The following is a 108,783-nucleotide window of genomic DNA, read 5'->3' on the forward strand; positions in this document are numbered from 1 at the left end:
TGTGCCTTTTCAAGTGCCCAATTGCATGTTTTTCTCAATATAGGAATAAGATCCTCTTTAAATGCTTTGTAAAATTCGGAGGTGAACCCGTCACTTCCTGGCGATTTGTTAGCTTTCAAGTTTCTTATGGCATTTTCCAGTTCCTTTACTATTATTTCAGAAATTAGTTGTTTATTTTGGGTGGCACTCACGGTAGGTAAATTGAGTCCTTCAAGAAATGTGGCTATTTGATCATCTCCGACATCTATAGTTTTAGAAAAAAGTTGTTTATAGAAAGTTACAAAAATTGATTGAATCTTGTCCTGCTTAATTTCAAGTGTATTTTTCTGAGGGTCTCTTATTTTGTATATTGTATCATCTGCTTGGCGTTTCTTAAGTTTCCAGGCCAACAGTTTTGTGAATTTAGGGCCATTTTCGTAATATCTTTGTCTAGAGAATAGCATATTCTTTTCGATCTCCCGGGTGTACGTTAAATTAAATATCCATCCAGTCTTACTTGCCCCAACCGAGGAACTCTGACATCTGTGGGACGAATAACATACCTGCTTACCCGCCTACCCACTGTCCATCGGCAGCACTTGACCTCCTGTGGAAACTTGCCTGGCACACAATCATTCCCAGAAGCCATCCCCTCTATTCCCATAATCACTGACTCTGTTCCTGTGTGCTGCTGGTGCAGCCCAGTCCCACTGCTGTTCAATTTTTCACCTGATTGTAAACATTAAGCACATAACCGCTCACTCGAGTGTGCATCTGTACAGGTTATTAGTATAGGGTTGATCTCCAGCTCTTACTGCCAGGCTCCAAAACTGGTCTGCCCTGGTCTTTCCATGAAATGATATAAATTAAATAAGGACTTCAAAAAATCTCAGTCCCTAATGTATTTCCGACTTTGTCTATCCAAGCTAAGGTTTGAGTCATTGAAGTGGATATTTGAATAGACGTGACAAGGTCGAGCTGCACATTCAGATTTAAAACTTCAGCAGGAATCTTTGTCAGTCATATTACACCAGCTGTCCAGGAAAAGCACCAGTAATCATGACTGAATAGTGACGATGACTGTCACGACTGCAGGAATGCAGAAGAATTGAACTTGACTAATTAGCAAATCCAGAATGTTTTCCCTCCTCTAAAGCATTTCCCTCGAGGCTGTTCTGAATCATTATGCAAACGATGTTGTCAAATATCAGTTAACATACAGAAATCATGTGATTTCTTATTTTGAAGAGTTATGTGCAGGAGGAAACTTTCTTCAACGAGTCATTTAACTCTGTGACGAAGGTCGCACTGAGCAAATGTTAGTTAGGTTTGTTTGTAATGTAACTAATTAAATTTATGTGTGTGTGTGTGTGTGTGTGTGTCTGTCTGTCTATGTATGATTCAAGCATAACATATGATGTCAGCAGTGATTTGTATAGTGTCCTATACTGCTGTATGTTATGCTTACAAATTCACAAGGACTAAAATCAAAGGATTTCCCGTGAGTTTTCCAAAATATTGTTTGTCATTTTCTTTTTTTTATTTCAGGCAAGTAGAATGTTTTTAATCTAGTTAGTATTTAGTTTTATAAAAGTTTAAAGTAATTTAAATGCAGGAAAAGCACTGGACTGTTTAACACATGGATGTTACATGGATGTGTAGTAGTATTTAGTCTTAAGGTCAGATGTGCGTCCATCCATCTATTATCTTCCATTTATCCAAAGTCAGGTTTTGGCAGCAGCACACTAAGCAGGGTATTCCAGATGTTCTCCTCCTCACCTTCCTCCTCTTGATCTCAAGGTATTCTCAGGCCAGACTAGAGGGACTGGCCACCCAGTTCCATGTATGTGGAAAACAGCCAGGATTAATCTTCACTCGGTGTGCACATCATCTCAGACAGCTTCTTCTGTTTGTTCAGTGCTGAGTCAAATCATTTGTAGCTGAAGTTTTAAACTGATGTAGAATTATTTATTGTCCATATGATGATAAAGTCTCTGTTTTATATAAAATACAAAACTGTGTAATAAACATTTAACAATGACCTTTTCAGAGTTTGGCCACACTTTGTAAAGTTTAATAAGGCACTGATGTGTTGCAGTTTATAAGTGATATTGTGTTCAATGGTGCTTCACGGACTCAGGAATGATTAAACAGCAGCTGAGAAGCTACGAGACCAAAGCACTCATTGCTCATATTCAAAACACTTGTAACAATCAACAGCTAAAATCGAAAATATGCTGAAATCTTTCTTTGTTGTATTGTTGTGGGCCTCACGAGTACCCATAAGGAGCAAAACGAGCACGCACTTTCAATAACAGGGGTGAAGTGGCTTTTTAGAGGCAGCGCAATTACCCAATAAATCAACCTATAAAAGCCGACACAGAGTGTCAGTTAGCTTGTGTAATTGAATAATTACTGACCAACGAGCTCAGGCACAGCGACGATAGAAGCTGTTCTCCAAATGTCAAAAACCAATTGAAATAAATTACACATCTCTAGGATCACTCTGGCAATTAGTACAGCCATGACAAGTCATTCTCTTACCTGATATACGTCACAGCACTCAAACGCTGAGTAAAAGAGGACTGAGGTGGGCGGAGAGCTTTTGCTTTCAAGGCTTTCTTTAAAGTATTTAAGTGGGAAACGAGGTGACAGCACAGTCATGGATGACCATTTTTCAGCTAACTGGAATAACTTAAAGAAGATACCAGCAGCGATACAAGTGATCTTCCTGTCATTTAGATTGGAAACTGAAGGTGAAAGGACCAATCAGCTCAGCCATGATCGTAGACGTTGGCTTTTTTCATTGTCTAATGGATTTCATGTAGGTCTGATGCAGGAAGGTAATCCCCAAAACAAAGTGTTTTATTGACATGATACGTATGCCTTGGTCCAACTATACACAGAAATGTGTATACAGTAGGCTCAGGTGGGTGCTGCCCACCTCGAGATTCATCCAGATGACTCATCAGAGCATCAAAGAAATGCCTGAAAAGAAAAATATAATTATGTTAAAAAAAACATTGTATTCTCTAATTTTGTCATTTATGAACAACAACAACAAACTTTATTTATATAGCACATTTAAAAACCAGTGGTGTACCAAAGTGCTTAACATTCAAGAGGGTGAGATAAAGTAACAGGGAAGGATGAGGGCTATGGCAAGGTACCAAAACGTGCTAGCAGGTTGAATGGCATTAAAACACACGAAGGCAAAAGAATTGCATATAAAAGCATAAAAGAAAGCTAAGCGTAGAGGATAAAACAGTCAAAAAAATTAAAAATGAATTAAAAGTAATTAAGAATAAGCCGAAGATAAGAATAAGCCGAAGATAAGAATAAGCGCTAAGCTAACTATCAAGCAGGCGTTAACTGGTAGAAAAGGCGAGGCTAAATAAGTGGGGTTTTAACCTCGATTTGAAGGAATGGATGGAATCAGACTCGCGTATAGCGATGGGGAGGTTATTCCATAAATCGGGTGCAGCCAAGGCAAACGCGCGGTCACCTCTAGTCTTCAGCCGAGATCTCGGCAGCACCAAGAGTGACTGGGAAGATGATCTTAATGCTCTAGTAGGGGTGTATGATCTAAGTAGCTCAATGAGGTAGCTTGGCGCTATACTGTTAATAATTTGGAAGGTAAGCAGCAAGATTTTGAATTGAATGCGGTACTTAACGGGAAGCCAATGCAGATCAGCAAGGACAGGGGTGATAGAGACACGCCGCCCACTACCAGTAAGGAGACGAGCAGCTGCATTCTGAACAATTTGGAGTCTATGGAGGAGAGTAGAGTTAAGACCGAAGTAAAGTGAGTTGCAATAATCCAACCTAGATGTCACAAAGGCGTGGATAAGCTTTCCAAGGTCCCTATGTGGAACATAATGTCTGGCCTTGCTAATAAGACGCAATTGATGGAAACAAGATTTAACAACAGAAGACACTTGTTTATCGAACTTAAAAGAGCTACCCAAAAATACACCCAGGTCACTAACAGTGTCGGTGAGGAAACTATTAAAGGAACCGAGGGCGTCACGGAGTTGGCCACGGGGGACTCTACTGTCAAACACGATAATTTCCGTTTTCCTGTCGTTTAGAATAAGAAAGTTACCTGCGAGCCAATTTTTGACCTCACGCATGCACTCGCGAAAGCCGTACAAAGACATAGAGGGATCATCAGTTAGCTCAAAATACATCTGTATGTCGTCGGCATAACAATGATGTGCAATGTTATACTTCTCAAAGATTGCGCCTAAGGGGAGCATATACAGTGAGAAGAGCAGGGGGCCAAGGACAGATCCTTGAGGCACGCCGCAGGAGACAGGTGCAGCAGAGGAGAAATAAGGGCCAAAATTGATCGAGAAGGACCTATTAGAAAGGTATGACTTAAACCAATCTAGGGCGGCACCTCCAATGCCAACTGTGTGTTCAAGCCTCGCTAATAGGATGTTATGATCTACCATATCAAAGGCCGAGGATAGATCTAGTAGGACCAGGACTGAAGAGCGTCCGGAGTCAGCAATCAGAAGGAGATCATTGAGGACTCTGAGCAAGGCCGTTTCAGTACTATAACAGGGTTTGTAAGCGGACTGAAATTTATCATAGATGGCATTCGTATCCAAATACGGCTGGAGTTGTGAAAGAACGATCCTCTCCAGTATTTTGGACAGGAATGGAAGCTTAGAAATCGGCCTATAGTTCCCAAGATCTTTATGATCAAGGTTCCTTTTTTTAAGAACGGGCTGGACAACAGCGTGTTTGAAGGCTAAAGGAACAGAGCCTGCAAGTAGAGATATATTCATTAGAGATAGGATGCTGGGTCCAATTACGCTGAAGCAATCCTTAACTAAACTAAATATTGGTCAAAATGAAATTATTCATAAATCAAATCAAGCAGACAGTTAAATGATCAACTTGACATGACAGAGAAATGGAACAGCAAAAAATATTTAAATTTCACACAAAGCAATACTACTTCAAAGTGAATATATTGCATTTACCTCCTTTTTGTTGTTGACACCAGGAAATGATAAAAATTGTTAAACCCAATGTTATTTGTTTTAACTCTGGCTCGACGGTTTAGATGCAGTGATGGCTGCTCGGTGGGTCCAGCAGAGCAGAGAGATGGCAGTGATTCTTCAGTGTTTGATCAAAGCTATGATCTGTAACATTGTTTGTTTTCTGCGTGCTGACCTCACGCTGCCTTACACTTCAGCCTTCAGGATTAAAACTGCAGAACAACAGGCTCTCCTGTCAGGTTTGATAATAAGCATCTAAATCATTTGGGCTTATAAAGTGTCCTGTAAATAATGAATAAATCATTCACCTGGCTACCCTCATGTGATATCTAACTAAGTTATGTGAGGGGAAATTTCCACTGCTGTTCCAGGAATGTTCACACACAAATTAATTCAACATCAGAGAAATATGAAAATTCCAAGAAGAAAACGTTACTACTGATAACTTGATTGAAGGGGACCAATCATCTTTTTCCTTCTTCTCTGTCAATATTGGTCCAGTGGTGGATGTTCTGCTCTAAACACACCCCAACGACTGACTCCAAGACAGTTGGGTATTATGAACATTACACAGGCACAGATAACAGTCAGGACCCATTCGCCAACCTGAAGGTGCAGCGAAGCAACCCTCTCCTCCACTGTGAGGAGTTGGGGGTAAATACCCTGACGAAAAACAAAAATACTCACCCTTGCCCGCTGCTTTTCACCAAGGGCAAGGGTACAGAGTCCAGGCCCTCTCCAGGACTCTGGTTCTGGCATTGATGTGAACCCTGCTATAACTAGCTGATACATCTCAGCCTACTACCCCACTAGAGAGATGATGTTCTGTGTCCAAATAGCCAGACAAGCTGGGGATCAGACCACCAGTGCTGCCTAACACACATTGCACATGCCCCCTACGATGCCTCCTGCAGGTGGTGAACTCAAATGAGAGCAGGCCCTGCTCACCTCTTTGCTTTGGTCTGGACCCAGCTGACAAGTACTTTCCCTGGAGCTCCCTCCACAGGCCTGGTACCACTGGGGGGGCACAGTAACCCTGCACCATGGAGGGTAAACTGGTTTGCAGAGGGCTCATGTCAGTCATTCCTTGTTGGGCCATTTTGCCTTGCAAAACCGTAGCAGGTGTGAATCACTGGGATCACTGGGACACACAAAGCCCTCCACTATGATGAGGTGGCAATTCACAGAGCGGCTACATAAATTCTAACAGTCTAATCTATGCAAATATATTTCAAGCCCATCTGAATTTTACATTTCAGCTTTAGTGCACAAATTTGTACATAGAGTCATAGCTGAAAGTCCTACAGGAGAAATTAAACGTCTGAGAGCACAGTTCATCTACAAGCTGTATAAATATACTTTGTGGTGTGTGTGTGTGTGTGTGTGTGTGTGTGTGTGTGTGTGTGTGTGTGCTGCTACGAGTGAGCTCTATCAAGTGGCATAAATCTTTTATTTTGGAGATCAGCATTAATGGCTGAAACAGCCTTAGATCTGGGCTCTGCTGCCTGCTTTCATCATCTCGGCTGGGGGAATTCCATCAGAGGAGGGAATGGGGGCGAATACGCAATCGTTTGCTCCCATAAGTACACAAAATTAGCTGCTTATCAGTTGATCTCTGTACATGATCCCTCAAAAATCTTTTCCTCGCATGGCCGCTGCCTGTGCTCAAGCCCCATATCCCCGCTGGCTCAATAGAGAGGGGTGATAGACGAAGGGGGTGTAAGGAGCAGTAATTAAATTGCTTTTCAAAGTCAGGAAGGCCACAGCTTTCTCCTCTTTCTGAACTTTCCCTGTCTTGTTTTAACAGACACTAAGCTTCAGCCTTTTTACCTTTTAGCTCTCTGACATGAAGGTAATTGAAATATCATCAATATCTTTTAGCCTGCTGTGTCGGCCTCATCAACCTGATTTATCAAACATCAGAAACCTGGGATAAACAGGTGGAGAGATGGAGACAGAGCGAGAAGCTGCTTTTGTTCTGATGCATCTCCTTGTTTGTTAACTCTGGTTTTCTCCTAATCAATCAAGCACCACACAGAAGATGTTGCTGTTCTGACTTGCAGCAAATACAAACAGCACTTATTCTCCAGGCTGTTTCATAATGCTGCTGTTGCCTGGTATTTCGCCACATTAACGAGTGAGACGGTAGAATTAGGCTGGGCACTTCTATTAATGGGGCCTGTGGAAGCAGGAGAGTGACTGGAGCTCTCGTTAGCCAAGCAGGCTGCTATTGATTGCGGCGGGCCACTGGAGGCTCTCTACCTGCGGTTGACTTTGTTCTTGTTCAGAAGTTGTAAGGATCTGCTGAACAACAGGGACCACGCACATTTCAAACAAGGTCTATGAAAAGCCTATCAATTAGGCTTTGAAGGTCAAGCACACTGCCCCCCCTCCCCGTTCTTGAGCCAGCAGTATCATCTCTGCTCTCACCAAAATGCATTTGAAGACTCCATTCAATTAAATATCTCTCAGCTCCAGCTGCTCCCTAAGTGAAAGGTCAACCAAGTCCAGGAGGCTAAAAGAAAAAGGCTTCGCTTCTTCACAACCCCAGCGCACAACAAAGCCTTCTCCGAGCAAGCACTCTCACTCTTAATGATACCCACTGGTCAATCCCTAACTAGCAATGACAGTTACCCCCAGAAGCAGCGCTGCAGACCATAGCCAATCGATCAGAAAAAAAAGAATACATATAATGATAACCTGCAGACATAATGTCAAGCCCTTGCACTGTCCCAGTTGTCTGACATTCAGGTAGATAGTGGGGAGAGATAGCGAGTCAAACATCAAAAAGCAAAGTGTAACAGTGAATCGTCTCGCTCTCCTCTGACCAGTGAGGTGGGTTAACCCTCTCTCATGAACTCTAATTATCCAGTTTGTGGCCTAAGGGTGTCCCAGAGGAATGAGCAGCAAACCCAGTGGCGCACACACTCAATAACCATCAACACAACTGCCACTTAATTGAATCAAATTGGCCCTCATTATTTGGTGCATCCATGTTGAAGGCAAAGATAAATGTGTGTGGAAAGGTAAAACGCAGTGATGTAGGTGGATGGTTTTTTTCTTGCTGTTACATTACACTGATTATTACTTTTGTCTTTTTTTCATTTTAAATATACTTCAAATTACTGCCATTTTAAAAATCAAACACATTTTTTATTTAAAATCTATTTCACCCTCAATGCAGCCAATATTTTTCATTCATATGTCCACACCTTTCCATTCATTACTTGTGCTAAAGCATGGTTTTTCAATCATCCTGTGAAAGAGTCATAAAAGACCAATTATTTATGAGCCTTTTTCATCTTTTAATTGATGATAAAATTGATGTTTGAGATTAAATGCTGCAGTGTCTGATAGTTGTTACTGAAACACAAAGTTTTGCAAATATTTTTGCTTCTTGACTTTGTGATAGCAGCTTCTGCTAAACTGAGCCGTGAAAAATCGAAAACATCAAAGCAAACAGACATAGCTGTGGCGAGGGCGTGGTCTTTGGCCTGCTGCAGTGGAGAAAGCGTCACAGTGAGCTCATGGGGCGGCGCGGCGGCGGGGAGAATAGGTGCACAGGTACATAAATTGCCTGAGTGTCTGCTTTCTACAGTGACAGCTGGCTGGGAAGGTGTGGCAGCGAGACGGAGTGCCTGTGTCCGGAGCCTAGGGCCGAAACCACAGTATTATTTGTCACACAATAAAGCATCTGTGCTCTGACAACTGTGTGTGAATTTCCTCTGTGCGAGTGTCGCGACACACTCCATACAGCCGATCGTTCTGCAATTGGAAGTGAGGGTAAGTCTGCGTGGCTTCAGGGTGCACAGGTGACCATCAATATCTATCACTTGGTCGTAGGCTGAGCGAAGGGTGTCGTCCCGAGACTGCTCTAGTGGAAAATCTTCACAAGCTCACCAGAACCAACTGAACAATTTTTTGTAAATGCTAACGTAAGCAGAGATCTTCTGTGGTGAGATGGATAAAAGCAGGGACTTTCTCACCCAGTGTGCTCTTGTTTTCCACCAACAAAGTCAGACCTATTCAACAGACTGTGCTAAAATCCCCTGCATGGTAGAGTTGTTGAGAGGGCGTGCTCGAAAGTGGACGCAGGCTGTCCTGAAGACTAACCCCAAGCTGTCTTATGAGGAGTTTTTGGCAAAAAGATTTTTGTGTTTTTGGTAAGAGATCAAATTCTCACACTCACTCTTGCCGTGCCCCGATTGACTCCAGAGCCGAACAGAGTTTCATCGACCAAACACTAGCTAAGGAACTCGGCATTCTGCTAATCACCTCGTTCGTGTCCTTGCAAGTTTTGGCATTAAACAGCAAAAGGCTCCCAGACATCACTCACAAGACACAATCACATGAACACTGTCTGTGTTCATGGCAGCAAATCCTTGCATCTCTTTCACTGCCTCTGTTGTCTCTGCTGAGCCGCCTAATCTTTCCTCCGTCCCCATAGTTTACCGTGTCTAAGTCTGTTTCAGACATGTTCGTCTGGTCTTGCAGCGGTTGCTGGAGAGTCGTCTCTTTGTTAGAGTTGAGAAGTGTGAGGTTCACAAACCCTTTGTCTCCTTCCTCAGGTTCATCATAGAACAGGGTCAGTTACAGGCAGATCCAGCTAAGATTAAAGCTGTGGTGGAATGAGAGCCCCCAAACAGGAAACGGCTCCAAAGGTTCCTGGGGTTTGCAAACTTTTGTCGACGCTTTATTCTGGATTTTAGCCGTGCAACTTTGCCCTTGACTGTCCCAAGGTTCTTTTTCAGTGGTCCGCCTCAGCACAGCCGGCTTTCGAGCAGCTGAAACAATGTTTTGCCTTGGCACCCATCCTTATCCAGGCCGACCTCTCCAAGCGCTTCATCATGGAGGTGGATGCCTCTGATTCGGAGCTGTGCTATCCCAGCGTTCATGAAGTAAACTCCACCCTTGTGCTTTTTTTCTCATTATCTCTCTTCAGCAGAAAGGAATTATGGCGTGGGTGTTCAGGAGCCCCTTGCGATTAAGCTGGTGCTGGAAGAGTGGAGGCACTCTGGTGATATGGACCAAGAACCTCGCATATCTGTAGACTGCTAAGCGCTTGAATGCCCGTCAAGCCAGGTGTGCCCTGTTTTTCATGCATTTCAACCTCACTATCACCTACAGGCCCAGTTAAGGCAATGTGAAACTGGACACATTATCCCACCAATCCTCGGCGTCCTGGCTAAGAAGGAGGAAAGTCCTCGCTCCTGCCTGTGTCATCAGGTCCCTTGCCCAGCAAGCAGAGTCGTTGTTAAGGGAAGCCCAGCACGAGAAACCAGACCCGGGGAGGGCAACCAACCACCTGTTTGTCCCCTCCTCAGTCCGAGGTAAGGTGATTTGCTGGGTACATGATGTAAAATTTAAGTGCCACCCAGGTCGAATCGGACTGCCACCCTCCTCAGGTAACACCACCATCCTAACTATTTTTAATCGCTTCTCTAAGGCCGTCCATATTGTTGCTCTTCCAAAACTCGCTACTGCCCCAGAAACAGCTCGGCTATTAACCAGTCATGTTTTCCACTTTCACAGTATCCCAGAGGACATCAGATCTGGGTCCCAAATTCACATCCCATAATCGAGTGGCAAACATGGCCTGCCATCAGAGGGCCACTGGCAGGTCCAGCACTCAAGCTGATGCTTCAAGCGGTCTGTGTGGTCTGGCCCTGGCCAGGATCTCTCCTTTGCAGGTTATCTGTTCTCTGTCGGCCATCGGAGGCCCGAGCATGAATGCAGGGTTTTCTCTCTCCTTCCTCTGCAGCTTGAGCCTTAACGCAGGCTCTTTTCTCTCCTGTCTCGAAACTCAGTCATTGCAGCTTCTCTGTTCTGTCGGCCATCAGTGGCCCTGCACCATCGCAGCTCTTACCTTTCGCATTTTTAGCCTTTACAGGCTCTCCGTTCTTTTGGCCATCAGCGGTCCAGCCCCGACTCTTATCTCCTTTCTGCATCTTTCAGCATTCTCTGCCTTTTGGTCTCTGGTGGCCATCTGTGGCCCGAGCCTTAAACCAAACTATACCTCTCTCCTGGCCTTTGCCATCCCACAGCCCTTTGCTGTCTCTGTTTCCTTTACCAGTTTCTTCTGGTTCTGCTCTAATCCCTTTCACAGTTGTGGTTCAGTTCTGCCGAGACAGGCCATCAGAGTCTAACTGCCAAACATCTATATTCTGTTCATCCATAAATCCTGTTCATGCTTTCAGATTCTACCTAAATTTGCATGAAACAATATCTGACGCATGAAGTCATAAAACTGTGACACACACAAATTTATGTCTCAGGATGGAGAGTAATAATAATTTTTATTACCTTTGATTTTTAATCTAGCACTAGTTACCTGATGGCTGTGTTTAGGGCATTTGTTTAGGTTTAAGACCACACCTGTAAATCTAATGATTCATTTCAGCCTCTTCAGTGTTTTGTGTTGATGCTTTTAAAAAACTCGCACTAATCCAAGTTTGGATTTCAGTAACTATAAAACGCTGTTTGCATAAATGCTCACATACTCATTTGCAAGCAGACAGATGAAACTTTATATCTAGCCCAGTACCACTGAGCTCACTACATACCATTGATCTTTCTGGTACATAATTCTTTCAACTTTTAACTTTCAGTTCAAGTAAGAACATTTTATCAGTTAGTTGAGATAATGGACAAACTATCCTAGTTTGTCCTCAGATTTAAGACAGCGTGTTCCATTTTTGGACTGGACAGACTGCCTGACTCCACTGGTAGATGAGAAAGTGCTGGGTAAGGCTGGGCCACCCCAAACTCTCATCAATAGGCTGTGGTGTGTCAGCCAAGCAGCAGTAAGACAGGATGGCTGTCGCTGCCTCACTGATTAAAACAGAGGATATGCTAAGAGGACAGCAGGATCCCTTACACGGTTCCTCTGTTTTCCCTCTGACTTCTCTGTCCCCCGTCTCTCACCCAAATGAAAAAGTGCAGACTAAATGCGATCACATTTCCTATAATATCAATACTATCAGCTTTGTGGCCGTGCTGTGATCCTGTCACACATGGCCTTGTAACCTTGTTCCACACACAAAGCTCTTACTGGAAACACTGATGAAGTATAATAATGAATAAATATAATACTTAATCTTTTTATAAGCAAGGATTGTTTTTTTTCATGCTACACTGGCTGAAGTTCTGATATGGTGTCTAGATCAAGGTTTCAATGAACACCCATTGCTTAAGAGCTTCTCACCAGACAACAACTAGCTTAATTTTAAGGTTTAAGTATAAGATTCAGAGTAAAGTGCTATAATGAATATTTGCTATAAAGCTGCATTTCAATGAGTACAACACTCGAGACTAACTCAGTCGCTCTTGTGTTGTTTCATATCGACTGACGAGAATCTTTAATCTGCACTATAGAAACTAACTGAGCTGTGTTGTTTTGGTAATGTTACTTCAAAACGATACAATGGAACTAGTTTCAACATAGTATAAAGCCGAATAAAAATTTTCCAAATTTATTAGAAAGTTATCTTATTATATGTTTTGTGTCTGATTTACAAAGTAAGTTATGTTAGAATTATGTTATGTTGTTTTATAAAAATCTAATTTTATCTTTAGATGTAGATAATATTGATAACAGGGGATCAAACTTGCAAAAAACTGAATGTCAAAATAACAATTAAATACATCAATAAATTGATACGGATACTCATCAGTTACAGCTGATGTCAACATGCCTAAACGATTGGATCATACATCATCGCAGGACCCTTTTTGATCTCTGGCCCACTTTAGCTCCTGTTTCTTTGAGCTCTTCCCAAAATAGTTCACTCAGAAACTCACCCGTGGGTAATGGGCCGTTTAAAATGACTAATTTTTATCAGTTTAGATTTATCTTTGGTACTGGCAGCTCTCTGCCAGTTAATCAGCCAGATTAGTAGGTTTGCTCAAATACCCACGAACATAATGTGAATAATTTAAATTTGGGCTGCACTATGTACTAACTATTTTTCTGTGAAACATTTCATTAATAACCATTTTTTCTTGAGAACTGACAATTGGGTCTGTGCATTATACTATGTAGCATGATTTCAGAAAGGATCACATTGTTGTTGTTGACATGTTTTGTGCATAAGATACACCTATGGCAAACCTCGTATCACAAAACAACCGGCCTAGGGCTGATATCAAGTAACAAGTGTCAAAATTACAAAATAGCTATAAAACTAGCATTTATATAATACTGTTGCTAGCAATATAATGTGACAGACATAAGCATCAGAGAGCTAGGATTTATTCTTTTTGAGAACATAAAATTCGCTTGAATCAATAGATTTCAATCAATAGTTTACTGTCTACAAAAGCTAACTTTCATCTCTGGAAAGATGTGGGAAGGAAACAGAAACAGGTGAAGCTGGACAAATGGGCATCACCAGGGCAGCCAGTGTACATTGGATAACTGCTGTGGATGCTAACATCGTTAAAAACAACAATAGTGAATTTCATGGGAGGTCAAAGCAGCATTGACAGTCAGAGCAGTGGGCACAACAGTATATGTTGTATCTGCAATGTCATGCTCAATAGCATTAGACTGCTAATACACCACAGGGTCTTTCATCCAACTTGGCAACATTACTAAATCTCCAAACCATCGTTTATATAAATGAGGTCTCACTACTGTCACAGCTGAAACTCATTTCCACCCACTCCACTCTGCCGCCACTTTTGTCTTCAGCTCTCAGGTTGACTGTAGATATTTAAACTTGTCCACCTTCACTTTCTCTGCTTCTTGTATTTTCACTGTTACAACTGTCTCCCTCTTGTGTCTTGCATCTATTCATTTTCATTCCTGTTCTCTTTGACCAACCTGCTCATTTCTAATCCTGTCTATATCATGGTCCTCTGGTCCTCCTTTGTTTATCTACCCTTTTTCTCTGTCTCTTACTCTTACGCTCTCTTTCTTTTGTTTGTTTCAAAGGTAGGTGAATACAACTGGAAGCTGTTTGCTGATGAACTCACCAATGTGCAATTAGCCATCGCATATTTGCTTCCTAAGGCTCAATCTGTCAGTTGTTACTGAATCATTGCACTTACTGCACTAGTGTTGTTCGGCTTCATGTTTTGTGTTGTTTCTCTACTCCACTGGAACATTTTTGCAAAGACTAACGAGTTCTCCTCTGTGCAGACTCTTTACTCAGCGGGTTCAGAGGATCCTTGTGAGTTCAGGACAAAGTTATGTGACTGTGGATTTACCAGGGTTAAACTCCATGAATATCTCTCCCAAGCCATCCACCAGCTCTGTTCTGTTAGAACTGCCAAACTCATTTCCACTATGAACCTGTTGAACTACTGTGCCGGCCAGCAGCTGTACTTTCACAGTCATCTGGTAACTGTTCTCTCCTACACAGAGCGTGTCTTATCTCCATCCTTAACTATGTTCAACATTCTTCCTTCTTCAACTTGCACCATTTAATCGTTGCCTTTGCCTTCACTTGCTCCTCATCCTTCAGACTGCCATCAGCTGCTGTTACCTGCACTCTATCCTGCCCCCTTTCATTGCTCTTTTATGAAATATGTGTTCTCTATAGCAATTTCCATCCTTGTTGTAAAATCTGCTACCATCTGGCCTTCTTAATTTCTCTCCTACCTAACACTTCATTACCCCTGTTCCTTCAAGTACATTTTTACTGAAATATGCTCCAGTCACTACTCTCTATCCTGCCTCAGGACACTCCACCACATTCTCCAGTTTACTCCTGGATTCCCCTCTCTATCTCTCCCTCTCCCTTTCTTCTTCTTAAAAACTAAAAAACTACACTTGTCATAGCTGCAATATTTCTGTAAAACCCTAAAATGTTATGTACATCATCAAGAGCAAGACAAAATGAAGCATATTACCAGTATGGAGGTTGCATAGCAAGTTTCACTTCAGAAATTTCCAATTTTGTGTTTTTACATGCCGTGTTTACTGTCATCATCAGCATTCATCATCTCTGACTCTTTATAGTTTTGTTTTGGGTCATGGTTGTGCCAAATACATTTGCTTTGCTAAAGGGAGTGCTGCAGACTCTCTATAGGCTCCTCGTGTTAGTCTTTTTTTTTGTCACGGCTGAGCAGCCGGTGTGTTTGTGGAGTGGACCCAAGTGCAGACACGGATCTGAATCTTAACAAAAAACATTTATTTGGCCAAGAAACAAGAATACAAAACAAGGCAAAACTAAAACCTAAAGTGGGAAAAGCTAGAGTGTGGAAACTATGACCAACGAGACATGAACATGATTCTGAGCAGGAGTACGAGAGTAACTATGACAGAAAACTGTGAACATGAAACATGAGCTACATGTCATTACTGTAGACCCTCCTCTTTGGAAATCTTCAGATCAAACTTGAGGACCAACCTGTTCTCAAAGGCTTTCGGATGTTTTTGAAACCGCGTCTATTCTGTCTTAGTTATTATTCGTTTTTATCTCATTGGATGACGCATGTCCGTGTGTGTGTGTGTGTGTGTGAACATATATGCTTGTATAGGTATTTGTATATAAGAGAATGTTTGTGTATATATTGATGTCTTTTTATCTCATTTATTTTAATTCTCTCTTTTATTTTGATTACATTGTCCCTCTGTTCAGCACTTTGGTCGACACCTGATGTCTTTTAAAACGTGCGATACAAATAAAGCTGACTTGAATTGAATTGATATCTCGTTAACTCCAGACATACAGCTTGATGTTATCCATGTAGAGGAAGCTGCTGACGATTGTTCCAATGAGTAGTCACTATCTGTAGCCAGTCTTGTCAATAATCTCGCTCAGAGAGTTCAGGCCTAAACACAACAGCTGTGGAGAGAGGGCATCTCCATGGTAAATCCTACACTTGATGGTGACTTGTGTTATTGGCTTGAAGTTGGCCTTAAGTGTTGTTCGTCACATCCCCATTGAATTCCTGATGAAGGCTTTAAGGACCCGATTGATCTTGTATAATTCTAAGCATTCGAGGATCCATGAAGGGGGCACTGAGTCATTGGCCTTCTTGTGGTCAGTCCAGGTTTGAAGTGACTGAGCAAAACAAAACAGGTGCACTAGAAGGTAATAAAACAAAACATGAGTCCAAAACCAAAAGAAGACAAAAAAGAAACACACCAGAGCTCAAGAAAACAAAGTCCAAAACAGAACACTTCAGGGGGCCGGCCCGGGGGCCGACAGCACAGGGGCCCGAACCGTTCAGGGGGCCGACCGTGCGGACGGCAACGGCGGCGATGAGCAGACAGTTCAGGGGGCCAACCGTGCGGACGGCAACGGTGGCGATGAGCAGACAGTTCAGGGGGCCAACCGTGCGGACGGCAACGGCGGCAATGAGCAGACAGGTCAGGGGGCCGACCGTGCGGACGGCAACGGCGGCGACTCAGGCGAAGGGGGTCCGGGGGCCAGCCGTGCGGAAGGCAGCGGCAGCGACTCAGGCGAAGGGGATCTGGGGGCCGCCCACGACGGCAATGACGCCCGACCAGTAGCCTGGAAGGTGGCCGATTAACCGCAGACCCAGACGAGGCAGGACCAGGCGACGCTGAAGGCGAAGACACGGAGGCTGGGCCAGGCCACGGCGAAGCTGAAGCTGAAGCTGGACCAGGCGACGGCAAAGCTGGACCAGGCGATGGCGAGGATGAAGACTCGGAGGCTGCTGCAGGCGAGGCTGAAGGCTCGGAGGCTGCTGCAGGCGAGGCTGGACCAGACGAGGCTGAAGACACTGAAGCTGGACCAGACGAGGCTGAAGACACTGAAGCTGGACCAGATGAGGGTGGCGCTGCAGGCGGCGCCGTGGAAACCAGAGACGGTGGCGCTGCAGGCGGCGCCGTGGAAGCCGCAGGTGGTGGCGCAGCAGCCGGCAGCGTGGAAGCCACAGGTGTTGGCGCAGCAGGCTGGGTGGATCCCTTAGACCCTCCAGCGACAACAGAAGACGAAGGCCGGAGCGGTCCCTCGGACCCTCCAGCGGAGACAGGAGACAAAGGCCGGAGCGGTCCCATGGACCCTCCAGCGGAGACAGGAGACAAAGGCCGGAGCGGTCCCATGGACCCTCCAGCGGAGACTATCACAAAGCCAGCAGGCACGGAGTCCTCTGGCAGACACAAAGGCAAAGGGCGCTGTGCTGAGCACTAGCTCTGCCCAGGCAGTGTTGACACGGAGTAGTTCTCTGAGGGCTGCTTAATCTTCAGGGGTCCAGAAACAGCTGGGGACTGAAACCTAGCTTCTGGGGAGGCCCTGGAGTGCATAACTGTGCCTGAAGCAGCTAAAGCGCGAGAAACTCCCTGATTGGAACTTAGACTTTCTCCCTGCATAGAGTGAGACTGGTGACAGAATGAGTGACGGGGCTAGCGGTGACAGTGGAGCCAGAGCTACGGGTAGCGGGGGCACTGGAGCCTGAGGTACAGGTGACACTGGAGGCGCTGGAGCCTGAGCTACAGGTGACACTTGAGGCGCTGGAGATAGAACTGAGGGTGGCTGCTGGTCAGCTAACTGAGCTGAAGGTGGCTGCTGCTGATCAGCTAACTGAGCTGAAGGTGGCTGCTGCTGAGCAGAGGATAAGCTGTTCACATTTCTATCTACAGCACAAAACACAGCCCCTGAATGAACAGTCCCACAGTTCGACACAGAAAAAGAGTCCTCACTCACCACAGCTGGCGATTTAGAAGTCCGAACGTCCGGCTGTGGGGTGGCGCACCAGCGGCGCGATCGACGTTTCTTCCCCGCAGACGGCTCCGACGGGCCAGGTAAAACCACATCCGGCAGGTGAGGCTGACGCGGCTGCTCCTGGGTGGCTGTAGTCTGTTGCTGCTGGACCAAGTCCGATATTTCCCGAGCTCGCGCCGCCTCCCGGGCTTCATACAAGTTGGCCAATAAGTCCAAACATCCTCTGACCTGGCGGAGATAGGGATTTCCTTTGAGGATCACCTCACTAGCATTTATCCCCACGATCCTTGCTCTCATATTAGAGGTGTGGGTTATCCACTCAACCAGGCGTTGGACTGTTCTCTCGCTCTCCCCGAGTAAGTCTGCTGGATCCATGTTGTGGCTGGTTCGTACTGTCACGGGTTGCCGGGGCAAGCCGTGTGTGAGTTATTAAGGACCCAAGATGCAGACTGCTATGGAAGTGAGCGAGCTTTATTAACATAAAAGTGAAATACAACACAAAAGAAAGGGTGGCGAGAAACAGAACTGAAAACACTCTAAACTGGGAAAACTAAAACTTAACACAAAACCTGAACATTAATGAGGGTACCTTGCAGGGAGATCAACGCGGGGAGAATGCACAGGAAGACCGAGGGGAAAAACACAGACGAACCAGCAGCTACTATGACAGAAGACACAACTTAAATACACTCAGAGAAACACAGGGAGATTACACACAGGTGGGGGACACAGCTGGGAATGATTAACGTGACGAGACAAGGGAGGCAAACTGAAAACACTCACATAAGACGCAGACCTTCACAATAAAACAGGAACTTACACATGCAAGGACACAGACTAAGAAACGCGGACCAGACACAGGAATACATGGGCAGAACAGAGTAAACACTAAACTTAGGAAGAACAGAACCAAAATCACAATAATAAAAAACACAAAACGCTGGGTCAAAAGGACCCAGGATCATGACAAGTGGCCAGTAGCGGGGGGCATGTTCTGGTTTAGGCCCCGGATGGCCTGAGGATAGAAGCTCCTCTTGAGCCTCTCTGTCCTTGCTCGGATGATACAGGACCTTCTGCCTGGTTGCAGAAGTTGGGACAGTTTGTTGCCAGGATGGGACGCATCCTTCAATATCTGAGCTGCTCTAGTCCAGCATCTCCTGGTGTAGGTGTCCTGAAGGGAGGGGAGAGCAGCCCTGCAGCAGCGTTCTGCTGTACAGATCACTCTCTGAAGAGCTTTTTGATCCTAACACAGCTGTTCCCAAACCAGGATGAGATGCTCTGTGTGAGGATGCTCTCCACAGCGCCTACATAGAAAGTCCTGAGGATCACTGGCGAGACCCTGGACTTCCTCAGTTGTTGTAGGTGATACAGGCACTGCCTAGCTTTTTTGGACTGGACCTGAATGTGGGCAGACCATGTCAGGTCTGAGGAGATGTGGACACCAAGATACTCGAAGGACTGCACCCTCTCCACTGGAGCTCCATTGATGATAATGGGTTTGTAGTCTCTGTGCTGACTCTAACAGGAGTTGGATGGGACCAGTCCCTTCTGGGAATCCTTGGGGATCAGGACTGTCTGGGCTTCGTTTAGGTATTCTGCATGTGTCTCTCATTGATTAACAGCTGGTTCATTTGTGCTGTTCAGGGAGGTTGCTGTGGTCTGGATAGTTCAGTGGAGAACATCTGGTTTATTCTCCTGCCTTCTACACCAATCCACTGGCCAAGGCCTCAGCTATGGGTAGCTTGCTGTACTGGACCCAGCATTTTGAGGTTATTGTATTTTTGTGAATTTTTGTATCTCAAAAACAAGTTAAGTTCCAGTTTTACAGCCAGCCTCAAGTTTAGTTTTCCTGTATGCCTAGCTTATGGTTTCTGGTGTTAGGTTCCTCTTGTGTCTCTGTCATCCCTGTGTCTCCTGTGAAAGTCTGGCTTGTCTTTTGCGTATGTTTCCTCAGTCATGTCTGTGTCTCCCTTCATGTTTCGTCTCCCTCTCCTGTTCTCATGTTCTCCTCCTTGTGTTTTATTCCATGTCCCCCTTGTCTGTCATGTGCACCATGTATGTCCTCTCCAGCCTGTCTTGTCTCTCCCCCTCTCTGTCTCCTCAGTCTGCTTGTCCAGAGGTCTGTTCTCTCCCTGGTCCCAAACCCGTGTGTTTTAGTCTGTGTGTCAGTATGTTTCCTGTTTTACTTCACCGTGCCATTATGTCTGTTCATCCCAGCTGTGTCCCCATGTGTTTCCACTTCCCTCGACACCCTCATCAGCATATATTGTGTGAGTATCCTTGTGTTCGCTGTCAGATCATCTGCAATCCTTCTTTGTATTTCCATGTTCCTATGTGTTCCCGGTTTGTGATTATTTAAGTTTTAGCTTTTCCAGTTTAGTTTCATTTTCCTCGGTTCTACGTTTATTTTTCGGTTTACCTGTTTGATTCATGTTTATTAGCAGCCAAAATAAACAGTTTGCTTTTTGTTAAATCTAGTTTTGCCTTTCATTGTCTGCATTTGGGTCCTCACAAAAAGCAACATGGTCTGCAGCCTCCGACTGTCACATTCTCAGCAGTGTGTCCTGCTTCTTGAACACCTGCAGACCTTTTTAATCTGGCTGACGTCTGAGCCGGTATGACTTCAGTTTTCTATCTCTCGCTCATATCCGAGGTTGCTGAAGGTTAATCTCCAACCTTCCTTTCATATCAAACATCCTTGAAAGAGTAGTTGTCAAACAGCTAACAGATCATCTGCAGAGGAATGGCTTATTTGAAGAGTTTCAGTCAGGTTTCAGAGCTCAGCACAGCACAGAAACAGCTTTAATGAAGGTTACAAATGATCTTCTTATGGCCTCTGACAGTGGACTCATCTCTGTGCTTGTCCTGCTAGACCTCAGTGCTGCGTTCGATACTGTTGACCATAATATCCTATTAGAGCGATTAGAACATGCTGTAGGTATTACAGGTACTGCACTGCAGTGGTTTGTATCATATCTATCTAATAGACTCCAATTTGTACATGTAAATGGAGAGTCCTCTTCACACACTAAGGTCAATTATGGTGTTCCACAGGGTTCAGTGCTAGGACCAATTCTGTTTACATTATACATGCTTCCCTTAGGCAGCATCATTAGAAGACATAGCATACATTTTCACTGCTATGCAGATGACACGCAGCTCTATCTGTCCATGAAGCCAGGTAACACACACCAATTAGTTAAACTGCAGGAATGTCTTAAAGACATAAAGACCTGGATGGCCGCTAACTTTCTGCTTCTTAATTCAGATCAAACTGAGGTTATTGTACTCGGCCCTGAAATTCTTAGAAATATGGTATCTAAGCAGAGTCTTACTCTGGATGGCATTACCTTGGCCTCCAGTAACACTGTGAGGAACCTTGGAGTCATTTTTGACCAGAATATAATAATAATAATAATAATAAATTTTATTTATACAGCGCCTTTCAAGACACCCAAAGACACTGTACAATAGGATAAAACACATAATACAACAATGACACAATGAAGAACAAAAAAACAAAAGCACAAGATAAAATTAACAAACAGTGGCTTCACAGTGAATATGCAGATTTGAACAGATGGGTTTTGAGTTGAGATTTAAACTGGGGGAGAGAACCAGTGTTTCTTATATCTGTGGGTAAAGAGTTCCACAGCCTGGGAGCAGAGCAGCTGAAAGCTCTGCTTCCCATGGTGGTGAAGCCGAAAGAAGGCACAGAAAGCTGGATAGAAGAAGATCGAAGTGAGTGGGCAGAAAAGGCAGTCCTTATCAGAAAGGTAAGGAGGTGCGAGGTTATGGAGGGCCTTGAAGGTTAGCAGAAGAAGTTTGTATATTATCCGGAATTTCACTGGGAGGCAGTGAAGTTCCTGAAGAATAGGGGTGATGTGCTGGTAGGAGGGAGTTCTGGTGATAATGGGAGCAGCAGAGTTCTGAACCAGTTGAAGCTTATGGAGGGATTTTTTGGGGAGACCATGCAAAAGGATAGTGAACTGTCTAGGATGACACCAAGGCTCTTAACCTGAGGAGAAGGGAAAACTGTGGAGGTATCAGTAGTGAAAGAGAAATGGTTCGCCTTCAAAAGGTTGGATTTGGTGCCAATAAGGAGGATTTCAGTTTTATCCTCACCGAGCTTAAGAAAATTAGAGCTAAACCAGGATTTTAATTCGGATAGACATTCTGTGAGGGAAGTAGGTGGGAGGGAGGAATCAGGCCTGCAGGAGAGATATAACTGGGTGTCATCAGCAAAACAGTGAAAGTGAAGATCAAAATGGCGAAAAATGGTACCTAGAGGGAGGATGTATATTATGAAGAGAAAAGGGCCTAAGACTGAGCCTTGGGGTACACCAGAAGTGACCGGTAATAGATGAGAGTGGAATGATTTCAGTTGAATAAACTGGGAGCGTCAAGGAGATATGATTGAAACCAGGCTAGGGGTGTGTCAGAGATGCTGAGAGAGGAAAGTCTGCTTAGAAGGACGGAGTGAGAGATGGTGTTGAAGGCTGAGCTCAGATCCAAGAGGACGAGAATGGTGAGAAGACCAGAGTCAGCTCCGAGTAGAAGATCATTAGTGACTTTAAGTAAAGCAGTTTCTGTACTGTGACATGAACGAAAACCCGATTGAAATCTCTGTTATCATTAACCACCTGTGAATGAAGTTGAACTGCAACTACTGAAGGACATGTCCTTCAATGCACATATTAAACAAATATGTAAGACTGCTTTCTTCCATTTGTGCAACATCTCTAAAATTAGAAATATCCTGTCTCAGAGTGACGCTGAAAAACTAGTTTATTACTTCACTCTCACACTGCAGGCCTACTTGTTGTTCCTAGAGTATTTAAAAGTAGAATGGGAGGCAGAGCCTTCAGTTTTCAGGCCCCTCTTCTGTGGAACCAGCTTCCAGTTTGGATTCAGGAGACAGACACTATCTCTACTTTCAAGATTAGGCTTCAAACTTTCCTTTTTGCAAAAGCATATAGTTAGGGCTGGACCAGGTGACCCTGAATCCTCCCTTAGTTATGCTGAAATAGGTGTAGGCTGCCGGGGATTCCCATGGGACACATCACTGTGAAGGAACAGCACTGTACCAAAGTCATTGAACTGTTGGCGGTTAGCGTCTGGCTAAACCACCTGGCCAGGGAATTTTCACATGTTATTGTGCTGACTGTTTACATCCCACCCTCGGCCGACGCTACAGTAGCTTGTGAGTACATTCACTCCACTGTCTCTCAGCTACAGATGGCACATCCGCAGTCCCTCATTATTATCTCTGGGGACTTCAGTCATGCCTCACTATCTGTCACTCTCCCTAACTTCTTCCAGTATGTTGACTGCCATAAAAGGGACAGCAAAACCCAGGATCTATTGTTTGCCAACACAAAGCAGGCTTACAGCGCATCACCCCTCCCCCTGCTTGGCCACTCAGACCACAACCTGGTCCTTCTCCACCCCACTTACACTCCTATGGTGAAGAGGAAACCCTCCACGAAGAAGGTTATAAGGGTGTGGTCTGAGGAATGCAGTGAGGCCATAAGAGACTGTTTTGAATGCACAGACTGGCAGGAACTCTGCAAGCCTCACTGTGAGGACATCGACACCCTCACCCACTGCACCACAGACTACATTAATTTCTGTGTTGAGAACACTGTGCCTACCAAGAAGGTACAGTGTTTCTCAAACAATAAACCGTGGGTGACCCCAGAACTGAAGGCCCTGCTGAACAAGAAGAAGAGGGCTTTCTGGTATGGAGACAAGGAGGAACTGAAGAAAGTCCAAAAGGATCTTAAATACAAGGTCCGAGGTGGCAAGGAGCGCTTCAGGAGGAAGATGGAAAACCAACTCCAACAGAAAAATGTCAGAGAAGTCTGGAGGAACATGAAAACAATCTCTGCACACTTCCTGGACAATGGAGGAGCCACAGTGTGCTGGCCGGGGGGTAGGCTAACGACCTGAATCTGTTTTTCAACAGATCTGACAATGGCCCACTTATCTCCCCTCCCACCCCCCAGGTTCCATCAACCCCCTCCAGTTGCCCCCCCCCCCGAGTGCAATGCCATTGTCACCTGAGCTCTCCTCTCACCACAACCCTGCTTTACCCCTATCCACACATCTACCCACAACAGAGCCAGCCCCACCCCCCACTCCAGCCCAGCCTCACAGTTACTTCACTGCTAATCAGGTGAGAAGTCAGCTCAAGAGGACAGAGGCAAGGAAGGCAGCAAGTCCGGATGGAATCTGCTCCAGACTGCTCAGGGACTGAGCTCTGTCAGGTGGCCCTGTACATCTTTAACCTGAGCCTGAGCCTGGAGAGGGTTCCTGAACTGTGGAAAACTTCCTGTGTGGTTCCGGTACCAAAAATCGCACACCCCAAGGAGCCCAACCACTTTTAGGCCTGTGGCCTTGACTTCTCATCTGATGAAGACCATGGAAAGGCTCATCCTGCACCACCTTCGCCCACTGTTGGCCTCAGCGATGGACCCCCTGCAGTTCGCCTACCGTTCTGGAATCGGAGTGGATGACGCTGTCATCTACCTGTTACACCGATCCCTCTCTCACCTAGAGCAGGCCGGGAGCACTGTGAGGATCATGTTTTTTGACTTCTCCAGTGCTTTCAACACCATCCAGCCTTCACTACTGAGAGGGAAGCTGGAGGGAGCCGGAGTAGGCAAACAGCTGACTGCATGAACCATCGACTACCTTACCAACAGGCCACAGTATGTGAGGCTCCATGACTGTGTGTCCGAGGTGGTAATCTGCAGCACGGGGGCACCACAGGGCACGGTTCGCTCACCTTTCCTGTTCAGCCTTTACACTTCAGACTTCTGTTATAATTCGGACGAGTGCCATCTATTCTCAGATGATACAGCCATCATTGGATGCATATCAGACGGGAATGAACAGGAATACAGGGGGTCATAAGTGACTTTGTTGGCTGGTGTGAGACTAACGCGCTCCAAATCAACGCCAGCAAGACAAAGGAGATGGTCATAGACTTCAGGAGGAAGTCACCCCCTACAACACTGGTGAACATCCAAGGGAAAGACATTGAGATAGTGGACTCTTATTAGTACCTGGGTGTTAACCTCAACAATAAACTGGACTGGACTACAAATACAGACATCCTGTATAAGAAGGGCCAGAGTCGACTCCACCTGCTGAGGAGACTGAGGTCATTCGGAGTCTGCAGGACTCTATTAAGGAAATTCTATGACACTGTGGTAGCATCTGCCCTTTTCTATGCAGTGGGCTGCTGGGGGAGTGGATGCACAGACAGGGACAGGAGCAGGATTGGCAAACTGGTGAGGAGGTCTAGCTCCGTGCTGGGATGTCCTCTAGAGTCTGTGGAGGTGGTTGGCGAGAGGAGGATGTTAGTAAAGCTGACATCCATCATGAACAACCCACATCACCCACTGTGATGCTGAGCAGCTCCTTTAGTCAGAGACTGAAACACCCTCGCTGCAGGAAAGAGCGCTTTCGCAGATCATTCATCTCAACAGCAGTTAGACTCTATAACTCCTCAATCACGATGTCATAAGCCACTGGACACTGTGAACATCCATGGTCACCACTTCATGCATAATGGACGTGTGCAGGTATATATGTATGTATATGCATACATATGTATATTTAGTGTGTACGTGCGTGTGTACATGTCTATACATAGGAATAGTAGTGGTACAATAGTTATGTTAAGCTATATAGTTTATGTCTTGCATATTTCCACAACCATATCCATAATCACATACTGTGTATGCTACCATTGTATATAGTATATTATCTTACTCATTTTTCATTGTTTGTACTTATTTGTATTTTTTGTATTTTCCTTCTGATATCTGTACCTGAGCTGTGGTAACGCAAAAATTTCCCCGTCGTGGGATCAATAAAGTCTCGTCTCATCTCATCTTATGATGCATTGAGTTTTTCCTTTCCAGTCACCTTTCTCACTCACTGTGTGTTAATAGACCTCTCTGCATTGAATCATACTTGTTATTAATCTCTGTCTCTCTTCCACAGCATGTCTTTATCCTGTCTTCCTTCTCTCACCCCAACCGGTCGCAGCAGATGGCCCCGCCCCTCCCTGAGCCTGGTTCTGCCGGAGGTTTCTTCCTGTTAAAAGGGAGTTTTTCCTTCCCACTGTCGCCAAAGTGCTTGCTCATAGGGGGTCATATGATTGTTGGGTTTTTCTCTGTATGTATTATTGTAGGGTCTACTGTACTATATAAAGCGCCTTGAGGCGACTGTTGTTGTGATTTGGCGCTGTATAAATAAAATTGAATTGAATTGAATTTAGAGTTGGACTTTCTAATGTGTTTTGGATCATTGTCCTGCTACAGAACCGAAGTGCGCTTCAGCTTGAGCTCACAAACAGATTGCCAAACATTCACCTTCAGGATTTTTTGTTATATAGCAGAATTCATGGTTCCATTTACTACACCAAGTCAGGTCCTGAGGCAGCAAAACAGCATCAGACCATCACACTTCTGCTACCATATTTTACCGTTGGTATGATGTTCCTTCTCTGAAATGTGGTGTTACTTCTACCCCAAATGTAACGGGACACATACCTTCTCAAAAGATCAATTTTTGTCCTATCAGTCCACAGAGTATTCTCCCAAAAGTCTCGGGATCATCAACATGTTTTATGGCAAAACTGAGATGAGCCTTTATGTTCCTTTGGCTCAACAGTGGTTTTCATCTTGGAACTCTGCCATGTGGGCCATTTTTGGCCAGTTTGTTTTGGCAAATGAGGCCTGCAGTTCAGTCTTTTGTGATCTCTTGGATGAGTCGTTGCAGTACTCTGAGTAACTCCAGGCACTCCTGGGAAGCTTCACCACTTTCTATGTTTTTGCCATTTGTGTATAATGGCCCTCACCATGGTTCAGTGGAGCCCCAAAGCCTTAGAAACGTCTCTACGCCCCTGAGAGGTCACCATCCATCACAGGGTTAATACAGAGCCGGATAACCATTCATGCTCACAAGCTTGTGTCACTGTATCCAATGACTATTCTGCCCTTTAAGTAAAATGGTTATGCACTGGTTCTTTCATAGCACTTTTCTACTCTGATCACTCAGAATGATTTATACAACTTGCCTTATTCACCCAAGCACTTTTTCTACGTTTCTACGACCTCCTCTACCTACTAAACTACAGCCAACCCATCAAAGAAAATACATAGCATCATGATTTTTCATCATATTTATATTTACGACTCCAAAATTCTTCTAGCAAATTGATATTAAATGTTTTCAGTGCCCCTAATGATTAACTATTGAACCCTCTCTTATGGGAATGTTTGAAATGGCAGAAGGTCACATATTCAGACTTCCAGTAAGCATTTTATTTCAGTAAACATTTAATCCATATATGGATTTGGATTTCTATAGCTCTGGGAAAACTGAGAACTTTAGAATATAACTGTCTCATGTGACACTTGACTACTACAAGCTGGTTCTGGACACACAGTTTCTGGAAGCATAAAAGCATCCTCGCTTGCACAGTAGACGCTATCACCGACCACTTTAAGACTACAAGTGTCAGGAAAAGAAATACTACCAAGTGCCATGGTATTTCTGATTTTAGGTCTTTACTTTGTGATGTAATGTAAATGTAATGTAATGTGAATCTATCACGTAAAATCTTCTTCAGTACATCGCATGTAGCAAGGTCAGGCAGTAGTTGCTGATAATTGAAGCAGAGTGTTGATATAACAAAACAATGGCAACAAAATCTCACCTTAGAGGGCCCTTCACTCTTAAAACTTCTGACCCACAGCCAACAATCTAAATTACCAACACACAACATACACACATCCATATCTGAGTAGATCAGAAAAGGTCAGATGCAGCACTTCCCCAAACCTTTTGGGGTGTGTGTGTGGGGGGGGGGGGTGGGGGGTGCTTTGCCACTGGGAGAGCCGCATGTTGAGGGACTGACAGAATTATGAGGATTCTGCCAACAGAGAGGTGTGTAACCTTTACTCTCTTGGCCTTGAGAAGTACCACCCTTCTCACCTTAACATTGTTTTAAAGGCCATGTGTACTATTTACACGCTACATTTACCCTTTAGGTTACTGTCTTCTCAGCTCGAGCTATGAACAGCATTTTTATAAGCAACCTGAGAGCCCATATAAAACTGATTAGATGATATACAGTTAAGCATGCTGAAGTACCAAAAGGGAGGAAGAAAAAAAGCAACCGTTAAATCAATATGGTGCGATTGAGCATTATGTTATTGTCTGTATCTGAGTAAACAGATGCTTGACAGACATTGGAAGACTAGCAATATTTATTGAGTCAAAACAACTTGGGTGCTTTCATTCAGTATGAATGTTCAGTTCTGCAACTTACCCATTAAACTGCTGTGTGACTTTTAAATGCACAGCCAATTACAGTAGAACAGAGCTTCCCACTAACTTCTCCAATCTAGCACTAACCTGGCTGAATTTTTATATGTATAAAAATCCCCTCTCGCCCCTGCAGGCGGTCTATCCTCCAAGCTCGGGTCCTCTACCAGAGGTCTGGGAGCTTGAAGGTCCTGCGCAGTATCTTAGCTGTTCCCAGGACTGCGCTCTTCTGGACAGAGATCTCCGATGTTGTTCCCGGCATCTGCTGGAGCCACTCGCCTGGTTTGGGAGTCACTGCACTTAGTGCTCCAATTACCACTGTTACCTTCACCCTCCACATCTACTCCAGCTCTTCTCTGAGCCCTTGGTACTTCTCCAGCTTCTCGTGTTCTTTCTTCCTGATGTTGCTGTCACTGGGAACCGCTACATCGATCACTACGGCCGTCTTCTTCTGTTTGTCTACCACCACTATGTCCGGTTGGTTAGCCACCACCATTTTGTCCATCTGTATCTGGAAGTCCCACAGGATCTTAGGTCCGTCATGGTGTGTGTGTGTGTGTGTGTGTGTGTGTGTGTGTGTGTGTGTGTGTGTGTGTGTGTGTGTGTGTGTGTGTTTGTGTGACAAGGGAAATTTACAATCACACACTAAAAGAATTGCCCAAGTACTAAATGAATAATAATACATGAATATTTTTTTAAATATAAATCATAACGCTAATTTTGGATGCAGTGAGGTTGCTTCTGGGTTTTCCCCACATAAGAGCATTTCCTTACATGATATCTTTAGTAAATTATCCACTTTACTCGCCATTTCCGCTGTTCCATGATCTTTAATGAATAGTAAAGCATGTTACATCTTTTACAGACAGGCATTTTTAGGCATAGTCACGTTATGTCCTATCATATCAGCTCCTGATCAGAATCAGAATACTTTATTTATCCCTAAGGAAATTATGTTGGTTACAGCTGCTCCAAGACAGTAACTATTTAAATCATACAATATGTTACAGAGTTTACAAAGTGAAAAATTAGCACTAATATATACAAATCACTCCATTATACATATCAAGATTATTACAGATGGTCATTGATTGGCCACTGCTTTAGTTATATTGAAAGGTCAGTATCAGCAGAGTGATGAATGGCTTCAGCTGTAGTTTACATGGCCCTGCCGGTGGCTCGTTTGGAAGAGGCGCTGCATACAGAGTCCAATCCCATCTGTCTGCAGCAGAGTTAAGAGTCAATGCTGGTGCCACAAACAGTCATCCGTGACATTTGCAGTCGGCTCTCAGACACAAATCATCCTCTGGGGAATTAGGAGTGTTTTGCATGATTTAATCGATCAAGAGAAGAAAACGAAAAATATCCACAAGGTATAATTATGGGTGTCATGATTTTCTGTTGCTGTATCTAGAATTCACTCAAGTGGGAGGGGGGAGAGGGGTAAACTTAAAGTCTCTCTACCCACAATGAAACATGAATGATCACGTAGGGTGGTCCCAGCTCACACCATGCCCTGAGCCAGTGCCATAGGCAAGGCATTCCTCTGCCTCCTTTCTGTACAACACCCCTCTAGCCAAGAGCCTTTGCCTTTTCAAGTGTGTTACACAGAGTGGAAATGTTGAATATGAGCAGGAAGGAGGATTGCACAAACACAGGTACATGAATCAAAAGCTTGTCTGCGTTAGGGGAGGGGATACACACACCGAAATTAAGAAAAGCTTGTGTATTTCATTTATTGCCTATTTTATATCGAGCACATATCACACAAATTCTCCTCTCTGACACATCAGATCCCAACACGTAGGGGTACATTTTCACATTCATTTTTTCTTCTAAAGTATCTTTGCTAACATTAGATCTCAACTTTCTTTTACTGCCCTCAGGGATTTTAATTCATAATTTAATCATTAATTCCTCCAAGGTGACAGAGGACTTCCACCAGTCTGGGCTTTGCTTTGGTAATGTAATTAGCCATTAAACAGACACTGAGACATTTTAAAGGTGACATGATCTATCTATGTCAGACTTCATCACATCCACCCTCAAGGCGTTCAATCAAATGAGGATATGTCCAAGTCAAATTATACAGATTACCAGTGTAATCACAGACGCTGTGGTGGTGGCAGTGCTGTCAATCAGCAGTCTGTAATAAAGGCTGTCATCAGGTGGTTATATCAATCTCCAGTTGCTCTTAGAGCACATGAGAACTGAATAAACAGTGCAGCTGTTAATTAAAACTGTGACATCATAAATATGAGAAACCTAGTTGGGATGAAATAAGCATAATGTAATTATCATAACTAGATTTAATTTCATGCTTTGCAGGAAATGAATTGAAAATGGTAGTGTGTGGGGGCGGGGGGGGGGGGGGGGGGGGGGTCTTGGCCATTACAGTTTACTGAGCTTGTAGCCATCCTCTACCAGTGCTAACAGACAGGAGCCAAATCCAATTTCACCTCTCAGGTCACACGTCCGTCCACTCAGTCATCCTTCAAACTTCTGTCACCCTCTTCATCATCAAAATTATCCAATGTAAATGAGCGGGGATATCTACGATGCCCAGGGAGGCACCTGGCAGGCCAGCATCTCCTGACGGTTTGTTACTTTACCTTCAGACGCTCGATTAATTCACCTACACTTCAACATCAAGGTCTTTGTCTGTGAGTTTAGTACACTTTTTAAATGACCACAAGGATATTTAAATGTGTCAATAATCTTTTAACTTACCATACTTTGTTTAATTAGGACAAATTATGAGCTTAACCACAAACAGTGAGCAAGAGAAAATGCTAAGATGAAGGCGGCACAAACAAAATCGCTGATTTGCTTGTGGAAGGGTTAGGGTTTTATGAAGTAGGTTCACAGGTGTGAACAAGCCTAAACATCTAAGGAGGCTTTGAAGTACTCTTCAGGGAACCCCAATAATGGCAAGTGGGAGAGGACCACATGAAGAACAGACATGGTGGTCACACTGAGCCAAGAGGGGAAGTTTCCTTCCTGTATTGCAGGAGCGAATTATTCCTGATCATCGTGCACGATCTGAACCTGCAGAGAAACAGACTCAGGTAAAAGTCAGTATTTTCTCACTTGTCTTTTGTGGCTATGATCACCATATAGTTTGATGACCAGGATAACAACAGTGACCAAATCTTTATACATGTTTAATTCCTCGGGTTTTTGGTTTTGCTGAATGTCTTCCTGCCAAATTTGCTTCATCACATCAAAAACACATTTATAAAATTGTGGAACACGTCATCATAATTTGTTGTACAGTAAATTGAGTACGTTGACTCGTTTTTTCGCCTTAATTTCAACAATCCTGTATCAAAAAAAAAGGGTGAATGAGAGAGAGTATACTCACTCTTTACCGTGACACTCAAAGTTGAGCTCAAGTGCATCCTGTTTCCACACATCATCATCAGATGTTTCTACAACTTAACTGGAGTCCACCTGTGAGCACAGTAAATTTATCTGTAAGTGGAAGGTTTGAAACCACCAGGACTCTTCCTACAGCCAAATCTGACAAATCGGGACACCTTCAAGTTTCTGGGTACCCACATCTTCGCTGATCTCACCTGGACCCACAACACCATCGCCCTGGTAAAGAAGGCCCAGCAGTGGCTGCATTTCCTCCGTGTCCTGAGGAAGAATAACCTGGACCAGAAGCTGGTGCTGGCCTTCTACTGCTCCTCAGTGAAGAGCATCCTCTCCTACTGCCTGGGTGTTTGGTACGCAGGGGCCACTACTGAGAACAGGAAGGCTGCTTGGGAGGTAATTAACACTGCCCAAAAGGGGCCGTCCTTTGCCCACCCCTGGAGTCCATCCCCAGCTCCTCCCGTCTCAGGAAAACCAGGCACATCAAAGGTGACCCTTTGCACCCCACCAACCACCTGTTTGACCCGCTGCCCTGTGGTCGGTGCCTCAAGTCAATCAGGTCCCACATCTCCAGACCCACCAACTGCTTCTTCCTTTAGGCCACAGGTGTCAACCTCCAGGCCTCGAGGGCCGGTATCCTGCAGGTTTTAGATGTGTCCTTGATCCAACACAGCTGATTTAAAATGGCTAAATTAACTCCTCAAGACTTCTTGAAGTTCTCCAGAGGCCTGGTAATGAACGAATCATTTGATTAAGGTGTGTTGACCCAGGGTGAGATCTAAAACCTGCAGGACACCGGCCCTCAAGGCCTGGAGTTCGACACCCCTGCTCTAGGCCATTCGGACTATTAGTAAACACTACCTCCAGCACACCCCACCCGGTCTGAAGTACACTGGGATTTCATGCTTGGAGAAGACTCTCCTGAGTTTCTCTGATAAACTTGTTACATAAGGGTAAGACATTATTGTTCTGTTTCTGTGTTCCTTTCCTTTCCCTTCTGGCTTAGAGGGAATGCTTTCTGCTCGGTGTTGTAGGATCCTGATTACTCCAAGTTTGTGTTCCAGAAGATGGCGGGAGTCAAAAGGAGGTACTGGTCCATGTGTGTGGGCTTCAGGTAAACTTCAGTGTTGAGGTTTCTATTTTCCTCAGTGCACACGGCACAGTCCAGGAATGGCAAACAGTTATCCTCTGTGTCTTCCCTGGGGAACTTGATGTTTCTATCCACTGAGCTGATGTGAGCAGTGAAGGACTCTGCTTCTTGGGTTTTGATTTTGTCATTATGGGGGTATTGTGTGTAAAGGTTTCAGGTGAAAAATGAATTTAATCCATTTTGGATAAGGCTGCGGAAAGGCTCTGAATAAAATGTGGAACAAGTAAAGTGCTGTGAATACTTTTTGCACTGTATGAATGAGAATTTATTGATGTCACATCAAATATAATCATTGAGGACAAAGTATAGTTTTTGTTGAGTTTTTTGTTATTTGCTAAAGTCATGATAAATATAATTCCCAATGTCCATTAAAATGAATCTGTTATTTTCCCAAAAACTTGTTAATAATTAGAATATTTGTAAAAATGACAATTCACTGTTTGTTATTTTCAGCACTGACTTTTAATTCATGTTTTTGTTTTTATTTTCTGTTTTTGCCAGCCTGCAATTTGTTTTTTATTGTGTCATATTAATTTCCCCTGAAGACACATTCTCGAAGGAGCAGAACAGATGGAAATCTACGAGTGTCCTGGAAAAATTCATCATGAAAAATCCATCCGACACCTGTGTAATTTGCCTAATCATCTTTTCCTAATAAGCTCCCTCCATTAATTATGCACGACTTCTACAATGCAGTCAAGATAAAAGTAAATCTGATGACTTAATACCCTTCAAAATAATTACCCACATCCTCCCCTCTTTCACTGTCTCACAGACACCTCCCTCCTCCCATTATCCCACCACACACCCATCTCTGGGACAGCTTTTGATACCCCAACCCCCACCCTGATTAGACCCCCACCCCCCACACCACCCTGCTTTCTCCTTCCTTATTAGAGAACAGGAAATATCACATGTAACGTGTTGGTTGCTTCAGTGTAGAATTCACTACAAAATAAAACTGACTCCAAATCCCAGGATGCTTTAGTCACCACAAACATTCATCTGCACTTTTGTTTTTTAAATTTGGGATCATGATGTTCATTTTCTAATTTCTAATGTGTTTTTTGGACTTTTAATTTCTGTTTGTAATTAATAATGTACAGTTTCATTCTTAGTTTGCTTACTGTGAAGTTGTGTTTTAACCTTTGTATTTATCTCTCTTTTACTGGTGTTGATTGTTTTATATCAGCTTGGAGGTTGTCCTCCCCCAACCAGATCCTCAGTGAGCCACAGAAACAGGGGAGACATGATTAGATGATCGTTATCAGCTGTGTCAAGCAGCCTCCACTGGCTCTGCCCTGAACCCACTGCACTCAACTTGGGAAGGTGTCTCGGAGGCATTTCTAAACAACAGCAGATTCCAGATCATCAGTTCAAACAATTGTCCATTTTGCCAAGTTATGTTTTAATTTCCAGTTTTGACCCTCAAATGGGAGGAAACTGGTCAGAGTGTTCAGGAACAACTCTGCAACCACCAAGCTTCCCCTAACCTGGTGGTTGAAACAGCCAGAACATCACAGTCCATTTCTGTTTATCTTTACCAGCAGTTGATGCCGCCTGCTCTGGCCCCTGGAAGACAATTGAGTACTGTTGGTGGTTTCTCTAACTTCACGTTTCTCAACACAGATACGTCAGACATATGAATTTCCCTTTGAGATCAGTAAAGTTATTCTTGATTCTTATTGAAGCCATTCCTGGCCCGCGGTCTTGCCGTGCACCCTGTTTGTTATGTTGATGCAGGCTTCACTAAAATAGCTGCTAAGCAGAGTAGGAAGATGTCTTCAAGTGTCACATTTTTTTAATGATAGGAGTTTGGGGTTTACTACATGAAGTGTTAGCGCTATTCCATAATATAATTCTATAATTGTGTCACTCACTCTTGAGAATTAAAAAATAAAAAACCAAATTCAGCAGAACAAAGGAGTTGGCTTTTTAAGTCTAAAAATTCTTCTTTTTGCTAAAACATGAAACCCACTCTGGCTACAATGGTTTAATGTCTGACAGTTCTGTCAGACATTAAACTGGTTCTAACTTGATTAATCTGTTGTCTTCAGCCTAAAACAATACTGATTGGTGGCATCACTTGTGGACATTTGTGAGACCTCATGCATCTCTCTCTAACAGCAGAGGAGGTTTCGTGTTACTTTGCACAGCTCCTATCATTCTTCCCAGCACTGGCAAACAATTTCAAATGAAAGCTCAGTGACATCGCTCTACACACAGCACTCTGCCACCTCGAGCAACCAAGAAACTGTATCAGCATGCTGTTCATAGATTACACTTCAGCGTTCCTGGAGTCCTGGTTGACAAGCTGATATCAGGGCATCATGCAGTAGGCGAGGACACTCTCTTCGGTGCTGCGGTAAAAAGCTACCAACGGTTTCTTATCAGATAGCTCCTCAGCATAAGGGGGGAGAGGAGTTATACAGTCCAGATCAAAATGGCAACAAATCCTATTTTGCATGGTTGGATCTTAACAAGGTTCCAGTAGAGCTTCAAAATGCAACAAAAAGAAATGGGAGTGACACAAAGCATTTTTTAGTGTGAAATATATTGAAAACAACGCTTAAAATGAAATATATGGAGCAAGTGTGATGCGCTCCTCAGTTTGCAGAGGAAGTAGAGTCACTGTTGAGTTTTAGTGACCAAGAGAGATCTTCTGTGCACACCAAGGAACTGGGTGCTGTGTACCCTCTCCACAGCAGCACCATTGATGGTTTGTGGAGCATGCAGGGTGTGAACTCTCCTGGTCGGGACAGAGAGCAGCGCTGTCTGTGTCCACGCCGCCATCATTCCTTCTCTCACTGAGCGGGTCGTGGTAAGGGGAAACATGTAAACAGGAGGAGGAGACGAACACACAGCGAGAGGGGCACAAAGGGAGACAAAGACATCAATGAGACACACAAAGGGCGAGGGAGACTTAAACACAGGGGACATGAAAGACTCGCACGCTGAAGGCACGACGCTATAACCAACATAGTGAGGAAGACACAGACACGGGACGAAGCTAAACAGACAAGAACGAGATGGGAAAACATAGAGAACTCAAACAGAACTCACTGAAGTTTAAACCATATAAACTAGAACAGCATGATACAAAAGGGACATGACACTCAACATGCTGGGTCAAAAGACCCAGAACCATGACACAGTTATAACCAATTACTTTTCAACCACACTGAGGGTTTTTTTGCTTACTCAAAATAAAATGTGCGTAAAGTTCCTGTTTCATTTGCTCTTGTAGAACCAATAACACGTTTGAACAATCTGGAAAAGATTTGGTAGACAAAGCAATGTTAGACTTCTATTCTAAATAACTGTGTGTTTAAAGCGTTCATCACAGCTCATGAGACTTTACTTTAAAGAGTTATCAGACAATTGCATAAAAGCTCCAAACACAGTACATTTTAATAGCTACAATTATGTACTTGTGAGCTGCCCAGAAGTGTCAACACTTGATGCTATGATTACCGTTTGATAAAAACATTGTTAATTACAACCCAGAAGTTAAGTGAAGAGCTGGCACTGAAGCATTAGGACATAAATTAAGCCTTTGCCCCTCTTCAGCAAAGGTAGATAATGGGATTCCACATCAGTAAACACTAAAGAGATTTTTTTCACATCATGCACCAGCATCCTGTGGAAAAACTGCTATTGGACAGTAATATCCCTCCAGTTCTCCCTTAAGACATCTCTGTCTAACACTGCTCTTATTTTTATTCAATTTATTTACTTTATGTTGTTGTTGTTTGTTTGTGTTTTCTTTTTGTGTCAGCTCATTTGATATCACTTGGTGTTGCAACCTTGTTTCATATAACATCTTCCAGCTAAGGTAGCCTCGCCTCCTGTGCGTTGAATAATTCATGACTTGCAATTCAATACTATTGGATCGGGGAGAAGGGGGACTCAAAAGTTGAATTACAAAACATCACCATCTTTCATCTCATAAAGTTTTTAAAAATTTTTTTACAAAGTGCAGAGGTCAATTATGAGTCTATAGGCTATAGCAGCTGTGAATAACACAGAAAGACTCCAAAACCTTGGGAGAGTTCCTCCACTTGGTAGATTATTGATGCTTTTACTTTTCCCCCCATCCTCAGGTAAAAACCAGCAGAGCCTTTGTCTGTGGTCTCCTGCACGGTTTATGCCTTCATCGCCTCGAGGCGAAAGAAGCCTAATTTGCCCAGGTCTGTTTTGGAGCCAATTATTATAATACCAAATGTACTGAAAACACAATATAATTGAAAACAATAAAGAGCCTACCAAAATCATGCATTTTAATAATCTCTCCATTAAAGATGCATTTCATCTGTTCAGCAATTTGAAGGGTTTTAGCTCACTATCCTATCTTAAGACTACCACACTACCTGCAGAACATGAGCATCCTGCTGTGAGTGCGCAAAGTTGCTGGGAGAAAATCATAAAAACCATGGATTGAATGAAAATGACATGAACAATAAAAGTGGAACAGTTTATATAGATTTAAGTGTTATATAAAACAAACAGGGAATGGTGGGTCTGTTTGCATTATAATATGAAATGATACTAATATGATTAGTTTTTTTATACCAGTTTTATCCAGAGGCTGTTATCATCTTGTTGCATTGTTCAATATCTACATATTTCTATACAATGACATAATAAGGAGCTGAGTGAAAAATTTGTACTATCATCTCAGCTTTTTTTGGGACATCCATGATGTACTTACTTATCACGGCATTTAAAAGGGGCATCAGTATCACAGACCTTATATAAAAGATCGATCGGCTGTGGGATTAACATAATCACGTCAGAGAATTAATGGAAAAAGTAAAGCATCCATCAATTCTCTTCCGCTGATCTGGGGCCGAGTTGTAGGGGCAGAAGCCTGAACAGAGAAGCCCAGACTTTCTCAAGCTTATCTGGGGGAACAACAAGGCATTCCCAAGCAAGTCAAGAGATTTAATCTCTCCAGCATGTCCTGGGTCTGCCTGGTGCCTCTTCAGAATCAGAATCAGGAAGTTTTATTCACTAGCTGGGCCCACGTCTTCATTTTAGGTTTGACAGTGTTTTAGTAGGAAAAAGTGAATGCTTTGACATGAATTGAGCTGCGGTTTGGGGAAGGCCTAGAAGGGGACTGGCGACGGCTCCCGGGCCTGGCAGATCCCCGTGCACTAAATAGAAATGAAGAAGTTAAAGAACTGAGAACAAGGAGGGAGGGAGGGAAGGAGGGTGGGGCACGTAAACGAAAATGATCAGTTTGCAGAACTGGGGGAACCTATATAGATGACAACGTGCAGAGGCGCGGTCCCGCTCCTGAAATTCCGATGCATAATCTCCAACAAATGTGTGCAGTGACCGGTGTGTAACTTTTAAGGAGTCATGAATGGATGTGCCAATCCAAACACAAATGCAAAGCAGTTTGATGAGATGTAAAACAATTAAACAAACGTGTACATCCATACCTGAATAGTGATTATTTAAGCACAATCTGATCATTTTCACATTCAACAAGCTTCCTGTGCATACAAATTTGAAGGATGTTTAAACAACCCTTGGCACAGTTGATTTGTGAAGAAGTGAACACAATAATCGCACTTGGGTATGAATGAAAACAACTGAATTTGTGTTCCAGAGGGTGGTGGGACACAGAGGAGGTGCAGGTCTGTGTGTGGGCTTCAGGTAAACTTCAGTGTTGATGCTTTTACACTCCACAGTGTGGAGAGCACAGAGCTTTAGTTTCCACTTCCTCCATGTAAAGGTTGGCTACAAGCGGCACATCTGTTTTTGTCTGTAGAAACGTTGTATTTCTAATACTTTGCATTAATATTGTATTTAATACATGTGGTGGTGACGCAGAGGCCTAACAGTGTAAATCTGATTGGTTATGAAGATGGTTCTGTTTTCTAAGGAGCTGTCTTGCTGTAGTCGTTTTCTGACAGTATCCTCTGTCTCAGTTATAGTTTTATGGTCATAAGAGAGACCACATCAGTTTCATCTGGATCCACTGCAAGTTTGTGGAGCTTGTTGATCAAGTCGGGAGTTTACTTGGATTTTTCTCGAATCACGGCTCGGTGGCAGATGTGTTGAAGTGAGGACCCAAATGCAGACAAACCAGATAAAGGAGTGGAATGTCAACGAAAAGCGAGACGATTTATTCGCTGTTAGAAAATAAGAAATAAAAGCAGACAGACACTAAAGCAACACTAACATGAACTAAACTGGGAAAACTAGAAACGTTAAACACTAGGGATAAGAAACAAAAAAATCTGAAACATGGAAAAACCTGAACATGAGACACATGGAACGTGATGCAGGATAAACAGCAAACCTGACAATGAAGGAAGGAACACTCACACAATAAATACACATGAGGGTGATGAAGGAAATGGAAACACACGGGGAACACAGCTGGGACGAGTTAGCGGCAAAACAGAGCACACGAAACACAGGATTACACATTACAACACAACGAAATCACAAAAACACCATAACTCAAAATGCTGGGTCAAAATGACCCCGAACCATGACACTCTGACAAAACAAAAGGAAAAGTTACAAACTTGTTAAGTGAGTCAGATCAGAGTAACTGTAGCTGTGAATATGCCCTAAAACTTCATGTAACGTCCTCTTTGCTCACTTGCAAACCCTTAAACGTGTGTGTGTCCAAACTGTCTGCACAGATCACGTCACATGGACACGCGGGGCTCTCAGACAAATTTTGCTGCCATTTTCGCCTGAAGCCACAAATTTGAGCTGCATTCAAGTCCCAGTGGAAAACTGGGACATCTGAGCTTTCACTGTATTCATGATTTCTTTCTATTTATTTTAATTGCTTCTTTTTCTCTATACTAAAAAGAACAACTCATCAGCTCTATACTAAAAACATAGATTTATCAATTACAGGCACCAAGGTTACACAAACCTATGGATCATCCTCTGAAATGAGAACATGTTAACTAGTCTTGATTTTAATATAGATATCGCCCAGTTAATGTGGAATAACACTGTGACGTTACCTCCCTCTGATGAGAGCAGTCTAACATTAATGTTTGCCTAATGACTAAACCTGACCGTTTTCTGCTCCAAACTAACATTAGGTTAGATAAGTAAAGTTTATTTATAGCACGTTAAGACAGAAATCCTGAAGATGATAATAAATGTTTAGATTGAAACAAACACTTAAGAATTTTAGGTGCAACATTATAGGGGAAAAGTGAAGATAAATTTAATCAATAATGTTTATAAAATACTTTTAGAATAAGAAATAATAATAGAATAATTATTATTTATTGAGCACTTTTCAAAATCCACCCTTAGTAGTTCATACATCATAAAAACATCTGGTCTAAAAGAAGTGCCATGACTTGCTGTAGACCCAAAAACAAAACAGGGACCTGAAAATCCACTTCTTTGTCTTGTTCCTGGGTCTGTTGACCCAGCGTTTTAGTTTTAGTTTATTTTGATGTTGATGTTTAAATTCATTCATTTATCGAAGTTCATTTGTTTATTAGATTCCCCTTGTGTTTTCTTCCCCTGTATTTAAGTTTCCCTCACCCTTGTGTTTCATGTCTTATGTTATCATGTTTCTTGTTTTATTTTAAAGGTCTGTGTCCTATCTCAGTGAAGTCAACTTTGCTTCCTTTGCCTCGTTATATCAGATTAGTGTCAGCTGTGTTTCCACTTCCCCTAATCGCCCTTGTGTGTATTTAGTCTGTGTGTTTCTGTTCATTCGCTGTCAGGTCGTCTGTTGTTTCATGTCATGTTTCCAGGATTTTTCTACATTCAAGGTTTTGTTCAGCATTTAATTTTCCCAGTTTAGTTCTAGTTAGTTTCTCTCCTGTGTGAATCTGCCTTTTGTTTTTGTTCCTTTTTTATCAGCCATATTAAACGGCATGCTTTTTGTTAACATTCAAGTTTTGTTTCCTGTTCCTTGGTGTCTGCATTTTGGGTCCTCTTTGCAAATTCATACAGTGTACTGCTGCACAGTGTGACATTTTTACTAGGCTGGTGCAACGTCCAGTAAATACAGAAATCCAATAAATCTACTGTAATATAAATAAGCTGTCACGGCTGACGAGGTAAGCCGTGTGGAGGTGGGGTAAGGACCCAAATGAAGGCAAAGGTTGTGCTGAGAACGAGATTTATTCAACAGGAACGGAGATAGCATACACACAAACTCATGAAACTCTACACTGGGAAAACTAATGAAACCAAACCGAAACCTGAATACACAGGGAGACAATGCAGATGAACCAGCAACAAGCAGGAGAAAACACAGGGCTTATATACTCACAGGAGCAATCAGGGAATGGGAGACAGGAGGGGAACACAGCACCAGAACTAACATCACAATATAAACACAGACACACAGAGGGCAGCTACACGAGGGGAACTAAACAGAGAATACAGGAAACCTAAACTAGAAAAATGGACACTATGGGAGAAACTAAGATTAACAAAGAGAACCGTAAACATCAATCATAATACAAAATCACAAAGACACAAGGAACACAAAACGCTGGGTCGAGAGACCCAGGATCCTGACTTAGGCTAAAACAGCCCAGTTCAGAAACAGTTTGATAATCATAATGGGTTAGTTCTTCTTTGACAGTTGCCAAACTCTTACTGTAATATTAAACACACACTATGCTATCTTAATATCATTTAATATTTTAGTGCATCATGTAAAGTACTTTGCTTTTTCTAGAAAATGCTGTTTAAAAATGCCGTACTGCCTGCAATGGCTCTAGATTTAATATCCTTTATGTATTGTACATATAACTGTCACTTTGTTTTAAATATTGTAAGAGCCTATAACACTTGTTGTCTTGTTTACAGGGAATAGTGGAAAATGTGATTCAGGCTGTACTTGTGAATATTTCCATATCACATCTTCTGTGAGCATTGTCTTGTGACACTTGAGGATAACGTGACAGCTGAAACCATTTCTTTACTACAAACTTATGTAGCAATATCCAGCTGTGTGTGAAACATCTCTGTGATGTGATTCAATAAAACCTGTATAACCTATATTCAAAACATAAAGGATACAGTAGTTGTCATGCAGAGAAGAAGTCTGTTGATATTTTTCAATGAGACAGATGTTTGTAGGTTTAGTGATGGCGTCCAAAGGACAGGAAGCTCGATGGGAGGTAGTTCCAGTGGCACAAATTGCTGAGCCGCCATTAAAAATAATGTTCCCAGTTAGTTTACATTGTGGGCACATACAGCCCACTTTGATCTTAAATGGGGTGAAACAAAGGTTTTGTTCATTCATGGATTTTACTTTGTTTAAACTGTGAACCCACTATAATAAAAACAAACTTCTGTAGTAGATAAAAAAATAATAATAAAATATATGTATGTATGTATATATATATATATATATATATATATATATATAATATATATATATATATATATATATATATATATATATATATATATATATATATATAATATACCTTTTATCTATTACTTCGGTGTATGGATGGATGGCAATGCGGATGGAGTCTTTAACTAAAGAACAAGCTATCAAACATACACAAGCACAGTTAACAGTTCGAAATCAGAACACCCACACTGGCTGGCTGATTCTGTGCCCCGGGCCTTATGTTTGACACCCCTAATCTGCAGGGTTTCTAAACCAGGGGTCTCAGACCTATGACATCATTTCATATGTCAGCTGTTTGTCGGTATGTGGGAGCCAGCCCGTGCAGGCAGGGGTGGGACTTTATTTTAATGTGCACACCATACGGCCAATCACATGCAAAGACAGACTGGGATCATACTGTTATGCGAAAGAAGGGAGGGGTCAGGCGTCCGAGGACAGCAAGTGAAGTGGTACAGGCCAGGTGCACAAAGAGACTGGGAGAGGGATTTAAATGCAAAGCTCAAATGAGCAGCATCTGGCTGCACTTCAATGATACCAGAGACTGAAAAGCTGAATGTCAAATTTATAAAATTAGGAGCTTGATAAAGTCATACCCGTTTTTAGTTATTTTCAACCGGGGAGGACAAAAAGCTGCCCAGGACCTTAAACCTCATGTGTGTTCTCACTAAATGCATAAAAATAAGTTTGTTATGAAAACACTGAATAAAAAATCGCTTCCTTAGAAAAGATTCATTATACAGTTCAGTATTGAAAATTACATAAACTACATGCAAAAAGTGTGTTTGAATGGCAGAGATGCACAAATGTGTGCATGTAGCACAGAGCCATGGCTCAGTGTGTAAATGAGTCTCACAGGCCTGAATGTGCTGCTCACCACAAACAAGCACAAGCAGACATTTTGGACTAACTATATTTTTAAGTTTTACAGCTTTTCCTACTGATAAAAAGCTCTTTTATGACGATTCCCACTACATAAAGTAATTAGGAATAAACAATGAAATGACAGAAAACTTTGTTTCTCTTTCTAACATAAAAAATTCAGGTTTTTGTTTGTTTGTTTGTTTACAACTACAGTTAAGAAAAAACTGGACACTCTGGGCAATGGTCTATCAGAGCCTTCGGTGTAATTTCACACATTTATTTCTCACAGTTTAAGTCCAAAGTGTCGTGCAGACAGATTTCTTTCTTTATCACAGCAGCTTTTGCTTCATCGTGTAGAAAGTCATCTTATGTAGAAAACCATCTTATTTAAACCATGTGTTAATATATGTTGATATATGTTAATCTATGTATTTAGTACAGAGTTGACGACCTGTTCTGTTTATTTAAAAGAGCAAACGTCCTCTTCATTAAAGAAATCAAATCAAATAAAAATAGAGGTATACAGTGGAAGCCCAGATGGCCCGGTGTCCGCTGGGACTTGAACACAGTTTACATTTGTGGCTCTAAGAGCCCAGAAATTATTATTACCTGCGGCCATGAAACTTTACCGCCCCTCACTACGAGACCTGGACTATTTTTACTTGTAACATCTTGTTTATATTGTAAACAGTTGGTTTAACTTTGGAATAGTTAACATTGTTTACTTCCGCTGAGAACGGGGTGCTTCCTGTAGTTCGCTTGTGAAGCAGCCAATCAGCGTGTGGAAAAAAAGGTCATTGCTCAAACAGACCGGAAAGAGGAAGCAGAATCTCCAAAAGAGCGCCTTGATTGAAAATAGAGACGTTACAGAAAGGTAAGCCTAGTGTCGCTTTACCGTTAAACAAACCATAAAAACAAATTCATCTCTGTAAAGTAATTAACTTCTCATTCAAAGACGTTTTGTTGCAACAATAAATTCGCTGAAAAAAGTTTTTACAAGTTTTTTCGTCCTCATAACCGGTTGAAACGGTCCATAACTCCACAGCTGATAAACATCTCATTCATGAAATGTTCCAGAAATATCTAAAAGACCGAGCGACTTAGATAGAAACAGATGTTGGAGCCTTTAGTCTGAACACTGAATGAAACATTTCGACAAATGTCAGTAACATCAAACTCAACAGAACACTTTGTGTTCAGGGGTTCATGTAATAACTGAACAACACGAGCAGTCGTTCCTTTAAGATGTAGTTGAGTGGAATTCGCCTTGAGGTGACTGTTGTGATTTGGCGCTGTTTAACTAAAATTGCATTGAATTCGGGTGTTTTCAGTCCCATTGTCACAGAGGTAGAAAATCAAACATGCATCTAGTTGTGCAGTCTGCTGATTATTCTAAAGAGCTTGCTGAATTTGAGCGTCGTACTGTAATAGATGCTACTGTTGAAAACAGTCAGTTTGTGACATTTCTTCCCTCTGAGATATTCCATGACCAGCAGGTACTGCAAAGTGGAAGCGTTTGGAAACCGCAGCAGCTCAGCTTTGAAATGGTATACCATGTAAAGTTACAGGGCGGGTTACTGACTGCTGAGGCACATGTGCATAAAAATCATAAATCCTCTTCTGATTCAATAACTGCAGCCTTCCAAACATCCTCTGGGATTATTCTCAATACTGGGAGCTTCATGGAAGGGGCTTCCATGGCCACCACCTGTAGGCGTTATGTGTTGGTGGCCTAGTAATTTTGTCCATGTAATGTCTTTTGGTTTCATTTATGGTTCAATATTGTGTGTGTGTATGTATGTATGTATGTATGTGTATATATATATATATATATATATATATATATATATATATATATATATATATATATATATTTAATGATATTTATCAGACAAAACAACAAAGAATTGTTATAATGTGCCATTCTTGTTTTGCGCTTTATTTTAAAGACTTTTTTTCCTCCAAAGCTGAACTCTGCAGATGCGTGTTATGCTTGGAAGTTACCATTTTCTGAGCAGGCAGAAGCATATGCTCCACCATATCAAACAAATTATTTAAAAAACAAACAAAACTCAGTTCACACATCTATCCACAAATATTCAGTCATTTAGGGAAGCGTTACATCTTTTACCTCTAGTGGTCTGCTTTCCTTTACTGTGGTAGATAATTCACTTTGGTTGTGTTTCTTTTCTGTTCTTGTCACAGTGAGGATGAGTTTCTCGCCTCGCCCTTTGGATCCTCTCGGGTGCAGCAGTGTCCAGGAGCAGAGAGACTTGTGGCAAAGAAAATTCTGTCGAATAGCCAAAGAAATGGTGCAAACAGAACAACGCTACTGCCAAAAGCTGGAGCTGGTCACCACTGTATGTACTACAGCATATTTGACCTATTCATGGTCTTAAAATCATACAGCATGTATTTCATAATGTAATATGACTTATGTGTCTGAATACTTAAGTGCTAGTACTAATGTCAGGCTTTTGATGCTAAGGGTACCCACATACTGTTTGACTTTTGTCTTTATTGGATAGTTACAGTACAGTCAGGAAGTGTGGCACTAGAATGACATGCAGTAAAGTTTTTATAGGCCGGGAATCGTCTTAAGGGCTCCTCTGAGGTAATTTTTGCCTTCGTGAAATTTGCTTAAACCATTTTCCATTAGCTATCTTGGCTATATTTAGGGTCCGAGCACTAAAAGTAGAGGAGCCGTATTGTGTTTCTATTTACTGTATGATAAATGAAGCTGTATCTGCTACATTCATTACTTTGGCAAAATAATTGCCTAAACATGGTCAAAAACTCATGAAATTCTGCACACACATCAGGTCTGGTGAAAATGTACAGATCTTATTGGTTTCACGTATGGATATTACAAAATGTCTCCATAGCGCCACCTATGAAAGTATTACCAGCACTTAGAGTGAGCTACAGGAATACAATATGATAACATCCCAAGACACAAAAAAGTGGACCTTTAACCCAAACCTAACAATAAGTCTGCCATTTTGATTTCAATACGACATTTTGACGATTTCTTGATATACAGTCCTGATCAAAAGTTTAAGACCACTTGAAAAATGACAAAAAATCCTATTTTCCTGGTTGGATCTTAACAAGGTTCCAAGTAGAGCTTCAACATGCAACAAGAAGAAATGGGAGTGAGACAAAACATTTTTTTGAGCATGCAGTTTATAGAAATACTGAGCAGAGACTCTGCCTCCAACAAAGTTTTAAGTTTTAGTGCATCCATTTTCTCACTGAGGATGTATTTGGACCTGAACTGTGGATCCACAAAAAGGGCAATGTCCAACAGGTAGCAGGTCACTGGTAGTTTTCTGCATCTTGTTTGTTGTTGAGCTAATCCACATCGCTGGACTTCATGGATTTACGCAGCTCTCCTCTCCAGGTGCGAGGTGACTAGTGTAGCACATGTCTGGCATACGACAGTGTCTCATATTCTTCTCCTGAAAGTGCGTCAGTGAAGTCCTGAAAGGGTTTCAGAGCTTTCATAACTGCCTCCAGGACCTCTATGTCCTGCCACACAAGAGGTCTGATTGTTCTGTCGACAGACCAGACTTTAGAAAGTTCCTGCTCCAGAACCCCTGATCTTGATCCCCTGTGAGTTGCTGCCTCTGTGATTAGCTGGTGACTTGGAAGACCCAGTGGGCATCACCCACACCATGTCCTGTAACACACGAAATACAAACTTTTAAAATCACTTTGATTTTTATGTTAAGAGCAGATCCCTCAAAGGCAAATTAACATCCATCTCTGTTTAGTAGGTTATAAGTAGGGTATAGTATAAGATTGTATAAGTATGTATATTTTTAGATATTTCAGTTTCAATCGCTTATGTATTTCATAATGTTTCCCTGTCTCGTCTCAGCTGGGATCCTCATAGTGTTACAATCCTCAGTCTAATACAAGCACAGACACAGTCCAAAGGTCTGATAATTTAACTAAGTACCAGTTTTGTATGTGGTAGATGTATAACCTGGCTATCACTTATGAAAATAATTTTCTTGTGGCCAACAGACATATTTAGCTCTATAAGTGATACTGTAAACTTTTTATTTAACATTATTCCTAGCATTTTTTTGTTATTTCAAATCCACTAATGAAGTATTAAACTCATCAATGGCCAGATGACATATTGGCCTCATTGTCATTTGTTTTAACAACCAGTCCAGTCAGGTTGAACTTCCAGCTTGTGGGGGCATCCTGCGATCTCGGGGAAAGTAGTAGCACTTTTCAGTTCCCGGTCTTCCAAGAAATGTATAGGGACACTCATGTATGGCTCACAGGTCCTACATATCGGTGGTCAGTGCAAAGTGAGACACTCTGGTGAGCCGGGCAACCAGACCTTCTCTAACTTCAGTAGGCATTTTGGTAATACTTCTCTAGTAAACAGTGTTGAGGAGTAACGGAATACATGTACTGGCGTTACGTATTTAAAATACAAAATATGAGTAACTGTATTCCATTACAGTTAAAAAGGTGGTATTCAGAATACAGTTACTTTGTTGAAATAAAGGGATTACACAGCGGTCTTTTGCTGTTTCATATGTTAGGCTGTCTCTCAGTCTCACACCCGTGTCACCCCTACTTGCAGCCCGCATAATGACGTGAAGAATTAAAAAAAAAAATTATTTTGCCAAAAATGATTTAATATGAAGGCAATAGGCAGAGTATTACAGGCATCGCCCTAAAGATCATAGCCTCGTGGGCAGTGTAGTCCGTGCTGCAGGGAGAATGGACTGCCATGCCCGTGATGTGTCTGTGAGCGAGGGAGGGAGAGAAAGGAAAAGTCCGAGCTGTCACTGAGCAGAAACGGGAGCTGGAAGCATGTAAATATAATAATAACCACTGCAGCCAAACAGAGTGTCTGACGAGCCCAGTTGTAAGTAAGCTATTAAGACTCGACTGTACGCTGTGTTCGTGTTTTACTCCGAAACAATAAGTTCCGTTGGAGCCTTTCAACGCCTCTCTCTGTCTCTCGCTAGCAAAGTTGACCCAGACAACAAAGTAAAGCTATTTTTTGGCTACGAGCCGTATTAGCCAGATGTCCCTTTACTATGGTTCGGAGCCGCGGACCTGTTTTATATACACGCAGAATAGTTTTCTATACGAGATCGCTGCAAAAAGTGCAGCCTTACCTAATGTCCACCTACTGTTACTCATTTTATATTAAGATTTAAACATCTAGTTGGTGTTGGTATGGCGAGTAACCTTCAGTAATAGTAATAAATCACACAGCAATAGTACATTCATGTAGTTGTAGAACGCTTGATAATATATTAAGTAATCCAAAGTATTCAGAATACGTTACTCTCATTGAGTAACTTAACAGAATACGTTACAGAATACATTTTGGGGCATGTAATCTGTAGTGGAATACATTTTAAAAGTAACCTTCCCAACACTGCTAGTGAAGCAGTTCCGAATAGGTAACTAGTATCTTCTTCAAGGGTATTTAGCAGTTGTATACCCTCTTGTTCTACGCTTGAGATGGGGATAATGTAAGGTAAAGACCCTACGATAATACATATAGGACATCCTGATAATAAAGAATTACAGTCGTCCAGCCTGGAAGTAATAAATGCATGAACTAGTTTTTCAGCATCAGTCTGAGACAGGATATTTCTAACTTTAGAGATGTTGCGCAAATGGAAGAAAGCAGTCTTACATATTTGTTTAATATGTGCATTGAAGGAGATGTCCTGGTCAAAAATGACTCCAAGGTTCCTCACAGCATTACTGGAGGCCAAGGTAATGCCATCCAGAGTAAGAATCTGGTTAGATACCATATTTCTAAGATTTTCAGGGCCGAGTACAATAACCTCAGTTTGATCTGAATTAAGAAGCAGAAAGTTAGCGGCCATCCAGGTCTTTATGTCTTTAAGACATTCCTGCAGTTTAACTAATTGGTGTGTGTTACCTGGCTTCATGGACAGATAGAGCTGCGTGTCATCTGCATAGCAGTGAAAATTTATGCTATGTCTTCTAATGATGCTGCCTAAGGGAAGCATGTATAATGTAAACAGAATTGGTCCTAGCACTGAACCCTGTGGAACACCATAATTGACCTTAGTGTGTGAAGAGGACTCTCCATTTACATGTACAAATTGGAGTCTGTTAGATAGATATGATACAAACCACTACAGTGCAGTACCTGTAATACCTACAGCATGTTCTAATCGCTCTAATAGGATATTATGGTCGACAGTATCGAACGCTGCACTGAGGTCTAGCAGGACAAGCACAGAGATGAGTCCACTGTCAGAGGCCATAAGAAGATCATTTGTAACCTTCACTAAAGCTGTTTCTGTGCTGTGATGAGCTCTGAAACCTGACTGAAACTCTTCAAATAAGCCATTCCTCTGCAGATGATCTGTTAGCTGTTTGACAACTACTCTTTCAAGGATGTTTGATATGAAAGGAAGGTTGGAGATTGGCCTATAATTAGCTAAGACAGCTGGGTCTAGAGATGCTTTTTAAGTAAAGGTTTAACTACAGCCACCTTGAAGGCCTGTGGTACATAGCTGATTATTAGAGATTGAAGCATTAAACTCATCTAACACTTTGAAACTGAACCATCTCCCAATAATTGAATTAGTTTTCTTATTACCAACCAGCTTCTGTTCAGTAGCTACTGTTGTGTCCTTATGTCTCCATTCTGTTGCTGCCTGCAGGTGAAAGGGAGAGTGACATGTATGTAGTGAGGGAGAGAGGTGGGGCAGAGGCAAATGTGGACGAGAGAAGGGCGAACTAGCAGCTTCACATGTAGAATTGTAATGTAACATAAACTGTATCGATATAAATGTATTTTGCATGAAAGTATATCCTAACCTTCCTTCACCCCATCTTAATTTATACTTATTTAGAATTAAATAAGAATAGAATTGTTTATGCATTTAGTATAAAAATGTTTCCTATAATTGTCATTGTGGGAGCGAGCTGTATCGCTCTCTTGGGGAACGTGGGCCTCCACCTGTCTGTTAGTGGTGCAGTGGGTGGTGAAGATTATCCAGGATGTATAAGGGTTTGATCAGTCACCTCTTCTCCATCGCACCTTTAAAAGTCGGAGTAACTTTTGATAATTCAAGGAAACAAGAAGACTTTGATACCTTGAGAACCCGTCTATAAAGATCTGATCGGCACGTCTGTGGAGGTTGTGTATATTCCAGACCCGAGGTGGAATTCATCATATTTGCCACAAAGAGAGAACAGCCTTTTTCTACTCACTGCTGCTGCCCAGTTTCTACACAATTATTCACCCCCCATCCGTTCACTCCAATTAGGAGTCATTTTAGGCCTAATGCACATTCAATTTGCTAATCCTATTTTCACTTCAAATGACTTGAGACCAGCACAGCTGTCTCTTTATTGTCAGTGCTGTGGTACGACAGTGTCCCTCTGCATTTGTGCTTCAAATTGGCTCTTCCAAAATAATCATAGCAGTCAGAAAGTGGGCTGTAGGACAGCAACAGCTCAGCCTTATAGTACCTGCTGCTGTTAAATGTCCTGTTTTTCTGTCTAGCTTTACTTTTAGGGTTGTCAGCAATAAAAGCACCTGCTTATCAAAAACATCACCAGAAGCCTATCCACTCAGAGACAACCGAGTAACACAAGTGCTGAAAGATAATGTCCCTTTGTCTCTCTCTGCTCTGTTTCTTTGCAGTTCTTTGTGGACATTTTGAAGGCCAAAGGAACCCTGAGGTCGGACATTAGAGAAGACATTTTCTGTTCAATTAAAGCTATTCAATCAGTAAACCAGTAAGTATTCTCTGAATAATTTAAAGAATATCCTTGCTCTGGGGATTGTGGTGAGAGCCTGTGTATAGATAGGCATGCTTAGTTTGTCTGTTCTGCAAGAATGCAGCGTAGATAAACTCTTGGTTTACCAAAGCACAGTCCTTATCTTCAGATTAGCAAAGGGTAGTGTTATTGTACTGCAGTGCAGAGTAGTTCTTTTCCTTAGTAGATGTATATCACAAACAAACAGCATTATTATTATCGCAGAATATTAATGCACTTTCTCGCTAATGACCAATTCTGAGAAAAACTGATCTCACCGCATGTCTAGACATCAAATTGATTCGTTTGTGTTGATGCTGTAAAATTCAGATCCCCGAGTCCGCACGAATGACTTAAAATAAACTGGTTGAGGTTTGAAGTTGGAACGTGTGCATGTTGAGGCCCTGGATTTAGCTCTGCAATCCATAAATCAATATGATAGAGAAAGGGACTCAAAATGGGTTTTGGAAGCTGACAGGAAAACTGATATTTTCATTTCAAAGCATTTTAAACTACGACTGGTCCAAATATGGGTCATTCCTACTGTTCCATGCCATTTTCAGATTGTAATGTCATTTTTAAAACTTCCAATTTTCCATGATTTTGTCACTACATTTCAAAGAAAAGTTGCTATAAAATATATTGGTCAGGTCAGGATATTGTGCTGTAACAATGATCCATATTTTCCACACATGGCACAACTTGTTACAGGACAGGGTCATCTCTGTTACTGTTTTAAATGTACAGCCACTTTCATGTTTACATCTTTGAAGAGCTAAACAGTCCCTGCCTTTAATCTGTAAGTGTATTTTTAAGAGGGTGTTAATATTTTCTAATAAAAAAGACCAAGATGGTAAACTGGACAGGAGAGTGAACGGAAAACAACCTACATGTGCCACACATTTATGGGAAGAACAATATTTGATTTGCATGTAGAAAGAATGTCACGGGTGTTTTCAGCTGGTATATCTGCCAAAGGTGGCCACTCTGATGAGTCAGACATTTGGAATATATTTTGGTCCATAAACTGACTCCACGATTTATTTTTTTAACTCCAGTTGCTTATTTGTACCATGCTTTCATTTCAGAGTGCAGTGAGCCATTAAACTGCATAAATCACACTAAAAAAATAGGGTGTTCTAGAACATTAGAACGATAGTGTAGATATATATTAAATAAATAAATAATAAGGCATGGCCTGGCAGTGTGAGTGCGAATGGTTGTCTGTGTCTAAGTGTTAGCCCTGTGACAAACTGGCGACCTGTCCAGGGTGTACCTGCCTCTCGCCCTAAGACAGCTGGGATAGGCTCCACCCCCACAAACCCCCCCACGACCCTGACAAGGATAAGCATAAGAGAATGGATGGATAAACTCAAGTATGCTGATAGCCTCTTTGAAGTCGTATCTGTAATTCATGTTGGCTTATAAGTCTAATGTAGGAAGTGTCCTTGTATTTTCTTATTCATATGAGAAAGATTGCTCGTAGCCTGTAGTTTATTATCAGACTGCACAGCATGGGAAACTGTAGAGTAGGTGCTTCGGAGACCATTGATTGGGAATTCCATTTCCGAGCTAAATAATGAGTTCTATGAGTTCCCCGAGGCCCCTATCCCCTGCAGACTGACAGGCTTTTTCATTGAGATTCCCGCAATGAAGATTGAGGTATGCATTACACAGTCTGATGTATTGGATAAATGGTTTTGGAGTTCACATACTGTTTATCTTCATTATGAAGTCCTTATTTAATCAGTGATGTAAATATAATGACAAGCTCTTGAGATAAAACGGGCCATGGAGATTCAGTGTACCAGTGCCGTGGTTCACCACTAGGAAATGATTCAATATGTATGTGAAATTTTTTGATACTTGAAACTTCAAGTAATGTAATCATCACTCAGTTCAGCAACAGGAAATAGGAATGCAAATGTGTCCGGACCTGGACCCGGCTCTGCTAGGCGACAGTGGACGTAACATAAATGAGCCCAGAGACCAGGGGGTTAGATAAAAAGAAAAACACAAGGTTTATTAACACAACTGAAAACCGTTAGTGAAACAACTCACTATGCAATAGAGTGAGTTTAAACAAACATAACAAACAACTCAAATAACACTAATAACACCAGTAGAACACTACGCATCTAAACATCTCACAGGAGGCAACTCAAAAACAAAGGCTCAAAGGGCAGCAGGGCAAAGGCAAGAGGGACAGTCTACACAGTCTGTTCGCATCAACAAGTCCCCCACGAATGAAGGATCCTCAGCCTTTTATATTCTCAGGTAATTGCAGGCAGCTGTGTCATTGGTCTGTCGTACTCAAGGCTCCTGCAGCAGCCAATGGTGTGAGTGGTCTGGCACACTCTGATCTGCATGAAGTTGGGGCGGGCATAGGTCCGGGCAAATGTTACTGTTTTTCTCTAATGTGTAATATGCATTTAGATCCATATATATTTGGGCACTGCCACAAATGTAGTTACTATTACTGCTTACCAAAATAAGAGTGTTGGCTTATTAATGTGCAGGCTTATTTATAGTATATTTATACTCATTCAGGTTAGAGGAACCGCTCAGGACTGACGTCTCTATAATATGTAATCCCTGCTTTTTAAATGGTCCAAATGTAATTAGACAGTTAAAAAACAAACTGCTGTGCAATAATTATTTTGTATGTCTTTGTAGATTAAGTATAACGTTGACATTTGCATTGATTTTATGTCTCTTTCCATTAAATTGAAATGACCATAAAAGTGAGCAGACTTCCAAATTCAACAGTGGATCAAATAATGATTTCCCTCACTGTATAGAGCTGTTAGTGCTGGTACTGGTGATGCCAGTCACGAGTTTTTAAAAATGAGTGGTGCATTCTGCAATAGCCAAGTCAGTAAACTTGTCGGCCCAATAGATGATTCATTTTATTTCATGGCAAAATACTCACAAACAACAACTGAAAACAGCTGAAATAAATGTCAAAGCATCACGAAAGGAAGAAAGCTACTGCTCGGTGATGCCCACTTTGTTTGGTGATATCCCGTCTTCACGTTGTCATTTCCTGCCAGGAATCCATAATAAAATATTTAAAATGATTAGTGGAGAGTAGGCAAATATGTAGGATAAAGGTGGTAATACCTGAAATGTTTATATGACATTTGGATAAAAGGCTGCATTTCATTCAACTGAAATTAAAGTGATGGGCAGTTGGGGAAGGAAGTTAGTGTGCAGCACTGGTCCAGAATGCAAACTGTGTGGACCAAGCACAAAAACAGAAACAAAGTAAAGAACACAGAAGCTGTGAAAGAGACATTGATGTAATGTGGGGGAAAATGAACGAGTGTCTCTGCAAATACACGATTTCATTAGACCCATCAGAAAAATTGATAAATTATTGGTGATCACACCGATCCCCCAGATCATAGTTCACTGGCACAGCCATATCACCAAACAACTGCCCGTTCATTCAATTTAGTTCAATTTTATTTATACAGCGCCAAATCACAGCAACAGTCGCCTCAAGGTGCTTTATATTGTGAGGTAGACCCAACAAAAAAACAACAACAATCATATGACCCCCTATGAGCAAGCACTTTGGCGACAGTGGGAAGGAAAAACTCCCTTTTAACTGGAAGAAACCTCCGGCAGAACCAGGCTCAGGGTTCTGCTCAGTGAAAGAAGGAAGACAGGATAAAGACACGCATTCACTTTGTTGTGAATTCACTGACACGTGTCAGTATATGCAAAGCAGACATTTTTGTCTTTATTTACCCAACTCCAGATTGCAGTAGGTGTATCAGTATAGACTCAGTTCTCTTTAATCTACGTAAGAAAAAGCGATGAAAAGTGACCCTTTCCTTTATCCCTTTCATTCTCTTCTTGACTGTTGGAGAACAGAGAGAAAGCAGAACCCAACTGTGCTCACTTTCCAACATATAATAAATAGAAATCATAAATGTGACAGTGCTGTCAGTGGAGTCAGTGTGGAACATGTCAGCATTACATTTGGGGAGGTGAGGTTGTCATTAAAGTAGGTGGAGTCTAGGATGTAGCTCAGACACTGGACACTGTGTGGGTAAAACGGCTGACATCACATTGTGTGGTTTTTTTTGAGAGTAACAAAATGCTGGTTTAATGCTTTACTATTAGCAAGCTGTTTATTCCATTTACAGTTTCTCATGTTTCATCCTGTGTTTTGAGAGTTGCCATTTATCTGTTGAGCCTTCTCCAAATAATGGTGACGTGGCCTGAATTGTTTGGGTTCGGTTGTATTCATCCACGATGCCGAAACTGCTTGGAATTAATCCGGATGACACACATGGAATGCTAATGTCATCTCCACGTTGCTGATGGTCGGACAATTTAATTGCTGTGGAAAAAAATGTAAAAAATGTAATCCATAATTTCATATTTATCATAATAGTCTCTGTCAGAAAGAGGGAAAGAAACGGAAATACATTTTTTCCTGCCCTTTGCTCTCGTTAGAACCCTCTCGGCTTCTCCTGCATCTCCCGATTATGAACAGAGCCTACCTTTGCCGGCAACTTCATTAAAATCTATTTAAATCAACTTCAACAGTCAAGTGCTCCTTCTCACAGCTTGTATGAGCAGAAGTCTCTGGGAACATCATTAGAGAATGTGTGTGCGTGAATATGTGGTACTTCCTCTAAGTTCAAATAACAAGCTCCTTCGCAAGTGTCAACACCCCCAACCAATTGCTTAAGTTCGGCAGGCGTGTTCTTACTACAAAGTAGCCCTGGGTGCTCTGAAGGTACATCTGTCGTCTGGGTCCCAGTAAATACGTCACCCATGGGGAAAGACACACTACAGAACCTTGACTGCTAAATCTCTCATTAACAGGGAAGCAATCCTCTGAACTCTGCTCAGCCTCCTCACTTTCTGTAAATGTGTATGCCTTTGTTGAAAATGATGCTTCAGATGCGATCTAACCTCACATGAGCTCCTTCTCAGGGAGCGTGGCACTGATGCAAAGAAGCAGTGCCGTCTCAGACAATAATGCACACTAACTCAACTCGAGGCTAAATGCTTGCTAGGAGAGTCAACTTTAACATGAACGTCTCAAAGGTCTGTGATGCACAAAAAATGTGCCACGTATATTAAAATAGTTCTTGATACCATGTCCTGTGGATTTGTTTAGGATGTTGTGACTCAGGAGTAACATGCCACATACGACTTACTTGTGCTGCCCCTAAACTAAGCGACAGTGATCCAGTGAAACTGACTGCCGTAGCATGTTCTAAATATATATGGAGTCTTTCATTTAACAGACTGGTTTACAAAACCAAAGAAAAAGACAGGAAAGCAAATATTAAATACACATTTTGCTTTGTACTAATACAGGATTAATTGTTTGCTAAAATTGATACCATTTGTTATACAAAAATGATATACAAATTAGTGTTATGGATCATGTTAGCTGATTAATAAATTTAATTAATTTCAAAGCAAAAAGGGACAACAAAGAGAACCGGGGAATTTTTTTTTTTTTTTTTTTAAAATAACCTGGCTTTTCAAACATTGGCAACAAAAGCATGCAACACATGGAAAAATAACTTGCAATAGATCCTGTTTAAACGTGTGTGTGTGTGCGTGTGCGTGTGTGTGTGTGTGTGTGTGTGTGTGTGATTCTCCTCTCAGGACTCTACTTATCCATTTGGAGAATGGCTACTTTGGCAAAGGGCTTGACCAGTTCTCCACCCATATGCACCATTACTACACATATGTGGATAACATTTATAAAGCCCAAAAAGTGCTTCAGGTATGAACATTATATTTGTACTTGGTTCAGACTGTTAGTCGATCTTTTTTGTCACTGATGTCAGTTTTTCTATTTTCATCTATTTACTGATTTCTTGTTACATTGTATAGCAAAGTACAACAATTTTATCAGATCAAATTTATTATGTAGTTTTACTGTGAACTTCAGGAATGCAAGTTTTTGCACAGAATGTAACAATTTTCTACATGTTGATAGATGTAAAGAAACGTGCTGCTGCTTCTTCATTCGGTAGCCAAAGTGGATAATCTGTCTCATCTTAACCTATCATTTGCATCATACCAAACCTTTGCATATGCTCCTTCACTACATCCATGAGTTTTCTCTCTGGTCTGCTCCATAATCAACATCCTCCATTTTTAATCCTATGCATATTAGTGCTTCCTAACAAAGATCTTGGTGCCTTCAGCTCAGCCACTTTCAACTTGGCCTTTTGTCTTTTTGTCAGTGATAATCTTCAAACCATACACACAGTTAGATCCATATATATTTGGACACCGACATAAGTTCCATCCATCCATCTTCATCCGCTTTATCCGAGGCCGGGTCGCGGGGGCAGCAGCCTAAGCAGAGAAGCCCAGACCTCCCTCTCCCCAGCCACCTCCTCCAGCTTATCCGAGGGAACACCAAGGCGTTCCCAGGCCAGCCGAGAGATATAATCTCTCCAGCGTGTCCTGGGTCTGCCCCGGGGCCTCCTCCCGGTGGGACGTGCCCGGAACACCTCACCCAGGAGGCGCCCAGGAGGTGCCCAGGAGGCATCCTTGTCAGATGCCCGAACCACCTCAACTGGCTCCTTTCGATGTGGAGGAGCAGCGGCTCTACTCTGAGCCCCTCCCGGATGGCCGAACTTCTCACCCTATCTCTAAGGGAGAGGCCAGCCACCCTTCAGAGGAAGCTCATTTCTGCCGCTTGTATCCGCGATCTCGTTCTTTCGGTCACTACCCACAGCTCGTGGCCATAGGTGAGGGTAGGGACGTAGATCGACCGGTAAATTGAGAGCTTCGCTTTTACACTCAGCTCCCTCTTCACCACGACGGACCGGTGCAGCGTCCGCATCACTGCAGCCGCAGCACCAATCCGTCTGTCGATCTCCGGCTCCCTTCTCCCATCACTCGCGAACAAGACCCCGAGATACTTGAACTCCTCCACTTGGGGCAGGAACTCATCCCCGACCCGGAGTGGGCACTCCACCCTTTTCCGGCTGAGAACCATGGCCTCAGATTTGGAGGTGCTGAACCTCATTCCCGCTGCTTCACACTCGGCTGCGAACCGCTCCAGTGTGAGCTGGAGGCCCTCACCTGATGAAGCCAACAGAACCACATCATCTGCAAAAAGCAGAGATGAGATTCTGAGGCCACCAAAGTGAAAGCCCTCCGCCACTTGGCTGCGCCTAAAAATTATGAACAGAACCGGTGACAAAGGGCAGCCCTGGCGGAGCCCATCACCCACCGGAAACGAGTCCGACTTATTGCCGGCAATGCGAACCAAACTCTTGCAACGGTTGTATAGGGATCGAATGGCCCGTAGCAATGGGCCAGACACCCCATACTCCCGCAACACCTCTCACAGGACACCCCGAGGGACATGGTCGAATGCCTTCTCCAAGTCCACAAAACACATGTAGACTGGTTGGGCAAACTCCCATGCACCCTCAAGTATCCTTGAGAGGATAAAGAGCTGGTCCAGTGTTCCGCGACCAGGACGAAAACCGCATTGTTCCTCCTGTAGCCGAGGTTCGACTAACGGACGAACTCTCCTTTCCAGCACCCTGGCATAGACTTTCCCAGGGAGCCTGAGGAGTGTGATCCCCCTGTAGTTGGAACACACCCTCCGGTCTCCCTTCTTAAAGATGGGGACCACCACCCCGGTCTGCCAGTCCAGGGGTACTGCCCCTGATCTCCACGCAACATTGTAGAGGCGTGTCAACCAGGACAGCCCTACAACATCCAGAGCCTTCAGGAACTCGGGGCGGACCTCATCAACACCAGGGGCTCTGCCACCAAGGAGTTGTTTAACTGCCTCAGTGACCTCGCCCCCGGAAATTGGCGGGTCATTCCCCTCATCCCCAGACTCTGCTTCCTCCTCGGAAGACATGTCAGTGGGATTAAGGAGGTCCTCGAAGTATTCCTTCCACCGCCTGACAATTTTCTCAGTCGACGTCAGCAGCGCTCTGCCAGCACTATACACAATGCAGGTAGAGCACTGCTTTCCCCTCCTGAGACGCCTGACGGTTTGCCAGAATCTCTTCGAGGCAGTCCGAAAGTCTTTTTCCATGGCCTCTCCGAACTCCTCCCACACCCGAGTTTTTGCTTCAGCCACTGCCCGATCCGCATTCCGCTTGGCCTGTCGATACCTGTCGGCTGCCTCCGGAGTCCCACAGGCTAACCAAGCCCGATACGACTCCTTCTTCAGCTTGGTGGCTCCCTTCACCTCTGGTGTCCACCATTTGGTTCGGGGATTACCACCACGGCAGGCACCAACCACCTTGCGGCCGCAGCTCAATGCAGCAGCTTCGGCGATGGAGACGCTGAACATGGTTCATTCGGACTCAATGTCCCCAGTCTCCCTCGGAATGCTGTTGAAGCTCTGCCGGAGGTGTGCGTTGAAGATCCCGCGGACTGGGGCCTCTGCTAGACGTTCCCAGCACACCCTCACTACGCGTTTAGGTGCACCGGGTCTGTCCAGCGTCCTCCCCCGCCACCTGATCCAACTCACCACCAGGTGGTGATCAGTTGACAGCTCAGCCCCTCTCTTTACCCGAGTGTCCAGAACATATGGTCGCAGGTCTGGTGATACGATTACAAAATCGATCATCGACCTGCGGCCTAGAGCGTCCTGGTGCCACGTACACTTATGGACACTCTTATGTTCGAACAAGGTGTTCGTTATGGCCAAACTGTGATTTGCACAGAAGTCCAATAACAAAACACCGCTCGGATTCAGATCAGGGAGGCCGTTCCTCCCAATCACGCCCCTCCAGGTCTCACTGTTGTTACCCACGTGAGCATTGAAGTCTCCCAGCAGGACAACAGAGTCTCCAGGTGGGGCACCACATTTTTTACATTAGTAATTCCTTAAATTCCTTAAATTAATTAAAGCAATAAAACAACCTGAAGAGCCGGTTGGGAGCCGAAAGAGCCGCCTCTTTTTAGTGAGCTGAGCCGAAAGAGTGGGTTCTCTAAAAAGAGCCGAAATTTCCACCACTAATGGACATAATGTGCAGACTCTCAGCTTTCGTTTGAGGGTATCCACATTCAAATTGGATGGAGGGTCTAAGAGTTTCAGCTTCTTGACATGTGACATCCAATTACAAAAGTAATTGGACATTTGAGTCAAAGGCTATTTCATGGGCAGATGTGGGCAATTCCTTTGATATGTCATTATCAATTAAGCAGCTAAAGGGCCTGGATTTGATTTGAGGTGTAATGCTTGTATTTCGAAGATTTTGCTGTGAACAGACAACATGCAGTCAAAGGAGCTCTCCATGCAGGTGAAACAAGCCATCGTTAAGCTGCAAAAACAGGGGAAAAAAACATCAGAGAAATTGCTACAGTCTTAGGAGTGGCAAAATCTTTGGTCCATCCTGAGGAAAAAGAAAGCATTGGTGACCTCAGCAATGCAAAAAGACCTGGATGTCCACAGATGACAACAGTGGTGGATGATCGCAGAATCATGGTGATGAGAAAACCCTTCACACCAGCCAATCGTGAACAACACTCTTGGATCGATATCCAAGTCTACCATAAAGAGAAGACTACTGTTCCACTGAAGGAAAAAGCACTCCAGACCATTATGGCGCCTCCTCCACTGTGGCGTGGAAAACTCCTCAGGTGGGATCTGCTTGTCATGCCAGTAACGTTGGAAACCATCAGGACCATCAAGGTTACATTTGTTCTCATCAGAGAATAAAACTTTCTTCCATCTTTCAGTGTCCCATGTTTGGTGCTCTGTAGCAAAGTCCAAACGGTCAGTTCTGTGGCCTTCAAGGAGACGAGGCCTTTGAAGACGTTTTGTTGTTCTTGAAGCCCTTCAGTCTCAGATGCCGTCTGATGGTTATGGGGCTGCAGTCGGCACCAGTAACGGCCTTAATTTGGGTCAAGCATTGTCCAGTGTCTCGACCGACAGCCAATTGGATCCACCGGTTCAGTGCTGGTGACATTTTTTTGGGTCTTCCACTTGACTTTTTTGTTCCATAACCCTCAGAATGATTTAAGAAACTCCAACTCCAACAACCCGACCATGTTCAACAAGGGAAAGGTTTTTTTTGCCTTTGCCATCAGAGCATCATGACAGTGTGACTACCTGACAGAAAATGACAATGAATCCACATTTTTACACAGATTTGGCCTTTTAAAGGCACGTGGTCCTAAACTGTTAATCAGCTGTAAAACAGCCTGTTTCAGTTTAAGTGTTTTTTTCAATAAATTGCTCAAGAAAATGTTTTGTCTCACTCCCATTTCTTCTTGTTGCATGTTGAAGCTCTACTTAGAACCCTGTTAAGATTCGACCATGCAAAACAGGATTTTTTTGGTCATTTTTAAACTTTTGATCAGGACTGTGTTAATGATTTTGTTTCTCATCTGTTCCTGAGTGTCTTTAGATTGTGACGTGATTGCTTTTTGATAAGTTTTAGCGCACTTTGCATTGTCAGACAGGTTCCATCTAAGTGAGTTCTTGATTTAAGAGGTCTGGCAGTAATCAGGCCTGGGTGTGGCTAGTGAAATTGAACCTAGCTTTCCATAAAATGTGTTTAATCATATCACCACTGCAAGTAAGAATGGGCTCAGAGCTGGTCTCTGACCTAATCCCACTCCTGCCTCGACCTTCTCACTCCTACTGGACATCTTGATACTCTCCTGGTGTCTTCATACACTCCTCCACCCTCACATCTCTGGCACTGAGACTCAGTGAACGCCTTCTGACCTTTTCTATACTCAGGGGTGCACATAAGTGGTCCGCAGGTGTGCATTCGCTGTCAAAATAAAAGACGCGCACCAGATAAGAAGTTGCAGCGCGCGTTTGCGTACATATAAAAGGCACTGTTTTTGTCCGCTAGAGTGGGATTTTCACGGCATATTCTGCACCACATCTCTGTGCGTTCATCATTTGTTTGAAGCCAGCTCACCTCCTGCAATCACTTTTCCGAGAATACGCGCTTTTTTGCAGTTCAGACTCCTTCTGACATTTCTTTGGAGGTGGAGGAACACCAGAGTAATTGCTTAAAGGAGCTTCTTCAACATCTTTAGGAGTTCTAAACAAATGTCTGTCCTCCTCTAGAAAATCTTATGTACGCAAACGCGCGTTGCAACTTCTTATCTGGTGCGCGTCTTTTATTTTGACAGCGAATGCGCACCTGCGGACCACTTATGTGCACCCCTGTCTATACTGCACCATCTGAAAGCAAACATCACATCTGTAGTACTCTTTCTCAGCATGAAAGCATGCTATTACTCGGCGATTGTCATTTCTCTTCTTAACATACCTTCAGCAACCCTTTTCTATATCTTCATTGTATTGCTCATCAATGTTATTCCTCTGTAGTTACTACTGCTCTGCACATCACATTCATGAAAACTGGTCCCAGTACACTTCTTATAAATTGAGAGGCTATGTCTTGTAACTGTCTCTGAATAATCTCCCAGTGTCTTGTGTCCATTTTCAGATGCAGCTTAAGAAAAACAAGGCCTTCAGACGGTTCAAAAAACTGCAGGAATCCCGCCCAGAATTCAACAACCAGAAGCTGGAGGACTTGCTCCAACTCCCCCTACAGCGGATTGATCAGTAAGATTATATATTATTATAATCCTAGTTAGGTTTAAAAAGAAACAAGAATCTAATCTCTAACTTTTTTTATAAACACTGCTGAAAAATGAAAGGAAAACTTTTTAACACCAGAGCAGGGGTAGGGAACTCCAGGCCTGGAGGGCCGGTGTCCTGCAGGTTTTAGATGTGTCCTTGATCCAACACAGCTGATTTAAAAGGCTAAATTAGCTCCTCAACATGTCTTGAAGTTCTCCAGAGGCCTGGTAATGAACTAATCATTTGATTCAGGTGTGGTGACCCAGGGTGAGATCTAAAACCTGCAGGACACCGGCCCTCGAGGACTAACGTTCCCTACGCCTGCACTAGAGTATAATGTAACCTTTTTTTCCCACTAGTTTTGCATCTGGCTTTGTTCAGTGTCACTGCTGTTAGCATGAGCCAGTAAAATACCTTTTCCTTTGGTATCTACTCGGGTCGGCTCGGCAAGGCTCCACTCTGTTTCAGGGTTTTCCATTAGGTGGTACCTGGTATTAGATCCACGTATAGCGCATACTCAGCCCAGGTTCCAAACAATCTGAGACCTAAACCTTACGTTTTGTTGACTTGGGCATTTACAGTGTAGGGCCAGAAAAGTTCTGAAAATATTTATTTGTCACATTGTTCTGTCTAGGGCTGTCGAAATTAACGCGTTAACGCGAATTAATCCATCGTCAAGATTAATCTGATTAAAATTTGAAGCGCAATTAACCCATCTGCAGCGCAGAATGACTCAAAATCCCTGAAATGTCTCTTTCAACGCGTTTTGGGCAGTTTTTCCAAGTAGAGTTACCTTCACACATGCGCAAATAAGCAGTTGATCTGGTAGTGAGAGGCAGCAGAGCCAAACAACTCAATGTGACAGCACATTGGCCCTCTCGATGGGAAATTTGAGTACTAAAAAACCCCAAGATGGAACAGTCGACCGACATAAAGTATTATGCACATTTTGCAGGAAAGAGTTTTCTTTTCACCGAAGCACTCTCAGCTTAAACATTAACGCCGAGTTTACATTAGTCAGGGATGCTGATAACTCTTTGGCGCATCGCCCAGCTTGCGACAAACCAACCAGTTGGGGCCTCAGTAAGTCTACCTCGGACAAATTAACTGACACAATTGCCAAGTGGGCAGGGTTGGGCTGCCATTGACAGCCGGGGTGGCCTGTAAGGCAGGGTTAGGAGAGATGTGTTCACATGTTGGTGCCATACTCTACGCTCTTCTGACAGAAGAAAGTCCTTTGCCCTCCAGATGATGTGAATGCCGCACTATGGATGATAACTACTGCCATTAACAAGACTGACCAGCTGATATACAAAACGGCAGCAGTGATCAGTGAGATGCTTGGCTACAAGTTTTATAAGCCACAAGGAGCAGTACCTTCCATGGAGAAGGAGACTACAGGCCAAGATCAAGGTAGCACGGAGAGAGGTTAGCAAACTATCGGAGCTGCAGAAAGGTCCAACAAAGAATGTGCCGAACAAGTACAGCAGATTGTCCATACCAGAGGCCTTGAAAACTGTCAAGTAACGACTCACAGCCTTGGCCAGCCGCTTGAAGAGGTACACCAGAGAAATCGAAGGCAGGAGAATAAACCAGCTGCTCTGATTTTACAAGAAGGCCTATGACTTGATGCCCTACACCTGGATCCTGGAATGCCTAGAACAGGGGTCTGCAACCTTTTACACCCAAAGAGCCATTTGGACCCGGTTTCCACGCAAAAGAAAACACTGGGAGCCGCAAATACTTTTTGACATCTAAAATGAAGATAACACTGTATATATTGTTTTTTATCTTTGTGCTTTGTGTGAACAACTAAGGTGTGCTGCTTATGAAATCCATGAAGTGCTACAGAGAAAATTAAATTATATTTATGTAATCAACACATTTTGAACTCTTAAAGAAATATAACAAAAGCAAAGACACCCAGCTGAACTAAAATGATCCAGCAAACAAAAACTGTTGTCAGCTGCCACCCTTATCGCCTTTGGGCTGTTGGAGCCTTGACCTGACTCTTAAAAAATAATTGGAAAAAAGCTCTATGCTGCTAAAAGATGAAAAATAGATCTTTGCAAAATTCTGCCTAAATATGTATTTTACCTGGTTAATGCGTGCGGCGGGGCGTGGTTTGCAGCGCCGCTGCAGGGGAGGCGGACGCACCTGAGCGACACCTGCAATCACGCCCCGCTGCCTTTACGTCTGCGCTATCTGCGCTGTTGTGTTGTTGGTGGTGTATGTCAGGCTGTGAGCTGAAAAGCTACAGCCGGCTGTATGCGTACAGCAACCGTGTGTGAAAAGTGCTCAATAAAGAGATTCTCAAAAGCATGCTCATGGAAACATCGTCGGGTCTGCAGTGATTTGTTTACAATGGGACTTCTGCTCCTGAACCTCTGCGCACAGAGTCCGCAAATCGGGGATATATGAAGTCAGTTTACTCACGGTGTTTGTCTTTAACATAGTTCACGGTGGAGAACAGCTGCTGACATAATGTGGATCCGAAAATCCATAATTGGCCTATCTGGGGTTGAAAGTCTCGATAAATGCATGGCGTTTCGGCGGGTACACCGGCTTCCGCGAGTGTGACTCTTATTTTGAGCGATGAAAAAATAATAGAATATAATTTTATTTTTATATTTCAATATCACAATAATCTTCCAATTTAGAACTACGAGTTAAAAAGAACTAACATAAATAAAATACACTTCAGCTAAATACTTCTAATTTATTTGCCCAAACCACGCAGAGCCGCAGTATAAGGACTAAAGAGCCGCATGCGGCTCCGGAGCCGCGGGTTGCCGACCCCTGGCCTAGAACTATACAAGATAAACAGGACCCTAAGAGCCTTCATCAGGAAGGAGGATGTGGCGCACACGGGGTCTATCACACCAGGCAAGACCCCAGATGCAGGCTGTGTAAAGATGCCCCTGAGACAATCCAGCACATAACAGCAGGGCATACATGGAACGCCATAACCAGGTGGCCGGCATAGTGTACAGAAACATCTGTGCTGAGTATGGCCTGGAAGTCCCGAGGTCAAAGTGGGAGACGCCCCCTAGGGTGGTGGAGAATGACGGAGCTAAGATCCTGTGGGACTTCCAGATACAGACAGACAAAATGGTGATGGCTAACCAACCGGACATAGTGGTGGTAGACAAACAGAAAAAGACGGCCGTAGTGATTGATGTAGCGGTTCCCAATGACAGCAACATCAGGAAGAAGGAACATGAGAAGCTGGAGAAGTACCAAGGGCTCAGAGAAGAGCTGGAGAAGATGTGGAGGGTGAAGGTAACGGTGGTCCCAGTGGTAATCAGAGCACTAGGTGAGTGGCTCCTGTCAGACTTGTGTTGATGTGTTGTCTTGATGTTTTAAAGCAAAATCCCCATCCACACGTTTAATGTGTCAGTGGTCTGTCAATGAAGTTCTCTTGGGACTCCAGTGGAGCCTTGTACCCAGACAGCTGACTGATAAAAAGTCACCTTATATGACTAGACTTAAGTTTTAACCTATGTGATACCACCTTAAGTATTTCCAGTTTGTCGAATAATAAACCCCATCTGCTGAAGAAGACCATTAAGTGCAGGTCAAAGATTGGTCAAAGTCTAACCTGGTTAAGTGTTTTCATCTTGCTGTAAAATGAAGTTATAGAATCTGAATAAACAAGCAAATGGATCTGTGATGAATCCCTGAAGGATCTGTTGTTAGAGGAAGAGCAGAAGAATAGAAACACAGTCCACTTCAAATTAAAAAAACACGCACGACAAATTAAATCAATTTCGACCCTCCTCCCCAAATAGACAAAAAACATGTCCTGTCTTTTGTCTTATCTTGTAATAACAAATGCATTACAGGCATTATTAGCAATGGACTCAGTCACTGTTAGTAGGTAGTGGAAATGAAAATGTAATTAAACAAACAGTATAACACCAAAGGAACACTAATGAGCATTATTAGGCACATTTCAAATAATGTAAACCTAACACTCTCGTTTAGCCGTCTTGTCCTGCTCATTAGCAGCAAACCAAAGAAAATATAATGAGACAACAATATAATCCTGACCATTTTCATAGTTCTGATATTCTAATGAAGAATGGAGCTGTAGAAAACATGCAATGGTAAAGAGATATGCTTTCTGCTGTTGTAGCAGGAGTTGCAAATGGCTTTGCTGATGATAATGCAGACTTTTTTCTCACTCTGTTCTCGCAGACATACCCGGGTCATTTGGGCATTTGCACATCAGTAAATAAAGAAGACAAATTAAATTTCTAATTATTTTGCATGCATGCATTAAGGGTTTGAATTTGTAATTAAGAGACAAGAGGTGTCGGCAGACGCCTTTCTGGGTGAGTGGACATAACACAGGCTTATTGGTGATTACTACACTTTAATAGCTTAAAAGAGAAGGAGCGCTGGTAAATATAGAAGTCTAGAGCATATCCATTGTCTAAATTAGAACTATAAGCGACCTATAAACGACTTTGTCTGATCATTCCTTTAAAAGGTAACTAACAGTGATTTATTCAAAGAGTGAAGAACTTTAACTGTGAATATTATGAAACCTTTTCGAACTGTCCTCTCAGTTATTATTAACTATATAATAGTAATAATAATAATAATAATAATAATGAACTGCTATTTCCCATTCAAATCCATTGTTGTCAGCTGAAACACTCCACCTCCTCCTTTCTCGTGACAAAGAAAACTATGCAGAAAAGTATTAGGACATGTTTCCCCAAAGATCTGAGCAGTGGAGACAAATGGCAACAAGTGTGAGCCATCAGTGTACTAACAAAGTCAGTTTCTTTTACTCTGACAGTCCAAATTAGTGGTGTATATCCATTTTTTCTTACTTTGATATTATTCTACTGACATTTAAGTCACCACTGATGACACTAACCCCATGCTACCAAAATATATCATTTTAAGTCTTTTAAAAATATCCTTTCAAGTCTTAGTAATCAGAGGACAAAGAACATAATTGTTATAAGTGACATGCATACAAAATAATTTTATATTTTTCAATTTATAAAATTTTAAGCATTTTTAAAGATGCATTTCTGACATTAAATAATCTGCCACCTGTGTGGCTTGCAATACAGCCCTCACTCTGACAAGCCCAGTACCTGAACTATATGGGCAAAATACAGGACCACCAGCTACAGCTGTGCCATATCATATCATCCACAATGATCCCAGGATAAATTCTTACATAATATCAAAGTGTCATATTCTTGTTAGAGCAACGCTGTGCATTTATGTTCCTTTGTGCATACGAGACAAGTCCAGAAACTAGCAGCTGGTCATGTGCAACCCAAATGTAAGTAAATGACTCTATCCCTGGAGCGCACTGTAAGATAGGAAAAGCAAATGGTGGATGGATTACTGACGTAGTTACATGGTGGAAAAGCAGGATACAGAAAAAGCAAGGTATAACATCTCGGGCAGAAATTATTTTAATTATATGGAAATATCATGCAGGCTCCTACTAAGTTACTTTAGTTGATTAAGTGTTAAGTTACGTTATGTCATTAATGGACATAATCTGGACACCATGTGGTTTGGGGGTAACCCCCGAGCCAGATGGTGGACACGAGAGGTGAAGGGAGCCACCAGGCTGAAGAAGAACTCCTGTCGGGCTTGATTAACCTGTGGGACTTCTGACGCAGCTGATAGGTACCGACAGGCAAAGTGGAACGTGGCTCGGGCAATGGCTGAAGCAAAAACTTCAGCCAGTTTGGAGTTTGGAGAGGCCATGGAAAAAGACTTGCGGACTGCCTTTAAGAGATTCTCCCACACTGTCAGGCAACTCAGGAGGGCAAAGCAGTGCTTTTTGTGTATAGTGCGGGTGGAGCGCGGCTGACTTCAACTGAGAACATTATCGGGTGGTGGAAGGAATACTTCAAAGACCTCCTTAATCCCACTAGCATGTGTTCTATGGAGGAGGCAGAGTCTGGGGACGAGGGGGACAACTCGTCTATCTTGAGGAGTGAGGTCACTGAGGAAGTTAAACAAATCCTTGATGACAGGGTCACTGGGGTAGAAGGTGTTCCTGAGTTCTCTTTCCCTCCCACCTTTCTCGACATGGGGTCATGCTGAGGTACTTGGTGCGCAGAGGTTCCCAACTTTCTGCAGAGTCGATAGCTACAAACCTCCAGGCTTCATGTGGCGTTCAGATTACCTCAAAAACAGTGTGTAGAGAGCTTCTGTCTGATATTACCCAGCACAATTCAAAGCGTTAGATGCAGTGGTGTAAAGCATGGCGCCACTGGACTCTAGAGCAGTGGAGATTTGTTCTCTGGATTGATGAATCACGCTTCTCCATCTGGTTATCTGATAGACGAGTCTGGGTTTGGCAGTTGTAAGGAAAATGCTACTTTTCTAACTGCATTGTGCCAAGTGTAACGTTTAGGGGAAGGGGGATTATGGTGTTTAGTTGGGCTTTGCCCCTTAGTTCCAGTGAAAGGAACTCTTAATGCTTCAGCATACCAAGAAGTATTGAACAATTTCACCCTCTCAACTTTGTGGGAACAGTTTGGGGGATGGCCCCTTTCTGATCCAACATGACTGCATAACAGTGTACAAAGCAAGGTGTGGGCTGCACAAAGTCCTAACCTCACCCCATTTAGAAAACCTCTGGGGTGAATTAGAGTACAGACTGTGTGCCAGGCCTACTTGTCCAACACCAGTGTCTGACCTCACAAATGCTCTTCCAGAAGGAGTTTTAAAAAATTCCCATGAACACATCCCTGTACTTTGTGGAAAGCCTTCCCAGAAGAGTCGAAGCCCTCTACACTGGACTTCCATGTTTGTTTTCATGTTTCAGTAAATTCCTGAACCCAGTTTTTCAAGCAAAATACTAAGAAATGAGGGACGGTGCTATAGTTTTTCACAGTGCTGTGTTTTTCACATACTACTTGTACTGTTACACTGCATCGTTGGTGCTCTGTAACATCCCTTATTAAACTTATTCCACCAAATGGACCAGAAGCAATGATTTGCAGGCTGCTAGCATTACAACTTGCCTCATTCACTGGCACCACTTTGTCTCTATAACAAGCCCAGACTAAAAAAAAGGGAAGACTGCAAAGGCAGAGACGAGCACAGTGGAAATCAATGTCAGCTGTCAATGCACTTCAAGGTCACATCGTCCTAGTAAGAAGGAGCATGGATTTCTTAGGAAAGGACGCTCTTCACAACTGTTATCTTAGACAGAGGCTTAAAGTTGATAGAATCTCTATAAATTTGTGTGGAATTGAATCTGAACATATTTAAACTGAATTTGAACGTTTGTTTTTATTTTGCTTTTGCTATTTTAAATTTAATCAAGTTTAAATAACTCAAAAACCATTCTTTTTTTAAATATACATAAAACCCAAATTAAAATTGTTTAAGAGATACTTTTACTACTTTATATTGCTGGTGATTTTCCTTTGATTCTGAATAATATAATCTTTGGCCAATCAGGGAAAAAAACCCTAAGCATGTGGCTTATTATTACACACACAATTTGTTGTTGAATAATTATAATTTTTGTTGTTGTGGAATAATGTCCTGTGTCAGGTTAGCTTTTTGAAAAAAATACAACACTCTTAAGTGGTGTACTGGAATTGCACTGGGGTCTCCTATGGTCAGGCCACCTACAGTGGAAAGTTGACAGTATTTAAAATATGTGCATTCACCTTTCAATATTATCTGGGAGTAAACAAAATACAGCTGACAGCAAAACTCTGACCTGCACTCACATTTTCTCTAAAGTGAGCCAGATATCACCAGTCTTTATAAATACAAATAAGCATCTTGGAATTATTCCGGATTAGCGTCGTGCCATATCATAACCTTCTTTATAATACTGTTAAAAATGTTTAGGTAATTCAGAAAGTGTCATGTCATCCTGTTAGTGATATAGTGATGACTTACATTAGTTGAGACCAGGCATGTCTAACAGCCCGTCAGTCTCGATGATGATTTACTACCTAAAAAGTGAGCAGCTTTAACAACCTGCAACAAAGCAAAATACTGTTTTGTAGAAAACACAAAATAATTCAATCGTTTCTCTCTTTTCTCTACATTGTAAGGTTTTTACCTTTTAATGTAAAGGGCCTTGAGGCAACTGTTGTTATGATTTGGTGTTTTAACCTCCTGAGGACTAAAGATAAAAAGTTTCTTTCAGTTTACCTTTTTTTTTCCACTACAGAGGACATAATGAATAGGCTGGATCGTATGTGCTCCTGTGTGTGAGGAGAAACTAGGGGTGGCTTTTATAGCCTCAAAATTATTTCACAATATTAAAAAAATTGCATTGCTTATATTTATGACAACATAGAAAAATACTGAACATGGTATCTGTGACTGTAGCTTGCATGCACTGACATTTATTACTGCAACCAAAATAAGTAAAGTTTATTTATTAAGCGCTCTTAATTCTCTATAGGTTCCTTTTGTTCATGTGTGTCTTTTATCTGTTTATTTATTCATAGTGTAATAACTGAAATAGCACTAAGTGTAGTGTGGCAATGTCTAAGCTGATAGGCAGGAGAAAATATAATAAAAGGAGGGCAGCATGGTGGTTATTATATACATGTATATGTATGTGTGTATGTACATGTATAAAATATAATCTTTCTGTACAAAACATAAATATTAAATGTTTGTGACAGCAATTAATAAAATTAAAGTTGCAGTGTAAACTGTGTAACAGCATCCACTTATTGTTCCAGGTTTTATTCACACATACAGAAAATGTCATTTAATTGTTTGTTGGGGGCTTTAATTCAAAGATCATTTCTAATTTGCACCTGGAGTAAAAGTCAGTATTTATAGTTTGTATTTCATTTGTTCACTATGAGGAGGATACGATCAAACCAGTTCAGCTCTCCATCTCATCAAGGTACTGCTGGATCTGTCTGTCGTCATCTCGGGCAAAAATACTTCAAAGTAAAACTTGATCTTTCCATCTGAATTAGTCGGGACAGTTTGCACATTTCTTTGGCTCGTTAGGCTTTTCTGAGATGCATTTTAAATGACACTGCTGCTGTTTGAATGTAACCAGTCCACAATTACAGAACCAAGAGTCTCCTGTTCAACAGAGGCTCTAGCTCTGAGAATGGGGGAAACTACGTGACCATTTCTTTTGTCAGGTAATATCGTGACCTTATTTCTTTTCTCTCTTCTCACAGGTATAAACATTTCCTGGAGGATCTGACAGCCAACATCAGTGTAGACCATCCAGAATATGAACAGCTTTCAAGTAAGTGTCTTTGCTGCTGTCTGTAGTAATGTTGTTCCATGTTTAGTGAAACATCTACAGGTTGACTGTGATTTTTGTTGTAGAACGATGTGTACAAGCTGTAGAGGTTAATATTCCTGAAAAATGTCTTTCTGTTTCACAGTGTTAGTTTGTCAAAAACAGTCCAAAAAGCTCTCACTGCGATTCTTTTTACATGCGACGAAGCACTTTCTAGAATGTAAATCTAGTTTCCCATCATCAGGAAAACAGACTGAGGAGAAAAACCCGAAACAAAACAACCTGTAAAAACCTTCATCATAGCAGACTGGCTTGTATTCAAAGACAGCCCTCATTATTTTTATCTGAGGAAAAAATAAGAGTAGTGTTTAGCTTTCATTCCTCATTTGTGTTTTTTTTGTCGTAGCGCTCGACTAGAAGAGAAATAAAAGCAAGGCAAGTTCTAGTTTGATGTGGATTTTGACTTAATTAATTGGGAACGGATCAGAGGATATTAAGGGGCGAGCTTTATTAATAAATAAAATCTTCAACATCAACACGAATCTCGATAATGACTATTTTCAATCGTCAAATAAACAGCAAATCTGACTCAAGTGCGAATATACACAAAGAATTATTTATGTGTATCAATTAAAATCTCATTGCTGGTGTGCTGCCTTTGCTTACAAATTAAAACAGCCTCTGACTCTAAGATGAGGGAACATATCTAACTATACCCCACCATGACTTTTTCCTCTTCTCATTAGAGATCTGTTTTTAAACTGCTGCTTTTTACTGTGTGTGTGTGTGTGTGTGTGTGTGTGTGTGTGTGTCAGCCTGCCTGGATTGTAAAGGGAATTGTTTAAAAAAAGAATCTCAGATAAATTGTGTTGTATGAATTTAAGCAAACTAACAAATATCACACGAGGCTTTGTTGTTCATTTGTTACTTTTTTCCTCGCTTGGCGTTCAGTATGGTTGCCTTAAAGTGATGCTCCAGTGTGTGACTCTATAGTAACCAAGTCTGACCTGACTAGCAGCAACTCTCCAATCCTCATGTTGTGGTCAAACACTATCTAAAGAGAACATAAGTAGAATAAAGAGCTGTGAGGAGCGTGGATGTCTTTAGTGTGTCTAATTCATGTATTATTAATGCATCATCCAGAGCTCAGCATAAGAACATGCTAATTAGTAGGTGTTGTTATTCTAAAGCAGGAAATGAAAAACATTCCAAACATGCACAACAAAGAGAAAAAGTCTACGAGGATGCCTTGTTTGGTTTATACTTTAATTGTTGTGAAGTTAAGCGAGCCAATTAGGCTGTGATTATTTCAGTGTAGACAAGTTGCCCTGAGGATCAGGTTCATCTGCTGAGTTTCAGCGTTCATAACGAAAGCAGGAAAGTTGAGCTTGAAATAAAAATCCATCTGTTTGTTGTTATTTTGGACATGCTAATGATGTGGTTCTACATGTTTACAGCAATTATTATGGCTGGCACACAGTAATTGGATGCTTCTGTCTGTTTTGATGATTTGCTTATTTGTTCTGGGGCAAATATTTTAAAGCTTTGCACAAGAAAGTAAAGCAAGTTTTTTGTAAGAGAGTTCTTTACATGCAAATCAGTTTGGGATGATACACTCATCCTAGTCATGGACATAACTAAGGTTTAGACATGAGGTCCAGTGAGGTCAAGGTTTTTTCTTTCAATATATCATATTTAAGGTGTATTGCTGTGTTTTAATAAAAAAAAGAAATGGTGACGCTTATGAAAATAGAACAGCCGTTTAATGTTATTGTACACATACAACACAACTGTAGGCGCACCAACGATATTCCCTGCACAAGTGTAGATAGTAACACAACAGGTTTAAATAACAGACAAGAGGAAGGCACACACAGGAGAGATGTTTGAAGGGGCAGGTTCAAAGTTGAAAAAGTGCACGTAGAACCAGGCTGTGCTCTTTTTAATCCAGCTGTGTGACAGATCCACTGCCTCACACAGCTGCTACTGTCACATTTCCTCCTCCTGTCCTTACAGGGCGTGTCTGGACAATGTTATATCCTGACTAATCTTTTAAAAACTTCTATACACATAAAACATGCACATGCTCTTTGTGAGCTCGTTCCCGGCTCGTAACCAGCGCGCTCTGCCATCAAGGATGATCATTGGTCAATGGTAATCATGTGACTGCAGGGCTCGCAAAATTTCAAAATCCCTGGTAGCCCTTCGGGCAGGCACTCCTCAGTTTTTGGTAGCCCAAAATAAATTTAAGTAGCCCGAATAAAAAAGAGAGCAATTTTTTAATGTTTGGTTTCCTTTACAATATTATACATTAATGTATAATATTGTAACGGAAACAAAAATTAATCAGAAAATTGTTAAAATACAAATCACAACAACTGTATAAAAATTACAATCATCAACTCAAATACTTGTTTCTAATTGAACAGAAATTTCTATGAACTTGTAAGAACTGTGTAGAACATGAATCAGTCTGTGTCAGATCCTCAATCTGAAATTTCCACTGAAGTCAAGGGTAAGAGGTAAGTGGAACCAAGATCGAGGCCATTTGCTTTTTGAAGTTTAAGATAAGATAAGATAAGATGGCCTTTATTAGTCCCACAGGTGGGAAATTTGTTTTGTTACAGCAAAAGTGCAAAGTTATGTAGCAGAAATTAGAAAACACTTGAATGCAATAAAATAAAATAAAATAAAATACTATGTACAATAGAATAAAATAGAATAGAATAATATATACAATAGAATAAAATAGAAATACAAATACTATATACAACTGAGTAGGAAAATACAAAAACACAACTTCGTCAGAAGAAGAATTGCACATATAGCAGTCTTATTGCACATGTGTGGGTTTGTGTGTTTGATCAGCTGCAAAAGTCTTTATTGTAGAGTCTGACAGCAGTGGGGAGGAAAGACCTGCGAAATCTCTCCGTCCCACACCGTGGGTGCCGCAGTCTCCCACTGAAGGAGCTGCTCAGTGCCTTCACAGTCTCATGCATGGGGTGGGAGATGTTGTCCATCAGGGATGACAGCTTAGCCACCATTCTCCTGTCACTCACCACCTCCACTGGGTCCAGAGGGCCTCCCAGAACAGAGCTGGCCCTGCGGATCAGCCTGTTCAGTCTCTTCCTGTCCCCAGCAGAGATGCTGCCACCCCAGCAGACCACACCGTAAAAGATGGTTGAGGCCACCACAGAGTCATAGAAGGTCTTCAGGAGTGGGCCCTCCACTCCAAACGACCTGAGTCTCCGCAGCAGGTACAGCCTGCTCTGCCCTTTCCTGTAGAGGGCGTCTGAGTTATGAGTCCAGTCCAGTTTGTTGTTCAGATGAACACCAAGGTACCTGTTTGCAAAGACTGCTAAATTTGGCCAATGGTAGTTCACTCTTTGCAACATAGTACGCTTTTGAAAGATTTTTCAGGACTTCTGCTTGTGCTTGGTTTATTTTTAGTATGTTTTTTGCAATTGCTGTTTGTTCTGGGAAAGATATTGCAGACTGAGCAATAATGCATTTCTTGCGTTTCTCATGGGTTCTGATGGGGTCTTTCTTAAAATTACTGGTCCCAGTAACAAAGGCGCTTGGCGACTCAGATATCGAGGGAAACTCATGACACACCCGGCAGAACATCATGTTATTTAGCTCGTCATATTTCAGCCACATAAATTCTTTTGTCCATGAAACCAAAAAAGCTGAGCTTTCTTTTTGCCTCAGTCTGATTTGTCATAACTTTTCCGTTTTGTGGTCGGCTTTTCATTGGCTGCCCCTTCTTCACCCTGACCTGTCTTATTTGGCTCAGCAGAACTAAAATACCGGCGTAAATCCTGCTTTTACACACGTACTTACATAACGGTCAGCGATTCTCTGCGCAATCAACCTCTCACATGTTTAAGCTTGCTGTGGGAGATTTCACTTGTCACGTTTGAATAGTAAGCTAATGAGTGATAAGACGATGTTAGAGGAAATGGTGAGCAATTAATCATCACTCACCAATCAGTGCTGCCGCTCTCTACACACCATTCGCGCGATCGCAAAGTGAAAGTGAAAAACAAGCGCAAATTCAAACGCGATTTCAATATGTCACATATTGACAGAGGCTCATCGATGCCAATGACACAATTACTCAGCTACATTTCTGAAAGAATGCAAAAGCATTGACACATATTTTTCCTTCCTATGATAGCCCGACGGGCAGGGCTGAGAAGACTTTGGTAGCCCGACTGGAAAAATCGCTAGCCCCGGGACGTCGGGCTAGCGATTTTGCGAGCCCTGGACTGATGCAAGCCAGATCCTTTTATTACGCAAAATTGGGACTAATAGTTAAATGTTATTGTTGAGGGCCACGGGCAGGACTCCACACGCCACATACATTTAAAACGAAAAAAGAAAAGAAAAGCGTGCTTGGGGCACCCAAGAGGAAAGGGTCAGTGACGTCCCGGTCACATCAAGTTCAGTTTTTTCAAAGAAAACTTGATGAATACTGTCAAAAGCAAAGCTCATTATAAAGTCTCCAAAAACAGCACAAATAAGCAGAGCACTTAATGCACCTGACATCATCTAAATCTGCATGCAGAATAACCCAGCACAAAAACCCAAACAGAGAGCACCTCATACTCGTACTGCAGCTTTAGATATGGTGTCAGCTATGCTCAGTGCAAAATTAATGGCTGTCCCTGTGTCCAGAGACAGAGGGACATGATATATGTGATATTTCAAGTGAAGAACATTGCTACAATGAAAGACAAATGTTTTGTTTCACCCATGGACAAAGCTACTGACTGCAATAAAGACTGCTTATGTTTATTCTTATGTTTGCTTTGCTTAGAAATGGCACTTTCCTTGAGGTGAGGATGCTCTCTATCAGGCCTCTGTAGGCCTGGGTGAGAGGGCGATGGTTCAGGCCGACTTTCCTGAGCAGCCTAACGAAGTTAAGAGTCCAGCTCAGGTCTGGTGAACCTGAGGATGAGGTCATTCTCCTCTCCATAGACAAGTTTTTTTTTTTTTGCCATGGTCCTGAACCCTGGTCCCAAACCTGATGTAGAAGGTGTTAGGGCTGTTTGGGAGGGGGACATCTCAGGTGTCTGTTGTAGTTGTGGTTCTCCTGTAGTTTGTGACAGATTTGATTCCCAGACTAGACTTTTCCACCTTCAGTCCAGGTGTAAACAGACCTGACTGTGATGGGCTTTGTCTTGAGCCTTTTGTCGTAAACTGGTTTGAGGCGGATCACTAGGTGATCAGACTTTCCAAAGTGGCTTTGGTTCAGTTGAAAAGGTATTTCTGATGTTGCTGGATCAGTGGTCCAGTGTTTATTTCTCCTGGTGGGGAAGGCCACAAACTGATGCGGTTTGGGCTTTTTTTTCCTGAGATTGCTGTGGTTAAAATCTCCCAGAATGATAACAGCGCGATCAGGATGTGTTTTCATATTCATTAATCATGTCATGTAGCTCCTTTAATGCAGCCTCCTCCTCAGTGGAGGGGGGTATGTACACAACACTCACAATGAGGCATTGCAGCTCTCTGGGCAGGTACAATGATGTTAGCTTCAGGGTCAAATACCACACGTTAGAAATTATCTTACAGTCAGTACACCATGATTGTTTGACGAGGGCAGCTGTTCCTCCACCGGGAGTCTTACTGCTATCCGCAGCACATCGGTCCTTCCTGAAGACTGTGTCTGGTGTTATTGCCTCATCGGGTGGCCTTTCTCCCAGCCAGGTTTCACAGAAACACAGTATGGAGCAATCCTGAATCTCCTTCTGTGTAGAAATACAGGCCTGGAGCTCGTCCATTTTATTCTCCAGGGACTGAACAGTATGACCGGGAGGGCTAGCCTTACGTTGCTAACCAAGGGGCGGAGCTTCTGGTCAGCTGCTCCCTGACTGCCTCGCCTCTGCTTCGACCTGTTCCTAGGAGCGCTCCCTGTCAGGGGCCAGCCTAGCGTTGAGTCAGCATAGTCTGCTAGCTCAGGGTAGGATTCCAGCGAGGACGGGTCGAAAAGTCCGACGTGGCTGCGCTCTCTCAGTTGTAGTAAGGTCGTCCGATCATAGCGAACTTTTGTATAGTGTGTCTTAACTCAATAAAAAAGAAGTAACTTGACTCGGAGAGCTCCACAATGTGGCCCTGTGGGGGGGGGGGCACCTCTTTGGTTAATCTATCAAGAAAAACGGCTCACGTCCCCGCTTCCTCCGATGAGCCTCCGAAGCAAAAACGGGCTGACCGCCTAGAGTGGAGGTATACCGGGTGCCGCGCTGAAGCGGTGGTGGAAAAAAAACGTTTCGTTGATAACACTATGAAGGTACTATATAAATAAAGCTGAACTGAAGTGAAGTGAACTGGGTTGCTAGGAGAGCGGTACTTGTCTGACTGGATTGTGCCAAGTGTAAAGTTTGGTGGAGAGGTTGTTATGGTTTGGATTTGTGTTTTAGGATCTGGACTTGGCCGCTTAGTTCCAGTAAAAGGATGTTTGTGTGCTTCAGCATACAAAGGCATTCTTTGTGTATGTGGGTCAGTTCACGGGCCCCTAGGGATGGGAATCGAGAACCAGTCCTTGTAGAGAACCAGTTCTCAGTAGTTCAATTCCCTGGAATTGTTAGCCTGTTTGCCCAGTGATCCTGCTTATTGATTCCACTTGCACTACTATCAGCTGATTTCAGTTTGTGTGCCAGAGCAGTAAAATAGTCGTGCAGTCTAGAGCCTGGACGTGGACATGCTTTTATTTTCATTGCAGAAATAGATAAGAGCGCGATGTTACATTGGAAGCTGCATCAGAATAGAAACAACTGCATTATACTGCTAGCAGAACTTTGGCTTGTTGCAAGTATCTGCACAGACAGCCTCCTAACACTAAGCTAGCCAAGAATGTTAAAGCTGAGTGCTGAACGGGGCCCAGCAGCCACAGCCTGAACTTCCACAGGTAACAAAAGCAGTGATGAGCCTCCATCTCTACCATCTCATATTTTACCAACAACTGTGGCAATTCTAATAAAATCTACTCATGCAAATTCTGAAGTCTGGACTGTCAAAATGAAAGTAAACATTGCTTTATGAACTTATAGTGTTAAATTTGAACATGTTGTCTATAGATGTTTTGCAGTATGCAAGTCAGGTGTTCTGACTGGGAAATACTTACATTTCTATAGGTGTATTATATATGTGTATTGTTACCAGTATGCCAACTCTTATGTTTTAAAGTGTTACAGTACAGAACATAGTCGTTAATAGTCACAAACTCTTGGATCTGTACATTTCTGACAAAATTCATATTCGAACAGGCTCACACAAAATGACAGGTTCAGTATGAGTTCACTTTTACTCATTATTTTCCATGAGGCACTCCACAAATCACCGTACTTCATCATATTATTATTATAATTCTTATTGTGATCAAAATGGTGTGATCAACATCTTGATTTCTTGCATCACCTAAAGTAACTGTTCTCTGGAGGCTTGGAAGGTAGTTTGGTGGCATCAGGACACACGTTCATTTAGCCAAAGTCAAAGTCGCTCTGCTGTTCTCACCTGCCACTAAGACCTCCATCTAATAGTAATATTTTTCTGTTTCTGTCCCACAAATATTAAAACACTGTAATAAAAACATTGTGCTGCAGTCATTTTCACACTAATAGCATTTATTCATTACTGTTCTATACAACCATCATTTTAATATTTGTAAATATACCAATGAATGTTTTTGCTGTTCTTAGTCAGTCTTTAGATTTATATTTTCCAGACCATGACACATGCTCTACAAAATAATACATTGTGACTTTGTTTTTACTTTTTTTACCCAGACATATTATATTATATAAAGCAGTTGCACTGAAAAAACTGTTTGTGTTTTAGGAGCAATGACTGCCGTGTGTGAGGTGTCCCAGCGTATTGACGACAATACCCGGCGCCATGAGAACCACTTGGAGCTTTGCCGTGTGCAGAAACTGCTGAAAGGGCGAAAGATGAAGGTGTTGGCTCCAGGTTAGATCCTCTCATTAAATATTCTTTTGATCTCCTTCAAGAACTACCTCTATACATCTTCTCTGTTCCTGCATCTATTGCATGCATGCATCTATGCCTTCTGGGACACACCGGGGGAGAAAGGAAAACCAGACCAGCACACATAAACTAAAGGGGAAGTGAGGTTATTAAGAAGAAACTCATCCATATTGTTCAAAATTCATAAATAGTAGAGCATTATTTAGAAGTACACTATATTGGCAGAAGTGTGCAACAAGTCCAATCGTGAGATTTCCTCATTACTAAATATTCCACAGCTGTTAGTGGAAGTGACTGGGAAAGACGACAACTCGTCCACAAAGTGGTAGGCCGTGTAAAATCACAGCGTGGCGTCAGAGAATGCTGCGGCACATTGAGTAGAGGTCACTACGTTTCAATAAAGTCAGCCACTACAGACCTCCAAACTCCATGTGACCTCTTGGTTTCCATGGCCAAGCAGCTGCTTCCAAGCCTTCACTAACTACAATGCAAAGCGTCGGGTGTGGTGGCACGCCGCCATTAGAAGTGGAAGTGGAGATGTGGTCTCTGTAACGATGTTTCTTTGCCCAGCGATCCGATGGATGAGTCTTGGTTTAGCAGTTGTCAGGAGAATGGTACTGCCTGCACTGTGCCCAGGTTGATGGAGGTGGGATTTTAGTCTGAGGCCCCTTAGTTCCAGTGACAGGAACTCGTAATGCTGGAGCCAAGACATTTTGGACCATTTCATGCTCCCAACTTTGTGGGAACAATTTGAGGATGGCCTCTTCCTGAGCTTGGTGTGGAAGATCTTGACCAGCCGGAGTCCTTACCCACAGCCTTCTTGTCTCACATCAGTGTTTGACCTCACAAGTGCTTCTGGAATAATGGTCAACCTTCGTGGATCGCCTTCACAGAAGAGTTGAAGCTGTGGGCTGACATATCAAACTCTATGGATTAAAGCTCGAGATATCATTTATGATGAGCAAATAATCAGTATAGTGTACGTTACACATCATATTAATAATAATTAGTGAATCATCAGGTTTTTTTTTACCTGTATCTGTATTATGTCCTGTTCTTTTATTTCCCCACGGCCTCTCTGCTTTTCAACCAGTGGTCCTGTTCTTCCAGCCACTCCACGCCCTTTTTGTCCTGGATGTTGCTCTGCTCGCCCTGCCACTGTCCCCCACGACCAGTCAGAACTCATCTCGTGGACCCAAAGTTAAAAAGGAAGCCAAAATGTGTTCTCTGTGGGAGTGTGTGCTGGATTTGAGGAAATACATGTATGCATGATGTCCTGAGTCTGTGTTTGTGTGCTTGGATATGAAGGCGTGTTTTCTGTGTGTATGTGTGGCTGTTTGTGTTGTATAGGCTGGAAGTGAAGGCTGAATAGCAGCTCTTCTTTCTAATGCCGATGTGGGCATTAGTTTCAAAAGCTTTCTCTCATCCAAGTTCTCAGGCCCTCAAAACTCTGCTGTCAGCTTCCTTTCCAGCCAATAAAGCTCTGGTCCCACCAGGCAGACTTCAGAGCTGCAGGAGTACCACCTCACCCCGCAACCCCACACCGACTCATTCTCCTTCCTCCCCACCAATGCCACCTCTAATGTGGGTAAAAGAAAAGCTGCCTTTGACAGATGAGAAGCATTGGAGCCCCTCAAACATATTAAGTAGCTCTGTAGGAGATGAGGGGGGGTGTTTGTGCGCCACAAAGCCTGAATCAATGGGACATCAGTGCAGCAGGCAGCCAGCCTCTTTCCCTGGGAGGCCACGGTTTTATGTCTGCCTGTCTGTTCCTTTATTTTAAAACAAAGATGTCTCACATTTTATATCATGTTTCACATGGATTCGCCTCTTGTATCCTTTATGTCATTGATAGTTTCACACAATTTTCCTTATGCATCATCTATCATTTCGCAGTCTGTTTTTTCTAATTACATTATGATTAATACAAGCTTCAATAAATAGAAAGTAGAAATACAAATGTTTTTTGAGTAGTTAGTGCAAAAATCCAAAATTTCAAAACTTTTATATTGAGTTCAATATAACAGCTATTACATTATATTATACACAGATATTATAACAAGAAGAGGATTTTTGAATCTCTGTCGAGGATTAGTTAAACTCAATGGGGAGTCAAGTCAAAGTTGAGTCATTTAGGTGAAAAACAGTGAACGCTCATCTCTGAACCAAGGAGAAGGCTAGATTACATATTCTAACGTCTTACGATGCTGCAGCCATCCCCCCGCTCTCTGTGAACGGGACTCGTGGCCGTTGATCGTAGCAATGACATTTTGCATATTAATGATCATGAAACTGACCTCATGGCTCATTGTTGGTCAGTGTTTTAGGCATGCAGATATACCGTGTAAAAGGTTAAGACAAACTGCGTCAGCTGAGACTGACGAAGTCACTTAAGAGAGTGATGAAGTATTTCTAGCACAGAAAACGCTGTCCATGTATGAATGTGAGCACGAGTGGGTGTCTGTCTCCGTGCTGGACACTTCTCCTCTGTCAGAGGATACGTGAAAGAAAATGAGTGTGTGGACATTAAAAATCTGATTTTTCTGCTCATTCTTTATCAAGTCTCCATTTATGTTTCAATATCCATTGTTATACAAAAATACATGTTTTGAATTATAGCTGCGATTTGATTGATTACTTTGATATTTTACTGACTTGACAGCTGTAGTATTGTTCAATCTTTCTGCTCTTGCATTCAACAATTCCTTAGATTTCAGTGCAGCTTAGCACAATGCCCCCAACACTGGGCATTCCCAAACAATGAGGATAAAGTACCTGTGGACTCGACACACCCACCAATACTAACCCTGACTTGCCCTCAATCTGCTCAATCTGTTATTCTCCTGGCCTCGGACACATCCGATGTACAGGATACTAGGGTTGGGCGATTGGATGAATATATCAACTATCGATGATAGGCTGAGGTTATCATCGATAGTTTTTACAAGGGTGATTTATTTATTTATTTGCCCATGAGTAAGTTTGCTAATAATGATGGAGCTAGAAGTAGTCAACTACGAGCAAGTGCCCCCTCCTCAGAGCGCGCCCAGATGCTTGTTGCTGCAGAAGCTGCTGATAGCCTAGCAGACTCAGCCGGATGGTGGACACGTGCATGCTCACGCAAGTTAGTCGTGTTCGAGTCCTTTGCTCGCACTACACGTCTGCACAAGCGGCACACCGCTTTGGTTACATCCTCAGGTTTGCCTCTTTCATCTGGTTTAAAGCCAAAGAAATCCCAAATTGGCGACTTTATATTTTTTTAGTGCTGTCAGCGTTAACGCGCCGTCATCACGACTAACGCGATTAACAATTAACCCATCTGGATCATTTTGACTGATCCCATCTGGATCAGTCAAAATCCCTGAAATGTCTCTGTCAACGCATTTCGGCAGTTTGTCCAAAGTTTGTTCTGCGCTCCAGACGGGTTGGCACGTTAAAAATTTTATTCATCATGACCGCATTTCAGCATTTTTTGTTTTTGTTTTTTGGGGAAATTAGTTCGTCCATGTTTGGACTCCTTCTGTGTTGTAAACACGCAAATCAGTCCGTGCATGATTACATCAAAAAGTCTGCGCGTGAGTGAATATATCGCCCATCGTTGATTATTGGACTGACGATTGTCGGTTGGAAAATTTTTACATATCGCCCAACCCTACAGGATACAGTTTCAGCGTACTGGACACTGGTTACACATGACTACCTAAGCAAGAATTAATAGAATAGAATAGAATAATCCTTTAATTGTCCCACAAGGGGAAATTTGGTTGTAACAGCAGCCAGAAAGACACATATACAAACAAACAGCACACAGGACACAGAACAGAAACATACACAATTTTTTTTACATATTTACATTAAGGACAATGGTTACTATAAACAGAGTACTGTACAGTTATTAAATTAAATATAAATAACTACAGATAAGAGGCAAACCAGGTTGTAGTGCGAATCGGTTGATTAACTTATTGCAGACTGATATTGCTGACTTATTAAGACTGATAACATTCAATAGAACACTGATATGCATTTACTAAGTTGTGCTAAAAGCTTCATAACATGGTGTGACTACAAAATGGCAAAAAGAATAATCTTATGACCAGTTCAAATTTTAAGTGAAACAGGTCAACTTCTTCAATTCAATTTTTTTTTATATAGCGCCAAATCACAACAACAGTCACCTCAAGGTGCTTTATGTTTTAAGATCCTACAATAATACTCTTTGAACACTAAAAGTCAGGCCAAACCAAGCTGGGCCAAGTGGTTGCTTGTGGAAAAGAGGCGTTAGAACAGGTGCGGGAAGGACAACTGCCAGGAAGACTCCGCCCCAATGTGGGGCAAGAATGTCAAGCCAGCCTGGCAGATCGATCCGCAAATGATTATAAGGGACAAAGGAGGAAAAAAAAGGACAACAAAACCCAGCCCCAAAATGGCAAACCATTACAATCCTCTGCTTATGGCTGTTGGAAGATAAACCTGTACCGTCCAATTTACCACATGGAAAAAGTGTCCAGCATCTGTGAGTTAAATTTTTTTAGAGATCTGAGGCTAAGAATGAGTGGAGAATGAGTCTATTTTGCTGATACACACTAAAGGGATTATTTGCACTCGAGCAAAAATTTTGGAAGAAAGACCTAGGCTGGTTTGATAAGTGGGTCTTTATTTTTCCCTTCAGAGCACGTTTGTTCTTGTCCTTCTCTGCTCTTTCTTCTTTTTCCTTAGATTGTTTTCCGAGTGAATGCCGCTAAAGTCAGTCATTGTTTTTGTAATCAGCTGTTTCAGTTTGTTATGATTCTGCTGATTTTCTTTGTTAAACTTATTAAAATGATTTTATTGTTTTCAGTTTATGTTATGTATAAGATTTTACGTAAAATAGATTTAATCAAATTATCAAAACCACTTCTCCAGTCTTCACACAACACCACAAAGTGTCATAGCATGTGTCTTGACTGTTTTTCTGTTTGAGATTTTGGCATTTTAAAAGCAATTTGATCCCCACTCGGCCCAGCCACTTAATCTCACTGGACTTGTCTGTAGCTGAAAATGTCCTCTCCGAGCCCCAGAGGCACAGCTTCGGCCACTCGGGCTCACTGCAATCACAGGCTATTTGCTCGGGCAATTACAAAAATGCCCTGGACTCAGGATAAATTTTAATCTTATATATCCAAATGTCAGCCCTGCTTGCTTATTAGCTATCAGCATCCTGCTGCCAATCATAGTGAAAGAGATGAGTTTTCCTCAGCGACCACACCGAAATACTAGAAATTACTCGGCCTTCTTGTTGTAGAAGGCAAAATATTGTTGTAGTTTTCTTTCTAAGATTATGGGGTCTTTACACTACAATATAAAGTGCCTCGAATTACAATTTCAGTTTATCTACTTAAGAGGGACAATGCAGTTTAACATGGTTCCAATAGCATGAAATTGATGTGCTGCACAGAGTTTGAGGCTTGAGGTGACTGTTGTTGTGATTGGCACTATATAAATACACTTGAATCGAAATGGGGATAACTGTTCACAGTCAGTGTTCAAAGATAGCCATGGGTCAAAATAAACTTATTTCTGGCAAATTTATTATTAAAAGTAGTCAGAGCAGTCTTTATAAATGTCACAGGGTAAAACCAGTAGTGGGCAATGATTTTTCCAAATGGCCATATGAGAAACTGGGCCTGTTATGAAGAGCTGCACCAAAAAATACTAAAACTGCTCCTGGTAACACAATTAGGCAATGAAACTGTGAAATAGACTCAGTAAAAATGGTTATTCTTACCATTTTCAGTGTTTTATCAATATATAATCAATATTCTGAAAAACAATTGGAAACTAAATGTGGATGTGAGAAGTCTGAAAGTGTTTTTGCTATCTTGCTTGTAGTTTAACTTCTTCATCAGCAGCTTTTCAGTTTATTTGGTTTTTAGCAAGAAATCTAGTCTGCTTTATGTTTGAGTGAGTTTATTACAGTCAGGTTCGGTGTCTGAGGTGGAAATACAGAGGAGAGCCGATGACACCGAGAGAGGATCTGTATGTGGACTCGTTCACCCCTGAGAATGTTTGTGACTCCGAATAGGACCAACAGCTCAGTGATGCTACTACTACACTACTGGAATAGTGATTCAAAATGCAAAAAAAAAAACAGTCTGTGATTGTGTGTCGTGCTCTAATGAAGTTTGCTGTTTGGTTAATTTCGAGAATTGATCTCTACAAGACCTCCTGGTGTGTAATACAAAGCAGAAATGCCAATTTGAGTTCTGGGTTTATTTGAGTCACTTTATCGGGCATCCAGTTCAATTTTATTTATACAGCGCCAAATCACAACAACAGTCGCATAAAGATGCTTTAGGCGGGGCCATCTGCTGCGACCGGTTGGTGTCGCGGCAGATGGCCCCGCCCCTCCCGTCCAACATTTTTCCATTTCAGATTTGGACACCCATGATTGTAACACCTGCCTGTTGGTCTTATTCCAGCCCCAGCCTGTCAAAGCATCCAGTTACCTGTGTCGAGAACATCACAACTCTTGTTTCAGTTTGCTTTTCAACTGAAGCTTCAGATTTCACACGTTGTTCTTTAATCTATGTTATCACAGTTCACAAGGAGAGGGGCTCATTCTGAAGTCCTTGGTTTTTTTTAGTGTATTTACAGGGTGGGCCATTTATATGGATACACCGTAATAAAATGGGAATGGTTGGTGATATTAAAGTCCTGTTTGTGGCACATTAGTATATGTGAGGGGGCAAACTCCTCAAGATGGGTGGTGACCATGGTGGCCATTTAGAAGTCGGCCATCTTGGATACAACTTTTGTTTTTTCAATAGGAAGAGGGCCATGTGACACATCAAACTTATTGGTAATGTCACAAGAAAAACAATGGTGTGCTTGGTTTCAACGTAACTTTATTCTTTCATGAGTTATTTACAAGTTTCTCTTGGTTCACAGCCATTGACATGTCGAAGAGGTTAACACATGAGGAACGGATCAAAATTGTGTTGATATCTGGTGAACGCAGTAACCGGGTCATTGCAGCAGATTTCAATGCAAGACACCCTACGAGACCACCCATCTCCCATGCTACAGTTAGCAAACTGCTTGCTAAGTTTCGTGAAACTGGTTCAGTGTTGGATTTGCCAAAATGCGGACGCAAGAAAACTGTCACTAATGAAGAAACATCAGTGGCTGTCCTAGCTTCATTCAGCAAGAGCCCACAGCGTAGCACTCGCCGCATGTCACTGGAGAGTGGCATTAGTCGAACATCCCTTCGGCGGATATTAGCTACTCACAAATGGCACCCTTACAAACTCCAGCTACTGCAGCATCTCAACGAGGATGACCCAGATCGGCGCACAGAATTTGCAGAATGGGCAAAACAAAAATTGGAACAGGACCCTCAGTTCACGCAGAAGATTTTGTTCAGTGATGAGGCAAACTTTTATGTGAATGGTGAAGTTAACGAACAAAACCACCGCTATTGGTCTGACACTAACCCACATTGGATGGATCCCTCCAAGACTGTTGGAACAACAAAAGTGATGGTTTGGTGTGGTATATGGGGTACAACGATAGTGGGTCCATTCTTCATCAATGGAAACCTCAAGGCCACTGGATATTTGAAGTTGCTACATGATGTGTTTGAGATGAGAGATGAGATGAGATAGCCTTTATTTGTCAGTTGCAGGTCTTTTGCCCACAACCGAGATGACAGACCTTGCCGACCGTACATACAATACACAAACATCACATTGGGGAGACAGGTCAGGCTAGGTAGCGAGGAAAAAAACATCGAAATATGTAACACAAAAGGATAATACAGGAATGCACAGATATCAACACACCATAGCACAATAAACACAGACAAGCAACATGGGAAAGAGTTCCAGTGTGTACATCTGATCTGGGACCGCTGCAATCTTTCGACTGCGCCTCCAACTGACCCGATGTCCACATCAGAGGGGAGGTAAGCGTTGGAGGTGGCGTTGGATCCGGGGTATGGAGGGTGATGCGTCGGTGAGTGCTTATCAGTATCAGTATATGTATGTGTGTGCGTGTCCAGAGTTCAGCTGAGACAGTGTCCTTCGCCCTACCAGGCTAAGTAAACAGTCGTCTAGCCAACCCAGGTGGCCTTGCATGGAATGGGAAGGAACAGACTAAACACAGTCGTTACCAGGGTGTTTTGTTCAGCTCCAGCCTTGCAGCTGGCACCAAAGGGGTATCCGCATAAGTGATGTTATTTTTTACTTTAGTGCGAACAGCTCATATGAATTTCAAAGCAGTTCTACAGTCCAACACTGGTCTCTCAATCTCCCGTTGGAGAGCCGCGAGCTTCGCCATACTTGCGTTCTGTGATGTTGTCACTTCTTGTGCTCAAGGAGCCAATTTCTGAGAACTCACGGCAGTGTGCCTCCCCGAGATGTCATCCATTTTTGCGCCCAGAGATGTTATTCCGGGCTAGGCCTTCCAAGATGTATCCAGTCTGCAGTCAGAGATCTTATTCTGAGTATTCACGGCAGCCGTAAGCCTTTCTAAGATCTTATCCGTGTTGACTCAATGAGCCCATTTTGAGAAACTCACGCCTCTCCCATCGTTCCGATCCCAGCGGGCAGCCTTGTGGGGGTTTGAACAGCCGGTTCCGCTTTCTTAATTCTTCGGTAAGTCAGGGCCAAGCCAGCTCCGATCAGCCAGAACCCTGTTACCATGGTTCCAAATAGGTAGATATCTTCACCACTCAGGCTCACCCAAGCCCAAACTTCTCGTTGAGAAAGGGGTGTCAATTGCATTTAGGGACCAGTTGATCCAATCCATAATTCCTCTTTTAGGTTTTAGAGAACAGACTGTGAGAGAGTGTTCCAGGGAAAATACAAAAAAACCACGAGACTAGACAAGGACATAAGCAGGGAAGATAAGGGAGAGGAGAAAAAGTGGAGGATGCCTCTTTATGCACTGAAGCTGGCACGTTCCCTGAGTTTTTCCAGCAAGATGGTGCACCACCACATTATGGGTGCCAGGTCCAAGCATTTCTAGATGAACAGTTTCCTGGAAAGTGGATTGGTCGTCGTGGGCCAGTTGAATGGCCCCCAAGGTCTCCTGATCTGACCCCCCCCTTAGACTTTTATCTTTGGCAATTGTCTCTGGTGTGAAGATACGAGATGTGCAGCACCTGAAACTACGGATACTGGATGCCTGTGCTGGCATTTCTCCTGCAGTGTTGCTATCAGTGTGTGAAGAGTGGGAGAAGAGGGTTGCATTGACGATCCAACACAATGGGCAGCACATTGAACACATTTTATAAGTGGTCAGAAACTTGTAAATAACTCATGAAAATGAAAGAATAAAGCTACGTTGAAACCAAGCACACCATTGTTTTTCTTGTGACATTACCAATAAGTTTGATGTGTCACATGGCCCTCTTCCTATTGAAAAAACAAAAGTTGTATCCAAGATGGCCGACTTCTAAATGGCCACCATGGTCACCACCCATCTTGAGGAGTTTGCCCCCTCACATATACTAATGTGCCACAAACAGGACTTTAATATCACCAACCATTCCCATTTTATTACAGTGTATCCATATAAATGGCCCACCCTGTAGAAATGCAAAGGCCACCAGATTAGTAAACTATTTAAGAATAGCTTACTGTTTCTTGTTATTTTGTGTGAAATCCCAAAGTTGGTTTTGACTTCTTCATCCCTGGGTCTGTAATGCTTGGTAAAAAAGCTGTTGTTGCTTTTGCAGTATTGTTGCAAAGGTTCAGATGTCTGTTCTCGCTCTGCGTTAGTCAGGTTTGTGTATTTCGCTGCATGTTTAGTGCCGTAATGGCGATTCAGATTTCTTGTGCACTGTCCATCTCTTTAGCTGGTTGACCCCAGGTATTTAAACTCATCTAGTTTCTCTACCTCTGTTCCTTGCATGCCTGTTGTTAAACCCGTCTCCCCCGTTCACGCACATATTCTGTCTTGCTGATTCTGATTTCATTCCTCTTCTCTTCAGAGCATACCTCCACATCTTCAGGCTCTCTTCAGTCTGCTCCCTACACTCTCATCTGCAGTTATCATAGGCCACTAATACTCCTGCCTGACCTCATCTGCCAATCTGTGCATCACCACTGCAAACAGAAAGTAACCCAGAGTAGATCTCTGATGTAATCTCACCCCACCTTGAACCCGTCTGTCTCAGCTTCCTCTTCTTGATTTCTGCAGTCATCCTACAAACATCCAACGCTGTCTACCTGCCACCACTTTCCAGTCTTATATTTCTTTCAGTTTAAAGGAAAGAAAGGAGAACAACAGCCTGATACCTGGAGGCCTGACAACAGGAGATGTATCACTCCTGTAACACCTGTAACATTCAGCAGCCGCCTCATTGTTCTGACACACACAACAAAACTGTTGACTACACTACACACTAACTACACAAGATTCGCGCTAAACGTCGCAAATCTCTCACATCTCAGAACACCGCCGTCACTCCTAAAACTTCCCCCCGTTTCTTAACAACTAGATGCCACGTTGCCATATCACTTTTTGATTGGTCGACACGGTACTTTTTTTGACCAATAGGAAAGGGTGGGGGTTTTTTGGTTTTGTTTTTGCTCACAGGCTTTCGAGCGTTTTCTTTATAAAACGCCGTTTTTACCATTTCTTCCCGCAGTAAATATAAACAACGATAGTATTCAGGAAGAAAACCAAACATTGCAGATATTTTTATCATAACTCTGGTTTTACGTGGCCGATCAACACAATTTAAAAACTGGTATAAAGTCCACACTTTTTCCGTCAGTTGTTCCGTCTGTCCTGCTCACATCTCCAATGGTTGGACACGTTGTCATTAATGTGGCTTCACTGCACATCAGCCACGCCGCTTTGCTAGCTAAAACACCGGTGTCGGCACATAAGGACGCTGTCATAGCCTGTCAGCGACGCTGATTGGCTGCGTATATACGAATGTGAATCGCATCATTGGCTGGACTATGGGATAAGGTGGCATCGTTCTAATCCCATACAGGAGCAGCCAGTCACTTACTGACTAACACTGCAAAACAGAATTGTTAAAGTTTTAATTTTAATTTCAATTCAGGTTAGATTTTTTCGTGCGCAGAGACCGTGCCAGCAGTGCGCAATTGCGCACGTGCGCAGCTTAGAGGGAACATTGGTTTCCACACCACTGAAGTCGTTTTACCTCTTTTCAACCAACGGCATTCTTTCTTCAGCAGCCATTATCCTCTCCTCTCCAAATAACTTCTGCTTAGCTTTCCGAGCTTCCCTCGGGTCCTCTTGTGACGCGTGTTCGAAACGCAGAGAGGTGCGCTCGATTTGCCACACGGAGCAGCGCGAGAGTAAAGCACGAGGGAGGTGCTAATAATCGGCTCAGTCATTTTTAATGATCGTTGAAAACCCAGATCGTAATCTAGATTAAAATTCGATTAATTGAGCAGCCCTACCTTTGTGCACCTTCCTTTGTTGTTATATGTCACCTATGTTCTTCTGACTTCTTAAAATGTCTTGACCACAACCATTTCCATCTTTTTCACAAAATCCATTACCATGTAATCCATGTCCTTCTGCATTTCTCTCCTTAGCACCATGGCCACCCAACACCTCATTATCACCTCTGTTCCCTTTATCTATATGTCCATTGAAGTCTGCTACTCTGACAGCCAGCCTGAGAGCCATATACACTGACAACATTCAAAATCAGCTCTTTGATTTCCACCTTCAAAGTGATCCTGACTAACGCTTTCTTCACTTTGCCAAAACTATTTGCATACTGTTCTTTTAAGGTTAACCCTACTCTATGTCACGTGCTATCTACACCATGCTAGAACAGCTTGAATCCACCTCGCTTCCATGTCTCCTGCATTCACATATGTCTGCCTTCTTTCTCTCCGTCATGTTAGCAGGCTTTATTTTTTCAACTTTAATTTTTATTAGTTTTAGTTAACATTGAAAATGATACAGTAAAGAAAATTACAAACAAACAAACAGTCTGGAGTTTACATTTCTTTTTCCAGCTTCTATCACATGCAAATTTCTTTTTATCTTTCCACTTCCTCCATTGTCTATCATATTTACATCCCATCAGTCTAATATTGAATGTTATTTTTTCCATCTCTGAGATACCTTCTACAATCCTAATCCAATCTTGTTGAGTGGGAGGGTCTGGGTGTAACCACTTCTTTGTGATTGCTTCGTTGTTGCAGCTAGAATTATTTTTACTAGATATAAGTCCTCCTTTTGTATCTGTTCCTTTATGTTTCCAAGGTACATCACTTGACAGGTGTTTGGGAGTGCATGACCCAGAATATTATCCATGGTCATTTTAAGGTCTTCCCAATACTTTTTTATTTTTATGCACTTCCAGAAGACATGTGAGTGATCAGCTTCTGTTTCTCCACACAGTCTCCAACATTTCTGTGGACTTGAGATCTGTTTACTTTTAATTTTGGGTGTCATGAAAAAACGCGTCAAAATGTTCCAGCAAAATTCCCTCCACAACGGCGAATTCGTTGTGCTGTGTTGTATTTCACACATTCCTTCTCTGTTATATTTATGGTCAGTTCAGCTTCCCATTTCTTTTTAAGGTAAAAGGTTGTGTCCTGTCTATCTTCTTCTAATGATCTGTAGAAGGTGGAAATTGTCAAGGTTACACCCAAATATTTCATGGTGTTCAAGTGCCACTTTAGTTTATATTCATCTCTAATCTTTTGAGAAGGTGTATAGTTGAACGATAGAATTTGTGTTTAGCATGTTAGCAGGCTTTAAAGTCCCTACTCGCACCTCCACACTCCTGCATTTCTTCTCTCCTGCTTCCTCCTGACACACCTTTCCCCCTGCCTCTTTCTTTGTCTTTTGCCAGCGGTAACAAAGTTTCAGCACCCTGCTGGCCAACAGCACCCAGGCCCTGACAGATCCACTCATTCATGATGAATGCGATGTAACCCTCCCTATTTATCCAGCCTTGGGACCTGCACTACGAGTATGCTGGCATGTGGCCTCCTATGGCTCTGTTAATGAATACATGTTTATGTTTAAATCCCAAGTTCGCACTGACCCTGTGCAAACTGGTCATGGACAAACAAAGGGCCAAATGTGGCCTGCAGGATGGATGTATATGTTTATAATATTGTTTTCTGTTTGTTCTTACTCCTGTCACAGGGAGGTGGTACATCTGCGAGGGCTGGCTGAAGGTGGTCCCGCCAAAGGGTGCAGAGGCCAAGCCTAAAATGTTCTTCCTGTTCTCCGACATGCTGCTACAGGTCAAGCGTTGCAGCTCCCTACATTCCACCAGTGGACAGAAGTTTACTGCCGAGCACGCCTATCCACTGCAGGACTGCACCGTAGAGAAGGTGTTTGGCCATACAAGGAGCCAGGGAGGCCTGCTCAGTGTAAGTGTCTGCCAGCTATTAATCACTGAAAAGCCAGCAGAGAGGGCTCAGCCTCAACAGTTGTATAAACGGTATCTTCTTACAGTTAGGGCTTGTAAGGATTATGGAAAATGACACAACTTTTGTCATGTTGCCTGTTTACATTATTACAATTAAGATGCAATTGAAGTTCAGACTTTCAGCTTTAATTCAAGGCTTTTAACAAAAACTATAACCTCACCTGTTCAACTATTACAGTCATCACATATTACAGATACAGTCCCCCATTTTTCCAAACACTAGTTTTTAACAAGGTATAAAGTGATGATATTAATCTGAACCATTTCCCCATTATTATGTAAATCCTCACTGTGCTGTCATAACATCATCATGATGGTGGAAACATCGTTCTTATTGTAGAATTGAGCTCTCCGTGTGTTTCTAACGAAAAGACCTCCAACAAAAGTGCCCCACCATTTCCATCTTCCATTTTCCAAATATTGGGAAAAGCTGAACTTGGAAAGAAAACACGCTGTCTGTTTTCTTGGGCAGGTGGGGAGACATCTGTTCACTGATTTCAGGGTACACATGAGTGACTCTTTAGCAGAGGCATTATTTAATTTCCACTTTTGACGTATGTAGCTTTGATTTGTCTTACTTAAACTGCCTCGATGATTAGTGGTATAATGTGTAAAAATAAGAAGCTTCCTGAATGTTTTCAAGCCTCGCTCCATCAAATGTCATTTAGTTCTGCGTGTTGGAGGAGACCTGTGTTCCTCCTCCTCCTCTCCTCCCTAATCACCTCTAATCCTTGTTGAAGTAGCCCAAAAGTTGAACTTTGAATGTGTTTCTCAGTCTATCCATCTTGCAGGTCTCTGTACAGCTGCTTGCTGACAAATTGTGTCTAAATGATGTAGCTGCTGTCATGAAACATTCAAAGGAAGGAGTTGCGCGTCATTGAGCAAGGAACCAAAGCGTTTATGCAGTGAGTGTTAGTGCCAGTGCTGCATGGTATCAATATTCATTTCAGCTGATAGGCTCTTGCTCAAAGAGCTCTTTATGCAGCGCTGCTAATGTGCTTCCCTGTGATCCAGAGCAGCTACGTCTGATGATTGTGCTGTCCACTGCTGTCTGTTCAGCTTGTTAGAAGCATTTTTGCATGTTTTCTGTCAGTAAAGCTCATTTGTCACAGAACTGGTAGCATACAGTGGGGCTGATAGATCTACAACATTAAAACCAGACCGGGGACGTCAAGCTGGATGTGGATACAGTTATGTCCGGCCCACGAGATAATTTCATACAGCAGTTATTAATGGGCCCTCGGTACGTGGAAGTCAAACCTTCAGCCCTGTGGGACTTTATTTTAATGGACACGCCACGCGGCCAATGGCAGACTGGGATCATACCACTATGTGAAAGAAGGAAAGGGGTCAGACGTTCCAAAGATAGCAAGTGCAGTGGTACAGGCCAGGTACGCAGAGAGACGGGGAGCCGGATTTAAATGCAAACCTCAAACGAGCAGCGTCTGGCTGCATTTCAATGATACTGGAGACTGAAAGGATGAGTGCAGAATGTATAAAAGTAGGAGCTGGATAAACCCGTGATACACGTTTTATTTTTAGCCATTTTCCGCCGTGGAGGACAAAAAGTTTCACATTTGTAGAGACCTCATGTGTTCTGCCCGGTAGAAGTAACATGAATAAAAAATCACCTTCTTGAAAAAGACTCAAATGTACAGTTAAGTACTGAATATTACATAAAATAAACTATATACAGTTTCAACTACAGTTTAAAAAACTTGTAACTTTCTGTAATTTTACACATTTATAAAGAGTCGTGCAGACAGATTTCTCTCTTTGTCACAGCAGCTGTTTCTTCATCATCAGTTAAATGTGTGACTTCATCTACACAGACACAAAGCAGAGCGTCGCTGGTCCAGCGGGCTGTTTGTGGCCCACGATGTAAAATGAGTTTGATACTCCTGAGCCAGACAAAAAAATTAACCAGTTTACTTCTTTATGGGGGGGGGATCCTCTTTGGTTATCCTTTGTTATTTGTTATCATGTGATAGCAGTCAGTAAAGGCACGGGAGCATCTCAGGTTTCATTTATTTTTCATTTATTTATAGAGTCAATGGAGCTGTTGTCAGTGCTCAGCCAACATGCCATCAGGTTTTAAACTGAATGTATCAAATGTTAGAAATGGGAAAACATCCATCATACACAACAAGATGAATACGGGCAAAAAGTCTGTGTAGGGTTTCATGTACAGATGATTAAATATGAGATATATCCACACCTTTCATGCTTCATTTATCACGTGGATCATCTGAGCTGAAGAAGCCAGCAGACATATTCGTAGGTTGGTTAAAAAAGTGCATTTACTTTTATTAATAAACGTTTACATTTTAAAATTATTAGTAAACACTTATTTTACATCAGAGAGGTCTGGCAAAAAGAATTTATAAACACGATCCAATGAAAAATAAACTCAAAAAGGAAAATAACCCGTCGGGATGGTGATTCTGATTCTGATCAATGTCACGTATTGATTCTCACTGAGTTCTCATTGGCTCCTCTCTGAGAGTCACCACCATAGCTGGGCACACAGTAACTGGATACTTTGTGGTCAAACGTTTGTGCATGTTGGAGCTGTTTTTACAGAGAAACCTTTTCTTAAAAGTAATGCAGTAGGAAGTAATTAGTTACACTACTTTGACCTAAAATACATTGTCTAATAATTACAGTTAATATGTAACAGTTCAGCTTTTCAGTGAAGCCTGCAGCTTTATAACAATATAAACCTGCAGGCTACAGAATCCGTGTCCTACTGATCTTTTTCTCAGTATTTAGGTGTGAACACAAAGCCGACCGCACACAGACTTTAAAGTGATTCTACTTGAGCAATAAGAACAGGTGGCAGGCTGCAGCCTGACTGCTCGCCTGTTTAACTGTTGGAGGTCTACATTCACTCAGCTTTAACGTCACTCTGGATTCTTGGTCTGTGCAAAGCACCGAAGTTGTGTTCGTTGTGTGTTAGTTGTGTGTTAGTTGTGTGTGCACTTGTGCAATAAAAATAAAAGTTTGGTCCATATTCACGCTGCCATATTTTAGACTGCGCGACTGTTTTCCTCCAGCAAACAAACTGAAATCAGCACAAGTGCAACTGGAATCAATAAGCTAAAGTGATAGGCTAAGGCGAGCCGGCTAACGATTCCAACTTGATGGACTACTGGGAACCAGTTCTCAGTTCCATCCCGACTAAGCAGACGGTGAGTAAAAGTTTAGAATACGCAGCGGCACTCAGTTAGTCAGCAGTATAAGGTTTTATATTTGGATGTGCCTTTAAATCAAAGAGAAACAATTGTTTGAGGACATTGAGCCAGTTCATTCGTCTTCTCAGAAATCCTGATTCAGTGGCGTCTAGAAGGAAAACAGCATTTTTTTCTAAATACTACTTTAATGCTGATTACTTGTAGTTTTTTATATTTTGTGAGAGTATGCAGTGAAAATGATCAAATATTCACACAGAGCAGAGTTGCAGTGATGTGATGGCCGTGTGACAGATTGTCATGACCAGGCCAGACTTCACAGTTAAAAGCCCTGAGAATTAAAATCATCCTTCAACAGACTAATGAAAAGGAAACTGATGGAGAGATTACACTCACAGCTGTGTTACATGGAGTGCGTGCGTGTGTGTTTTAAGGACTGAGGAGTGTAGTGATGGGCGCCTGCTGCTACCTCAGTTGCTGGATCAGATTAAGCTACAGATCCATCTCCTCTGGGCCTCCAGTAAATACATCTTCCTCCAGCCTGTCGCCGCTCTGTGACCGTCCCGTTGCATGTTATCTAATGGCAGAAATGGCATTTCATTAGCCTCTTATACCACGGAGGCCCAAACGCATACTCGATAGCATTACGCGTAATTCCTCATAAGGACACATTATTGATCCCTACGTGAACTCGAGGAAAAAGACTGTCAGCACACCGGGGCCCTCCTTATACAGGGCCATGAAGTATTAAAGTCAAATTAAATTTGACAGCTGTAAATGTCATGGCAATCTATATGCTAAGTGTTGGAAAAAACAAAAAAACCTAAAACGTTTTATTAAAATTTCCAGTCCCCCTCCCCCGCCGGGTGTTATTTGTGGCTTGACGTCCATTTTTCTCTTCGTTTTGTGTCTTTTCCTTCCGAATATGTCGGCTTTCTGTATCCTCTCCCCTCTGCTCCCTTCCTACTGCTAATATCCTCTCATTACTTGAATATTTTCCCACATCCCTGACAGATTCTCTTTGATGTATAAATAATCAAGCTAAATTATGTGCAGTGATGAGGCGCTGCTGTATTATACAAAGTCATTTCTACCTAAGAGGGTCAGATTTCCTGACAAATTCCTAATTACGACATCTCGACAGAAGTGGAATCTATTTGTGCATAAGTAACCACCCCTCCCCGAGCGGTGAGTGCCTAATATCATGCAGCACTTAGTCCGGCCCCTTTCAATGAACTTGCTGCTTTTGATGATGGTGCGTTTGAAGTCTTAATGTCTAATAAGAGTCGATCGTCATTGTCTGATGAGCTGTAATCTCCTCTGTACTGGCTAAAGTTCTGTCACAATACACGTGGATATAACAGAACTCAGCAAGCTACTAGTATCTGCAGATAAATGTTAACGGCTCTTAAGGTGGTGAAGGTGTAATTGTGATCTTTAAACGGTTTTCCTGATGTAACTGTGCTGCTCTGAAAGCACCTTTTGTTTGGGCTTAGCCTTCGATTTGTTCAACATCTACAGTCTGAAGCTGGACTGAGTAACGTGAAGAAGAGAACTGATAACTGACTCATAGGAAGAAGGCCCTGTCAATACGGAACAGAGAAGACTGAAAGAGCTATGAAGACACTGTCCAGAACAATGCAGTTTTCTCTAAATTGGTTGTTAGATTTTGTTAGTTTACTTTGTTTAATTGATGCCTGGATTTTACATTCAGTCAGGATTTAAATGCAGCAGCAGTTTTCTTTGTATGGAGCTGATCTGGAGACAGTTTTAGCTGGTTTGTGTTGACCCCTATAGCTTTTATTTTGCAACTGCAGCCCAGTGTGCAGCTTTTAGGGTTCATCTGCCCGCAGCAAGTCTGTAATGCAAGAACTGCTCTGTAATTGTACACAATGCTGTGGAATGACAGAAAAGCTTTTAATCTGGGACAAACTTCATGAACTGTTAAAGTTGGTGAACTCAATAAATGTTGCCAAAAAATACCAGCACAGTTTTTCTTGTAATACATTATTGTTATGTTGTTTTACATTTAACGGTTTTTTGCTGTAAACTGATTCTGATGCCAGTCTGACTTACCACACTTACAACTTATTATATCATGACTGAGAGCCTTGATGCCTGAGAAGAAATTCATTATCGCATGCAGCTCATCTTCATCAAGTATTAGAACCAGCTGGCAGCACATTAGGACCAACATCTACTGTAAACCCATGCCTTGCTCAACAGGACAATGATGGGCAAATTTTTCAGCAGAAGACCTAAGAACATCCTAAAAAACACGCGTACAGATAAATAAGGATCAAGTAATTCTTGCCTTTCTGTATTTTTAGGGCTAGTTTTTCCTCCTATGATGCACAGGTTTGGGGATCCATTGTCGATGATTATCTTGCAGTATGTGTGCAGACTAACTGCATCATGATGTCATAAATATTGAGAGCAATGTATTGCAATATTGCATTTAGTCACTCTGTTATGTCTACGACATATATGATGACTTAACATTGCAGTTATCCGGTAGCTCGTTACCGTCCGGACCAACAAGCATTCAGAATGAACACATTCTGGGTTTCTACACCACAAACAGCCACTCTGGCTGACTACAAATACAAAACCCTTACAGCTCATTTGTTCCTCATTGTTAAACATGTATTGTGAGATCTTCTACCTGCTGTTCTGTCCTTGCATTTATTCGAATACTGATTACAGTCTTTACACAATGTTTCATAGTAAAAGCAGATGTAGAGCAGAAGCCTTAATGTGTTGGAGCACGAGGTGCTGCAGTGACACATAAGATGAGGAGGTCTGCTTTTCTTCCCTGCATTGCTGTTGTGTGTAAATATATACCTGATGTATTAATAATGTCATAACAGCTCTCTAAACACTCGTATGCACCGTACTACCAAAACTCTTCGTTCTTCTTCCCATTGCATCGGGATCTGATTTAGTTTTATCTGAACTGGTTCCCAGTCAGATTTTGAAATCATAGTTGGATTTGAGGCACGTAGTTGGTGTATTATAAAGAGTAAAGCCACCAAGGTAGAGTAGGTCACCTGCTGATTGGCAGGTTGGTGGTTTGATCCCCGTCTGGTTCAGTCTGCATAGCATTAACCCCACGTTGCTCTCTGAACATTAGACAGAAAAACCAGAGTAATAAGTGCCTATGTGAACGGGTGAATGATGTGAGTTGTACAATTGCTTGTGTAGAGGAGAAAAGCACCATATAAGCACCATTTAACATATTTCATCTCTTCACAGTTGACCTTCCCCAGAGCCAATCTGCTACTGATGTCCAGCAACCAGGAGAACCTCAACAACTGGTACCAAAGCCTGAGTTCAGCTATCAGGTAAACTGTGACAGATCTGCTTTGAGTTTGTGCATCTAAACTGCAAGAATCCTCATGGACCTGCAAGGTACCCTGATATAAGTAACATTAACCATGACAACCCTAACCCTAGAGTGAAGCAAAACCCGGTTCTTACATGAACCTTAACAGAAGATCTTACAGTCTGTCCTTTGTCTGTTTTAAGGTCGGGAACTGCAAAAATATGAGTAGTTTTCATAACTGCTCCTAGTCACAGTTTATCAGACGAACTTCAGTTAAATGTAACACAGTTGCACTTCAGTATATAATGAGCAGATAACATTTGATTGTACAGGTGTGGAACAATTCTTTAACACAGGCTGTTTTTGGTACCTCAGGCCTGCCCGTCTCTCAGACAGCGTCTTGGCATTAATCAATCAGACCTTAGTAATTCTACTCCCAGCCTACCTGGCCCCAGCTCTCTAGAGGAGGACTTGGGTCAGCCCTGCTATATGGAGCCACTGGATATGGTGAGGGCCCTGACCTCGGTGTGCCCAGCCAGGCTAATTAGTTTATCACTTTGTCAGTTAGGAGAGAGGGGAGGCTGTCAAAGAGCTCAGACCAGGCAGCAGATGGGGGCCTAGACAGGCTGTCAGCTCTAAACTCCAGGCAGTGTAATTAGCTGTGGGGGAAGACGGAGGAGAGGACAGGCTGAGAGGACCAGGGGTCAACAGCACTCACACCGCTGGGGAGTAGTGTAAGGCTGAAGGGTGTGTGTGCTTGTCCATACGTAACTGAATTATTGATTTAATAAAGACTGCAGGGTATCGTGACTGACATCTCCGAGGCTTTTGGATATTGCTCTAACTGATGACCAAAAAAGTGTTTAATGCTGCTATGTTTCATTAGTTTTGTGTTTATTTTTAATTTATTAATTTATTAATTTTCATTTTCTCTGTGTTTCTGATGGAAAACACCACATTTCCACTCATACTGCTTAGCTATGATTTCATGATTTCAATTACTAGTAGCTGTAGAAAAGATTTTTTTTGTGTGTATCTAATTTTTCTTTTTATCAACAGCTAATAAAACACACCATGTTTTGCTGTCCTGATGGCTGTTACACACCTAGCCCCTTAGCATAATGCTAACCATGACAAATAATTCACTCACCCTTGAGCTAGCTCAGACTTAAATCTAATTTCAGGTTTAAACCAGGACTTAACCCAATAGTCTGAGCCACTTTAGATTTTTGACTACGGTGCAGTCCAGGTTAATGTCCCCACTACGTATTTAAAACCTGACCAAGCACACAGTCACATTTGTGTAGCTAGCTTCTTAGAGGCCTTAACCTAAAAGACGGTGACAAAGTGCTTAATCCTTAGGATGATGTCACAATTAGAAAGATTTGCATGCCCCATAGGGATGTATAATGCATCACCCAAGGGTGAACTCAATTACTACTATTACTACTAATTGCAAGGTCAGTTTTTCAGTCTCTGGCTCCTCCAGTTGACACGTTGAAGTGTCCTAAAGCAAGATACTTGAGCCGAGTATGTGTGCCGGACAGAAAGTGCTGAATGGAACAGAAGCACAGTGAGAATGTACATGTAAATGTGTGTATGTGACTAATAATAATTCAGTGATTAGGTACAGTAGAGAAGTGCTTAAGATTGCAGTGTTCCACATACCTTGGAAGTCAAATGTCGTAACTTGTGAGTGACATTACTCCTGAGTTTAGTGAGGGAAAGTGTAACTGAGACTTTGTTCCATGCAGCGATGCTGATGGATGTCAGTATTCCTGATCACACTTTATAAGAAACTTGATTATGTTCGAGGTCTGACGCGTATTTAGTAACCACTGATCCTGTTTTTTATGTTTACAACATGAGTTCCCAGTGATGATTTCACAAGGTCATTTTATGTATTTTAAAGTTTGCAGGTGAAATCAGCTGAGAGGAGAAGGCCTTCTTTCAGAGTTCTGTATGAACTGATGACGTTCTGAGACCAAAGACTACAACTAAAATATTTATGTAGTTTTCAGGTTTTTGTTTGTCATATACAGGAAACAATGGCACATTACTACCAGTACTAAAATCCTTTGGCTCAGACCTGCTAGTAATGTGTCATTGTTACCTGTTAATCTGATAAATAAGAGGGGAGCAAACCACTAGTTATAGATAAAATGATACCAATGAGGACCAGTGAACCAGAGAATATAAAGTACAATGATGTGGTAATGGTTTCCAACTGGTAATAAATCTTGGTGTCCCGTGATAAACAGAATCCAGACGATGGAGAGAATGAGCAGAGGCGTTCATTTAATTATATCCAGGATTCAGCTCAAAGAGAAACACGATTGATTTCGGAAAAAGAAGTCCAACTTCAGCCTCGGTCACTGTGTGGCTTAAAGGAAAGTTTACCATCAATCACAATACCTGAATATCTGGATGAGGCCACAGTTTAAATAGAAATACCTTGAGCAGATACAAGAGACGGAAGTACTGCCGACACCCTCTTCCTGTTTGAGACCAACATGACCTTTTTTTTTTTTTCTGCATTTAAATCACTTTGAGCTGACCCAGCTGTCACTGTATGCAATCAAAAGCTAGCTGTTGGAAAACCATGCCAATGGTACGAGCACCACAATAAATAATTGTGTCATCTGTGTAATAATGGAGAGATGCTTTTAGATTTTGTCCCAAGCCATGAACATAAACAGTGTAGGCCCCAGGACAGAACCCTGCAGCACTCCGTTAGTGTTACTGAGTTAAATAAGAAGAAGAAACAACAAAACATTGGTTGAAACAATCACTTTCGTCTGACACAGGATTCTTTGTCGTCTTCTTTGATTCCTAGCTGTTGTTAGGCCTGGATCGGCTCCTAAGCCCATACGCCGCTGTGGGTGCCAATGGTTGTTGAATTTCCTTCACAACTCATTTCCATGCATGGAGATCGTTGGCAATTGTCCTGGCCTTGTCGAGATTTATTCTGCGATTTCTGATGTCATCTTCGACCTGTTTTTGCCATGTTTTTCTTTGTCGCTGTTCGTTGGATTCTCCACTGTGTGGGACGTTTATGCCAGACGAGTTGGTGTCGTAGTCGGCTCGCGTCCATTCGACACACATGGCCAAACCATTGCAATCGGCGTTTTTGAATTCCTCGATTGGCAGTCAGTTGTCACATCTCCGTCAGATGTCCTCATATCGAAGGAGGTCTTGAAGTGATTCTCATAATATCTGCCGAAGGCAACGCATCTGGAGAACTTTGAGCTTGTTGTGTTCTGCTTTAAGCACCGTCAACGTTTCTGATCCATAGAGTAGAATCAGCAGGATCAACGTCTGGAAAAGGCGGATTTTGGTCGAGATGGAAGTATTGGTTCACTTCCACAAGCACCACTTTAAAAAAGTCGCTTGACCTATTCGACTGTGGATCCCGCCATGGACGCGACTTTCTTCTGCTCGATCAGTGAGCCCAGGTATTTGAACGGCTGAACTTGCTCCATCTGGATGTCGTCAGGTGGACGATGAAAACGTAGCCAGTCGGTGTTGGATACAGACTTTCTCACCTGGTCCTTTTCATGTCGGACAGTCAGAACTGAACCAGGAGCTTCTTAGTGAGGGGGGACAAATCATCAGAACCAGAGTGTTGCATGGAAAAAAGATCACAGTGTCAAACTGGTTGTAAACTGTTTGCTGGATGCCATTAAATGGTACAATTAAAAAATTAAATTAATAAGTTACTGCCTGTTTTGTTTTGTACAGGAAGCAGAATTCTAAGCAGACGCCGATTTATCAAAGAGACGAGCTGTGCCGCAGACCTCTGCGCTCTGCCGCCGATAGCCACAACACTCCTGCCAACGTCGCCAGCAGAAAGAGAAACATGGTGAGTGTGTCTCACACACATGTTCAGACAGCGCTGTGTTTAAACTACCAAACGGATTTTTAGGTCACTTTAACTGTTGTGTGATCTTTGTGGTGGGAGAGCATTGATCATGTGTTCTGCTGCTCTGCCTTAGATATAAGTTCTGTCTTTACTTTCTATGAATGTTACTTTAAGAAAGTCAAACTCTATCCATTCTTTTTATTTATGTGGTTGACTAGCAATGCAGTAGATACTTACTTAGTTGTAACGTGCTTGTATACTAAAAGCAAAACTGGTTGATTGGTCACGGTCCCCACAGCATTATCATCACAGGCTAAAGACAGTCTTTGTTGCTGATCTCTATGCTTAGCTTGGATTCTCAGTCTGCTCTTCCCTGCCGTGTCAGATATAGCCTCAGACAGGGCGGAGTCGTTTATACGTGGCTGAGTCTAAATAAATGAGTCTTAAATCTTTTCTGAATTTTACCCACAGTTTACACATTTATGACAACCAGAGAGAAATGTTGATGAAGCTCACATCATGATCAGGCCCAAGAAAAATGGTATAAACATTTGGGAATCAACTGGTGTTCTGCATGAATCTGTCATAAAACTTGATCTTATCTCCTTATAACAGATAATTACTGAATGAGCCAGATTTAAAGAACCCCACTGATGTCATTCCACAGCATCTCTGTGCGGTCATTGGCTTCAATGACAATGCTACCACGAGTAGTAAACAGCATTTAGGACAACCAGCGGTAATGAAGTTTGGCCAATGCATTTAAAGCTGTTGGTAATTCTCAGCATTTACTTGCTGGCCCTCTAAATAAATGAACAGTCACAGCGGTGACAATCACAGTCATGCCTGCCTCTGATCTTAGTACATCCCCTTTGTCATTTATTTGAATACTTTTAAAATGAATCATTAAACCCACACATCACGTCCACGCCCACACGGGGTTTTGAAGCAACTTTAACACTGCCAGCTTGTCACAGATGTGAGTCCACTACGATAAAACGATAACGATATGTATTGCGAAATAACTTTTTCTCGATAGAAAAATTAAACTATTGCGATAGGCCTCATCTCTCTTGTCCTCTTAAAAAAAAAAGAAAAAGAACAGCCAATCCAAATTAAGTAGTGCAGAGCCGAACCAATCACAGCCGCAGCATCACGTGACTTGTTACGTACAGCACAAGCGCCAAGGCGCACATGTGTATTTGTTTTTGCAGCCGTGCAGCCCGGGTAATGAAGGAAATGAGTTTGCCGACTAGAGAAAAATCAACCGAGAGCGTGAGCGAAGGTTACCGAAGAAAAAACGATGATGGTTCCAATGCCGGAGAGCTTGTCGAACGGAAGGGCCACAGAAGTTCCGTAGTGTGAAGGTATTTCGGCTATTTCAAGTCTGACAAAAAACAGAGTAGCGCGCACTGTAAATTGTGCCGAAAGCAAGTCTGGAAATACAATAAAGCGGTGCATGCTCAGTCTCTGACTGAAAGCGCTGATTCGTCATTCGGCTTTTGTCAGACTAAAGTAACTGTTAAAACTGTTTGAAAAGCTAAGCTATACAACAAGGAGAGATTGAGAATTTCCTTTTAGTCCTCAGTTTATTTGATATTGACAAAAGTTAGTCAATTTTGTCTGTTCTTCTGTAAAACAAACTAAGATTTATTTTTAGAATTAAAATTTTGTTTCTAAGTGGAATTGACAATTTAGTCTGTTTGTTTGTTCTATTTTGAAACTTAAACGCTTTAGCGGCTGCCTTTTGTGTAGTTTGCAATATTTGCATTTATTTATCTGAAACTGAAGTCTCATGTTCCTTAAGTACATCTGCCCTGTTGAACTTATTATGGGAAATAAATATTTTAATTAAAACAAGCTGCTAATTATTTCACATTTTACTTGTGAGCAACGGCACATTTAAATCTTACAAATCTAGTTATTTGGCTTATATCGTGATATATATCGTTATCGCCTGAAATGAAAAAAACATATCGTGATATGAAAAAATCTTATATCGCCCAGCTCTATGTGAAACTATAAAAGTCAAATTTTTTGCAAAGGAGGGGCCATCTCTTGGTGACACGCTGCAATTGAATGTAAGTGGGAATGCCTAGGGCTGGGAGCTGGCCCACAGCTGGCCCACAGCTGGCCACAGCTGGCAGGAGCCAAGTGGACTGGTGTAAGTGGACGTATCCGAAGCAGAATTGCTTTGATGTTTAGTCTCTTACTTCGTCTACCTCTTCCAGCTTCTACTGAGCTCTGCCGACTGCCACATTGACATCATCATCATTGATTATTATGGGAATTCATGTAACGTTTAATGATGACAAACCACAGCATCCCCGTATCGTGATGTTTTCACTAATATGTTTTTCTTTGTTTTTTTTTTTGTGCTATTGGTTAAATGTGTTGTTTTGTTCAAAATAAAACATGAAATAAAATGTGACTACTTTTAAAGTTTAAATATTAATCCTGAAATTTTCAAATGGTGATGATTAATTAATAAATGAGTGATATTTCTTTTCAAGCTCAAATCTTGATTGCTGCCTGTTTAGTCATGAGTAATTTTTACATTACACAAGTTTGCAGCTACAAATTTAAGCTCCTGTCTTGTGTGTCTGTTTGTCTCAGCTGACTGCTGAGATCAGTGAGCTTCCTCAGGAGCCTCCAGTTGAGCAGGAGTACAGCGCCCCCAAGAGGATGAAGCCATCTGATGCTTCAGAGCTGAGGTGGGATGATTATAGTTAGTTTTTTTTCAGTAGTACACGGATGATGATGAGGGTTTTTTATCACTTTTATCTGTACACACCGCCTCAGTAGTTTTTACAGCAAAATATCAATATGATTGAAAAGCAAACTTTCAGTTTTATTTCAGTGTTTTGAACAAAAGTTTAATTACATGAACTTAGTATATACAGCCTGATAGAAAGGCAAGGTGAGGCCTGGTCCCTTGTTATTCCATGAGAAATTAAGTGGATGTGAGGCAGGCCATGACCAGGCTGAAAACTCCACATAAATCCAGAGGAAGGAAAAATGTTACAAATCTGTTACATTCATAAACAGAAGACTGTAGCACACAGAGGACATGATGCACACAGCTTCCAGTTTTGCAGCCGTTTAATTTCAGTGTTTTATTTCATTCATTTCAGTTCAGTTTTATTTATATAGATATATATAGCCTCAATGTGCTGTATATTATAACGTAAAGACCATACAATAATACAAAGAAAACCAAGAAAAACCCCAACAATCATATGACACCATGTGAGCCTGCACTCCGTACTCTTAACAGCAAGAAACCTTCAGCAGCACCAAGCTCGAGATGCTTTTTAAGTAAAGGTTTAACCACAGCCAGCTTGAAGGCCTGTGGTACATAGCCGATTATTAGAGATAGCTGGATCATATTTAAGATTGTTATATAGAAGTAAAATAATATCATTATGTGTGATTGAATGTGACTTGAAAACGTTTGTGTGTTAAACAGTGCAGAGACTTCCAGCTGTGTGATCCTCTGATGGACTGAGTCTGGAACTCTGAGATGAACCAAACCATGACTGAGAGTTTAAATAAGGACCTTTGCTGTTTTGACATGTCTGTGTGCTCCATAGCACCGTTTTTTTCCTTTTCCTTTATCATGAAATCAGAAGAGCTTTATATTATTACTAAAGAGCAGCTTCAGCTACTACCCATTTCGTGCAATACAAACTATAATGACCTGCTGCTATCAGTCAAACATTCATCGCTTTACAGAATTATATTCCAGCAACTTTTCTCCTGTATGTTTTACTCTTTTACTTTTATAATCACCCCGTAGTGTTGTGCAGAAATACAACAATATACACACATGGCAAAAGGACAGTGGTGGTTGGTCAGTGTCAGCTTTCATAGTGAAAGTGTGAGCCAGCAAAGCAGGATCATTTATGTCTGATTCAGACTGAACGTCAGCTTGACCGGGACCAACCTCCATCAGTGTGCGCTGTTGTCAGGCAGATTATTGTTACTACATCTAAGCTGTGATTTGTATGAAATTATGAAATGGCCAATGTGAAATAAATCAATCAGATAACAGCGCCAAAGGGAGACAATAATGACAGTTTAAATATTTAGCAGTTTATTAGTTAGTTAGTGTATTTCTGTTAATTATTAATTATAATAATGAATGATGTTACTTCTCGTTTTATTTGAAAGTGTCCATTGCTTCATAATTATGTGCAGATATGCATGTCTGCAGCTCGAGTCCATAATCTTAGTGAAGCCTTATTTATTCACACTAATCAGAGCAAAAGATTCAGTCAACACACCGATGCTTTACACACTGAGATTACTGTTTCTTCATTTGCTTCTCATTATACTTGTTGATTGAATCAATCAATTAATTGACTGATTCACATATATGTAGTGGATAATTAAAGGATTTGCATATTGGATGAATTGCTTTGATTGTAAACTGAATATTTGCATTTAATGATCTGCAACAATGATGTTCTGTAACTGTTTTCATCCAGTGTCCAAAAATGTATCCAGGGACAGTCCCTGTGATGTTGGCTACAGTATATGTGAGGACGGTAACGGTCAGCCTCCGGACAGCTCACACTAAACTAAACTGTTTCCATCTGCAACCTGGTTACACATCTATAAAACAAGTTAACTGTCTTTTATTTTGTAATTACGTTGTGTTATATGTATTCTTTGTTACGTCATTTAATCAATCATCTCATAACAACAAATCAAAAAGTATGAATTTATAGAGTTTGACTTTTTTAACACTGCCTCACGTTTTAGACTTTTAATGCATTTACTTTTTCTTTTGCTTTAAAATTTAAAGATGTTTGTAGAAGTGGATCATTTCACAATAAAACACTGAAAGAAATTTTTGTCTTTGCTGTCATGATTTTCATCATCAACATCACAAAATGAAGGTAATGATTATTGAGAATGGGATGTATGGTGCAGGACATCACTCCCCTCTGCTGGATAAAATTGGTACTGCATGTATTAAACTGTAAACTCTGGCTTGAAGAGCAGCGGATCACTTTGTGTGAGCTAGGAGCCATATGTAACCTCTCAAAGGGTTTGTAATCCCTTATCATTCATTCTTTGCTGATGAAGTACTCGGCACGGTCCTGATCGTGCGATTGAGCCTTTCCCACGCCGCACCGTGATGCAGAGCAGCAGGAGTATCTGTTGTCTAACCTGAAGTGGGATACTTGGTCTCTTCTAGCAATCAGTCTGCACAGTGCATGGATACAAGAACTGGTATCCAATGAATATGTTACTTCCAAATGCTCTGCTTTACTGGACATACAAGTGAAAATAACTAAATAACCTTTAACAAACCTGCAACTCATCTTTACCTCAAATGGGCCAAAGACATCAACACCCACATTGTAAACAGGGAGAGATCTGGTTAAGGTGGACCATCTGCAAGTAACACAAGGAGAAATCCTTTTCCTGGCAGCAGCATTTGCACTAATGAGCCAGTAATGTTGGCAAAGTCGAGACAGCAAGTGGTTTCTTCCACAGCGTCCTAAAAGCACATGAGATGCACTACTGAAGTCATGAATGTAATGATTCACCCACAATCCACTCTATGCAAGCAACAGAGATTTGGTTAACTCTAATGGTGGGGTCACTGGTCCCCAGTTCAT

The 108,783-nt window shown here is 42.2% G+C and overlaps 1 protein-coding gene and 1 long non-coding RNA gene across 2 annotated transcripts; one reads left to right on the forward strand and one right to left on the reverse strand.

Annotated features, from left to right (window-relative positions):
- Positions 1-30,759: 30,759 nt before the first annotated feature.
- On the reverse strand, positions 30,760-31,708 carry LOC109195046 (uncharacterized). Its single transcript, XR_002056720.2, has 3 exons — positions 31,555-31,708; positions 31,341-31,429; positions 30,760-31,024 (listed from the first exon to the last, which is right to left on the reverse strand). It is a non-coding gene; the product is annotated as an uncharacterized LOC109195046 (long non-coding RNA).
- Positions 31,709-43,321: 11,613 nt separating this feature from the next.
- On the forward strand, positions 43,322-107,650 carry arhgef39 (Rho guanine nucleotide exchange factor (GEF) 39). Its single transcript, XM_005460358.4, has 12 exons — positions 43,322-43,618; positions 44,950-45,104; positions 50,423-50,517; positions 56,182-56,302; positions 61,983-62,101; positions 71,290-71,360; positions 79,197-79,325; positions 92,484-92,713; positions 99,219-99,307; positions 103,030-103,150; positions 105,767-105,864; positions 106,620-107,650. Exons 2-12 carry the CDS (start codon positions 44,955-44,957, stop codon positions 106,648-106,650), a joined length of 1,254 nt encoding a protein of 417 aa, XP_005460415.1. The 5' UTR covers positions 43,322-43,618; positions 44,950-44,954; the 3' UTR covers positions 106,651-107,650.
- Positions 107,651-108,783: the final 1,133 nt, after the last annotated feature.

This window comes from Oreochromis niloticus, linkage group LG17 (genome assembly GCF_001858045.2).
Source record: "Oreochromis niloticus isolate F11D_XX linkage group LG17, O_niloticus_UMD_NMBU, whole genome shotgun sequence".
Taxonomy (NCBI): domain Eukaryota; kingdom Metazoa; phylum Chordata; class Actinopteri; order Cichliformes; family Cichlidae; genus Oreochromis; species Oreochromis niloticus.

What these genes read in the sequence shown, in the direction of transcription:
- arhgef39 (XM_005460358.4), top strand. Translation starts at nt 44,955, where the DNA reads ATGAGTTTCTCGCCTCGCCCTTTGGATCCTCTCGGGTGCAGCAGTGTC. An exon ending in AGCTGGAGCTGGTCACCACT is followed by an intron (nt 45,105 to 50,422) that starts GTATGTACTACA and finishes GTTTCTTTGCAG; the next exon opens with TTCTTTGTGGACATTTTGAA. An exon ending in AGCCTGAGTTCAGCTATCAG is followed by an intron (nt 99,308 to 103,029) that starts GTAAACTGTGAC and finishes TGTTTTGTACAG; the next exon opens with GAAGCAGAATTCTAAGCAGA.